The sequence below is a fragment of the Hippopotamus amphibius genome, chromosome 3 (genome assembly GCF_030028045.1).
Source record: "Hippopotamus amphibius kiboko isolate mHipAmp2 chromosome 3, mHipAmp2.hap2, whole genome shotgun sequence".
Taxonomy (NCBI): domain Eukaryota; kingdom Metazoa; phylum Chordata; class Mammalia; order Artiodactyla; family Hippopotamidae; genus Hippopotamus; species Hippopotamus amphibius.
Genome location: NC_080188.1, coordinates 83,973,076 through 84,117,254, shown reverse-complemented (window position 1 = coordinate 84,117,254; position 144,179 = coordinate 83,973,076). Strand labels below are relative to the sequence as shown.

The 144,179-nt window shown below is 42.5% G+C and overlaps 4 protein-coding genes across 6 annotated transcripts; 2 read left to right on the top strand and 2 right to left on the bottom strand.

The window, feature by feature from the left end:
- Positions 1–39,461: 39,461 nt before the first annotated feature.
- Positions 39,462–47,920, top strand: SFRP2 (secreted frizzled related protein 2). The gene is made up of 3 exons (XM_057727729.1): positions 39,462–40,237; positions 42,623–42,703; positions 46,732–47,920. The coding sequence occupies exons 1-3, from the start codon at positions 39,739–39,741 to the stop codon at positions 47,034–47,036; spliced, it is 885 nt and encodes a 294-aa protein (XP_057583712.1). The 5' UTR covers positions 39,462–39,738; the 3' UTR covers positions 47,037–47,920.
- A 27,449-nt stretch (positions 47,921–75,369) lies between these two features.
- RNF175 (ring finger protein 175) lies at positions 75,370–124,220 on the top strand. The gene is made up of 9 exons (XM_057726960.1): positions 75,370–75,630; positions 76,632–76,669; positions 79,397–79,538; positions 99,821–99,975; positions 112,385–112,492; positions 115,146–115,266; positions 118,309–118,442; positions 121,738–121,839; positions 124,100–124,220. The coding sequence occupies exons 1-9, from the start codon at positions 75,370–75,372 to the stop codon at positions 124,218–124,220; spliced, it is 1,182 nt and encodes a 393-aa protein (XP_057582943.1).
- A 4,025-nt stretch (positions 124,221–128,245) lies between these two features.
- TLR2 (toll like receptor 2) lies at positions 128,246–136,976 on the bottom strand. Of its 3 annotated transcripts, XM_057728307.1 has the most exons (3): positions 136,151–136,739; positions 131,492–131,981; positions 128,246–130,799 (listed from the first exon to the last, which is right to left on the bottom strand). In XM_057728307.1, the coding sequence occupies exon 3, from the start codon at positions 130,781–130,783 to the stop codon at positions 128,426–128,428; it is 2,358 nt and encodes a 785-aa protein (XP_057584290.1). In that variant the 5' UTR covers positions 130,784–130,799; positions 131,492–131,981; positions 136,151–136,739; the 3' UTR covers positions 128,246–128,425. The 3 variants fall into 3 exon arrangements, with proteins under 3 accessions (XP_057584290.1, XP_057584292.1, XP_057584291.1); XM_057728309.1 differs by lacking the exons at positions 131,492–131,981; positions 136,151–136,739 and adding an exon at positions 136,804–136,976; XM_057728308.1 differs by lacking the exons at positions 131,492–131,981; positions 136,151–136,739 and adding an exon at positions 132,031–132,250.
- Positions 136,977–137,980: 1,004 nt separating this feature from the next.
- Positions 137,981–140,274, bottom strand: LOC130848479 (toll-like receptor 2). Its single transcript, XM_057726959.1, has 3 exons — positions 139,537–140,274; positions 139,111–139,167; positions 137,981–137,995 (listed from the first exon to the last, which is right to left on the bottom strand). Exons 1-3 carry the CDS (start codon positions 140,272–140,274, stop codon positions 137,981–137,983), a joined length of 810 nt encoding a protein of 269 aa, XP_057582942.1.
- Between the last annotated feature and the right edge of the window lie 3,905 nt (positions 140,275–144,179).

Genomic DNA, 144,179 nt, shown 5'->3' with positions numbered 1-144,179 from the left:
AGGTTTCTGAGAGGCCCTGAAAGGGCAGACAGGGTGGTAATCTTGCGTATTTTCAGAACTGAGCCACTGTCCTTTCAGCCTGGTCCCGTGCTCCAGCTGCTTCCTGCCTCATGCAGTTCTGGCTCCCTGGGTTCCGGGCCATCGCTGTTTGGTTCCCAGGCCCACCACATCCTGTGCTGACCCGCTCGTGACCATGGCTGCCTGCGGGCTTCAGCCCTCTCTGTATGGCCAGCCTCCACCTTCCTGTGGTCTCTGCCTTATGATGGCCACACTACCTTCCTCCAGCCAATACAGGAAACAGCACTTTTAACATTCTCCTTGTTCAGAAAAGTGAAGGACAGTCACAGCTGTGGGGTCAGGGGCTTCGTCCTCAACTGCAGCCCTCTCTCACAGAACAGTGGGTGAAGAAGGAAGGGCTACAGTGGTCCTTGGTCCTCTGTGCTCTCCCGACATCAGGTCTCAGCCTTGGTCTGATGCACCCTTTCAAACTCCTTATTCACTCCTGGTGGTTTTCTTCCAGGGACCCTGCTCCCAGTCTTCTCTGAACCAGGTTTCCAAGGGGTAGGGTGGGGGGACTGTTACAGGGATAGTTAGTTGGACAGTCTAGTCAGTCCGTCGTGTCAGGATAGGTCTGAACATCAGTTGTGAATGAGGTTTAAACCTTCTTAAGGGGCCTCTGGGCCTCTGGCCTGCAGCTCATCCTCTTGGAAAGTTCCCATAAAATGACTCGAGCCTGGGTCCACACTCAGTGTGCACTTGGTCCCTGGGAAATTCATCTTCTTGCCACTCTTTCCAGTGAGGGGACAGGCCCTGCTGCTACCATCCTATCCCCTTTGCCAGGCAGCTCTCCTTCTTTAAGAGGATGCCTGACCTCCACGAGCGGTTCTCTCAAAGCACTACTGCCCACCTCCTTATACAAATATGCACAAGTGCACATGTGAGCGCACATGGGCACGCGCACACACACACGCACACACTACATCCTAGGCTGACTTGACTCTATCTTGAACTCCTTACTCTTTACTTTGACAGCTCTCTTCAACCCATCTTGCAAAGGTCTAGCCTTATCCTGGACAGGCTGAGTGGGTAACAGGGTTTTGTGACAAGCTCTGCTAGCCTCTTACTCCGTCCAGCAGGGAGGTCTCTGGCCCCCTCTTTGGAAAGCAGGAGCTACTTACTGCTTTGTTCTCAGCTTTGGGGCAGCAGCTGAAATGAGAACAATAGGTATCATTTATTTATATATGTGCTTAGGTTATTGAATACAAATTATTGATATGCGTTAACAGGTATTGAAAAGCAATGGTTTCTAACAGATTTTAACATACGGGGGTGAGTCAAAACTTATCCGCACTCTGGCTATAGAATTTATGGAAGTTTTAATATAATCAGAGTGCAGATAATTTTTGACTCACCCTTGTAAATTAGCCAGTATTATATCTGCTTCATGATGAGATACTTTTCAGAGTATACTCACAATTTAGTGCATGAAAAAGGAAATTATAAAGATTTATTGGAGCTTCAAAAGAATAAGGAAGAAATCTAACATGGAAGCATTTAATATTGATTATTTCACTTATTTGAAATCCAGTAACTCACTTTTCCTCACCAAGCCTCTTCCAGGTAGTAGTAGTTCTGACTGCTCTAAGAGGTCTATAGAAATTGGAAATCAGGAAATTAATTGAAAAACTGACTCTCTGTTCTCACATATTAAAGTACAAAAAAAAAGAAAAAGATTCGCTCTGCATAGAGTCTAGTTATTAAGTTGAATTATTAATGTATCATGGAATCCTCAATACCAGAGTTTATCACACAAGTAAAGAAATTCCAAAGAAGTTAATATGCTTCCAAACCGAAGACAGTGCACTATTCAACATCATCCAGAAATGCTCACCCAAGACACATCTGGCTTGACATTTAATCCCTGCTGTCATATTTCTGGCTCTCTCTGTATCATTGACCAATATATTATATGAACTTCTACTCTGAACCTAGACACAGTAAATCAATTCTATCTTTTGCTTGGGCTCTTTTGGCAGAGTTGGCAAGTTTCGACACAGAAAAATTAGGAGCAGAGACAACCCCACCGTTGATATATCCCTGCAGTTTTTGCCTCTGAAAGACAGCACATCCACAGATGTTGTTGAGATACTGTTGGCCAAAGAAGCAACTCAGGCAGCTGGTTCTGCCCGGCATGGTGTCATACACACCAGCATCCCACCCACACCAGAAACACTGCTTCGCTCAGAGCCTTGGTGTGTTCCTCAGCACTTCCTCAGGTAACAGCCTCCATGGATACCCTGTCCTTTACATTCCCCCTTTCCTGCTGCCCCCCGGTCCACAGCCTTGAGTCATCACACCCTAACCGAATAGGGAAAAGGTGTCTTTGACTCTCCCACTTCTCCCTTTTTCTGCCTTTTTCTTCTCAGTGTCATCTCCTGGTCACAAGACCCCAGAGGCCCTGAGTTTGTCCCCTCCTTCCTCTCAGAGTGTGTTCTCAGGAAAGAATCAGGACAAGTCATTAGCTCATTGAGACTGAAGTGTAAAAGACTAGCAAGGTTGCACTTTCCCTTAATGATTTTAACAATCATTAAGCCCCTTGTTTGGCTTTAGCTGAAGCTCTGATTGTGGCAGACCTCTGCCAGCCTGTCTCAGCAACAAACTCTCAAGGTCATTGCTTCATCACCAGCTTCCCAATCTCATGATCTGGCCCAACACAGCCTTTCCCCCCACGCCACCCCCAACCATTTCACTCTTAAATATCTAACAAGATTCGCCTTTTATTCTCTGCCAACTACTCTGCTTGCACCCCCTCCTCCCCCGCCCACCAAACACACTATGGTCTCTCAACCCTGACTGCCTTATCTTCCTCCATTAAACTATACTCTCTCCTCTCACTCTAGCTATAAGCAAAATTTCTAAGATATCTCTTGTCTGCAGTGTCTTGAAAGAGAAAAGAGAAACTGTAAGTTCCCTAAAGTGAATTCATAGCATATTCCTCCATTACAGCAAAAAAGCAAAGGAGAGAAGATAAAGTGCCCATCAGTTCTTGGTTAATTGAAGACAAGTCGGTGTGTTTTCAAACTGGCCTCTAGCACAGGATAAAATTAGTTAGTCAAAGAATACTAGGTTTAATATATGGAGAGCTCATTTTTTAAAAATCAGTGGTTTCCAATAGGAAAAGATAGAAGTTACATGAACAAACAATATAAAAAGAAGAAATGTAATTGGTTATAAAAAGAGAAGTCTTCTCTCCCTACATAGTTAATGCTTCAATGAAATTAACATTTTTCATGTACAAAATTAGAGGAGCAAAATGCTACTACTCAATGTTGTGGAAGAGTAAATTAAGAGACCCTTTTGGAGAGCAATTTGGTAAAAACATATCTAGTAGCCTTAAGAAGTTTATACTGTTTAATCAGTAATTCCATTCTAAGGACAAATTCTAAATGCAGAAAAATATAAGATTTTTTAAAGTTTATAGCAGCAATACTTATAAGAGCAAACTATTGGAATAATCTGAAGATCCAATAAAAAAGGAAAACTTTAGTAAAATATGGTAATATACTTAATAGAATGGTGAAACAGAATGAAAGGTTTATATATACATACATTTATGCCTAGAAAAGATGGAAGGAAATATATTAAAATGTTAGCACTGTTTTCTCTGAGAGATGAAGCTAATGGTGATTATTTCTTTTTATTTGATATTCTCCATGGTGAAAAGGTATTCCACTTATAGTTTTTTTTTTTTTTAAGTATACCTTAAAAGAAATCATTTATAAGCTGTACTTATTTTCAGCCTGATAAATCTAGAAATCCAAAAAAGCCTGGAGAAGTCCACTCACCAGGTTCATCCTTGGCTACTTCTTGGTTATAGCCTTCTGATTCTCATGGGGGAAAAAATCGATTAAAGGATAGAAAGTAACCCTAGTTCAAGGTGATAAACTGAACACGCACACACACACCTGCCTTCATGCTGACAGAATGTAGTAGAAACTGTTCTTGGCCATCCATATCCAGTTCTCCTCGCCTTTCTGGGTACACAGCTGAAGAGTCCAGCCAATTAACATTGTCAGAGATGATATACTGCACTTCAAGGCCTCTCTATAAAACTGCTCTAGCTCTAGCTCTCTGTCTCCCTGCTGCCTGCATGGCTGGAAGTGAAGGACTCACAGCTTGGAGGACAGCTGACCAGAAGAGATGCCCAGTAGGAGCATCTGATTAGACTCTGGATGAGGCAGAAAGACACCTTTACTGTATTAAGCCACAGAGATGTCAGGATTTGTTTGTTAATATAGCACAGTCTAACCTACTCTGCCTAACCTAATACACCAAGGCCCTAGGAAAAGTAAAGGAATGCATACAGAAATAAACCCGTAAACACATTTTGAAAAAGAGAAAACGAAGGGAGGCAATTTGATGGAAGAAACAGAGGAGAAAGAGCAGCAGTCCCAAGTATGTGCAAGGTAAGGTTCAGATGGGGGGAGGATCTTCCCCCAAAAAAACCCAAAGATGATGTCAAGGAGAATGGAGGACAGGTCTGAGAAATGGAGCTGAAAACAAGAAACTGGATAAATATCTATCAGTGGAAAAGCTGTTCCAGTTACCCTGCTCTCAACAATAGGTCAGCCAGTGTTTCGCTTCAAGGAAAACAAATTTCTTCCCTAAACAGTGGAAAGAAAAGTAAGTAAATAAGCCACTAGCAGTAATGACCCAATAAGATTTCCTAAATAGAGAACATGATGAGGAAGAAATCATGAGAGAAATAATAGTCAAATATCCCCAACCTGAAGAAAGGGAGTGTTCTGATTGTAAGGACCCATGGAGTATGCACACAGAAAACATAAACGGGCTGACCTAGACACAGCATCATGAAATTTCAAAACTACACAGAGTAAAAGAAGATCAATTCAAGACAACAGATCACCAAGGTGGCCACCTACAGAATTGAAAACAAACAGTTCAAAGTGACTGCCTCTGAGAGGGACTGTTGGTGGGAGAGGTGGAGTGGGGACTCGCCTTTCATTAGAACTCCTTCTATCTGTATATTGGGTTGGCCAAAAGGTTCATTCGGTTATTTCCATAAGAAGGCTCTAGGAGCACTTAGTTGTCTTCAACTCCATTCGAAACAATTTTGTTAGATTGTATGTGACAGCTGCATTTTAAAAAAGGCATTAAAATTGCTGAATTTTTGTGTACCATTTTAATATTGAAGAAGGAAGAAAAAAGCAACATTTTCAGCATATTATGCTTTATTACTTCAAGAAAAGTAATTATGCAACTGAAATGCACAAAAAGATGTATGCAGTGTATGGAGAAGATGGAGGAGGTGCTGTGACTGATGGAACATGTCAAAAGTGGTTTGCGAAGTTTTGTGCTTGAGATTTCTCACTGGACAATGCTCAATGGTCAGGTAGACCAGCTGAAGTAGATAGTGATCAAATCGAGACATTAATTGAGAACAATCAGTGTTACACAACACGGGAGATTGCCCTGACATACTCAAAATATCCAAATCAAGCGTTGAAAATCATCTGCACCAGCTTGGTTATGTTCATTGCTTTGATGTTTGGGTTCCACGTAAGTTAAATGAAAAAAACCTTCCTGACCGTATTTCTGCATGTGATTCTCTACTTCAGCATAATGAAAGTGTTCCATTTTTAAAACAAATTGTGATGGGTGATGAAAAGTGGATACTGTACAACAATGTGGAACAGAAGAGATCGTGGGGCAAGTGAAATGAACCACCACCAACCACACTAAAGGCCAGTCTTGATCCAAAGAAGGTGATGTTGTGTATATGGTGGGATTGGAAGGGAGTCCTCTGTCATGAGCTCCTTCCAGAAAACCAAACGATTAATTCCAACAAGCACTGTTCCCAATTAGACCAACTGAAAGGAGCACGACAAAAAGCGTCCAGAATGAGTCAACAGAAAACACATAATCTTCCATTAGGATAACGTAAGACCACATATTTCTTTGATGACCAGGCAAACACTGTTACAGCTTGGCTAGGAAGTTCTGATTCATCCACTTTATTTACCAGACATTGCACCTTCGGATTTCCATTTATTTAGGTCTTTACAAAATTCTCTTAATGGAAAAAATGTCAATTCCCTGGAAGACTGTAAAAGGTACCTGGCACAGTTCTTTGCTCAAAAAGATAAAAAGTTTTGGGAAGAAGGAATTTTGAAGTCGCCTGAAAAATGGCAGAAAGTAGTGGAATAAAAGGGTGAATACATTGTTCAATAAAGTTCTTTGTGAAAATGAAAAATGTTGCTTATATTTTTACTTAAAAACCGAAGGCAGTTTTTGGCCAACCTAGTACTTTGTGTTTCCTGTTTTCATGTATTTCCTTGATGCATTTTTATTTTAACTTGAAAACTAAAGAAGTAGAAGTGCCACCTCTCATATTTCTAGTCAAACCCATACCTGAATAAGAGACTTTTACAGAACTGTTATTTGCGTAAGCAAATTCCATCGATTATTCAGCATACCAGTTTCCCAAACATCGGTGATGGGCCCCCGCCTCTTTGGTTCTCTCGCTAACCCACCTTCATCGTTGGCTGGGTGGCAGATGAAATGCACCTTTGTGCAGTAAGAACTGCAGTCAGAGTTCAGATCAAAGTGCTTTAAGTTGGGAACCCTTTAAACCATAGTCTTTTTTTTCCCTCCGTTAACAACTGGTAATTAATAGTTCCATTCAAAGTATGTATACTCTGCCATTTTTCAGGAAAAAAAAATTAGTCACTTATAAAACAAATATAAAACCCCTCAAAATCAGGATCAAAAAGGTAACACAATGGTAGAAAGAGGAAATCTTTAGGCCAATCATCATAATGGACATGGTAACCGTGACTGAGCATAAAACCAGCATCACGTGTCCTGGCAACTGAGGCTTGGGGAGCAAAGAAAAGAGAGAAGATTCTCATAGAAAAAATAAAATAAATAAAGCCATTCCTTAGAAAAGACAAAGGTCTTTCCTGGACCAACTTTGAGAGGAATAGACTGGGTGACGCATGATGAAGAGCTTTGAGAAATAGGAGGGCAACATTCTCCCAGCATCTTCTCAACAGAGGCAGGATGGTCCCTCTGTTACTTATCATCCGGCCCCCGCCCTCCACACCCCCCCCCCCCCACACACACACCCAGTCACAAAACCCACCCGTTTTTAAATGCCTGTCCTAATTATACGAGGTGAGTAATTCCCAGTCTTGCCTGATCAAAGCAATCAGCTGGCCATTTCCCAGGCCCCTCAGTGGGAGACTCTGATTTGATGAGTCTGCTGGAATCGCCACAGTGAACACACTCCCCAGGTGAGCGGGCGAGTCTGGGAAACAAGGTGATAGGGGATCGTCCCCAGCTGCAAACCAGCCTGCACCTCTGGTCTGTTATAGCCCCGAGGTAACCTCCCTCAGCTGGACTCTCTCTGGATGACAACCCACTCTGACAACGGATTTGCAAGAAAGCATTTGAGAAAGATAAGGAATGTAACATTTGTTCCTTGATGGTAATAACTCAAAACTCTCCCCTCCCTTCCTCCATGACACTAATTTCGTCCGTGTTACCATGAGAATTCACCAGAGTCTCCCTCCACATGAGGTACGTCACCCACACGATTTGATACAAACACATCTGTGCTGATGTGCACAGCTTTTTATCATTACAGATGATATGTAGACCGCTGCAGAACGTTCTTAAAGTCTTAAGATTGCATCTATTATTTCTGAAACGAGGGAGGGAAAAGAATCTCCCTGGGAAAAGAGCTACACACCGGGGCATACATTACTTTCGCTAGACTCCCATGCTGAATTAATTGCACTTTCAAAACATTCTTGCCTGAACCACGTTTCAAGAAGGCTCACAGCTATGGAGAACGAAACCTCCCTTCCATACACATCGAAATCAGGAAATCAGAAGAGGCACCAGATTTCCCTCCACAGTGTCTCATTTCTCTCCTGCCATTCATGAGAAACCTGGTCCAAGATGTTGCATTGTGAGGAAATTAGAGATGAAATGGTCACAAAGGTAGAGAGATGTTTAGCCTAAGGACAGTTATATGTATTCCAGAACAAAGTTAAAAAAAAGGTCAAACCTAAGTCAAGGGAATGGCTCAGTTTTCTCTAAAACAGAGACAGAGAACTTTCCTCAGCTGAAAACACAATAATTACAGGAGAGGAAAGAAACCTGAGAGGGAGCTGATAGCATTCTCTTGATGTGGCCAAATGTTCATTTGGATTGTCAAAATTCATGGAGAATCAAACTGTGTGCGAAGCCTAAAGGTAAAGTATGATCTATAAATAAATACAAAAATCCTTAATCCGGGGTTAGGAGTGGGGGCCCCCAAAATACATTGTCCATGTACCCTGAACTTTTAGGATGCATTGCAAGTCACAGATTCAAAAAAAGGCCAACTGGAGGGGTCAGACCTGCTACATGCATTCCAAATCAGCCTAAGCACTCGAACCCTGGCCATCCAAAAAGGATTAAAGATTAGTTATCATTTCCATCCTGTGAAAGAAGATCTATATTTCTCTTTTAGACACAAAATTCTCTAGAGGATGATGCTTGCCAACACTCTGAAAAAATAATCTCTCAAAATTCTTGCAACCCACTGTGTTATGATTTCATCTCATGAAATACAACACCTTTACATTAAACCTCATAAAACTAAATCCCACTGGATCCCTTCCAAACTCAGAGAATAAGCAGCTCTGTTGGTGATGCTTAAACAGTGAAACATGGCCTCTCCTCATTGGGTTGGTTCCCACCACTGGGTCCATTTTGCTTTACTTCTACCAAATATTTACATGTGATTAATCTCACACATAATAGATCTTACAAATGCTTTGTGATTCAAATAACACCTTCCAACATCACAACGTTAAGTCTCTTCAAAAGGATCTTTTAAATTGAAACGTACACAAGTTCATTCTGTTTTTCCAATCTATGAGAGTTATCTCTAGTTATCTTGGATTCGCCTGTGGGTGGTCAAAAGTGTGAAAATAAGTTCAGAAAGAACAAAATAAAAGGCTCTTCTGGCTAAGAGAAATTCCCTTGGGTTTCCATTATATTCTTGACTCAAGAACAAGAAACAGTTGCCTTGTTACAGAGACAACATCTCCGTCTATCTACACACACATTCACACAAAGCAAATCTTCACATGCTTTCATCCATGGCTAGATATTTTCCCAATACTGTAATTTTCAGCAACAAGGTCATTTCTTGATAAAGATCTCACCAAGAAATCAATCAGTGATCAGTACCCCAAGATCAATACCTCGTGATTTCGTATTATTATCATTAGAATCGCCTCCCTTCACTCATGTTTACCTTCAGTCTTTCCATTTCTCTCAAAAGTGGACCAAATGTCAAGAAAGTTCCATTGGAATCCCACATGTCTTCTCACACGCCCTCTGATGCCACCCTTCGTCTGTCAGATATAAAATGATATGGTATAGACTACGCTTTGGCATCATCACAGACAACTTTCCCTACATCCCAGCAAGTATTACTTGGATAAAAGTCTAGTTTCTTGGCCTGGGAAATTTTTCTCTAGTCATGCATTCATATGTTAGGATAGAGGTACCATTTTATTCAACAAATAACTGTCGCATGCCTTCATTGAACAGGCATGGTGATGCAAAGACGACTACTAGGTAGTAATGTTTATCCACCCCAAGAAGAATCCATTCTCATTTCAGAAAGATAAATACCATATGATATCACTTATATGTGGAATCTAAAATATGACGCAAAGGAACCTACCTATGAAACAGAAACAGAATCACGAACATAGAGAAGAGACTGGTGGTTGCCAAGGAGGAGGGGGTTTGGGGAGGAGGGATGGAGTGAGAGATTGGGGTTAGCAGATGTAAGCTTTTATATATAGGGTGGATAAACAACAAGTTTCTACTGTGTAGCACAGGGAACTATATTCAATATCCTACAATAAACTGTCATGGAAAAGAATATTTTTAAAAAAGAATGTATATATATGTATAACTGAATCACTTTGCTGTACAGCAGTAATTAACACATTGTAAATCAACTATACTTCAATTTAAAAAGAGAATCTATTTTCATTTCTAATGCATCTTCTAAAGGGCATTAGTAGAGATCTGACATCCTTTTTACCTTTACATATATTTCCAGGATTCAACCCATGGTTCTTGAGTAGAAAGTGATTAGTCAGTGACATTTAGAAGCGACATGGGAATTCCAATGTTCTACAAAAGAGTTTCAGCTGGTCTTCTACAGCATTCAAGTTCATAATTCCTTGATTTCAGGAATATATTCATAATTTACCCACAACAGGCTCTCAGACATGTGAGTCCATTATTTCCACTACATCCAGATTAGTGTGGGTAAAGGTTATAATCCCCATGTTTCTAGTAGTCAGAAAAGATGGGATGAAGGGTCTGCATTAATCTTGATCTCATCAAACCTCCTTTACCTCATTCAGTCTGTCGATCATTTACATTAATGTTAACATAGAGAAAGTATTTTATTCTTCAAAACATCAAAATTCTTCTCCCATTTGGTATTTGCAGCCACCGGACCTATAAAACTCTCTGTACTGACCCTCTCTGGCTGCCCCTGGAATACAGATAAAAGACAATGTTTGTGCTCCTGCAGGGCTTGTAGGGGCCATGAGCAGTTAATATAAATTCCAGTGACGTTTTCTCATCTAGATGTAAATACGCTTGTTCTCTGAACCAGTACACAAGAAACACAGAGTAATCACATGGTTACTCGTTCATTTAATATGCTACCAAAACATTAACTCGTGTCCTGAAATCTGGCTGTATGGACAGGAAGTACGGGGCCCAAAATCTGTAATACAATGATCATGGGGTATGAGACCTTAAGATGTTTAATTTCTCAGTTTCCTCAATTTTCTCATCTGTAAAATATAAACGATACCTTTTTGCCAGGTTTTTTGTGATTACTGAGTGAGAATAATACCTATTAAAACACTTTTTACACTAACATTAGTAGTAGCAGTTGTTGTTAATAAGCCCAGATTGAACCTCCCAAGGCTATTCTTTTCCAAGATCATATATTCATTCTACAAATATGTTCTGAGCCCCTATGAAGTGCCTAGTACCGCATGACTCAGTGATGACCAAAAACAGCTATAGCTTCTCCCTTCATGGAGCTTTTTAGGGTCTGCCCAGTGAGGGGGAAAGACATTAATTTAATAATCACACTAACAAAAAGAAAGAAAAATTGTAACTGTAATAAGGGCTTTGAAGGAGCTGTACATAGTGTTATGAGAATTTATCATAGAGGATTTTGACCAGAAGGGGCCATTATGGTTCATTTATTTAACAGTATTAATTGGGCACATGAATTGCCACACACTGTGAAATTCAAAGACTAAAGTGTGGTGCCAACCCCCAGTCAGCTCACCATGCAGAGAAGGAGGTTAGGTGGGTAAACAAGAAAGCACCATGCCCACGGGAGACCAGTGCAGCCCCAGGAAGAGGGGAGTCTACAGAGGAAGGAAGGGAAAGGGAGATGAGAAAAGACTTTGGAAACGAAGTAAGCCAAGACTTAAAAGGTAAGTGGCAGCTTCTCAGGTGTTCACCCCAAGGCAGGGCAATGCAGGAAGAAGCAGAAATGTGAGCAAAGACAGAGCAGTGGGAAGCATGATCCATTGGAGCAGCAGATGGTGTGTGGTGGGGAGGGGGGTATCTCCCCCATCCCCCACTGCCAGGGACATTTGGCTACATCTGGAGATATTTTTGGTTGTCACAGCCTGAGGGGAAGGGAAGGTACTACTGGCGTCTAGTGAGTAGAGGACAGAGATGCTGCTAAACATCCTACAAAGCACAGATGCCCCCCGCCCACAGTGAAAAATTACCTGGTCCAAAATGTCAACAAGGCTGAGGTTGAGAAACCCTGCATTAGAGGAAATACGGTAGAGAAGCCTCAGCGCTCATATGCGTACGAAAGAAAACACAGAAACACTGCTCCTTCCTTATGAGAAACAGTCCCCAGAATTGGATGTCCGCCTTCTCTGGGGCGTTGCCCACATCTCCCTGTAGGAGACATTCAAGAAGTGAAGTGCACACATGGGTCCAGGGTTCAAGAGAAAGATCTGCAATGGAAATAAAGGCTTAGGGCACATCAGGAGGTGATGACTGAGGTCCTGGGAGTGGATGAAACCATGCAGGAAACATGTGTGAAAATAGGAGAAAGCCCAACACGTAACCCTGGGGAAACAGCACCATTAAGAGGCCGGCAGAGGAGGCACCAGCAAAGAGGAACAGGAGGGTATCAAAGGAGAAGGGCACCATGGAAGTCACGAAGGTCAGGCTTTCAAAATTGAGAGGCTATGACCCAAATGAGCAGAAAACCTGCACGTGGATGTTTCCAGCAGCTTTATGCATGATTGCCAAAACTTGAAGCAACCACAATGTCCTTCAGCAGGCGAATGGATAAACAAACTGTAGTACGTCCACACGGTGAAATTATTACTCAGTGAAAAGAAAGAAATGAGCTATGAAGCCACACAAAGACGTAGAGCAAAATTAAATGCCTGTTTCTGTGTGAAAGAAGCCAATCCAAAAAAGTTCACACTGGGTGACTCCAAGTAGATGACATTTTGAAAAAGGCAAAACTATGGAGACAGTAAAAAGAGGACTTCCGAGGTGGTTCAGTGCTTAAGAATCCATCTGCCAATGCAGGGGACATGGGTTCAATCCCTGCCCCAGGAAGATACCACATGCCACGGTGCAGCTAAGCCTGTGTGCCACAACTACTGAGCCTGTGCTCTAGAGCCCGTGAGCCACAACTATTGAACCTGTGTGCTGCAGCTACTGAAGCCCACATACCTAGAGGCTGTGCTCCGCAACAAGAGAAGCCACGGCAATGAGGAGCCCGGGCACCACAATGAAGAGTAGCCTCTGCTCGCTGCAACTAGAGAAAGCCCTTATGCAGCAACGAAGACCCAATGCAGCCAATAAATAAATTAATTAATTAATTTAAAAAAAAGATTAATGGTTGCCAGGTTGGGGAGGTCAATGGGTGGAACACAGGAGATCTTTAGGGCAGTGAAACTGTTCTGTTTGGTACCATAACAGTGTATATGAGACATTACACATTTATCAAAACCCATACAACCATGCAACACAAAGAGCGAGCCCTCACTTAAGCTATGCACTTCAATTAACGACATATCAATATAGGCTCATCAGTTGTGACAAATATACCACACTAATGCAAGATGTGAACCTGTGAGAGGGGAAAGAAGAGGTATACGGGAACTTTCTCTATACTTTCCACTCAATTTTTCTATAAGCCCAAAACTGCTCTAAAAAATAAAGTCTATTGATTATATCTTTAAGACTAGGATTTAGTAACTAAAATTCAATTCTAATGAATGAAGCTTAACAGGAAAAGATGCTAAACATTAGCTTAAATGTTATAATTTATAATTTATCTGCATGAACCACCCACAAAAAATTGAGTGATAAACTGTTAAAAATCACAGAGAAGTCAAATAAGGAGACCCAAAAGTGAATTTACTCAACTTGATAATTAGGAAATCATGGTGAGCTTTGAGAGAACAGTTCAGTGAAATGGTCAAGGCAAGGACTGCAGAGGGTTTAACATGAATTAGCAATGAGAAAGTGGAAAAATAAGTGTAGAAGCTAATCCTACAATGGCAACAATATTGCAAAATATAAATGTATTGAATCAACATGTACACCTTAACCTTACACAATGTGATACGTTAACTATGTTCTGATTTTTAAAAATTCAAAAAAAAAGTGTAGACAACTCTTTCAAGAAGCTAGGCTGTGAAAGAATAAAAGGATAGTGGGATGCAGAATAAAGGTCTTTTTCTTAATATAGGAGGGACTTGAATATGTTTATAAACTGCAGGGAAGACCCGGCAGAGAAGGAGAAATTAGAAATCCAGAAAAGAGAGATTACTAAAGAGCAGGTCAATGAAGAAGCTATGGAAGATAATTGACTCAAGTCTTAGAGGAAAATATAGGGACATTTTTCTTTAATATTTTAATAAGTAGGTTTTGAAAGACAAGGGTAGCCTGGGAGTGGAGAGAGTAGCAAGACCAGCTTTGTCTCTCTCATATCCAGCCTGGTCCTCAGTCTCGGATTCTTATAGACCAGCATCAGGAGCACTGGACAAGCTGACACGGCCAACTTTCCATGGATTTGTGGACTGGAATCAAGAGTCAGGAATTCTAGGACCTGTCCCCACCCCACATTCACCGCATCTCCACACCACCATCAGCCTCATTTCCTAGCAATTTATCTAAGTTGTTTGCCCCTCCTGGGACCTCAAGTACAACACCTGTAAAACAGCAGAAGCACTAAACTCCCAGCTTAGGGCTGCGTGCTAGATCAACTGATCTTGGGATTGTACAGCCAGCGATACTGCAGAGGGACCACCACTTTGGCTGAGGAAGTAAGCTTTCTGGTCATGGAGATTTTCCTTCGAACATCATGGAAAAGAAAAACAAGTCAACCAAGCTGTATTTTCCCTGGAAATTTACAATATCTAGCCTCCTCAAAGTCAAAGCAACCTCAAAAGATAAACTTGCACTTTGAGGTCAATATGAACTTCAACATGAGCCAATTCTAATGTTAACCAACACTGGCACTCACCCAATTTTTTAAAGCCTTTCTGTTTATATCAAGGAAAGCTGCACTGAGGCAATCACAGTTGGGCTAAGCAATCTCTGAAACAAACAAAACAGTTTAAATGACTTTATATGGACTAACAATCTTTATCACCAACTTTCGATCCTATAAGCATGGCATTTTTTAATCAAGAAGGGTATAACGTTCAAAAAAAGGTGGGAGCAATCAGAGAAGAAAAAGAAATAAAAGGAATCCAAATTGGAAAAGAAGTAAAATTGTTGCTGTTTGCAGATGATATGATACTAGACATAGAAAATCCTAAAGATGCCACCAGAAAATTACTTGAGCCGATCAATGAATTTGATAAAGCTGCAGGATACAAAATTAACACACAGAAATCTCTTGCATTCCTACACACTAACAGCGAAAGATCAGAAAGAGAAATTAAGGAAACAATCCCATTCACCATTGCAACAAAAAGAATCAAATACCTAGGAATAAGGAGGTAAAAGACCTGCACTCAGAAAACTATAAGACACTGATGAAAGAAATCAAAGATGACACAAACAGATGGAGAGATATACCATGTTGTTGGATTGGAAGAATCAACATTGTGAAAATGATTATACTACCCAAAGAAATCTACAGATACAATGCAATCCCTATCAAATTGCCAATGGCATTTTTTACAGAACTAGAACAAAAAATCCTAAAATTTGTATGGAGACACAAAAGACCCTGAATAGCCAAAGCAATCTTGAGGGGGAAAAAAACAGAGCTGGAGGAATCAGACTCCCTGACTTCAGACTATACTACAAAGCTACAGTAATCAAGACAATATGGTACTGGCACAAAAACAGAAATATAGATCAATGGAACAGGATAGAAAGCCCAGAGATAAACTATGATCAACTATGACAAAGGAGGCAAGGATATACAATGGAGAAAAAACAGCCTCTTCAATGAATGGTGCTGGGAAAAGTGGACAGCTACATGTAAAAGAATCAAATTAGAACATTCCTAACACCATACACAAAAATAAACTCAAGATGGATTAAAGACCTAAATGTAAGGCCAGACACTATAAAACTCCTAGAGGAAAACATAGGAAGAACACTCTTTGACATAAATCACAGCAAGATCTTTTTTGACCCACCTCCTAGAGTAATGAAAATAAAAACAAAAATAAACAAGTGGGACCTAATGAAAGTTAAAAGCTTTTGCACAGCAAAGGAAACTATAAACAAGATGAAAAGACAACCCTCAGAATGGGAGAAAATATTTGCAAATGAATCAACAAAGGATTAATCTCCAAAACATATAAACACTTCATGCAGCTCAATATCAAAAAAACAAACAACCCAATCAAAAAACGGGCAGAAGACCTAAATAGATATTTCTCCAAAAAAGACATATAGATGGCCAGGAGGCACATGAAAAGCTGCTCAACATCACTAATTATTAGAGAAATGTAAATCAAAACTATAATGAGGCATCACCTCACACTGGTTAGAATGGGCATCATCAGAAAATCTACAAACAATAAATGCTAGAGAGGGTGTGGAGAAAAGGGAACTCTCTTGCACTGCTGGTGGGTAAATTGCACTGTAAATTGATACAGCCACTATGGAGAACAGTATGCTGGTTTCTTGAAAAACTAAAAAAAGAATTACCATATGACCCAGCAGTCCCACTGCTGGGCATATACCCAGAGAAAACCATAATTCAAAACAACACATGCATCCCAATGTTCATTGCAGCACTATTTACAATAGCCAGGTCATGGAGGCAACCTAAATGTCAACAGATGAATGGATAAAGAAGATGTGGTACATATATACAATGGAATATTACTCAGCCATAAAAAGGAACGAAACTGGGACATTTGTAGAGACATGGATGGACCTAGAGACTGTCATACAGAGTAAAGTAAGTCAGAAAGAGAAAAACAAATATCGTATATTAACGCATATATGTGGAATATAGAACAATGGTACAGATCAACCAGTTTGCAAGGCAGAAATAGAGACATAGATGCAGAGAACAAACATATGGACACCTAGTGGGGAAAGTAGGGAGAGGGGTGGAGGGGGGATGGGGAGGGGGGGTTGGGTGGGATGAACTGGGAGATTGGGATTCCCATAAATACATAACTAATAAGAAAAAAATACTAAATTTTACACTTTACATATATGCAATTTATTGTATGTCAATTATATCTCAATAAAGGTTCTTTAAAAAGAAAAAAGGTGGGAAAAGCCAAATAGGCTAAAACCACATCATCCCAAAATGTGTTTCCACAAGCTAGAGGTCAAAACCTCATGACCCATGGCATCCTATTCCCACAGATAAATCATCTTGGTCTGAGAAGTTTAGCAGAGTATGACACTGAAGTCTTAGTTGGAGGATTTTCCAAGGGAAGACATCAGTGCCATAGAAACAAGTTGGCAAACTTCCCCTAACTTCAGTCCTGCACCCTGATACTTCAATTGCTTCTTCTATAGCCTCATCCCAAGCCTGGCCAGATTGAAAGTGCCAGGAACAGACCATGGGTTGGCCTGAGTCACGAATCACACATTCAAGACTGTGACCAGGCTCGCCGCAAAACCCTTGATACTAGCCTCACAGGAACACTAATGAAATCTGAGAACTAACAATCCTAAGTGCCTCTCAACTCATCCTCCTGCAGGTTCTTTCAGTCAAGGATGATGACCCAGGGCTGGACCGCTATGTGGCCGTGCGTTTACCCATGCCACTCCCCCTGCCACCCTGTCTTCAGCCCTTAACCAGAACCAAAGGTCACTCTGTGGGAAGGCAGGTTGCTGACCTCCTTGCTGGGAATTCATTTGTCTGTGTCAGGGAACCAGAAACTGGATCGAGTGTTCACTGCCAAATCTAAACCTAGGACTGGCCAGTAATGCAAGAAGTCAGATTATATCTTTGTGTATTATATATGTGTATATATATATGTTAAATTATGGCCAGAAAGTAAAACTATGTGAAATTACAAAGAGCAAACCGTTTTTGAGCCCCTGAAATGTGCAAACAAGAAATTAGTCACGATGAGGGATACCAGGATGCAAAACAAGATGCCAGGAGTTTACATCCCAACTCTGACCCCTGGCTGTAAGTGTGCTTTTCTCTGCCTGCTTGTCCCCTGTGCGTTGCCTGCACTGGATGGTGACGCAGAATGGCAGCAGGATGCTCGTTTCTTTCAAAACCACACTAATAGAACACAGACTATCCTGTGGCTTCAACAGGTAGATTGGAATGCTTGTGTCTCTTGAATCAAATGTCTTAGAGTTCCAAAAGGAACTTTATATGGATTGTTTTATAGTAGAAAATACACGATTGGACATCTCATACTACAAAATAGTCCTGTATTTATAATGTGACTTTAGGAGCACATGACATGTGCTCTCAGGACTAAATATTTGATGCACAAAAATATCCATGTGGTACCCAAGCTGCCACAGTGAATCCAAGGTGTTTGTAGAAAGATCATCCAGTGAAAACTTGGGACCAACTGTTGGCACATGGGGCACTTATCTATCATAAACTGCTTCCCAATCCGCAGTCATTTTATTCCTCCTATTAGAAGTTAAATTCTGGATACACAAGGAACACGCGCTGTCTTCTCCTTTCCGTTCCTCTGTTGGATCATCCCTCCTCTCACTAACACACACCCATTACTGTAAATGTTTTCAGTGATAACCAATATTGAATGAATGAATGAATGAGGTATCAGAGCTCTATCAGACAGACATAGTGTCTGGCTATAAAGGAATGTAAAAAATAAAAACTTTCACTACAAGGCCTTACACAGATATGGGTTTATTCTGTCTCTGGCCACAGGCAGTCTAAAAGTAGGAACACCAGGCTGGTAGAGGAGCTCAGGATGCCACAGTCTCTGTCCTCAAGGTCACAAGATGGCCACTGCACTTCCAGATGCCACGGTCAATTTCCAGGAAGCAAGACCAATGCGAGGGCTAATGGCTTTCTCCCCAGGAAGTTGGGTCTTTTGGCCTGGAAAAAAGTGCTGGGCACCTGACTCACTGGCCAGTGCTGAGCCATGTGGCCCCCCCAGACAGGACATGTCCAAGAAAAGTGAGTGTTGAGCATTCCAGCCTCTTTAAAGGGGGAAGGCAAGGGACAAGCCAGTTGGGAATGGGGTTGAATGAGCCAGGCCCTGGGGCTATGTGCTGACAGCTCTTTTCCCAAGAGTAAATGGTTTTCACATACCCTGCTCCTCACTGATGCTGTTTTGTTTGATTTATTTTGTCCAGGCTCTTGGGGTCCATGTGATTAAGGGTCTTCTTCATTTCATTCCAGTATTTCTAGAGCCCAGTGAGAGCCTTATAGTCCAGCTCTTCCAATCATTTCAAATTGATATGGACAGCTCAGGTTTCTGTCCCAAACTTCTGTCTGATTATATTTATTTCAATATCAACTTTTTTCACATTGATTCATTTTGTTAACATTCTTTTTACCCTACTCTGTTTATAATTGAGAGAGCTTGAATTCAGACTCAATCAGATCTGTAGTCACCATTTTTTAGCTGCTTCTAGAACACCTGTGACTCCAGGGATACTCGGACACACTTTGCCTTCGAGAGGATTTCCACCACACTTGCTCACCAAAGTCTGTATAAAGTTGCCTAGTACATGATGACACATAAAAATAAAATATAAAAAGAATGATTTATGGACTTGGAGAGTTGACTATTACAACCCTATCTCAGACCATTCACAAAAAAGCAATTCCAGGTCAATTAAAGACTATGAAAAGCAAAATTTCTAGACAGAATGTTAGGATACACTCTTATGAAGTATGTTGAAAGGATTTCTTAAATGTCATAAAAAACATAAACCATAAACAAAAAGAATTATAATTTTGCCTAAATTAAAATCACTTTTAGATGAAATGAGACAATAATAAAAATTTAAAAGACAAGACCCAGGAAAAGTAAAAACACTTGCAATTTATTTCATTGACTTTTTAAAAACATGACATCCAGAATACATAAAGAAGATCTACAAGTCAACTACAGAAACAGAAAAGACAAAACATAGAAAATAGGGGAAAACATGCAATTGGCTCAAGAAGAAATCTGAACAGTCCATAAATATATAAAATATATGTTGACCCTCAGTTGTAATCAGGGAATTGAAAAAAAATTAATACGATGCTCATTCACATTCACACCCATCAAACTGGTAGAAGTGTATGTCCATCAATACTAAATGTAAGGGTGTGGGAAAACAGGAGCCCTCCAACATTGCTGGTGGGAGATTCAATTGGCACAGACACTAGGAGAGCAGTTTGCACTATCCAGTGCATCCCAAGATTCAGCAGTCTGATCCCCCAGCATATATCCTGAAAAAAATCCTCTGCAGTGTACAAGAGAAAATATATGCTAAGGTGTTCACAATGGCTTTGTTACAACAACAATTTGAGAGCAATTTAATTGCCCATCAGTAGGAGAATGGGTGAGTAAATTATCTATTCATCCAATGGAATACTATAAAAACATTAAAATGAACAAGACAGAGCTCATGTTTCAAGAGAGATAAACCTCCAAAACGTGGGGAGATGAAAAAGCACCACTCTTCATCAAGCTGTGCCCTGCCTTCCATTTCCATGCCCCATCTGGTTAAATTCCACCACTCCTCCAAAATCCTCCCAGAAACTTTCCCTGCTGTTTCCAACTTTGATCCTTCCCTGGGGCCTTGTGGTTTGTCTCTCTTAGGACACTCACTCCCAGGGCAGCACAGTGAAGTGCCCTAGCATCATCACCTCACCGACTTTCTTTTTTCTTAATCTTGGATCATTTGATAGAGAGGGAAAATCTTACTTTAATGTATACTTATCGATTACTCGTGAGATTGAAAATTTTCATTTGCTAATTATTTATTTGTATTTCTTCCCTCTCATTTACAGCATCCTCTACACCCTTTGCACATGGTGCCTAGCACATACTGAATAAAGCAAAAAAAAAAATTTTGACGTGAATTGAACGAAAACCTAGAAATTCAAAGTAAATCAACAAAAAAACTCAAAAAATGACTCCAACGTAAGTAGTGTACTAAAATATAAACATGTATCACTAATACTACAAGCTTGCCTGTTGAGGCCCTTTCTTAATTAGGTAAATGGAACACATCTTATTGCTTACATGATGCCAGGTGTAGGAGGCATCCACCCCTTTAGGCTTAAATAGCTTCTGCTGGTTTAAGGAACAAGCAGAATTTGATGCAGACAAAAAGAACACAGATGCCAAGAGAGTATGTGCCAGGAGCCAGTGTTCCTACAAAGTCTCTAACGTGAGACAGATACCCGTCCCAATAAACCTTGAATTCCACAAATGTATGACCTTATTCCCTAAGTTTAATGTATGTGTCTTTGGAAAAGTTCCTATTAACCTCATGACTTCTGGGGTTTATAGCTAATAAGCAGAATCATAATTGAAATGATTATATAAATACAGAGAGTTACTTTTCCTCCCGAAAATGTAAGCTGTTTTTTTCCCAGCAGTTCACAGGGCATTTAGTGGTCCCTGGGTTTTCTATTATTTCTTTGTAGGATTCTAGAGATCCCAAGGTTCATTTCCAGACAGCATAGTTTTTCCTAATAGCTTCCAGTAACTTATTCTGCCATTCAAATTCAGAGGTTCAAATTGGGAATCAGATGTTCAGTATAAAAAATATCTGTATCTAAAAGAACAGCTATAGAACTGGAATTACCAAGATCATAGCCAGTGACCATCACTGCAATAGTTTCCTCTCTTTCCATTTATGAGTAATTTATCACTCTGTCTGGATTTTGACATGTAGCATCAACCAAACCAGATTTTAAAAGAGCACTTGGCTCCCGGAGTGCTGACCAGACAATCTCTTCTTTCAAGGGTAGTCAGAACATCAGGGTAGAGCTCCTTAGAAGATTAACTCTAGAATACTGCTTATTTGGGATTTAATCTGTACTGAACCCAGCTGAATCAGGATGAGGTTTTATAATTATTGCAGGACACAAAAAAAAGATTAAAAAAAACAGAAAGAAAAAGGTTATCATATTTCCATTACTTTATGCCTTTATGGGGCTATAAGAAGGTAAAAACATTATTCGGTTGAAAAGCAAAACCAAGCAAAATAACAATGGCAGCATTGCCCAGAAATATTGTGCTTCCTCTGAATATTCTACCAGCTTCTAAACTATATATTCATTGATATAAATTTAAGTGTAACTTTATCTGTATGTTGTATGATATTCGAGGGATGTTTCTGCTTTTTGTTCATTTGTTGTTTTTTATTTTTGTTTTTGTTTTTAGTCTCATGCAAAATAAATGATTTTGTACTAAGTCTGTAACTATCATGAGTAAATACTTTTCGCAAAGTTAAAAACAAATCAGCCTAAACCAGACTTTAGTTTATATTAAAAAGTTCCCTAGGGAACTGGGTTTTACATTTGAGCCCTGATTTAGCGAAAAGATTTATAAGGGCACATGTAGAAATACAGGTCCCTGTTGGGTGATGAACCAGAGCTGAGACACAATTATGACTCTCTCTGCTCTCCATTTCACTGGAAACTGCTCCCAGGAGCCCAGAGGTGAGCTGGTCATCGAAGAAGAACATAAAAGCTCTACACAATACAACCATCTGGTCACCTTCCCAACCTCCAGTACTAACCCAAAGGACACTAGAAGATGACGTACAAATCTTTTCAGATAGTAATTAATTGGAATATTTGCTTTTCTTGGAAAACTCATGTCAGTGAAATGTTTTGTAGGCCTTGAAGCCAAATTTCATTGGATTTATTTGTGTGCTCTCACTGCAGCTGCCGCTCAGCTCAGCCTGTCACAGTGCAGTGATAGCTAAGCAAAAAAATGATGTCGCCAAGCAACGTGTGTAAAACAGCCCAGGAATAGAGAATTGAAATTTTCCTTGTAAAAAAAAAAAAAATGAAATTGCTTCATAACTTGCTGAAATTTCTCAAGAGTGAGGTAACTCACTGGAAGGCCTAATCTTGGCAGCCCGTCCTCTTTGAAAATGTCCCCAAATCATCACCTTAAGGGACAGGGTGGGGGAACCTATTTATCAGTCCACTAGGGAACACCACAGTTTCTTACAAGCCTCATGGGTGACAGTACGGTTGCCGTCATTTAACGATCCCAGGGAAGATGAGGGCCACGCAGAAAACTCCTCACAGGAGCCTGGGAGTTACCAGCCAGGGGCTCAGGAGCACAGGGGTGGCATGTCAATATTCAGGTAAACAACCAAAACAAGACTTAACAAAGAGATTATATGGGAAAAGTGTCTATTCTTTCTCTCAATGACACCCACCCCACCACCAACCACATACCCTCACCTCTGCCAACAGCTAAAGAAATGAGCAGGGTTCCAAACGTACAAAGCTTTGATAACCACCCTTCCCGTATGAAAACTACCATGTTATCAGTTCTAAGAAAAATACATACATTTGGTACCCATACTTTGTACAGTAGGTAAAGGTGTAAAAAGCCAGAAATGTATAAATCTGGGGGGGAAAAATTAGCAAGGTACTGTTCAGAGTATTTTCTGAAAGTTTGTTGCATATGGAGAAGGCAAGTAAGTCCCATATGGAGAAGCAACTTCAAATTATTATTCTAACCCTATTTAGTTCTGTGGAATAAAACACTGGTCATCATTAATTGCTTATTGCCTAAAGTAAGATCGCTCACATACTTTTCTAATATTTCTGTTGAGGATTTTCTATTCCTTTGATGAAAGTAGTTCACTGTTAAAACTTTACCAGCTTGCCACTATTTTTATTTTTCATTATTATTTTATTTTCACATCCAATGTGAGGTTTGTTTCATTGCTTAATCTCCTAGTTTATGGAAATTAATGTCAGTTTTAGATACCCCCAACATCAAGCTTTCTCTACATTAGAATAAATTTCATCTGCTAATTTGCATAACAATCTGCCCATCGGCAAATGGTCTCTCTGCCTGTGGCCTGAGCTTAGGAACTGGACAGTGGATTCATAGATGTCCCTTGTGTTTCCAAGGATTAAGCAGTGTCCTCCATGAACCACAAGCCACACAGGATGTGACACTGAAACTGTCCACTGCATAAATAACACGTGGCGTTTTCCCATGACTGCCGGCCTTTCTCTTCATCATTAACACAACTTCTTATGGCTTAAAGCAATAATGCAGGGTGTGAATGTATTTGTGCCTTATTCTCAGTTCTAGAGGACTACTTCCTTATCCTCTTATCCTCGGGTGTGTGATAGTCAAAGGCCAAGGAGAGTAATCACCACTCTATTTTGCCAAATCAGGACAACCTTTATCCTCCATATTCATCTAAGTAGGTCCAAACGAAAAAAAAATGGTAGTGAACATGAAAATAACACAGGCATTGAAATATTTATTTTATGGGGGTAGATGTATTTTTAACAACTGACCTTTCAAAATTTATAGCAACGTGAAAAAGTAGGAAGGAACATCAGAACAGAAGCAGAGAAAATGTAAGTGCCCATCACATAAGGATGTCTGTGACATTAGGAAGAAATGTACATAAGAAGAAACAGTCTCCACCAACTGAGCAGTCAATGATGGGCGAAAATGACCGATGCGTTGTTAGTCAAAGCAGGTCGAATCTTCTGCTGCTAAATAAGAACATATTACACCCAAGAGTTTGTAAATATCATTAAATGAGAAGGGCAAAGAAATAATAAAAACAGATGCCTCATGGAATAGAAGTAATCTAGAATATAATGACCTACCCAAATGTCGTAAATAAATAACATTTGACTACACAGAATAGAAAGAGCAGCTCATTGAAGCGTGCAGAGCGAATCTGTTGGCTTTATCAAATATCTGCAATTATCTGCCACTAGCCATTTGGAAATAAGAAATCACAGTATAGTCAGCACTTATTTCCAGGAAGAATGCCCTTCAACTGTAATAAAAAGACTCATTGCATTACTGATAAGTATCAAATCTCAAATGACAATCATACCTGTAAGACCTACCTGATGGGATGAGGTGCCCAACCACGTGGAAAATCATCTCACTTTCAAAGCTGCAAAAGTACTGATGTGCCCAGGCGCCCTCATGAGGCTATTCTCTCACATTTCTCCACAGTTTTTAATCTAATTCTGCTTTGGCTTCAGACAGGAGAACCCAAAGAATTAAGAGATGCATCTCAACTTATTTCATTGGAGTTCATTTGAGAATTGAGTGCTTACTATGTGCTAGGTACTGTGCTAGACTCCGGAAGCCCAAGGGAGAGAAGGCAGGATTCCTGTCATTCAGGAGCTCACAGTCAAGTATGGGCATTCAAGAGGTGATAAGATGGGCTTCCTTGGTGGTGCAGTGGTTAAGAATCTGCCTGCCAATGCAGAGGACACAGGTTCGATCCCTGGGCCATGAAGATCCCACATGCCTCGGAGCTACTAAGCCTGTGTGCCACAACTACTGAGCCCACGTGCCACAACTACTGAGCCCACGTGCCACAACTACTGAAGCCCAGGCGCCTAGAGCTTAAGCGCCGCAAAAAGAGAAGCCACAGCAATGAGAAGCCTATGCACTGCAATAAAGAGTAGCCCCCACTCACCACAACCAGAGAAAGCCCACGCACAGCAACAAAGACCCAACAGAGCCAAAAATTACATAAATTTATTTTTAAAAAATAGACAAAGGGATAAATAAGATGTGATACACAAACACACACACACACACACACACACACACACACACACACACAAAGAGAGAGTGGAATAGTACTCAGCCATTAAAAAAAAAGAGAGAGAGGTGATAAAATAAAATGAGGCCATTAGGGTGGGGCCCTAATCCAACATAACCAGTGTTTTAAGAAGAAGAAGAGACAGAAAGGGTGTACATGCCCAGAGGGACAACCATGTGAAGAGGCAGCAAGAGAGTGGCATCCACAAAACAAGGAGAGAGGCCTCCAAGAAACCAAGCCAGCTGCCACCTTGATCTTGGACTTGCAGCCTCCAAAACTGTGAGAAAAGAAATTCCTCTTGTTTAAGTCACCCAGTCTATGGTATTCTGTCAAGACAGCCCTGGCGGACTCATATAGCATCCTTTGCTGTACCAGGAATCTTTGATGAACACAGGAGACAGTGAAAGGAGCTCCCCATCCCTGTGTGTGTTCAAGGAGAAATTGGGTGAATCCCTGTCAGGGACATCACACTGGGTGGGAAAATGGACCAGCTGGTCTTGAACCTCTTTCCAACACTTGGATTCTATCATTTTTCTCTACAAACTTCAACTAATCCATGGAAGACAATTATCACTTCCATCATCAAATATACTTTGGGATCTCCTATCTAGAAATTTAAAACAAAACAAAAACACTTTAAATACTTTCTGGCCCCTCCTTCATTTGGCTCCTTAATTTCTCAAACACACAGTGTCTTACTGCCACCATCATCTTTCTCCCACTTTTCACAGATAAGTATGTGAAATGGAACTTGAAAGACGGATGGGACCTTACCAAGTGGTAGGCAAAGGACCAGGAAGAAAGAGGGTGATGAACCCCTGTCTCTACTGTCAGGGTCACAGCAAGGTGAGATGATCTTTGAACAGCTACAGCTACAAGTATTCTAGAATCTTCCACCAGGCTCAAGAGTCAGCAGATCTGCATCTACTTTTGCTGGTTGTAAAGAGTCAACTCATCTTAGGGAACTGTGACCTGTGTAAAGTTTTAGCCAGTCTAACCAATTCTGTTGTAAGAAAAGAATAGCAAGAATAGTGGCTATTGCTAATACAACATTTTCATTTTGGTCAATAAATTCTATTTCCTGCACCGACAAATCACTTTACAAAGCTGTTGCTGAAAGAACCCATTAAAGGATAAGGGTGTCCTTGCTCTTCTCTACCCCCTCTTTGGTAAAAATATTAATGAACGGTAGACTCCCAAAAATGTGAATGGCACTTTGATTAAAAAGTTAATACATCTACTTAATGTCACTGAACTGTGAACTTTAAAAAGGATTAAGCACGGGACTTCCCTGGTGGTCCACTGGTAAAGAATCCACCTTCCAATGCAGGGAATGTGGGTTCGATTCCTGGTCAGGGAATTAAGATCCCACATGCCACGGGGCAACTAAGCACATGTGCCACAACTGCTGAGCTTGCATGCTTCAACTAGAGAAGAGAAAACCAGCATGCCACAACTAGAGAGAAGTCTGAGCGCCACAATGGAAGATCCCACATGCCTCAGCTAAGATCCCGCTTGTGGCAACTATGACCTGATGTAGCCAAAAATAACTGACTAAATAAATAATAAAAATAAATATTAAAAAAAAGGATTAAGTGGTAAAGTTTAGGTTGTATATATTTTACAACAATTTTTAGAAAATAACACCAAGTTTTAGTCACACAATAAAATAACACCTCTACGCCTGTTAGCCTTCTAAGAGGCTAGGTACCGGGTGAACAAAATCGTGCTGGCCAGTGGTGGGGTGGGGATAAGATTGGAGAATTATATCATCTGTACCCAGAGAGATTTAAAGTCTCTATGCTTAGAATAATACTCAGTATGTACTTGTCTGCAAAACACTAGTTACCTTGCCCTGGTGGATTTTACAAGGTTACACTCTTACGGCTGTTGGAATCATTTTTCAAAGAGCACTGTCTGTCTACCATTTTGGAAGGAGAAGGTGAAGGACCAGATGTGCAGCTCACCCTGTCAGACCCAAGTTCACTCCTTCCACTTAGATTTTCCTCTCAACAACGGCATGTGATTGGAAAAGGAGATGGTTCTTCTATTCTGTGTTTGCCTGAAGTCTAGGATTTGATGTCCTACTCTCACTGCAGAGTAGTAACAAACTACATTGATTATACACTTGCTGGATGCAAAACATACCACTTAGTCTTGGGGCTGTGGCAGTACCCAAAAAATATACTCCTGACGTCCCCAGGCCTAGACTCTAGATGGGCTGAGAAAACATGTTTCTAATTAGTAATGGTTACCCTGAGGAGATTACCAGTGAAGATTAACTACAAGGGTTTTTCTTGAAGTGCCAAAACTGTTTCCCTCAGTTAATATTTCAACTACTTGTCATCTATTTTGGAATACAATGTTGTCTTCAAATTCAAATTCCAGCAACAGTACAAAATTTTAAAAATAATTAGATCTCTTTCCAACTTAATGAGTCTGATTTTCTTTTGAACCTGTGTAAAATTTAAGTGGGATTTGCTGCCCTTTCCCAGGATACTGGTGTGGAGTTCATCCCCAGCCCAGTCCTTCACAGCTGAGTGGCATGCCACCTCTCCTAAGATTCGGGGCTTTCTTTGTGACCTGGGCAAGTCTCTTAACACTTCATTACATCCGCATGATAAGTTCCCAGAGGAAGCCTTCGTGGCTAGAGTTGGCTGACATCATGTACTAATGACTACCTAGTAGAACAATAATAAGAAACAGCACTTACGTAAAGTACTTAACTGTACTGCTAAGTGCTTTATTCCTTTCACCAGGCATATTAGCATCCCATTAACTGATGAAGAAACTGAGGCACAGAGAGTACAGGTAAGCTGTCCAGGATCTCACAGCTAGAATACAGTGAAATCAGATTTGAACGCAGTCTGAGTTTCGACCATCAGGCAGCCCCAGGAATCAGCCTGCGGGAAGCTGATGTCTCCCAGTACCAAATGGATATCTCAAATTTAGCCACAGGATTTGCTTTCTTAGGTTGCAACCCTGTTGTAAGAGTCTCTAAGAAAACATCTGCAATCCTCATTCCCCCTCTGTGACAAGACAGACTCTGACTCCCCTCCCCTGGGGAGTCTTAAAGCCTGTTCTCCTTTTTGGCATTCCTCAGTCCGTGGAAAACAAGAGCATCAAAATAGCTTGGAGGGTTCCTTTCTCTTCCTTCCCTCATTCTGCCTTCTTTATCTAATTTTCTGGTAATTTACATTTCATTGAACATATTTTTATAGCTGAATCATCTCAAAATGCCACCAAAAGAAATCTAATTCAAGAAGACCAGGAATGCATGTTATACAAAATACATCATAATATGTATTCCTGGCTATAGCCCTGATACATTTCAGTTTCTCAAGGATTTTATTTGATTAAAAGAAATTAATTCACAGTTATTTTATTTCATTAAAAGTCTTACTCTCCCAGATTACCTTCTCCCAGAGAAAGCATTCTCTAAGCTACATGATGAAAACATATTGTTAAAGCATATTTCCATTGATAGGTCCTTTAGGTAATACTCTTATTTCCTATCGACATTCCTAATGGAAACATCTACAGGAGTTCATTAACACTGCCAATGAGAAATGTAGAGGAACTTTCACAGCACCCATCAACTCAGGCCTCTCAACTCTAGGGAGCAGATTTTTATTTCTCTAGCCTTCCTAACAGTGGCCTATTTTTATTTCTTCATGTAAGTCGATAATGGCAGTTACAAATGCAGTGGACTCAGATCATAACCTAGTTTGCTGTCATGTAAATTCTGCTCTGATACAAATCACAGCGTAACCATAGAAAAAGGTTCATGTGGTATTTTCGAACTGTCAATTTTTTCACTAACCCCAACCTTACGGCATATCAATCTATAAACCTTAACAGTATTTACTCATTACCTGACATTTATCGAGCAACAATAGCAGCTTAAGCACAGTACAAAGCATGGAATTAGATATGCAATGTGTACATATATGCGATAGGCGTTGCTACCATTCCCTGACATCCAATTTTTCTCCACTTCCAGCCACAGGGCAGGAGTGCACATTTGACCTCTCTGAAATTAGGGGTGACCTTCTTACTCATTTTGGCCAATGGAATGTGAGTGAACATGACATGGATCACTTCCCAATGGAAATATTTAACTTCTAGTAATGGATTCACCAGCCCTTTGTCTGTTAAGTGATTATGGGAACACATCTTGATATGGAAATGCCATAAAATAAAGCAGGTGGGAATGCTAGGCTGGGAAAACAGCTGCCCTGGAAGACCCCCGACCCACAACAAATTTTGCAGTAGTGAAAAACAAACTTCTGTTGTTTGGTGATGATTGTTACAGCAGTGAAACCTCGCCTGTCCTGACTGATACAGTATTGTATGTGATTCATGATTTGCATCACACTGAAGCCCAGGGCCATGTGTGTAATTCCTGAGTAAACTGGTCAGTTTGCTTTGTCAATGGTCAAACATCATTTCAATGCTACCATCTTGAAAATGAGCACTAATGTGTGTTTACAAGGAAAACTGGGAAAGAACATTCATGTAAATACATTCCCTTGACTTTTATAAAAGCAAGTGGTGGCACATATCTTAATGATTAATATTCAATAGGACCATCCTTGCCCACAAAGGACAGTTCATTACATCCTGTAAATCAAAAATCTATTTTAGCTAAACTGATTCTGGAAATAGAACATGGATAGATAAAATATATCAGACAGTGTCCAGTTATTTCATGCCAGAGTGAAGAGCTTTATCAGAGGTCCTGTGGGCACACACTATGTGAACAAACAGAGCACCACTCATGTGAGTGTGTCAGACCTACCCTGACACTCTCTCCTTCCAAAACTACACCCATGTGAGAGGAGAAAAGGGAGCCCTCCTACACTATTGGTGGGAATGTAAGTTGGTGCAGCCACTGTGAAAAGCAGTATGGAGGTTACTCAGAAAACTAAAAATAGAATTACCATATGATCCAACAATCCCATTCCTGAGCATATATCCAGACAAAAATATAATTTAAAAAGATACATGCACTCCTATGTTCATAGCAGCACTATTCACGCTAGTCAAGACATGGAAGCAACCTAAATGTCCATCAAAAGATAAACAGATAAAGATGCTGTGGCACACATATATGATGGAATATTACTCATCCATTAAAATAATAATAATAATAATACCATTTGCAGCAACATGAATGCAACTAGAGATTACCATACTAAGTCAGAAAAGGAAAGACAAATACCATATGATATCACATATGTGGAATCCAAAATATGACACAAATGAACCTACCTATGAAACAGAAACAGAATCACAGACACAGAGAACAGGCTGGTGGTTGCCAAGAGGGAGGGGGTTGGGGAAGGGACAGAGTGGGAGGTTGGGATTAGCAGATGTAAGCTTTTATATATAGAATGATAAACGTCTTACTGTATAGCACAGGGAACTATATTCAATATCCTATGATAAACCATAATGGAAAAGAATATTTTAAAAAAGAATGTATATACATGTATAACTAACTGAGTCGCTTTGCTGTACAGCCATAATTAACACAACATTGTAAATGAACTATACTTCAATTAAACAAAAACCTACACCCACCTTAAGAGTGAATACATTCGTCTCCCAGAAAACATGAATTCATGGGGCGGCAGTCCTCAGCCATGACTCACCTCACCTTCCCTGTGGATCACCCTTCTGGTAGGCAGAACTGAGCCTTCCAAGGATGTTCTCCAAGAACCAGAAAGTTCTGGTTCCCAAAGTACATTCTTCTTTGCACAAAGGGATGTTTGAAATACGCGAATGGGAAAAATAGCTCAGAAAAATAAGAGCTAACCCTTCTCAAATTCTAACCACGCCATTTTTGAGGTTAAGAGAAAAGCTCAATTGCTTTTTTTTTTTTTTCATTGCAAATCTTAAATTCCTCTTTTCAACCGAGTTGATATGGGAAATATAAGAAAAACAGTTTCTGAGGTGTGGCCAACCTGTCCAAATGCCAGAAGATATTATAATCAAACTTCTGTGTTGGAAGAAATCTGGACAGTGAGGTGCTTACCCAGACCCATGTTAATCATGATAGGCACAATTCAGACACTACAAAAGCAGTGCCAGGGACTTTCCTGGTGGCGCTGTGGTTAAGAATCCACCTGCCAATGCAGGGGACACAGGTTCAATCCCTGGTCGAGGAAGATCCCACACGCCTTGGAGCAACTAAGCCCATGCGCCACAACTACTGAAGCCCACATGCCTAGAGCCCGTGCTCCACAACAAGAAAAATCACTGCAATAAGAAGCTCCCGCACTGCAAAGAAGAGTAGCCCCTGCTCGCCACAACTAGAGAAAGCACGCTCGCAGCAACGAAAACCCAAAGCAGCCAATAAATAAATAAATGTTTTTTAAAAAAAGCAGTGCCACTTTTGAGCTGGTAAAAAACTGGAGAGGAAACATCAATGCAGAGGAATTCACTCATGAAACTGAATATGATTCAAATATTATATTCAAAGGTAATTTATTATGACATAGATCAGCATTTGTTGACATATGGAAAGTGGTTACAAACAGTATGTATTTTGATTGCATTTTTATAAAGCTTTGTGTGTAATTTTCTCCTAAGTTAGAAAAGTACAATTATGTTTCGCATTTTTTGGTAAATCAGGCAGTGAAATTAAAAGATTTCCACCTTCCTCTTTAGAATTTTCCGGGTTGCCTGAATTTTTTACATGTATTACCTTTACAAACAACAGGCATTGGTGGCAGGGGGAGGCAGGAGCAATTCATGAATAAAAATGAAAGTTTCATATTAACGATTTAATTTGCAATTCATTCCTTCAGTCCTCTATCCAGTTGTCTGCGGCTGATTTGGGAAATGCAACCGTGCAGGGTACATCATTTATCTGGTGGTTAATGAGAATTTCCCATGTATTTATTATAGTTCAGGGTTTTTTAGACACTGAATATTCTTCTCTGAAAGTAAATTCATAAACTGGACAGAGTGTAATCTCCTTTGTTAGTTGAAGGTGGTCTTATGTAAGGGTAAGGAACATCTGTTCATCTCTAGATCTTTTACGGAAGGTTTTTCTGATTGCCTGCTTTCTAATAAGGTTTATGACTATAATTCTATCACAATTCAAAAAGCAACTAAGGTTCTCAGACATGACCTACAATACATACTTTTCTCTATGAGAATCTCCGTGGCCTTCACGGCTCTTTATCCAAGTGTAGTGGGGAAAAGTCTTTATCCTCAGAAATTTTAAGCTAAAGGCAGAGAAGTGGAAACTTTACTTTTACCTACAAATACTAAACCATAAACCCTTCAAAGGTGGTTACTTTTGATTACTCCCACAGTATGTGGTAGAGGCCCAATAATCTTTTGATTAGACGGATGGAATTAAACCCCAAGGAACTTGAGGAATTCCTTCTTTAAGGCATTAGGCTGCTAATTACATCATCTATGGTTAAAGAGAAGAGCAGGGCAGAATATTTGTCCTGCCTCTGGTGATATGGTAACATACCATGGAAATTATTCGGTGACTACCTGTCCAAGTCTTTCAGATACCACGAGAATATCCCAGGGAAGAATACATTTTTCATTAAAAAAAAAAAAATGAAAGAAATCTGGTTCTGAGGCAGAGTACAAGCAAGACTGACAAACCCCTCATCTTCCCCCACACCCCCCCACCCCACCCCCCACCCCACCCCCACCATCACACCCAGCTGCTCTGAATGGAAGGATAACTAGCATAAGAAGTAAAAGTTTCAACTTAATACCAAACAGCATCGAGTTAAAGACAAGTTTTCAGTATTTATTCCAGGGAAGAATTGACAAAAGAAAACATCAGATAATCTTGTTCATTTTGAAGCCCTAATCCAGACAAACTTGGACATGGAAAGGGTTTCTAAACTAGTACAAATAACAATAAATTAATTGTACTCATAAAAGCACTCTTCTGTATTTTCTTCCAGGGCAGAACTTGTCATGAATTTCTTTAATTAATTAAGATTTCGAGGAAACTAAGAGAAAACAGCAAAGCTCTGGACAACATGGCTAAGATAATCACTAGACACTTCACAGACTGGCCATCTCCCAGAAACCCAATTTAACATTTGGAAATGTTATTTCTATGCAATATTTCACTCCCTATTGTACCACTGGAGATTTACAAGCTATTAAGAAATATTAGGCTTGCTAATGAAACTTTGTTAACATTCAGTGCCAATGAATTCAGTCAAAGGGCTGAGTCTGTGTATGCTGGAGTACTGCAGTTTGAAGTTACAGGTTACACTATTAGCCCTAAATCAACTAAAAACAAATGCTTTTTCTAATTTATAGATTTCTCCGTTGCCGTGAATACCTGTGACTTACTATGTCATAAAAGGACGAATCACTTTAATGAATCTGACAAATGTCTTAATTTAGGCAACATGAAAATCTACCATTGTAGAGAAAGACCCAAACACACACAGAGTATGAAAAGGTGTCTCTAAAAGTCAGTTCGGTAAGAACGACAAAGGGCTTTTGATTTGGGGATTTGTCTCTGGAAAGATCATGCATGTGTGCACTCAGATTCCATCTGTTGCTTTAGAGCCAACAGACTTTATTGTATTGACTTTGTGCTCTTATCTGATGGCAATAAATTCCCACCAGAGTGAAACACCAGCTTAGCCAGTGACCCCTGCTGTTCAAATCAGACAATGGAGCAGGTCTTTCTTCCCAGAGACACTCTGTGGCTTCTGGACTGCCCTCTATGAATGGCCTTGGGATTTTGCACTTTCCATTCAGGATTTCCTAATGTGAGCAATTAGGAGATGCTTCATTTCAAGAGTCTCATCAGCAGTTGCAACACATCAGTTAGCAATAAACTACTGAGACCCCAGAAAGAGCTGGGGAAATTGGGAAGAAAGGGAGAGGAAAGGGAAAGTATCCACAGGGTTCCTTGCATACAAGCTGAGCTCAGTAAGTGTTTCTTTAAGTAAGAGTGCCAAATGGACTAGGTGCACACAGGTGACACGAACTCCAAGTTTTTGAAAGCCCCAAGACCAAGGAATTACTACTGGTCCAGCACATTTGAGACTTTCTGCTGTAAACAAAAAAGTGCTGGAGAGAATACCTGCCCTGAACAAAAACAGAATCTCCTTCCCAGAGGTCCAGGCCACTGAACCACCCCAGGCGCTTTTGTTTGGTTGGTTAGGTTTCTTTCGTTGTGATTTTTTTTCTTTTGTTTTTGTTTTGAAGCAGAAGCAGCCCAGGGATGCAACTAGGACACACGATGCCCTAGCTCCATCCTTATTCCCAAAATGTCCAGGGCCATTTTCCCATGGAGGGAACAAGAGAAGAAATGGAAATTGGTCTCTCCCAAGGCAGACAGCCTCCACAACGTGCCTCTAGCTGTTCCTGAGAAAAGTATACTGTCAAACGGCTTTCTCAGTCCATCCCAAGTCAGACTTTTCTCAAAGAGTGAGTTCGGTACTTGCTACCAAGAGGCCTCGGGAACCAGGGGTTTGCACTGGCTTTGGACCCCCCACCCCCAAACAGAGAGCACGCACAGACCCGAGCAATTACAGCTGTCGCCGACTGGCTCCTTGGCGGCCAAGTAGGGCCCGGGGGCTCCTGCTTTGCCCCCAGGGAACCGTCGCCCCGAGCCCTGCGCCAGGGCTCCGGCAGGGCGCCGACCACAGCCTTGGTCTCCGCCGCTCCTCCCGCCCCCTTCCTCGGCCAGCTTGCCGAGTCAGAGCCTCCCCGGACCCTCCGTGTGCTCTTGCAGCTGTGAACTGGGGCCCGCCGGCCCCTTAAATCCTGAAGGAGAAACTCGCGAGAGCTCGGGTTAGCAGCCGGTAAACTGTTCGCTCTCAGCCTTGACTTTTCTTAACCTGCGAGGCAAAAGCTTTGCGGTCGCAGGCTCGGACCTCGGTATCGGAAATCGGCGACTGAACCCTGGGGGTCCGAGAGCCCGAGGGGAGCACAGAGTGGGCGGCAGGGGACCTGCGCGCACTTGACCCGCGCGCGTTTGCACCCGGCCCCTTCGCGCCCAGCGGCAGTAGGCGTCCCAGCGGCGGATGCAGGGGAGAGCCAAAGGCGAAAGACCCAGGTAAAATCCCCATGCACTTTAAAATTTTTTTAAAATAAATTGATTCATTTTAACTCCCCACACACCCACACACACACACACAAACCAGCCTCACGCCCAACATGTAAAAATATAAAAGATCTCAGAGCCTCAAAAGAGTAAAGGAAGCCCATGGGCAACCCTAAAGAGGTTTGCGGAAACCATCTGCTTTGGGGAAACGGCGCCCCCAGACGGCTGCCGTGAATCCCACGAAAGATGCTGGGGCCGACGCGCCGCTCCGCCCCCGGGGAGCAGGGAAGGCCCGGGTACCCAGTCCCAGGAGGAAAAGGTGACGTCACCCACCCGGCCCGCCTGCGCGCGGACGAAAGCCAAACCACCAAGCTGGCCCGGACGCCCAGCAGGTCAGGGTGCATCCCCACAGCCGCCGGGGCCGGAACCTCACCCAGCCGAGGCACGTGGCACTCCAGCCGCCGTGCCACACGCCGTGCCTCAGTTTCCTCGTGACTGCTTGTTTGCAACATGGTAATAATCACACCCACCTGCCGGGTGGCAGTGAGGATCTCCGGGGACAGGCGCGGGGCGTCCTTCTCCGTGCTTGCCCACGGCCCGCTGTGACCGCATTCTTCCCCACTCACGAGCTGTTGTAAAGGCTTAAATACCAAGAGGCCGTGCATTGTAGCAGGGAGCGCCGAAAGCCAAGCTTTCCAGCCTAGAGAAGAGCAGGTCAGTGGGGTGGACGTTTTGGGGGCCTGAGAAGCTTGCCCCCAGTTCGAAGTTGCCCCTCCACCGGTACTGGATTATGAGAATGAAGACGTCGGCTTATTACACGTGTCGTTCACCCTCGTGTTTACACTCCCTCTCGGAAATGAGTCCGAACGCCTTTACTCTGCTATTCTCGGGGGAGGGGGGAGGGGTCGATTTCCCAGGTTCTCGGCCGAGGCAGAGCCCACGCAGGGGTCAGGGCAGCCCCAGGTTTGGAGACTGGAGATCGCCCCCCGCCTCCCGCCCCAGGGCAGAATCTCTTAAGCAGCAGAATCAGGGTCGGTCCTGCCTGCCCAGAAACGGTTCCAGCCAGCGCAGGTTTAACCAAGCAGCCCAACTGTTCTGGCGAGATGGGCAGGAACTTTCTTTGTGCCTCAAGATTCTTCAGTGCCTTGACAACAAACAAGCAGAGAAGCGGGGCCAAGTCCAAGTCCAGAACACAGGGTTGCAGAGGTGGTCAGGCCTGCAGCGTTCGGGTGGGATGTCGTTCCCTGGGGAGGGGGGGGGGGCCCGACCCCATCACCTGGGACCCATGGGCCACCCCTTGAAGCAGGTCGCCCGGCTGGGTACTTCAGTCCTCAGAGCAGTTGGGCACCCCCACTACTTATCCTGGGTTTGAGTGAATAGTTTCCGTTCCTAAAAAACGGGGTGGAGGGGTGAGAGCGGTAAGCATTGATTCTCCGTTTGTAAAATAAACAACAACAAAAACCAAAAGCCTTTGGCGGATTTTGAGAAATTGCGTGAATCGGAGAAGACCTGTAGGCCCAAAGGCCAGCACCGAGCGCCCAGGGTTTCTGAAGGCGCCGCCGGGCTGCGCCACGTGCGCCCATCTCCCTGCGGTGGCACAGCGACCCGGGCTGGGAAGGCGCGCCGGAACGGTCACCAAGCATCTGTGTTCGTGCGTTTGTCACACAGACAACGGTCCTCGCTCGCGTCCGGGCCTTGGTGAGAGCTTATCCTCCTGTTCGCCTGCCATCTGCTTGCCCGGCAGGCGCGCCTCGCGCACGCGCTTGGCCCGGCTCTAAGGAGCGGTGGGAGGAAAAGGAAAGGGAGCGCGACCCGAGGGAGGGGAGGAAGACGCAGCCTGTGCAGGATGAGGTCTAGCTGGGTGGCGCGGGTGCGAGGAGGGGCCGCGACCCCGGAACCAGGCCGGCCGGAGGGCAACCCTAGGCGCGGCCGAGATGCAGCTCCTAGTGCGGCTCCCGGCGCCCCCTGGCGACCAATGGGGCCAAGCGCGCTCTCCAAACAATGCCTCTGGCCGCGCTGGCCGCAGGGACGGCTGGGCCCGCAGCCTCTCCCGGTACACCGCCTCGAACCAGCCCGACCGGCTTCCGGCTCCTTGTGCTCCGGGCTTCTTGAACCCCGAGGGGGTCTAAGAAGCGGAGGCGACTCGGGGGAGGGCGTTGAAACTGGGAGGCGGTGGAGGCGGGAGGGCCCTCATCCCAGCCCCGGGCCCACGTCCTAGCATCTCTCAGAGCTCAGGTTCTGATTAGCTGCTTGGTTCGGTGTGCTTCCGTTTTATTTGAGGTTTATTTTCAACGTAGTTTGTCCTGGGAAGCGGGGCTTTTAGGCATCTCAGGGCTTTAGTTAGCCACGAAAAGACCCAGGACCCATTCGGCGGAAGAGTGGCCTTTTGCTGCCGCCCCAGGCCCTTTCCCTGCAGAGCACCGGCGTCGAAAGAGAAAAGATGCAAGCTGGACCCAGAAGATTGGGTCCGAATCAAAAGATACTCTCCTTCCCGGTGGCGATTTTCCTGGTGTGTTCACGGCCAGGATGCGGTAAGACAAAACACTAAGTGGGCTTTCGTCTCCCACACATTAACCCCCTCCTCTAAAGCAGTGGGACCACAAACCCAGCCGGGCGACTTGGGCCTGGGGGGCCGCCAAGGCCAAAGCATCTTCCGGAAGGAGGGAAATAGAGAAGCTGCGGACGGAGCCCACTGATGGCTCTAAGTGGCCGGGAAGTAATAACAATGCGCCCACCTTCCATATGAAAGAACTTTGGCGGCTGGCACTCGGGGATTCTCTCTTTGGAGCTGCACCGCCAACCTGCCAGGGGGGATGAGGGGGCGGAGACGATCGGCCACAAGGGGAAACTTGGAGCGATTAGGAGAAAGGAGGCCCCCCCACACACATCTTCCTCCTGCTGGCATCCTAGTCCCGGTTTACAGCTGTGAACTTACTGTTTGGAAGCCTCCAGGGACTCCAGATCCCCAGCTCCGCGAACGCACAGGCCGCCTGTTTGTTCGCCTCCGTACACCCGCGCCCAGCACGGCACCCGCAGGCATGTGTAGGATGAAGGAGCCGCCCCTGCCCAGGCTTCGTGGTGTCTAGGCAGGGCTTCTTCCTCTGCCCCCTACCCTTCAGCCTTCCCACCTGGCGCACTTTCTACCCGTCCCTTGTGCCCGGCACCCGCCTTTCCAAACCGTGCCCTGAGGGCGTGTACTCCTGAGCGCCCGCCGCCAGGGCCTGAGTGGGTTAGCGCGTGGTGCCTTCGAGCCTTGAGTCATCCTGTTCGTTCAGGAAGGGATGGCAGGTCTCTTCTTCCAAACCGGGAAATGGTGGGCAGTCGTGTGTGCTTCTGACCAGACTCTGTAGAGGCGCTTCCACAATGGCAAAATTTTCTAGACTTACCCCAACCACACCCCCAACGTTTTATTGATATTTCCTTTTTCATGTATAAATTTTGCTCGTATTTATATAAATTCTGATTATTGAAAGGGCAGGCGGGAGCACACCGTACGGGCTGGGCCAGGCTGGACACCGTGGCTGGGGATCCAAGAGGAGAGCACCCTCGCCAAGGCGGCCTTGGGGGGGCAGGTCCCGGGCGCGGGCCAGGGGCACAAAGAGCCGGCCGGCTGCTGGCTCGCGGCTGCTGAGAACGCAGTACCGCCCGCAGCCCCGGGGCCTGAGCAGAAACATTTTGCGGGGGTCAAACAGACCCCCACCCCACCGGGCCTCGCGGAGGCGGAGCGCGTTCCCTCCCGGACCGGGAGACAAGGCCCCCCATCTCCCACCGCCCGCGCTCCGCACGCTCACTGTTGGGGCGCAGCTGCCAGGCTGGTCTGTTTGTTTGTTTGTTTGTTTGTTGCAGTCCTAGAGCGCGCGCTTGGCAGCATCCTAGGGGGAGGGGGCGGGGGGAACGAAGGTCGGTGGGGCGCAGCCAGAATTTCTTTCCAGGGAGCGCGTGAGGGGCATTCTCAACGCAAAACCAAACCCAGAGAGCAGTGACCAAACCCTCCTCGGATTACTCTCCACTGGCTCCTCCCTTGCTCCCCCCACCTCCAGATTTGCATAAAAAAGGCCAAGAAAACTCTGGCCCGGCCCCAGCCGCGGCTCACTCTGCTCCCCCCGGGTCGGAGCCCCCTGGAGCTGCGCGCGGGCTTGCAGCGCGGAGCCGAGCGCAGAGCACCTCGCCCGCGCAGCCCTCCGCGCGCCCCGCGTCTCCGAGCTCCCACCGCGCGCTTTCCAGGCCCCCGAGCCGCGCCGAGCGCAGCGAGCGGGCCCGGGAAGGAGCTCGGGCCCCGGCCGCCTCGCGCTTCCTCGGCTCGGCTCCCTCCGCCCCCCGGGGGTCGCGCGCCCACGATGCCGCAGGGCCCCGGCTCGCTGCTGCTGCTCGTCCTCGCCTCGCACTGCTGCTTGGGCTCCGCGCGCGGGCTCTTCTTCGGCCAGCCTGACTTCTCTTACAAGCGCAGCAACTGCAAGCCCATCCCGGCCAACCTGCAGCTGTGCCACGGCATAGAGTACCAGAACATGCGGCTGCCCAACCTGCTGGGCCACGAGACCATGAAGGAGGTGCTGGAGCAGGCGGGCGCCTGGATCCCGCTGGTCATGAAGCAGTGCCACCCGGACACCAAGAAGTTCCTGTGCTCGCTCTTCGCCCCCGTCTGCCTCGACGACCTGGACGAGACCATCCAGCCGTGCCACTCGCTCTGCGTGCAGGTGAAGGACCGCTGCGCTCCGGTCATGTCCGCCTTCGGCTTCCCCTGGCCAGACATGCTCGAGTGCGACCGTTTCCCCCAAGACAACGACCTCTGCATCCCCCTGGCTAGCAGCGACCACCTCCTGCCGGCCACCGAGGAAGGTAAGCCCTCCTCCTTATTACAGCCCCATCCCCCCCCCCCCCCCCCGCCCAGCTCCGCTAAGACTTTCCGGGAGTATTCTCGCGGCCCCGCCCCACATCCCAGTGCTTACCCGCCGCGGATGCCAGTCCAGGCGGGGCACTCTCCTTGCCCTGCTGTGTCACCGTGACAACTCTGAGATATACGCCCCCTCCCGCCAAAAAAAAAAACACCCAAGTCTCTCATCCCCTTCCCGAGTTATACCAGTTGCTCTTTCTTAGGGACAGTTAAAAAAGGCGGGATGCGGGGAGAAAACGTAGAACTGAAAGAGGTGTTTCCCATGTAGATATATGTACAATTCTTTTTAAAGATGCTAGCACGGGGGCCGCAACTGAGAGTGTTGGAAGCGGTCCTGCGTGGAGGAGTTGGCGGCGAGCACCCTGGCCAGAGCACTGTGGCCTGAACCTCAAGCAGCACGTTGTTACCACTGGGCAGGATTCTAGGCACAGGGACATTCCCTACAGGCACGATCGCTAAAATGTGCAGTCTTTTCAGGCGCTCTCTGTTCTTTGCCGATTTAGGCTTTGAAAATAAAAGCAGGACTGGCTTGTTCGTGTTGAAAACTGAGCACTGGTTGTAACCGCTCAGGTGTCCAAGAAAGAGGGCACAAAAGGAGTCTCCAGGAAGCATTTTTCTCTCACTAATCAGCTTTTATCTTAGGAGTGGTTTTAATTAACTGGAAAAAATTGTGCAAAAGAGAGGTTCCCAAGTTTTTCAGAAAACAGAGGGGGAGTTCCTGTGCAAAAAAACCATCAAAGCAATGAAAACCTCATGGGCTCTTGATATTCTTCTTGAAAGGAAAACGTATACAATGTGTCTGGGCTGATTTAGGTACCCCCGGGATGGCAAGGGGACTTCCTAATCCCTTTCAGGGCTCCAGCAGCACCTCCCTTTCCATCTCTAATTGTTTTCCTACAGCCATCGTTAGTTAAAGAAAATGCAAAGTTGCTTAGCAATCTTTCCTGGCAGGCACCGTGAGTCTGCAATCATCTTATTGGTTAGATTTATAATTTATTGCAAATGTTTGGCATATTTCAAACATTTGTCCAACATATACCACAGACCAACCGATACAGGTTAGTAACATTTTATGTACATTCCTAGGACTCCTAATTGGAAAAGTTTCATTTTGTTTGCCATAGGGGAGTTAAGGGCAGTTTTACATGTGTTGCTTTTGTTTTTATTTTTCACAATGGGCACCAACATTACATACTACATTCCTCCAAAGAGTCATTTCCCCCTTCAGAATAAAGGTTTACATTTTTCAAAATCTGCTCTGTGCTTTTTCTAATTTGATAAATAACTTCTAAAATGAGTCACACAGTTTCTTTCCCTGTGAAAATGCAACTTCATATTAATGAAATTTCACCTACATTTTAAAGACAGCATTCATACATGTGTAACTGGGAGAAAATGAATGTTTTCTTTTTTCCCTTTTCCCAAGGAATCAGACTCTTTCAGAAGAGCCTTTAGCAGGCTCTCTCATGGTTGTGCTAGAGCACATTCCTGGGTTTGATCAGACCCCAGAGACAGTTTGCTTCAACTTTCACTGGCTTCAGGAAAAGCTTTGGGGTTCTGTTTGTTTGGGTTTTGTTGTTGTTGTTTTGTTTGTTTTCGAGAGTTTGAAACAGGCAAAGAGAGACAAGAAGACCCTGAACCAGGGATGAAGATAATGAAATAGATGCTGTCTAACTCAAGCACAAGCTTGGCAGAAAGCATGAGGTGGTACAGAAGCAGTTAGAGCAGGCTGTAGTCATTAGCGAGGTGTGCTTCCATGGGGGAAAAGCCCAGATGTGAGCCTTACGATGCTAGCCACCTCACTCTGTCCAGACTTGAAAATATCTTGAAATGACACCCCCAAGAAAGAGCTCTGCTGCAGAGCCCAGCAGAGGCCAGGCTGCACTAGTGGCCTGCAGCTGAGAAAGACGATCTTTTGGCCGTAGTTTGTGGTTGCTAGTTTTCCAAAATCCCTCAAGGGTCTTTTAGTGCTTTCTCCTCAGAGATGCTTTGGAACTAACTTTTTCGGAGACTGAGTGGGAGGAAGAGCAGAAAGCTGCAGACTGTCTCTGTTACCTTCTGCTGCACCCCCACACTCCGCCAGGGCGCCCTTTGCTTGCAGAGTCATCATACATGAAACACAGCATGTGGGCATTTTTGCCTGTCCAAAAAAAAATGGGAGGCATAGTAGAATTTCTTAGGAATGAGTGGTCCTTCTTTTATAAACGAGGCAGGAGCTGAGGTCTTACAGAACAATTGTTACTCTTGCCTGAATAAGCCCCTGTGAGTTGTTTACAAACGCCACCTGCTGTTTCCTTTTAAGCAAACTTACTAATTTTTCACGTTTCTAGCTCCAAAGGTATGTGAAGCGTGCAAAACTAAAAACGAGGATGACAACGACATAATGGAAACTCTTTGTAAAAATGATTTCGGTAAGTCATACACCAGCACCAACAGCAAAGTTTTATTCACCAGTACAACTTAAAGGTACGATTCATTAAGATGTTACTAGATAAAGTTTGGGTGAACTATCATCACAGCTCATCTTTCCTTGAGCTAATCATCTAACAGGTTATCCTAGTTTCCTCCCTACGTGACTGTCTTGTATTGAAATGCTGTGTCTTTTTAGGCGCGAGTCATTGCTCTTAAGCAATAATCAAATAATGAGAACTGTTCATGTTATGAATTTCCAACGGTACATTTTTCATTTCACTTTGGCTTTTTCTTGCCGACAAGCATAATCCTGGACCATGTTCTCTTTCAGTCACTTACCATGTGTCCCAGGGATGGAAACATGTAAATATTAGCCTCAGCAAAACAGAGTCAAGGCATTAAGTTGGCCAAAAATAGAAATTTACTGCAGTGCCAAACAGAAATAGTTTTACTTTATTCACAACCCGTGGTACTCGGCTTCTTGTTTTCCACCATCAGTGAGTACATCCAAGGTACTGGTTAATAACTTCCTTAAGTTTAAAAAGAAGAAAAAATACAGCTAGGAATTTACGTTGGCAAGATACACGCAAGATGCCATGATGACAAGGTGCTGGGCGGACAGTAAATAATGTGTGAGGTGTGTTACCAAGTTCCATGGCATGTAGGTCACTCCCCTTAAGAGGGAACCGTAAGAGGAAAGAGGGTTGGAGACTCTCCACCCAGAGCTCCAGCCGCACCTTATCTGTGTCCTCAGGCCTCTGAGGCGAGTGGAGGAGCCAGCTAGACACACGGTCAGAGCTAAATTCGGAGTTGGGGGTGGCCGGGAACTTCACCCAGATTCCTGAGACATTCGTGTTTTCCTCCCATTCCAAGAGCAGGCACTTTTGGGTGTGTTTGAGGGGTTGGTGTCCTTTAAAAGTATTTATTCAGGCAGAAGGTTGACCTCACTGGTAAACAGATGTGGTCCCCATTTCTAGCAAACAATCACAGACTCTAAGAGATCTGCGTGAACACTTCTACACACTCGACTGAGTCCTGGAAACAGAGAAATCGCTCCGGCGCCCACGGGGGAGGAATGCCTTCCCACCCTCTCCTTACAACTGACCACCCCAGCCGTCTCACACCTACCTGGCCAGGTCCCTGAAACTCTGGAAGCAAGCCAATCACTTCCCCTGACAACCCCAGGTCTCTTCCAGGAAGCATCCCAGGCTTAGCCTTCGCTGGTCCCAGGGCAGCCATAGCTGTAGGGGAGGCTTCCCACAGCTGAGGAAGGAGAAAGGAAGGAAGCAGCTGTGAGTCCTAGCCACTCCTCCCCCTCAGCGAGAGCCACAGAGGGATGACAGGGTTTCATATATCTATATTCTAATACACACACCTCTCAAAGAAGGAGAGAGCCAGGCATGCTGGCGACAGCAGTCCCAAAGCTCCAGAGCCTTTTGTAAAACACGGTTCTTATGCTACAGGATTTGAATAAGGGCAACATTTTAAAATATAATTTTAATAACATATACATAAAAATGTATATAAAATATCATTTTCTTCTGGCAGCTTATAGCCTTTGCACTAGATTTAGTACAGCTCTCTCTCTTGATTTCCATGTAAAAGTTAGTGGGGCTGCAAAGATGTTGAAATTAGGGCACACCGCCTGCACGCATATACACACACATGAACACACACAGCCCGCTTGCTTTGTGGCTTCCCTTACAGAAGACTTCCTTCCTAAGGATGCTGTATCAAGACCTGGGCCAAAAAAAAAAAGTGTGTGTGTGTGTGTGTGTGTGTGTGTGTGTGTGTGTGTCCTAGCCTTCTCTTTCCTTAGAGAGGAGAGAGCCTTTCAAAACAACATGGAAGTCATTACACTTAAGGTATCACACATGCAGATACCTCACAAGCTTTGTTTTCTATTTCTCCACATTCATTTTGTCCCAAGGGGGATAATAAACCTAAATTGTAGGGGGTGCCTCTTATACTGGTTTATAAGTGGTTCTCCACATCGCCTCTGTACTTTGGGGCAGTAATGAAAGGGTAGAAGGAACGAGGGTAGAAATTTGATGTATTTAACTTGAATCATCCATGAACGCATGACACTCTCCCCCCTGCACTTCTGAAGTACAGCGAAGATGGAGAAAGCCTCCTTATTTCAGTGGGGAAAGTACTGGTGAAGGAAGAATAGCTCAGAACCACCTGCCTCTGTAAGCAGCCTATTGTTGGAGCAGACAGTATCAACACCTCTGCCTCCTACCACATCCTGCAACCCCGTTCACACCTTCTAGGGCAGGAAAAGTTAATTGAGGGCTTTGATTCCTTGTATTTGGTCCCAGCAGAAAACCCAGGGAGGAAATGTCTGAAGTTTTCCCATGGTAAGCTCTTATAAAGTCATTTCATAGCTAGAGAAAGATGAGTAATAAATCTTCCCCCTGGTTAAAAGTGGTGATTTTTCTGATGTTTGGAGCTCAAGAATGTCTAATTTGACCAGGTGAAATCTCACACATACTCTGTCTGTGCTACAGACAAGGCTCCCAGGCTAACATTATAATCACTTCTCCCACCATATACCTTCCCCACTCCCAGCTCATAGGCAGAGGCCATAGGAGCATGTGACATTGCTATGTGACTCATCTCAAGGTAAACCTGGAAAACTCAGTACGGCAGCCCAGATGCATATCGGACAAATAATGGTTGGCCAAGTCCCAGCATCCTCCATTTACCTGGTTGAGGCTCAGTCATCTCCTGGTTGACTGGAAAAGCCATGCTTAGTCAAATTCCCTTCCTGGGAGAGAAAGCAAGAAAGAGAAAGAAATTCCCTGAACAGTGATATACACAAGAAAACCTCTTCCTCCATCACTAATTTAAACAATGCATTAAAACCTTATCAGAGTCAGGAAGTCACACCTGCATATCATCTATATGGAACAATTGTTAATGTCACCAAGGGTCTTAGGACACATTACAGTTGGTCATGTTAATGTACCAACCAGGACAAGAAATGTGATACAATGCCTAGGAGACCACAGTGGTATCACAGGAGGAGGTCTGGGGACCAGAGTTCTGCGCATTAGACTCAGCCAGGGCAGAGCCTAACTGGGTGACCTCGTGTGAAGTCACTGCACTTCTCTGGATTTCAGAGTCTTTGTGTACCGACAAGAGATTTTAACTGCGTGATCCCTTCCAACCTTAAAATTCTATCCTTTCCCTGCCTTCATGGAGTCTTGAAATTTAATTCCAGCATGTATGTTTGTAGGGTTTTCTTTCCCAAAGCATACTGTTCATGACTATAAAATGTGTCTTTTATAGTAAACCACTTACTTTTGGTAACATTCTAACGAGTCTATACAACCATCTTGGAAACAGTACATATATGATCTGTAAACGCCTTGGCCTTGGACAGGCAAATGATAGCATATGAGGATGAGGTCTTCAGAAAAACACTTTTACAGCTAAACATGTTGTGCTCTTAAAAAGAGTCTTGGATATTTTTTCTCCAAGTTACTTTACCAAATCAAATGCAGCTGTAAGATCAATTCTCCTTCCCTGTAGTCTGTTCTTTAGAAAACAATGATTGTGTGATATAATTTCCTTACAGGTTTGTCCAAAAACCTCTCCAATGTAATAAATTGAGTTTAAAGTTTATGGCCACAGAAGGATCATGTTTCACCTAAGAGTCAGGCATTTCTTTTCATGCTGAAATTTCCAATAGGGGAAGTCATTTGTGGAGGAGAGCACACACCACATGCAGCCTACACACAAACACAAGAACACAAGGGCAAGGAAGAAAAGTCAAATGAGTCCCGCAAAGAGAGTTTTTAAAGGATGGCTGGTTTGAAACAAAGTGCCTGACAAACCTTTGAGGCTTTAGAAATGGAGCTACCCGCTGCCCTCAGCTCCCAACCCCCTACCCACAGCCCCCCCCAAAGTCCGTCAGCCCTGGGACGCTCTTCTTCCCTCCCCCAAGCCGAGCCACAGATGTGCAGTGGGATGTGTTCCCTCCTTATCACTCGTGTGACTCTGTCCCCTCTTGTCTTCATAGCACTGAAAATAAAAGTGAAGGAGATCACCTATATCAACAGAGATACCAAAATCATCCTGGAGACCAAGAGCAAGACCATTTACAAGCTGAACGGTGTGTCCGAGAGGGACCTGAAGAAGTCGGTGCTGTGGCTCAAAGACAGCCTGCAGTGCACGTGCGAGGAGATGAACGACATCAACGCGCCCTACCTGGTCATGGGGCAGAAACTGGGCGGGGAGCTGGTCATCACTTCGGTGAAGCGGTGGCAGAAAGGGCAGAGAGAGTTCAAGCGCATCTCTCGAAGCATCCGCAAGCTGCAGTGCTAGTCCGGGCACCCAGCTTGCCCCCGGGGCCACCTCCCGGGGCTCCACTGACCCTTTCCACTTCTGCTCTGGGACCTCAGCGCTCGTGTTTCCCAAGCACAGTCCCTGCAGCTCCAGCCCCAGCCTGGAGCAGCTTCCCCTGCCTTTTGCACGTTTGCACCCCCCCGGCATTTCCTGAGTTATAAGGCCCCACGAGGCCTCAGGAACCGATAGCTGTTTTCACGTAAAGGAAAACCCCACCCAAATCTTGTAGAAATCTTTCCAACTAATAAAATCACGCAGATTTTTATGAAGTTTTAAAATAGCTCACTGAAAAGCTAGTTTTGAATAGGTGCAACTGTGACTTGGGTTTGATTTTTTTGGTTGTTCGGTTTGGGGCAACCGATTTTCACTTTCTTCTGAGGTTGCCAGTAACAGTAACATGCAAATAGCTTTCACTTTTCTATTGTGGGTCCAAAACCCGGTTGAGATAAAGCTGGCTGTTATCTCAACATGTCTCTCAGCTCCAGCCTGATACTCAGCACCTAAGTCTTATAACAATTCACCTGTCATTTTACATCCCTGTTGAGAACTTACAACTGTAGCATGTATTGCATTTTGCATTTCCAGGTAGAGTACTTCCGTTTATAAAAACCACATTAACCCCCATAGCATGAGTTCTTCAAATAAAGGGCAAAACAGACCAATTTTATGATTGACCTGAGTACTTTAAGCTTTGTTTAAAACACTTTTTTACTTAATTTTGCAAATTAAACCATTGTAGCTTACCTGTAATATACTAGTAGTTGACCCGAAAAAGTTGTAAAAATATTGCTTTAACCAACACTGTAAATATTTCAGATAAACATTATATTCTTGTATATAAACTTTACATCCTGTTCTACCAACTCCTTGTCTTCTGTCTTGTCTTCTTTGTGGGAGGGAATTGGGAAGGCAGCTCAACAAAAGCAGTCACCTCCCTTCTCCTGAGGCCCAGCCTTCCTGCAGTTTGAAGTGTCCGTTTCCTAAGTGACTCAGAAAGTGTCTCCCCTCTACACCACCCATCACCCGGCTCCTATCTCGTGCCTCACAAATCAGGTTTTACCACTGTAGCCCCTGCAGGGACGCAGAGATTTACAGGCTTCTGTCCAGTCTCAGCTGTCCAGCGGCAGCTTGGTGGAGACACTCATCTAAACCTAAGGTTCACGAGCTTGACAGCTGTGCTTTTCATTTCTGCAGATTTTTACAATGAAAGAGTCACCATTGCAAACGTGTTCATTCTTTTCCCCACTTAAACTCTCACCCTCAGATAAAGAGAGCCATGATTTGAAGAGCGGCCGTTGGAAGGCAGGGAGTAGGGAGAGGATGGTGAAAAAACAGCACAGAGATGAGAAGGACATCCATCCACAAAGCGTCCATCCACAGGCTTCACTGTTGTATTTCAGGGGCCTCCTATTACACACATGAGGAAACTAAGAGGGGTTAGGCGACGTGGCTAACACGAGGCAGAGGCAGAGCTGAAGCTCGGGCCTTTCAGATGACAAATTCTGTCTTCTATTTAATCCAGGATGGGTTATAGGAAGAGGGTGACACTCATCTATTCAGCAAATACTTATTGGGCATCTGCTACATGCCTGGCCCTGTTCTTAGCACTGGAGACACATACATCAGTCCTTGTTCTTATGGAGCTTACAAGACACAGTGAAAGAAAATAACCACAATTACAACTAGGTATTTACAACTGCTAAGTTACATGAAGTATAAGGACAGGTAATACATGAGAGCAACAGAGCGTCCTCAGGGAATCTGAAACTTCTTAGCGGTGTTCATGTGAAGCCTTTATCTGACAGCATTTTGTTGATTTAGTTTAAAAGATTCCTGAACATACAGCCATCATCTCTTTACAGCACTTCAAGCTCTTCGGGCACCAAAAGTCAATAGAGCTAACTGCCTACCTGAGCTGCACAATTCCTTTCGCCTTTCTCTGGGTTACCACCTGACTCTGCTTCTCATCTGATTCCACAAACTCATGACACAACCCTCTTCCTACAGGGCACCCATGGACTAGAAGAGGGACACTCATGATCAAGGCCATTACACATTTGAAACATTTGAAACAGGAAACTAGGGACCCTAGAAAAGGCAAAAAGTGAGAGGGAGGTGGGAGGGAGAGGGAGAGGGAGGGAGAGAGAGAGGGAGAGAAAGAAGATAAAAGACAAAAGAAGAGGGACTTCCCTGGTGGTGCAGTGGTTAAGAATCTGCCTGCCAATGCAGGGGACACGGGTTCGATCCCTGGGCCAGGAAGATCCCACATGCCACAGAGCAACTAAGCTCATGTGCCACAACTACTGAGCCCACAGGCCACAACTACTGAAGCCTGCACTCCTAGAGCCCAAGCTCTGCAACAAGAGACGCCACCACAATGAGAAACCCACACACTGCAACAAAGAGTAGCCCCCGCTCACCACAACAGGAAAAAGCCCGTGTGCAGCAAGGAAGACCCAATGCAGCCAAAAATAAAATAAATACATAAATGATTTTAAAAAGTAATCTTTGAAAAAAAAGACTTTCAGGGAAACATTTCCTAAGTGCTCAAAGGCTCTGTCTACGTGCACTGAAATTCATAAAGTGGCAAGGGATCCATTTTATCTAACGGCACCCTCCAGTCTTCATTCTCTATTCTCTCATCGAAGGATAATTTGATTGTTTACCTTTCATATCTTGTTTTCTAGGACCAGGTGTTCACTGTTCTTGATGGGCGGAGGGGGTCACCTTGGAAAGCAAGTCCGGTCATATGCAGCCCGAGTGCAGTCACTGCTGCTGGGTTATGAAACAATGTGATTTTTGCCCATGAAACTCATTGCACAAATACAAATTAATTCATTAACTCAGCCAAGATTTTTTGAGCACCAGCTCTCACCATTGATGTATTCATTCAAAAACAGGTATTGAGCACTTACCCACATGCCAGGCACTGTTCTAGGTGAGAGATGCACAGTGATCCTGCCCTCCTTCAGCTTCTACTCTAGAGTTAGGAATTGTATTAGGCCCTGGAGACAGAGAGACAGATCCTTCCCCAAAGAAACAGTCAATCCAGTAAGGGAGAGAAGCACGCCAACAAATCATCCCCACACTCTATGTCTTAACACAGTGGTTAAGGTACGCACATGCCCAGGGATGCCATAAAGGAGAGAGTACATTAACTCAGGTAGAAAATAGCATGTTTGGTTCAGGTTGAACTTAGGTAAAGGTGCTTGCAAGGAGAGAATATTCATTGAGTTGTACCAGAATATCTTCTAACAGGACAGAGCCCTAGAAATTAAGTATTTATCATCGGGTTTACATGTTGACCAGTCAACATTGTGCACTTATCATGCTGAAGGTATTGTTCTAGATGCTACAACTAAACCTAGCATAAAGCCCATTGTCTTTATAATCAATAAATCCCCCATATTCTCAAATTACAAACAAATGAATTCACATTTAGCTCAGAAACAAATAGCAATTCAACACAATAAAATATTTTTTAAAGCTGTCCGTGACTGTCCAGAGAATAATGCAAATAGGTAGGTGCTCAAAAAAAAGTTCTGTTGATAAAGACTGCAGTTAATACAGGTAGGGTTGGAAGAACAAACAAAGAATTAACTGTGACAAGATATCCCAATATAGAGTAATAAAAATCATTACTTTAACAACCCAGATATTCTGTTATGCTATGAAATGAGTAAAGCACGAGAACTTACTGTCAGTAACTGGCTCCCCAGTAGAAATTCACCTAAAAATCTGTGCACTTACTCATGCATGCTTGTGCTTTCTTGTGCACCCACACATAAATGTAGCTCTGGCAGGAAATCTTCTAAAACTGTATAATCTAAGGGATGTCCAAACAAACCACTTAGACTAGAAACTGCAGTCCAATTAGTAAGCACCTTGGTGGAACTTTTGAAATTCAGAGAGACCTAGGCAAGTTTTTTTGTAAACATGTACATTATTCTAAAATTTGTATTGAAAGGGAAAGACTCTAGAATAGCCAGGATAATTATTAAAAAGAATAGAGCAAGAAAAATCATTCTTTCCAATATTAAGGCTTACCATAGAGTTTCAGTAATCAACACAGTATGGTACTGGCCAACGGATAGACGCAGAGATCAATGGAACAGAATACAAAACCCAGAAATGAATCCAGCTAATTTTTTACAAAGATGTAAAAGCAGCTCAACAGAGTAGGGATAGCCTTTTCAATAAATGGTGCTGGAGCAACTGAATATCCCATAGGCAGAATGAAAAGAATCTAAACCTCACACGGTATACAAAAACTAACTCAAAATGGATCATGTACTTAAATATAAAATGTAAAACTATAAAAGTTTTTGAAAAACCAGAAGATAAATTTATTATTTCAAGACCTAGGACTTGGCAGAGTTCTTAAATTTGATACCAAAAGCTCAGTCCATAAAAGAAAAAACTGATAAATGGAACCTCTGCAAAATGTAAAACTTTTGCTATTCAAAAGACCCCATTAAATGTTTATCAAATCATCACGTTGTACACTTTTGATATTGTACAATTTTATTTGTTATTTATACCTCAACACAGGTGGTGACAGACCCTGTTAACAGCATGAAAAGATAAATTACAGATTAAATACTTGCAAGCCACATATTTGACAAAAGACTTGTATGTAGAATATATAAAGAACTCTCAAAACTCAACAATAAAAAAAAATAAAACAACACATTTAGAAAATGGGTAAAAGACATTAACAGACATTTGGTGGAAAAGGATATACACGTGGCCTTGATAGTATCTGCCACGGGCTTGGGAAAAGGGAGCAGTAGCCACGCCCCAGGCACTTGCCACCCAGGCCCTAGGGGGCAAAGGAGACTTGTAGTGCTTAATTTTTTTTCAATTAATTAATTTATTTATTTACTTTTAGGCTGTGTTGGGTCCTCGTTGCTGCACGCAGGCTGTCTCTAATTGCAGTGAGCGGGGGGCTACTCTTCATTGTGGTGTGTGGACTTCCCACTGCGGTGGCTTCTCTTGTTGCCGAGCACAGACTCTAGGCTCGAGGGCTCAGTAGTTGTAGTGCATGGGCTTAGTTGCTCTGCGGCATGTGGGATCGTTCCAGACCAGGGATCCAACCCGTGTCCCCTGCGTTGACAGGCGGATCCTTAACCACTGCGCCACCAGGGAAGTCCCTGTAGTGCTTACTTCTATGATGGGCAACACATCATAGTTAGCAGGGGTTCCAAAAACAGGACAATCAGAGAAAACCACTTCATTTTGCTTTTTGATTTTTTTAAAAGATCATCAAAATAGTCACCATAGAAGAAAACCAAACCATTGTTTGCTTACTTACACTTTTTTAAATAGGTTTGGGGGGGGGTGTTTGTTTTTTGGTTTTTTTGGTGTTCAGAATGCAAATATAGGGGTGACACGGGGAGATCACAAGAATCTTTTTAGTGTTTGGGACTTCTAACAATTCGGACACTGACTTACTGCTGATATAGAAAAGGGAGAGGTTCTGAGTGTAGCACGGTCCCTTCATGTTTCCTGGCCTAGCTCCTTTAAATTCTTGTCCTTCAGAGGATCAAGGTGCGTGCACTGGCCTGTGATGAGAGACTAGAAAATAAAATTTAAACTAAAAGCAACCCAAACCAGTAAGGTTTCCCCCTGCTCAGCAGATCCAGACCACCAGCTTGAATCCTGAATGACTGTTTATTGTATGAGAAGGAATTATCTAAGCAAAGGGAAAGTGGGAGGGCACAAAGTTGATGGACAACTCAACAATAATAGAAGCTTCAAAATCCACTTTCAGCAGTGGGGTGAACAAATAACTGGAAGGTCAAAAGCAAACAGAAGGCTTGAACAATACTATAAGCCGACTAGACAAACAAGACAGGCTTTTCATATAGGAGTTTTCATCAAACAACAGCAGAAGACACATTTTTCTCAAATTGCCCCAGAAGTGGCCCAAAGATGGCCCCTGTATGTTGGCCTTTATATTGTTTACTTTTTCCTTTAATTTTTTTAAAAATTTATTTATTGGCTATGCTGGGTCTTCGTTGCTGCACACAGGCTTTCTCTAGTTGCAGAGAGCAGGGGCTACTCTTTGTTGTGGTGTACGGGCTCCTCATTGCCATGGCTTCTCTTGTTGCAAAGCACAGGCTCCAGGTGCATGGGCTTCAGCAGTTGCAGCACACAGGCTCAATAGTTGTGACTCATGGGCTTAGCTGCTCCAAGGCATGTAGGATCTTCCTGGAGCAGGGATTGAACCCATGTCCCCTGCATTGGCAGGTGGATTCTTAACCACTGCACCACCTAGGAAGCCCACATTGTTTACTTTTTGACAGGAGGTTGGCACCATCAACTCAAAGCCAAACTCAAATTCTTAACATATCCAATTGTCTTAAACATATCCAAAGTAAGCATACGTCTAGACATTCAGAGACTGCCTGCTTTGCATACTCTGCAAAACTGCACCCAATATCTGCGAGCCATAGAGAAGACACACCCTGTGGGTGTAAAAAACCCCAAACCACTGCTGCCCCTCAGAGCTCTCTGACCCAGAGACCCGCCTACCTTGCTGCTGAGTGACATCAGCTTGATGCATAAGCCCCCTCTCTGCTTCCCTCTTCCCTGGGAGTTCACTTACCCTCTTCCCCTTTCGGATGATAACCTCTGTCTCTGGAGGGTCTTCTGCTATGAGGATCTTTCCCTCTCATGCAACCATGTCCAAATACTGCCTCATAAGCTCGTTGTGCACCACGGCCATCGCATGCTCCAGTCTTTCCTTGAACAGCCCTGAAATCCTCAACCTCAATATACTACAGCACACAGAGCATTCTCCGGGATGGACCATATGTGAGGCCACATAGCAGGCCTCAGCACCTTTAAAGGGGCCAAAACCAGGCCAAATATATTCCCCAACCACAAAGCAATGAAATCAGGAATAAATAACAGAAGGAAATTGGGGAAATTCACATGTATGTGAAAATTAAATACCACATTACTAAGTGTGTTTGAAATTTAGGTAAATGAAAATTAAAACTCAATAGACCCAAACACATGAGATGCAGTTAAAGCAACGGGCAGAGGGAAATAGATGTAAATGCTTATATTAAAAAAGAAGAAAGATTTCAGATCAACAACCTATTCTTCCACCTTATAAAACAAGTAAAGAGGAGCAAGCTAAGCCAAAGTGAGCAAAGAAAGTTACACAGATTAGAGCAGAAATTGATAAAATTGAGAATAGAAAAACAATAGAGAAAATAAATGTAAATAAAGTTGATTGTTTAAAGAACTCAACACACTTGACAAATCTTTAGTTAGACTGACCAAAATAAAGAGATAAGATGCACATTACTAAAATCAGGAATGAAAGAGGGACATTACCACAAACCTCACAAAAGTTAAAAGGATTATGAGGGAATACTATGAACAATTTTAAGCCAATAAATTAGACAGTGTTAACACACATTTAAAGAAAAACATCAGTTATTCACAAATTCATCCAAAAAAAAACAGAAGGGGGGAAACACATCTCAATTCATACCATGAGGCCAAGATTACCCTGATACCACAACCAGACAAAGAAACCCCAAGAAGAAAGACTTCTGCCAATATTCCTTATAAATAAATATATTAGATCCAAAAGTCCTCAACAATCTAGCAGCATATTGAAAAGATTATACACCACGACCAAGTGGGGCTCTTCCCAGGAATGCTAGCTTGGTTTAACATATGAAGATCAATCTATGTAATACACTATATTAATAGAGTGAAGGACAAAAAACACATGATCATATCAATAGAGGCAGAAAAGCACTTGACAAAATTCAACACCCTTTTGGATACAAACACTTAATAAACTAGGAGTAAAAGGGAACTTCCTCAACCTGATAAAGCCATCTACATAGCCACAGCTAACATCATACTTGATAGTGAGAAAAATAACTGCTTTTTCTTTTGGATCAAGAAAAGAAAAAAGAGTAATATCCACCCTAAGCACTCTTATTCAACATATTACTGAAAGTTCTAGCCAGCACAATAAGGAAAAAAGGAAAAAGAAAAAAAGTAGAGCGAGAGAGAGGAAGGAAGGAAGGAAGGTGGAGGGGAGAGAAGGGAAAAGAAGTGAGTGAAAGAGCACAAAAATCCAGGTCAAAAGGGAAGAAGTAAAACAACTACCTCTATTCGCAGATGACAAGACCGTGTACTGTATACAGAAAATCCTAAGAAATCCGCTAAAAAACTATTAGAACTAACAAGTGAGTGCAACAAGGCTATAAAATACAAGGTCAACATCTAAAATTCTATTGTAATTCTATACTCTAGCATTGAACAATTCAAAAATAAAGTTAAGAAAACAATTTCATTTACCATAGAATTAAAAAGAATAAAATATTTAGGAATAAATTTAACAAATAACGTGCAAGATTTCTATACTGAAAATGATAAAACATCATTGAAAGAAATGAAAGAACTACATACGTGGAAAGACCTCCATGTTCATGTATTGGAACACTTAATATTGCTAATAAGGCAAAATTCCCCCAAATTTGTCTATGGATTCAATACAATCCCTACTCTCAATATTCCAGCTACTTTTTTGCAGAAATTGACAAGCTGATTCTAAAATTTTCATGAAAATGCAAGAGACCAAGAATAGTTAAGACAATCTTGGGAAAAAAGAACAAAGTTGGAGGACTCACACTTCCCAATTTAAAAACTTAATACAAAACTACAATAATCAAGACAGTGTGGTACTGGCATAAGGACAAAAGAATAGAACTGTAGATCAAAAGAACAGAACTCAGAGTCCAGAAATAAACCATTATATTTATGGTCAATTTATTTTTGACAAGGGTGCCATAACAATGATTCAGTGGGGAAAGAATAGTCTTCCCAACAAATGGTATCCAGAACACTGGATAGCAGCATGCAAAAAAATGAAGTTGGACCTCTACCTCACACTATGCACAAAAATTAACTTAAAATGGATCAAAGGCTTAAATATAAGAACTAAAATTATGAAACTTTTAGAAGAAAACACAGGAGTAAACCTTTACAACCTGAGATTAGGTGATGGTTTCTTAGATATGATACCAAAAATATGGTACAAAAGAAAAAATGGTAAATTAAACAGCTCTTGTACTTCAAAGCATACCATCAAAATAATTAAACGGCAACCCACTGAATGGGAGGAAATATTTGCAAATCATACATCTACTAAAGGACTGATATCCAGAATATATAAAGAGCCCTTAAAACTCAACAATAAAAAGACTAATGACCCATTTTAAAAATGGGCAAAGGATCTAGCCATTTCTCCAAAGGAGATATACAAGTGGCCAAGGATCACATGAAAAGATATTTGACATTATTAGTCATTAGGGAAATACAAATCAAAATCACAGTGAGGTACCATTTCACATCCACCAGAATGGCTAGAATCAAAAAGTCTGTGGAGAAATCAGAACCCTCATGCTTTGCTGGTGGGATTGTAAAATGGTACTGCTAACCTGAAAAACACTTTGGCAGGTTTTAAAATCTTAAACATGAGTTTCCACATGACAGAGCAATTGTACAACTAGATGTATATAATCAAGAGAAATGAGAACATATATCCACAAAAACACCTGTATCTTAATTTTCATAGCAGCATTAGTCATATGAGCCAAAAAGTGGAAACCACCCAAAGTCCATCAGTTGATGAGTGGATAGCAAAATGTGGTATAACTTTATAATGGGATATTATTTGGCCACAAAAAGAAATGAGTACTGGTACATGCTACAACCTGGATGAACCCTGAGAACATTATACTAAATGACATTATACACAAAAGGCCACATATTGTATGATTCCATTTATACAAAACACCCAGAACAGGCAAGGCTGTACGGACAGAAAGTAGATCAGCGGTTGCTAGGGGATGGAGCAAGGGGGAAATGGGAGGCGACATCTAACAAATATGGGTTTTCTTTTGGGAGTGATGAAAATGTACTGAAATTACAGAATGGTGATAGTTTACACTGCTGAATCATACACTTTAAAAGGGTGAATTGTATAGTGTGTGAATTATACCTTAAGTCTATTATTAAAAAAAAAAAAAAGTCAGGTATCTCAAGGCTTAAGGTGACACAGTGTGTATGTTATAAATGACACTTGAAGCTTGTTTGATTCTGAAACTCGTTATCTTAACTATCAGCTATACTCCTGGGCCGCCTTCTTTTTCCACATTACAGACTTTTGAGACAACGTCATTTGCTCTATAGAGTGAATCTGGCCAACCCCAGCTCTCTACCTCTATCCCCACCTTTTCTCCCGAGTCAGCTTGTCTCACACTGTGGACACCTCTGCCTGCATGGCCTAGAGAGGCCTCAAAATCAATATGCGTTAAACCAAACGTGACTTCACCTCCTACAACCTTATCTTCCTTGTATGAATAGCTCTCACTGGGAGTTATTCCTGGGTGGCTGCTGTCCTTTCCATTCCTCATGCTATTTGGAAAGCAAAGATAATTAACCTCCCCCAAGCCCAGTAAATGATCGAGTTTTCCAGGCTCGAGGTACCAGCTCTGACCGTTCTCTTTGTTGCCTCTTCACCCAGATGACATATTCCCAAGAAATTTTTCATCCTCATTTCACATTAATAATGCCTTAAATAGCTACTTAGAATATGGACACAATAGCAACTAAGGAGAAACAATAAAGACCCTGTCTCCAAAAACTGCTAGAGAGCCAGCAGTGGAAGCAGGACCTGGACTCCAGTCTTGCTGTGCGCTGGGATCACACACGCCCATCTCCGCATGAAACTTCCTCTGAATTGTTCTCTTAAAGTCATCCCCAAGACCATGGCCATTCTGGTGGATATCTTCAGAGAAATCTTAAACTGGTGAAGTCTAACTATTCCCTAAGTTATCCACTAACTATTGTATCTAGGATAGCTTCTAAAATGTTCCTTCTTTTGAGACGCAGCAAAAATGCGTTTGCTATAAAAATTAAACATACATAAGTAATTTTATGCCAAGATATTACAATTTAAAAACAGCCACAATTAGACATCATGCCCAGCCTCAAAGTTTTGTTTATAACCATTTAGTCACTTGGAATAATTGAAATCCTTCCTCCTCCTCACCCCCGCCCCCACCACAAAAAAAGTGACATCAATAGCAACCAACCCAAAACACTGATATTCCATTTCTCTGATACTCTAATCTAAATATGTGTTTTATTTCCATCCATGCACTATTCCAACTGTTATATGATGTGCTAAGTTTACTGCATTTATGGAATAAATTAGGAAAGCAACTATAACACCAACACTCACATGCCACATATTTTCAGCAGTTATGTGGCTAAACACCAAAACTTATGTTCCTTGGACACAAGGATAAAATAACAGGCAGAATGGAACAGACTCAAACCTTAACCTTGACATGGCTTTCCCTCTCCCAACCCCATGTCGGCATCTCTAAGTGATGGCAAAAGTATGTCCCCATCCCTGTGAACAATGCCACATCATAAAACAAGTAGTACACGCACATCCTGAATTTCATGGAATCATGTTCAGGACACAACTTAACCCTCTTCTTTTTAAGTCCGTATTGATGTATAGAGTTCTCAGTGGTCCTGTAATGGGTAGGTGGCAAAAGTCTGTGACAACTTCTCCCTCCCCTTCCTGAAGGAAGCTCTGCAGGCAATGGGCTAAGGGAAAACATCTGTCCTGGAAATGTGACCACATCACCAATTCCATTTGGCTCCAGGCCAGGCATCGTGCTAGATGCAGAGGTGGAATGAAGATGATGAGAATGGGTCTCTGGTCTCCAAGCCTTTGCAGTGTGTGGCTGACAGAGACATATGTGCTGGCACCTTGAACACAAAGCAGTCTGGAACAGAGGCAAATGCAAAAAGCTCTGGGAGCTGAGTTGCAAGACATGTGTTTTGGGATCTGGGATCTGAGAAGGTCTGGTGAGAGAACAAGATTGTCCAGGCCCTTGGCTGAGGGGTGGAACTTGGGCAGATCCAAATGAGGAAAGGAAAGGGCATTCTAAGCAGACGGGATGGCCCAGAAGCCCTTATTTGTCCTTAATTGTAAGTGAGGGTAAGAATAGTATACCTACCTCGTAGGGTGGTTTTGAGGATAAGGTATATGAAAAGTACCTGGCACTGGTAGGCACTAGAACAAGCCTTAGCTATTATGGTGGGTACGCAGCAAAGTAAGTAAGGCCAGAAAGGCACACTGGAAGGCTTTGTACTCCAGAAAATAATAGCTGTGTCCTCTTGGCATTGCTTCTATAACTGATCTTCTTCCAAGCCCCCAGGTAGGACAAATATCTAAAGTCAAGATAAAAATAGGAATGTTCGTACTTTTCTCTCATGAGAATGTGACTTTTGGGGAGCAGAGGTGCAACGTGATCTTGGCAATTAACCTGAGGTAGAGGAATTACGATGGCAAGTCCTTGGTCTCAACCAGAAATGACAAATACAGCTTCCACAAAAGGACGGCGTTTCCTGGGGGCACCCCCGTGAAGCAGGGGGCCTCCCACCCCACCCCCCCACCCCCGCCCAGGCATTAGGGCCCTGGTGGAGTAGTGCTGCAGCTATGCATTCTTAGATAAAACAATTACCCTCTTCCAACTTAAACGGCTTCATCTGTAAAATGGAGATGCTGATGCCTGTCACTGGAGGTCATTTTGAGGATTAAAAATGATATTAGACACGTAGCCTGCTTAGCGCAGAGCTTGGCCCACTGTAGGTGTTTGATAAATATTAACTCTTTTGATAGGACAGGGCAGAGGCCAGCTTGCCTGGGACAGGCTGTCTGGCTTCTAACTTAGTAAAGATGAGACTTCTTAGAGGAGGCACCGGGAAAGGAAAACAAGGAGAGGGGAGGGGGAAGAACCCCCATCAAGGATTTAAATGTGGTTTTTCCTCCTGCTGAGAGGGCCCCTGCACTCAATAAACCCGAATGACCCTAGCTGAACTTCCAGGCTTGAAAGTATCATTGGTTTTTAAAAGGGGCTCTTCTTTTTCAAGATCAATTGTTCAGCAGGACTGAAAAGCTTGCCCTCGGAAGAGGCTGAGTCCTAACACCTGCAGGGAAAACCATGAAAAGTGGGGATGTGCCACCTCTCTATAGGGAGCCGGAGCCCCATACGTGCTGTTGTCTGATCGCCGTGGCTCTGCTGCCTCCTCGATTTTAAATTAACCAGAAACCCAAGAACCTGAACGCTGAGCTCCAGCTAACATTATTTAAATGAACCGGCTGTTACACGAACTTTAAACCACATGTCACTTGGTAGTGGGGCTGCCCTGGGCCAAGAGACATCAATACAGAGAGTTCCCAGATCACAAATGGGTTGTGTTCCAAATGTGCATTTGGAAGGCTGTGGTTTGAAAGGCAGAATACACTTTCCCAAAGCAGCGATGTTATAAATGGTGATTAGGGCCACATGCCAGCTCACAAAACTCCATGTAACCATACTATAGCTAAATACTGTATATTTTAGCCCAAAAAAGTAGAAGTCAATGTTACGATACTAATAATTAAAGAATGAGATAAACAATAAGGTTGAGTATCTTTCACTTGTCTTGAGTACTAGTGATTAAGCAAAAGCAGATTTAATTAAAGGAGAACGTACAGGTCTACCCAGTGAGGCTGAGGAGCCTGGGAACACCGAGACTGGAGTCAGGAACCCAGGCAGTCGGCCATCCCACGAGCTCGCGTGACTTCCGCCAGTGTTTACACCTGAAGACTAACCTGTCACCCAGAGGGGGTGGGGGGGATGGGGGTCGAAGTGCTGGAATGGGAAGTCAGCCTAATAATCTCTATGCAGCCACTCCATCTTCCAAGGCAGAACCTGGCTTTGGGGGTCCCTCTCCTTTAAGGGATGACTGTCCCCATCAATGACCCAGGCTGCCCCTGACCCCAAGAATCCCTGAAGTGCAGAGCTTCTGGTGCCTCTTTTAATACTGATTTTTGAGACCAGGCAAGCTCTTGATTATTCACATTGCCTGGATGGTTTTGAACTTGACCCTCCTGCCCCCATTTAGACTCAATTTGTTATGGCCAGCCCTTCACAGAGGAGAGGTCCTGCCAGGTGCCTAGACTCTCTCCCTCCACCTCCTCACACCTCATGACCAGCACTGCACCTGGCTGAAGACATCCTGAATCACCCATTGTAGCTGTAATGATACAGATGAAATACAAATTTTATCTATCAATATGAAAAGGGTATGAGAAAGAGGAAAGGAGCACAGGGAAAAAGAAAGTTACTTGAAAAAGATCATTTATAAAGCAATATAGTGATCTTTTGCAAGATCAAACCATTAGGTGGCACCATTAGCCTAAGGCAGTTTGGTTGCTCTCAGCCGAGAAAAGGGAAAAATTAATAAGCAGTCAGAGTGGGTGGGAAGGTTGAAGGCACCCACTTTGCATTCAGTAATTTAACATATATAAGGCGTTCCTGTGAGGCAAGCGCTCTAGATTAACTCATACATATTCAGTAATTAATTCTCTTTAAATTACAAAAAAAAATCCTATTACTATTTCTTCCAATTGGTTTACATCCCTTGACCATTTTCTAATGATTTAGAATTTTAAAAAATTATTTCTAACAGTCCTATTTATTCTGAGCACTAATCCTTTGACAGCTAGATAAAGGCAAATATATTCTCTTGGTCCAAGGCTTGCTTCTTTTTAATGGCAACTTTCTGTTACACAGAAATTTTATGTTTTAACATAGACTAATTTATGAATCTTTTCCTTCATGGTGTGTTCTTTTTGAGTCTTGTTTACTATATCTTTACCATATTGAGATAATAAAGATATTCTTTCAAATTGTCTTCTGAAAGCTTTGCTTTTTAAACCATCTGCTTTGTCTTAGTATGCTGTAACTTCTTTCAGATGGATAAGCTAATTACTAACCAGTCCATGCTTTCTCTGCTGATTTGACATTCATCTCATAAAACCAGTTCCTGTCAATGCATGTGTCCATTTGGAGTCTTTCTACTCTGCTCCATGGGTCTATTTCTCTCTTCCTGCACCATATACCACATTTGCCTAGCTCGTCTTAATTCCACTTTGTTTTTCAACCACCTCTATGACATTAGCTCATTTCTTCTCTTGTATCGTTACAATCACCTTGGGGCTGTAGACAAGGAGAGGACAGGGGGCCCAAGACCGGGGCTAATATGCTGAAGAGATTACAGCTAAACAACAGGACTACAGTTCATCTTTTCCACACTGATGATGGAGTCAGCTGCCAACCATTTGATTTAGGAAACAAAGTTGCAAATTTTATAACTTTCGTTGGGTGAACTACTCCTGACAGAGTGGTTACCTTACTGGAAAACAAGAGATTGGTTCTGGTCACCAGGAATTTGGTCACAAAAGGAACCAAGTATGACAGGAGAATAGATTACAGCAAATCTATCAGTACCTACCCGTGAGCAAGAAATAGACTTTTTGATTGTGGAGCTGAAGCCAGAAAGAAGACCTTTCTGGCTTTGTGTTTACGTGTGTCACCAATGAAACAGGTGGATATTTCTGGTGTCAACCAGCCTGGGAAGAGACTCTCATATCAGGGAGCCAGAACTTCTGATAACAGGCCAGATTTTTATAGAGAAGGGAAATCTGGATCTTTGGGGGGAGGGAGACTGACTTCAAAGAATGTAGAATTTGAGGACATCCTGGGCTAGAGAGAAAAAGTGGTCTTTGTCACATGAAGAGAGGCCAGGAGCCAGGAAGAGAGGCAACATGTGCAAATGAACGTATCTTCGTTCCCCCAAATCTGCTGCACCTTCCATATTTCCATTGTCAGGGATGGTACACACCGTCTGCCCAAATGCCCTGCTGCTCAAGCCACTCACCTGGGCACCATCCTTGAAGATCACTGATGCCCTATAGAGTCACCTAAATCGTTCAGCTCCATCCACACGTCTCCATCTCCCTCCGCCCCAACTCTGCACAGACGCACATATACCACCAAGACCACTGCCATCTTTAGCTAGAACGACAGCAACAGGCTCCCAACTGGTCCCCTGCATTGGGTCATAGTTGAGCTCCCCTCCCCCACCTCTGAAGCCAAAAGGCTGGTCTAGAAATGTCATTTTCTTACTTACCACTCTGTAATAGCTTCCCATGCTCCTTGGGCTACAGTGCAAACTGTTTCATATGAATTACGTAGGCCTTGATCTGGCCCCCGCTGACCTCCGCAGCCACATTCCTGAGTGGTTATGAGCCCAGGCCATGGAATCAGTCTTCTCCAGGTTCAAATTCCCCTGGCATCACCTCTTAGCTTTGAAACTTGGACAAACGTGTACACCTCTCTGAGTCTCAGTGTTCTCACCTATAAAATGGACATAACATCTCCTGCCTCACGGGGTTGTTTTAAGGACTGAATGAGTTAACACAGTAAAGTCCTTGGAACGGGGCCTGGTACCTAGTAAGCATTACATCCTTGTCAGTTACTTTCATTTCACTTTCTCCAACTCACCAAGTTTTCTCCAGCCTCCAGGGCTTTGCATCACGCTGATTGTAATGCAGAGCAGTCTGTTGGTATGGGCAGCCACAGCAGTTTCACCTGGAAACTTGTTAGGAAGGAAAATCCTCAGGCCCCAGCCCAGACCCAGAAACTGGGGTCCAGCCCAGCAATCAGAGTTTCAACAGTCCCTCCAGGGGTCCTGATGCCCACCAAGGCTGGAAAACAGAAGCGCTTATCACAGTAAATTGTATCGCATGTTTGTCTCTTCTCCCTGCTGGGCGGTAAGGTCCACAGTGTTAGGGACGTGTTCATCTTGTTGGTCCGTCTCCATGGATAGCTCCTTGTAGGTGTGGAAGAACACGAGCCACCACCAACAAGAATCAAATAAGCCATATTTTCTAAGCCAGGCTATTCCCTTGTGTGTTCTCTCTTTGTCTAGTGCCCTAAATTAACAGCCAAGTGTTCCTGAAGCCTTGCAGAAATGTTCCAGCTGTTTCCAGCCATGGGTCCAGGCTCAGTTAGGCCTCAAGCTAAGGAGAAGGAGGGTCTCCATGGAAAGTGGAGAGGACAAAGTTAAGCGGCAGGTGATCTCCCAGGGGAAGGCCCAGGTCCTGGAGCAACACAGGGGCCAAGAGATGTGCAGTCTCCCACAGAGGAGGTTCTTGCCTTTGTCTGTGGAGGGGTCAAGGGCAGCTGTCCCACACTAGAGGCTGCAGATAGCCGAGGAAGACAGGGCCGAGGGCCGGGAAATGCACACGCTGGCAGGCAGTGGAAGGTCAGTCTCCGGGCATGTGGACCATCTCCTGAACCTTTGTCTTCTGATAAACACTTCTGAGGGAGAGAACCAAGGAGAAAACGACCTCGCTCGGCCTCGCTCCTCTCTCATCTCCATTTCTCCCTCTTGGACTCCCCACACCTCCTCCTGCCTGTCGCCTGGTAACAGAACCGCTGGGTCCAGCCCCGCGCCCCTGGCGGGTGGGGGCTGGGGGGGGGGGGGGTGGCGCAGGACGTTTCACTAGCGATGCTGGCCGATGGCGTGGCTTCACTGCAGAGGGCCCCGAGACCCAGAGGGTCTCCTCAGCGGTGATGGTGGCCATCACGGGCGTCCCTCCATTGCAGGAGACTTCCGGCGCGGGTACCGGGACTGCACAGCCCGGGGCGGGGCGTCCGGGCGGCCCCCGCCCGCGGACTCGGAGACCCTGGGCAGCCGCTGTGCGCGCCGGAGGCATGGCCGCGGGGGGCGGCGCCGGGGCTGGAGGCGTCCCCTCAGCACGAGCAGGTACCTGGCGCGGGGCGCGGACGGGGGGACACCCGGCTGGGCTCCCGAGGCCAACGCAGGCGCTGGGCGGCCGCACAGATGGATCTCCAAGTTCCCCAACCCCCGACCCCGGCCCCGCCCCCGACCCCCACCCGGCCCGGGATGGAGGAGCGGATGACCTTCTGGAAGATGCTCTCTCTTCGCCCCGCCCCATCCAGGAGGCCGAGCTCCTCTCCATTTCTCTGCTTCTTTCCTTTTCCTTTCCCCTCCTCCTCCCCTTCCCCGCCTTTCCCCTCTCTCGGTCCTTCCCTCCCTCTCTCCCCACCCACTCGGTCTCTTCCAGGACGAGCCTTATCCTGCTCAGCGCTATCCATTCTTTGCCCTCCGTGCAGCCTGCACCCCGCTCCCCGGCAGAAGCCCCCGAGGCCCAGGTGAAGGCCGAAGCTTTGGAGGCAGACAGCTGAGGGAAGATGGGTGTACATCAGGCTCGACTCTATGCTTCGCACTCTGGAGCGAGCGTCAGAGCCACTTGGAGGGCTGCTTAAAATGTACATGTCAATTGACCGCTGGGCTCTGCCCCCAGGATCTCCAAGCCTCACTTCTGGGGTAGAGTCTGATCATTTGCAACCAACTCCAGGGGAACTGGGAACTAGTTGAGCTTTGAGAACCACTGGGCTCGCACGTTCTGCCTCCTCCTGGTGGTGATTTCAAACCCAATCATTCATTTATTTTTCATTCATAGGACAATTCTTAGGCCTTGACTAGGTACTGGGAACAGGGGTGGGGCATGCAATTAAAGATGGGCCTTTCCTCTGGGAGCTCACATCCTGGAAGGAAAGTAAAACAAGGACAAAAATAACTCTTTGGGGATAGGAAGAAATTACTGTCCACAAAATAGGTTCAAATGAAGCTTTGTAGGATTTCTAAGAAGCAAGGGATGTTCTAAGAAGCCCGGGGGAGGGGGGGTGGGGCGTGGTATTTGAGCTGGGCCTTGAAGGATGGGCGAGATCTGACCTTGTGGCCATGAGAGGGTGAATGGGAATTCTAACGGAGGAAACAGCAATACCAAATTGCTTGGAGGTGAAGAAAACTGTTGGGGGGGGGGTGGTGACCGTGGATAAAGTGGGAGGGGGCGGTACTCACTGTGACCCTGGTAGAAATCTGGGGTTCTCGAAGGCTTGCAGTTAAAGATATCAGGGAGAGAGCTAGGCTGGTGCAGGCCTCGTGTCCCGCACTATGCCTTTGGGAGTTAGTCTCCCAAATGGAGAAGCTCCGAGGAAACTCATGGCTTCCTTGCTGGTTTCAAACGCAGATGATCCAGAGAGGGTGGTGGATGAATACCGCTGCCTCTGCCCACCAGGAGGGGCAGAAGACTGGCAAGGGTCACTTTTGCTGCCGCTGTTTGCTCTCCCTGAAGGCTGACATCACTGCCTTGCCCTCACCCTCAGGGGGCATGGCCCCTCTGTTAACTGGGAGGGGCTCACAGCTTTTCCCTTAGCCCCTAAAGGCAGAGCTGTGTGGTCCAGGGACCAGAAGCCAAGGTGTCACCTGAGAGCGAGTTAGAAATGAGAGCCTGAGTCCCCACCCCAGATGTCCTGAATTAAAATCTGCGTTTTAACCAGACCGCTGGCTGACTGCACATCAATGTTTGAGACGTGCGGGTTTAAACCAGACTTTACAAGAGCTGGGGATCACAAAAGAGAAATAATAGGGTTCCTGACCGCCTCATAAAAATGTTCCAACCACCCTCTATATTATATTACCCTCTCACTCTAAACCTCACCCTATTTTATTCTCCTTCATATCGATTGCCACCTGAAGTGGGCTATTTGTGTATCTGTTTCTCTGAGAGCCTCCATCACCTCACAAGGTCCCAGAGAGCAGGCACTTTGATCTGCTTTCTTAGCTACCATATGACCAGCGCTGAAAACCGTCTGGCAAATGGCAGGACCTCAAGAAGTATTCACTGACAGAATGAATCAGTGGACACATGAGCAGACGACCCCATGATCTGGGACACAGGCTGCACAGCTCCCAGTGGACCTTTCTGTGACAGATACCATCACCCCATTCCCCGCCATCTTTCTCCCCCCAGCTCAGCAGCAACCCTGCGGTCTGCTGAGCCAGCTAGCCTGGTGTGCTTTGGAGACACCTCAAAGGTGGAGTGCAAGAGAGCAGAGAGCGTGCATGCATGTGTTCCCTCCTCTGCTAGACTGAGGTCTGCTTTGCAGGCTCTAGTGTCCCCCGAAGAGACCCAGGTCTGCCCCCAAACGGCTCTCTGCCTCACACCCCTCCTCTCCCTGCTATGCACAGGAATTTTGTCCTCCTCCTGTAAGACGAATTCCTTACCACTGAGCACAGGGCTCCACTGAGCACACCCTTTCCCTCTGCTCACGTGTGCCCTAGGGACATCAATAGTTAGAGTTCACTGTTCTGGTTTTGCCACTCCTGTTAGCAAGATGTTCCTAACAAATGGGTTTTAATGAGAGAAGAGTTGAAAGGGAAAGGTAGCAGTTGGGGTGAGAGAGGATGAGAACCGGCACCAGGAGGGGGGCAGTCTTCACATATATCTACTGAGCGCCAGCGTACCATCGAGGGTCAGTGGTGGGGGGTGGCCTGGCCTTGCCCTCCTGCAGATTCAGACACGGAAACAATCATCAGCGATGGTGCGGTGTGGCACCAGTGTTCACAGGCCAACGGAGGGGCTGAACCTGAAGGGCTTCCTGGAGGAAGTGGGTCCAGGGCAACCCACAGGGAGCCTGGGGGTCAAGAAAAGCATTCAGGAAACAGAAGGTTCTGCTTGGTTGGAGCAGAGGGTGTGCAGGGACAGTGGACAGAGGTGAGGCCATAAAGGGACCCGGGAGCTCATGAGGGACATTAACAAGGGCAGTCGGGGGGATGATGCTGTGATCAGTGGGCTTTTGATAAGATCACCTCACTGTCCGAAGGCAAGAGCCCAGGGAGGAGGGGAGCCCCCTGGTGCCTGGCTCCATCTCTGTCTCTCCTGACTCAGAGCCCCTTCCCTGCCCCCCATCAAAAGTCAGGGCCACTCCCCCGCCGGTTACGCTTTATCACACATTGTGCTTATTTTCTCCTAGGATTTACTCCATTAAGTAATTGTCTTGTTTATTTGTTTATTGTCCACGCTTTCTGTCGCACACAGTGCTCCATTCACAGGAACAGAACCTCATCTGTCTTCTTCTCCACTGTATGCCAGCCCCACCCCATTGCCTGGCACACAGGAGGTGGTCAACAAATATTTGTTGAATGAATGAAAAAATGGATGGCATAGAAGCCACAGAGGTGGAAAGAAGTGGTTTGCGAGGTGTTTTGAGGTGGGGTCAACGGGAGGGTGATGGGGTGGAAGTAGAGGGCAGTAATGGTGCCCCAGGTTTTTGATTTGAGCGATTGGGTAGATGGAATGTGGGCCTATTGGAGGATGTGGGGGATGCCAAAATGGGAGCAGTTTGGGGGAAATTAATGTGTTCAGTTTGGGGCAGGTTGAGTCCATGTGTCTGAAGGAAATCCAGGTGGAGATGTGTAGGAGGCACGTCGCTAGAACCACCCTGAGCTCAAAAGTGAGATTTGGCTTAAAAGGAGAGGAGAGGTCGATTGGAATGCCGATGCAGGGATAGGAAGCAAAGGGCTTGGCAACGGATGGACAAGGAGAAGGGGCGAGGAGGGGGCTGAGTAAACATGACTGCCTGATTTCTTTTAAGTGGCATGTGCTTATGTAGAATATATTCAGTGTGCACAAGTATAAAAAAAGAAGTAAATAACCCAAGATCCACCACTACCCGTGGTTCATGGCTACGTGTTGGTAACTGTTCTGAATCTCTCCCTCTTCTGGATGTCTCTGTTCCTTACTCTCTATAATTACACATTTACACTAATAGGCTTATATTATACACAACTGTTTCAGGAGCATGCTTTTTCTCCTAACCATACATCATGGAAATATTTCTGCGTCGATAGCGATGGTTCTGCACCATCATTTGAAAGAGCTACACGTATTTCCTTTGCAGAGAGATACCGTAACTCATTAACTGATGCCCCACAGATTGACACATAGGTTGTTGCCAATTTCTCAGTATTATAAATAAAATTGCGTGAACACCTGTGTCATCCTTCCTTGTCTCTTCATTTCCTGAGAGAATACTTCTAGAACATTCTACACTAGAACAAACACTTAGAATTTTGACATGCCTTGACAAATTTCTCTCCAGAGAAGCTCTCTGAATATACACCCACAGCTGATGTGCCTAAGAAGGCTATTTTCCCTCTTGTCATTCTTTTTTAGTGAAAATTATACCTCATTGTTATGGAAATTTTTCTTTTTCATGTTAATTTTTATTAATGTTTTGCACATCCCAAATTTAAAGACTCAAATAATTCTGTGAGACTTAAAACAAAAAGCATCCCCACTTTCACTCACCCTTCCCCATTCCTGATTTCCACTCCACAGAGGCAGCAATTTTTAACTCTTTCAGCCATTTTTTTCTGGTATATGTTCCATATTTTCAATAATAATCATGCAGCAGTTCTTGATTTTTAGTCACTGGTGTTATGTGATTGATTCCCTACTATTCATGATGAGAATTGTGCTCTCTCCCATCAGCCTGTCCACCTCACCCCACCCCCACTCCTTTCCTTTCCACCATCTTCTCAGTTTAGGTACATCACACATTTTGGCTAAGTCTTCATTCACTGCCTACCTCAGTGGCTCTAAGTGAGTACTAGTCACTCTCAGCGGGGTCACTACACATGCACTCTGTACTTCTCTGCTTTCCCTTGAGTTTCATGTTCTGGTTTCCTTAGTTTTCTGTGTACCAGTCACCCACTCATCCCCAGACCTGCTGCCGGAATCGTGTGGCTCTTCTCAACATGCTGGAACACATCCGCTGATCTCTCGGCTTCATCTTTTTCTTGGCGATGCACTTGGTCAAACCCCCCGTGCCTGGTCCAGTCTAGCTGGCCGCACACCTAGTCTGCGGCCCAGACATCCGTCCTGGATGCCTCTCCACCATCTTCCCGGGGCGTCCCTTCACCTGCAGGGGACTCTCCTGGTTGCACCCCTCTTTCCTGGAAATCCTGTTTTTCTCTTTCTCAATTTACTCTGTTGTTTTAGTCGAACCTCCTGAGACAGGACACATGGGAGGTGAGTGTTTTTGAAATACTGCATTCCATAAATATCTTTTTATTTATTTGTTTGTTTGTTTATTTTTGGCTGCGTTGGGTCTCTGTTGCTGTGCACGGGCTTTCTCTAGTTGTGGCAAGTGGGGGCTACTCTTTGTTGTGGTGCATGGGCTTCTCGTTGTGGTGGCTTCTCTTGTTGCGGAGCATAGGCTCTAGCTGTGCAGGCTTCAGTAGTTGCAGCTCTCAGGCTCTAGAGCGCAGGCTCAGTAGTTGTGGCACATGGGCTTAGTTGCTCCGCAGCATGTGGAATCTGCCCTGACCAGGGCTTACACCCATGTCCCCTGCATTGGCAGGCAGACTCCCAACCGCTGCACCACCAGGGAAGTCCCATAAATATATTTATTCTGCCTCAAGACTTGATTGGTAGTTTGTCTGTAGAAGTAACTTTCCTTCAGAAGTTTGAACACTTTGTCCTGCTCTCTTGTAACTTGCAGAGATATTACAGAAGTCAGTGCCATGCTGAGTTTTGATCTTTTGCATTTGACCTGTGTTTTCTCTCTGGATAAGCTCTTCCTTCTGAACCACAATTTTCAAATTTCCTACTGGTGTGATTTGATGTGGCTCTTTTTTCATTTATTGTGCTGGGCACCTGGTGAGTGTTTTCCTTTGAAAACAGGGGTCTTTCAATCCTTGGGAATTTTCTTGTATAATTTCTGTGAAATTTCTTGCCATCAGCTCTCTCTGTTCTCCTGTTCTGGAACTCTCTTTTTGGGAGATGAGATTTCCTGGCCAGATTCTCTAACTGTCTTATATTTTCTTTCTTCTTTTCTACCTCCTTTGGGGGTTTTCGGTTATTCTCTCTGAGGGAGTTTCATAATTTATCTTCAACTCTCCCATTCAATTTTTAATTTCTGTTCTCAGAGTTTTCGTCTCTAAGAGCTTTTGTTTGTTTCCATTTTTAAAGCCTGGGATCCTTGTCATCGCTGCAGAACCCTTTCCTGTCTCAGGAGCTTGGTGACCTTTGGCCATCTGTGTATATTTAAGGGGAGACAAGAAAACACGGTTCAGAAGCTCCTGCAAGCAGGGAGAGCTTGTTGACAGGCAGGCTGCGCTGGAGGCTCACCTGCCTGGGCCTTTTCACGGGGAGAATGAGGATGATGCACATCTATGAGCCTTTCCTCTTGGCCTGGATGGTCTCACAAAGGGTCCTGTGGTCTTGCACGTGCTGCCTGGCAGCCAGCCACCCCTGCCAAGCGGCAGGCCTGCATCTGATAGGCCCAGGGCAAGAGTATAAAGGCCCACACGCCACACGTCTAAAGATTATAAACCAAGCTGCTCTGACAGGCCTGCCTACAGGTCCACCTAGGACCTGTGCAGCCTGCTTGACCCAGCGCTTACAGGACACGGCCTTCCCACTTGAGCCCCTGTTTGCAAACCTGAGTGTAGTCACGATCTGCTGGTGCTGGACGTGATGTATGTGCTTCCTGGAGCTGCCACAACAATAGGAACTTACTGGAGGGATAAATTGGGAGATTGGGATTGGCATACACACACTATGTACACACTATATATAAAATAGATAACTCATAATGTGTACAGCACAGGGAACTCTACTCAATACTCTGTAATGGCCTATATGGGAAAAGGATCAAAAAAAAAAGAGTATGTATGTATGTATATATATACACATAAATATATATATGTACAACTGAATCACTTTGTTGTACACCCGAAACATTGTAAATCAACTATACTTCGATAACAATTATTTTAAAAATACAGAACATAAAGAAATATTGATTGAAAATGGGGGGAAAAAACCGATAGAAATTTACTCTTTCACAGCTCTGGAGGCTGGAAGTCCAAAACCTGCCTATAGGCTGGGCCACGGTCCCTCCAAAGGCTCTAGGGTGAATCCTTCCTTGCTTCTTCCAGCCTTGGGGGACTTCAGGTGTCTTTAGCTTCTTGTAGCTACTTATCTCCAGTCTCTGCCTCTGTCTTCACGTGACCTCTTCCTCCGTGTTTCTTCTCTGTGCCTGTGTGTCTCCAGCTGTCACATCTCCCCTTGACTTTCTCTGATAAGGATTTAGAGCCCACCCATCTAAATGCTGGATGATCCCATCCCAAGATCCCTAACTTAAACACATCTGCAAAGACTCTGTTTCCAAATACGAATGCAGTCAAGGGTACCAGAGGTTAAGAATTAGCCTTTTCTTTGAGGGGTGGAGCCAGGAGGGACACAGGTCAGCCCACTCAGAGCGGAAACCAGGGACAAGGACTGGTCCCATCAGACACGCCGAGGACCCGTGGTAGGAAGGGCCCCACCGCACACCTCACCTCCTCACTTCTCAGACTCAGGATTTCCAGGCAGTTCGTAGCTACTTCCAACCTACCTCACTGCAGCGGAGGGAGAGAGGCAGTGCAGGTACAAGGTGGGGCCCATCTGCTTAGACACCAGCTTTGCATGGCCTGGCGGGGGGTGGGTGGGGGAGGGATGTGCACAAAAAAAAATTTTATTTCTGATTCTCCAGGGCTGGGGCTGCTCTTTTTTCCCACCATTCTCCCCAACCCACCTGAGCGCCTCCCCACTACACCAGCCCTCTTCTGTCAGTGTCTACTCAACCAGTACCAAACTTTCAAAATATTTTCTTAAGAGTTGCAAAAGATTAAAAAAAAAATGTAAACGTGTTTGTGTTTCCAGATTTGAGATGCACAGGGCCTTCTAGAGCAGGGCAGTGCCCGATCAGGCAGGTGCCTGATCGAGGACCGGGCTGGGATCTCTCCTCCAGACACAGGCTTTCAATATCTCTGCCCTCCCTCCCAAGACCTGGGCCTCCGAGCCCCCAGCGGATCCTCTGGGGGGTGGGGGTGGGGGGGCAAGGGAGAATGACACAGAGTCTCACGCCGACTCTTTTTTTTTTTTTTGGCTGCGTTGGGTCTTCGTTGCTGGGCACAGGTTTTCTCCAGTTGCAGAGAGCGGGGGCTACTCTTCGTTGTGGTGTGTGGCTTCTCGTTGCAGAGCACAGGGTCTAGGCACATGGGCTTCAGTAGTTGTGGCATGTGAGCTCAGTAGTTGTGGCTCTTGGGCTTAGCTGCTTCTCAGCATGTGGGATCTTCCCAGCCCAGGGATCGAGCCTGTGTCCCCTGCAATGGCAGGTGAATTCTTAACCATTGCGCCACCAGGGAAGTCCCTCACACCGACTCTTAACTGAGCCTTCTGTTTTCAACCCAGCTGCACCCACACTTCCAGAAGTGCTAGGACCCCTCCACCCCTCAGCCCTTCCGAGGGTCTCAGCACAATTGGTCTTTTTTCACAAAGCCTTTTCCAAAGTTATTACTAGTGAGTTAAAACATCTTTTCATAAATGAGCCATTTGTACTTCCTCTTTTATGAATTTCTTTACCCTTTGGAAATGTTTTGTCTCTTTTGCATTAAATTGTAAAAGCTCTTTTTCTATTCAGGTTATTCACTTCTTGCCTTCACATATGTTGTACTTCCTCCAGTTTAATTTGTCTTTCAAATATAGGCGATTTGGGGACTTCCTAGGTGATGCAGTGGTTAAGAATCCACCTGCCAATGCAGGGGACATGGGTTCGACCCCTGGTCCAGGAAGATCCCACAAACCCTGGAGCAACTAAGCCCATGCACCACAACTACTGAGCCTGTGCTCTAGAGCCCATTCGCCACAACTACTGAGCCCACATGCCACAACCACTGAAGCCCACGCACCTAGAGCCCATGCTCTGCAACAAGAGAAGCCACCACAATGAGGAGCCAGTGCACCACAGTGAAGAGTAGCCCCCACTTGCTGCAAATAGAGAAAGCCTATCCACAGCATCAAAGACCCAACACAGCCAATAAATTAATTAATTAAAAAAATATACTGGCGATTTTAATGTACTTGATTTTTATGTCTTCAAAATTCATCGATTTTTTTACTTTACAATTTTTGGGCTCCATGTCATACTTAGAAATGCCTTCTTCACTGCGTGATTATTAAAAGGTTTACCCATATTTACTTCTAGAGCTTTTAAGGTTTTCCTTTTTACATTTAAATATTTGATCCTTCTGGAATTTATTTTGAAGGCGGGTACAGACCCAGCTTTACATTTTTTCCCAACTGACGAGCTAATGGTCTCAGCACCATTTATTGAACAATCCATTTCTTTCTCACTGATTTGAGGTGACTGATATCATATACAGTTGGGTCTGTTCCTGAACTCTGTTCTGCTCACTCATCTGTCTTCCTGTTCTTGGGCCAGTAATGCTTTCAGTTAAATTCTGTGGCTGTATTGTAGCTTTCAGTGGCTGACAGGCCAAGCCCCCAGTCTTTACTCTTCTTCTGAATTTTCCTGGCTATCCTTATGCTTATCCTTTAGATGAATCTTAGTGTCATTGCAATTTCCAGAATAAATCCTGTTAAGATCCTGGATGGGTTTACATAATAACATATCAGGAAAAAAAACTGTCTAAAAGTAGATTCCACCCTAGAAAAAAATATTGTGCTCTAGGGAACTATTACTAGAAAAGAGATGTCTCCAAGCCTATCATCATCCTTTCCATCAACATCCTAGTTTGCTTTTACCCTAGGAAATAAGAATATTGTTTCAATATCACTTGACCGAAGGAAGTTCTTAATTATATCCAATAGTTAGCAGAAGTCTTTTTAGCTACAATTTCCACTCCCTAAGCTTTCCTGGTCTTCAGTAGGATAATTTATCACACTTCATTTAAAATGACTCGGGAAACAGACTAACAGACATAGAAAACAAACTAGTGGTTCCCCAAGTGGAAAGGGAGGAAGGAAGGACAAATTAGGGGTGTGGCATTAAGAGCTACAAACTACTATGTATAAAATAGATAAGAAACAGGGATATATTGTATAGCACAGGGAAGTATAGCCATTATCTTGTAATAACTTTTAATGGAATATAATCTGTAAAATACTGGATCACCATGCTGTACCCCTGAAACTAATATAATATGGTAAATCAACTATACTTCAATTAATGAAAAAAAAAAGACTTGGAATCTGGTAGATAGTTACACATTTATGCCTAGGGCTATATTACTTGTAAAAGTCAAAGGGAATTTATCTTCTCAGCTTAACTAAAAACCCAGTTCCCTGTTTTAAGCTTATTTGAACAAAAAGTACTGTGAACCCAAAGATCCTGAACAGCAAAAAGAGAAGGACTCAGAGAGTCTTTGGTTACAACTTTTACTGAGATCATTGGCCCTTGGATGAAGCACCTTCTCACAAAACTCTCATCTAGAGTCTACTTTATACTCACAATATTCCAGTGAAACAGACAAGAGCAGCTTTTATGTCAATCTCTAGTCTCTAAGAAGGAAATGGAGAAAAACACAGGTGAGGGATGTGCCCTGGGTCACCCAAGGCCCCAGTCAGCTTGGTGTTTGGTGCTGGGTGGTGCTGGGTGGCTGCCTGGCCCATCCAATGTGTTCTCTCCCAAAGCAGATGTCAGCCGAATGGGCCTTAGCAGACAAAGGAGGGCACTCGGGTACTGCTGTTCCCTGTGGGCCCAAGGGCTGTGACCTCCATTTGGATATCGGGGACCACATGGTGAGATCTCCAGAGGCCAGAGAGCCCTGGAGCCGCTGCCAGCATCCCTGCTGTCCTACCCACTTCCTCTCCCAGCATCATCCAGCCAGCCCTCGTGTTTGCAGATACTGCCCAAGCCTCTGCCGAGCTGTGTCACCTGGAGCCTTCATCTCTCTTGTAAGGGAACCCCTCAGCCTCTGACCAAGGCATGGGTGTTTTGTGGAATCTGTTGCCCTCAAGTCAGAGAAAGCCTAGCCTAGCCATCCTAGAACTATGGATGTCATTGTTTCTTCCTATGTGTCAGATTTCTTTCTGCCATTTGAAGAAAACAAAGGGAAAAGACTCGTTCATGTCAGATTTATGTAATAAATGCCTTATTTGCCTTCTCTTCTTTGCCATCATTGGGGATTTTTAGCTCTTGATGCTACTGGACTAGAGATTAAGCTGTCTGTGCTCTCCATGAAAGTTATACAATGGTGTCTTTCCAAAGATTGGCCTTAAATGCTTCAAATGACCCAATGTAGTGGATTAGCAGTGACCAAGGGACAGCAGCACATGGGAACACTCTGTAGGTCAGCCTAGAGCACTGCCTGAGGGTGGTCTCTGTGCTCTTCCACTCAGTGTGCAAAGGCAAGGCCAGATTACCCCCCTTCCCGGGGGTCAGGGTTTAAACGAAGTTAAATTAACAGGAGGATACCAAAATGCTGCAAACATACAGCTGGTCAGCTCCGACTCTAAAACCTTGAACTTGGAGATGATAGTTGCTCGTTGGCATCATTTAAGACATCGGCAAAACAGATGTTTTTTAGAGCTTCTCCAATTCACAGATCATATACCAGAAGCCAGGGTGACACTGCCTATTGGGAGACCGCTCCCTACAACCTTGACTCATTTGCCAAACAAAACCACAGGAATGAGGCCTCATCTGGTTCTCTGACCTTAGAGAGCAGGATCAAGTATTTATTAATAGTGACCTGATTACTGTTTTTTTTAGGGTGTGTATGTGTATGTGTGTTTTACTTCCGTAAGCAAATATTTTATTAGAGCTTCCATACTAAATTATTCCAGTACTAAGAAACATCACTGTTTTTCATGGTTTGGGTCTCCTATGTCATGCTGTCAAATGCAAGCTAAAAGAAGAAGAAAATTTTGAGAAGGGCTCTTTTTATGTTTTTCAGATCTCTCACACAAAGCTTTCTGTGGATGACGAGTGGAAGTAAGTGATTAGTATTTTTTTATAGCTGGTATACTAAAACTTAGATTTCTTAACAGTATGAGAAATTAAATGAAGCTATCATTTTATTTATAAATTTCCCGAGATAGAAGGTGGGTTAGCGTGGCCATGTGTGCGCAATGATTGTATAGACCCAAACCGCAGGGATTTCATCTGTTTTCTACCATGGGCTCCATGCAGTCCCACAAATGTGTGTCTCCCTCAATATATGTCCTTATATGTCCCTGTCCTTTTAGGCAGAAGACACATCTGGCTTTCTTTATAGTCCGTTACCCCTATGTTATGGTACCTACTGCGGGGCCATTGGCCCCTATGGGCACCAAATAAAATGAAAATGAAAATGAAATGTTCCTCCTTTTTTGCATTCTGCTCATGCATGATGGATGTATTCCTAATCAAAATAGAAAACATCTATTACATTTGTACACTATTTTACACTTTCCAAAGTACTTCCACATAGCTTAACCACTTGAGATGCATTTTCACTGTATATTCACAAAATAGATTAATGTCATAAAGTGTATTTTGTTTGATATCTATGCAAGTCCTATTGTAGACTGATGATAAATTCACTCTTCTAGCTACATGGCCTAAGTTGAAGTCCAATCATTACACAGAATATTAAATAGTAATTTTGGATTTGGGGCTGTAAAAACTACAAGTGCTTGTACCCTTTTATTTATTTATTTTTTTCCTTTCCCATTTCTTTAGAATAATGAATATAATTTTTTAAAGAGTTTATAGAAATCATCCTCGGCTCCTTAGCTCAGCTTCCAACCTAGAGACCAATAGCCACGTAATTTTATTCAGGATGCTTACGTGATACGGACTTCAGCTTCCTCATTTGATAAATGAAGGGGTCTCTGTACATCTGTGCTACCTCCCGGCACTAACATTCTCAGATTCCATCTCAGAGAAGTTGAACTCAAGCAGGAATATGTACCAGGCTCTGTGGGATCATTTCTGCACATTCTCCAGCAGGGGGCACCCCTGGGATTTGGATGCGGCCCTTAATGAGGCAGCTCTGTAGAAATGCCAGTAAAAGGAAATATCCAACCCAGGCACCCAACAAGTGCCTTTAGAAGGTCACAGAATGTTACCCTGGAGTGCTTTCTGATCAGTGCTCTAACTGAATGCATATCATGACCAGGCATAAGTGAAATCTAAGAGATTTTGTGACTGATGGTGCCCCACTTGGGGTGAAAGATAATGCAAACCAATATTTATGAAGTTATTTATTGATTGTCAAGATTTGTACTTTTCCCCCATTTCCCTAATCTTGATCCCGGACCACTCTCTCCTCTAGACCAGTGGATCCTAATCTTGGCTGCACCTTAAAATCACACGGGCAACTTAAAAAATTACTGATGCCTAGATCCCATCCTGGAAATCTCTATCAGTGTGCTCAGGCTGCTATAGCAAGGCACCAGAGACTGGGTGTTGTAACAACAGAAATCTATTTTCTCATAGAGCTGGAGGCTGGAAGTCCAAGATCCAGGAGTCGGCAGGCTTTGGTTTCTTCTGACGCCTCTCTCCTTGGCTTGCAGGCGGCCACCTTCTCCCTGTGTCTTCACATGGTCTTCCCTGTCCTCATCTCCTCTTCTTATAAGGACACCAGTCATATTTAGGATAAGGACACATCCTAATGACCTCATTCATCTTAATTACCTCTTTAAAGACCCTTTCTCCAAACACAGTCACATTCTGAGGTCGTGGGCTTCAACATATAACACCCAGGATGGATCACGTCATTGACTTGGAGTCCACCTTGGGCACTGTGATTTTTAAAAACTCCCCAGTGATTTCCAACTCACAGACCAGATCAAGAACCTCTGCTCTCAACTCTCTTGGAGGCCACTTCTGCTGTAGGAAGTTAAACCAGGTGACATACTATTTTAGTGGTTTTCCCTACCATCATATAAAATTGAGTCCAATTAAACACTGAAGCATTTAGCCATCCTCTGAATGTTTGTGCCTAAGATAATCCTTAGGCCTCGTCTTTCTCCTCATAATGAAAATGATTTATACAACCCAGGAGTTTTCCATAGCCCTGCAGATGATATTCTCTCCGTAGGCACCATCTGCAGGATACCCTTTTACCTGAGAATATTAGAAATTACTTGAAATTACCAGTATTTGACTGGGCTGTTTTGTTTTTTTTGTTTTTCAAAAATGGCAATTTCATATGATTCAGCCTAGTAGTAATTATTGTTCCTTACATAGGTCCAAATAAAATAACATATGTGCTTTACAGTTTTAGAACAATCCTGCAAGGTACAGAGGGATCATTATTTCAGATTTGCAAATGAGGAAACTGAGGCTCAGGGAAAATAAGTGACTTTCCCAAAGCAATGATGTGGCAGATCAAGGGCTGGAACCCAAGTCTTCCCAGTGCCCATCAGTGAGCTTTCAGCCCCATCACTTTCCTTGAAAGGACAAGGCTGAGGCCAAAAGCACATGGAAAAGCTAAGGGCTGAGAGGAATTGGTTTTGCTGACAAATTCAGACTCCTCCTCCCAGCTGTCCTTTCCCCAAGCCTGGGGGAAAGGGAAGAACCAAGAAGAACTTAGGAAAACTTTGTAATCAAAGCTTCAAAAACCCTACCTTTGAAATTCCCAATTGCTTCTTATGAGTCCCATCTATTTTTCTTGTTTAGCTAAATGTGCAAGAGTTGAGGGCTTTTCCAGCTGACCTCCTTTGCCGGTTCCAGCCTGCAGCAGGGGAGGATGTACAGGATGCACTGGGACCATGAGTCCATGCACGTGGAGATGATCTTGATCTTCCTCTGCGCCCTGGTCATCGCCCAGATAGTGCTGGTGCAGTGGAGACAGAGGCATGGCCGCTCCTACAACGTGAGTCCTCCCAGGGGCTGCTGGAAGCCAGCTCCTCTTCCCACCACATCCCTCCTTTGTTACCATTTTGAAGGAAATGGTTTGGTTTAAGTCAGCAGCTCTCAACCCCGTGGAGTTTTGCCCCAGGGAGACGTTTGGCAACATCTGGAAACATTTGTGATTGTCGCGCCTTAGCGGGAGGGGAGCGGGGATGGGAGCTGCTACTGGAATGCAGTGGGTAGAGGCCAGGGATGCCACTGAACGTGCAGAGGACAGCTCCTCGTGACAAAAACATCAATAGTGCCAAGGTTGAGAAACCCTGGTTTAAGTAGACCAATTTTCCTCTGGGGCATGAACAACTTCTGCCAATGGCCCAGGACAGGAGGATTAGGAATGGCAGAAACAAAAGGCTGAGGCTGTCTAACTTTGCTTCATTAGCAATAAACTGTCTTGGTGTTGATGGTTTCCATATTCAGGGAAGCACGGTAAGGCAGACACTGCGCTGACCTTGGCCACACAGAGCAGGATCCGGTGGTCACAGACCAATCCCACCCAAGCACACCCACTGGAACCTTCCCATCTCATGGCCTCAGAGTCCTACCCTGGGCTTGTCAGACCTGAGACCAGGCTACTGCAATGTGGAGAGCAGTGGTGCCTACATCTCAGGGCACATTAGAATCACCTGGAGGGCTCCTTACATCAGATTCCCAGGTCCCACCCCCCAGGGTTTTTGATTCCGTGGGGCCAAATAATTTGCACATCGAACAAGTTCCCAGATGGTATTGATGTTACTGGTCCTGGGACTGCACTCTGAGAACCAGCGGTTTAGACCTGAGTATGGCCTAAGTGGAGAAACGTTGCAGAGGAGAAAAGTCCTCAGTAAACGCTCTCCATGGTTCTGGGTTTTGTACTGGTCATTGTATAAGAAGACTTGCCTGTGACATATGAAGGGCTGGCTTAGACCAGTATTTTATTTTCTTTTTACCCATGATAAAAATTATTTCCTACATAGCATGGGACCTAAAGGAATTCTTTTGAGTTCCCTGTAATGTGTAATTTAGCTAATTTTGAACGTTTTATTTAGGAAGGAGAATCTTAGGGGGTTTTTTTGCTTGTTTGTTTTTTAAGCAAATGCATCCATGTGCTGTCGTGTCACCACTGTTCATTGTCAGTTAAAATGAACACCCTCTATATTCCACTTGGACAGATTTTCTTCAGTGAAGGAGAATAAAATCAAACCTCATTAGCTATTCTCTCATAGCGAAGAAAAGCCCCTTAACCATGTGGTTTCCTTACCTTCAAAATGGAAATACCTAACATAGAAAGTCTAGCGCTCTTAAGAAGAAACATGGATTCTTAAGGAAAGGGTTCATAGCTCTGTTCCATCCTTCCTTTATAGCTGATAATTTTCTCTGGGTTAGATTTTTTTTTAAGTTCAGTTCCCATGATGTCACAGGTGTGGATTTTACATAGAAAGAAATCGCCTTTGAAAGGAAAGACCACACGAGCCCACGGACTTGCACTGTGTCCCACTACTCCTCCGCCATTTTATCTGATGATTTTTGAGGTACTTAGGACAAAAAGAATCTGTCCTTGTCTTGTATTTGATGAAGTTGCTGTTATGTCAACTCTTTGAAGATGTCACTGCATCCATCAATGTGGGGCTCACACACGGGCTATACCACAGATACGCCTGCCCATGGGTCAGAGGCCCCTTGAAGGACTTGTTGCCACTGGAGGTTCTGACCGTTGATGGCTCAGGCTGCACCTGTTGGTTAGCTGGAGTGGTCTGCCCAAGTTGCTTCCTGTTGCTCACGGCACCAGCTGTACTGCCCAGAACGCCTCTCCAGGAACGTTGCCTTTGACTGTGCTCCACCCCCACCCAAACTAGGCTCCCTTAATCACCCCACTTCTCAGTGAGGTTGCAGTTTCTGTGTCCTATCACACAGCTGTGCTGTTTTACGGCTGCTCAGACAGGTTCTGTGGTCCTGAGGATGCCTTGAGGTAACCAGGTGACTGTGATCATGGCGTGAACCAGTCTGGCACTTTGACAAAGCCAGGAGCCTTAAAGATGCCCCCAGTGGTCAAGGACAGATCTGGGTCTCATGGTGGTCCTGTTGGAACTGTTCTGGGTTACCTCGTAGATACAGCTGGCCTCTAGAATATGTTCTACTTCTATACCATCAGTCCATCTATTACTGCATTGCCCCAAAGGAATACGTGGAGTAGCCCCTTCTCCCATGTGTCTCTGATGTCAATCTTTGGCTTAAGGTGAGATCCAGCATGTGAGACTGACCTTTCCCACACTGTGGCCTTGACTTTTCCCCATGCTGTGCATCCCTTCTTGGAGAGTGACTGCCAGAGCCATCATCAGAACTCAGCCATTTCAGGAACTCTTGGTGATATCTGCAAACATTGAGGCTGGAAATGGTTCCCAGAGCACGAGTAGCTGATTTCAGCACAGGTTTCTAGCTTTTTTATTGCAGTCTGCATGAACTGAATCCAAAAACCTGGACCTAACTCACTACTTAGTTTAAATCTTTGGGATGGTATTTGATGGGCATGTTTCCACAAAAGCTGACCTAAATAGCTTTATCATCCAAAACTAACCTAACTTCTAACTTGTTTCTCTTGGCACTTAAGACTATGTAGGACCTACCAGAGCTAGAGTTTTGAACATGTTTATAAGGTTCATGAACTTCTTTGCTCTTTTCTATAAGGGACCATATAGTGAAGTTTATTTCCATGATTTGATACTGTAACCTCACCAATATATTAGTAATATATTATTATATATAGCATATTAATTATAATTACTATAATAGTTACTCCATAATAATTGTTATTATAATTATATTACTACAATAATATATTTATATATGAAATACTATATATAAATTTATATTTAACTATTACACATTATTATAGTTGTGATAATTGCTTTTTGTACATTATCTAAGCTACCCTGGGAGGTAATAATTTTTTTATTCCCTTTGTGAAATATAGTTCAGAGAGATTAAATAACTTGGTCAAGGTCATATAACTAATTTGTTGCAGAGAGGAGACAAGAATCCAACCTCACTAGTTATTTTCTCTCTTATCAAGGATACGCTCCTTCAATATCTCTGAACCACGGTGTCCTTATCTGCAAAATGCAAACACTGCAGATAAGAGCCCATCTCCCAGACTTGTGATTCAGAAGTTTTCCCTGTGAGAATTTCTAGATACCCAGTGAGTGTTCAGTACCATTAGTTGACTCTGAATGCATTCGAAGGATATGACTTGTATATAACATTTGTGCAAATTTAATCATACACTGTGAAAACAGTTTACTGATAAAAGAATCCTTTTCTGAATGGTTTTGTAAGGCTAAAGTGAATACACTCTCCATTAATCTACATTCTCCATTAGGAGATTTTGATGTATTGTTTTTTCAAACATCATACATATTATCCTGCCCGGCCACACCGTCCCGCTCTGCCACCTGCTTTGTGTGGGAGTGTTCCTCGGGCTGGTGCTGTGAAATGTATTACCAGGAACTACGGACAGGCTGTGAAGAGAAGAGAGCTGGCTGAGGAGTTAGGCGACTCCAGCTGCTCATCTTACCACAGTGAGTCTCAGTTTTCTGATCTTTAAAATGATGGAATTTTTAAAACTAGGAAGGCCTTCTGTTTTCAGCTCTGATAAGTAAAAAGCTTGAAACTTATCACTCCCATATTACAAGAAAAAAATAATAAAGCTGAACAAATGGAATGTCAGTGACTTTTCCTGGACCTAACAGAGAACTGAGGTCACAGGGAAAGCCATCACTCCCAAACCTGGAAAAACAGATGAATGCAGGGAATCCTAACCAAGGTCTGCTTATTGGGAGGAGAAGCTGCCAGAGCCATGAACTGGGGGAAACACTTCATGCGTAACTTGGAAGAATTGCTGGGAGTAGAGTTTAGGCCAGTGTGAGAGTGAGAAACCCCTGGCGCCCAGACTTCAGGACGCCCCCACCCCATATTTTTGCAGGTTTTACCTCCAGGAATACCACTAGGTTTTCTCATGGTAAAAAAGCCAAGAAAAACTTTTGTGCCTCTGACAGGGTTAGGGGAAAAGTTAATCATTTTGAACTAGACCCAGGATGTTTGCCATGACAAAGACCTACACAGCAAGGGAACAGATTTTATCAGAGCCTTAGCCAATGCACAGAAAGGGAAATTACCTCTGGTCTTCCTGTCTCACCTAAGGGGAAACCAAAAGGTTCATAAACACTGTGAAGGTTCTACAATGGGGACACAGCCCACTAAAAGACCAAGACAATCACAGAATAACAGAACACTTCCACTCTCCCCCACCTTACCCTCATCTCATCTGGTGTCCAGTATAACAGTGGGTTACACCTGGAAGAGCTGCAAGCTACACAAGAAAGAATTTTTTAGGGAATCCAAAGACCAAAAGGGAGACACAAACACATATACTAATAGAAATTGAAGACTGTGACATAGCGAATATCAAACACAGCCCAACTCCTAGCCAAATGAGCACAAAATCTCACACTAAAGCTTCTTATTACCCAAATAAGAACCTCAATAAGAACTTCTCAACCAAAAATTGCAAGTCATGCTAAAAGGAGAAGAGTTCAAAACTAGTTCAGAAGGTAGTTCTTTGAGAAGATCAATAAATTGAATAAACCTCTAGCCAGCTAACCAAAAAGATAAGAGAGAGAAAACACAAATTACTAATATAAGAAAAGAAAAAAGGGTCATTATTACTGATCTTATGGACATAAAAAGAAAGTAAATTAATATTATGAACAACTCGATGCCCACAAGTTTAGATGAAATAGACTAATTCCTTGAAACACTCAAACTATACCAGAACTCACACAAGGAGAAATAAATAATCTGAATAAGCCTACATCTACTTTTAAAATTGAATCAATAATTAATAACCTTCCAAAACAAAAAACACCAGGTCCAGATGGTTTCACTGGTGAATTCTACCAAACATTTAAGGAAGAAATGATACCAATTCTCTACAATTGCTCCAGAAAGTAGAAGCAGCGGGAATACATCAGAACTCATTCTTTGAGGCCAACATTATCCTAATACTTAAACCAGATAAAGACATTATAAGAAAGAGAAACTCTAGACCAGTATCTCTCATGAACATAAATGTAAAAATCCTAAACAAATATTAGCAAATCAAATTAAACCATGCTTAAAAAGAATTATACACTATGACCAAGTGGAATTTGTTCCAGGTACGTAAGGCTAGTTCAACAATTAAAAATCAACTTATGGAGGGGGGAAGAAGATGGTGGCGAAGTACAGGGACGTGGAATGCATCCCTCTCCACAGATGCATTGGGAATGCACCAAAAGATGCACTAAATCCCACGGAGAACCAACTGAACACCAGCAGATGACCTCAGACACCAGAAAGGACTGCAAGGATCCCGACATAATCGGTAGGGAGGCATCTATGACGGCTCAAAGAGGGTGAAGCGGCTGAGCTGTGGCAGACGGGAGGGAGTGAGAAACATATGGAGGGTCTGCACCACAGCTCAGCTCTCCTGGACTGAGACGTCGATTCACAGCTGAACAGAGGGTCCGGGAGCGGGAGCGTGGGAACCGGAGAGCTGGTTCAGGGTGAGAAAAATTGTTGCCAGTAAGGTGACGGACCAAGAGGACAGGAGGGAAGACGTCCATGGCTAGGAGTGCCTGCCCCTGAGAGCTGCCCTGCCGTGATGGCAGCTGGATGCTGCAGGTTCACGGGTGGCGGGGAGGAGCCACAGGCATAGCCTCTCTCTCTCTTTTGGTGCCTGCAGCAGGCAGTGGAGGGACCCCTGTGGGCCACCTCAGGCACTCAGGGATAACAGGGGCCCTCAGGCCCTCAGGTGGGGCTAGCTTAAAACCCTTTGGAATGCTGGCAGCAGGGAGGCTGCCGAGAACAAAGAAGCCCAGAGAGAGGCCTAACTCTGAGACATTCTGTTTACACCTGAGCCACTGGAACCCCACTGCAACAGGCACCTCCAAGCCCAACTGAAATGACAGAGCTCCACTGCTCACTCGCTCCCAGGGGAAGGAGCCACTATTGTACCCTCTCCCTCCCCACACACTAACGCTTACAGACAAACAATAAAGGAAGCTCTGCTGGTCACAGAATAATATTAAAAAACGAAGCTGAGTAAAAGGACACACAGCTGAAAACTCGAAGGAAACAGAAACATTAGTATCAATTCTATTGAACTGGTCCATTTGGGGATCAGTTCCAGTTTTTTGTTTGTTTGTTTGTTTGTTTGTTTAATTACGGTCTTAGTCCTAAGGGATCTACAAGTTTTATAACATATTTTTTATTCTATTTTTTATTCTATTTTTAGTTTTAGCCTTTTTATATACTTCTATTTCTAGCTAAGTTTTTGGTAGTATGGACTATATATCTCTCCTACCTTCCTTTCATCTCTATCCTTTATACATTTCTGTTCCCTTCTTTTTATTTACATATTTCCAGGCACACTACAATCTTCTGTTCCCCTGTCTTCCATCCATTTTTAGTTTATTTTATCTTAACATATAAGCAACACTATCAATCTGCTCAGACTCCTTGCTGTATTCTCCAGATGACACAGTGCCTTGGTATTTAATATTAGGTTTTTGTCTTTATCTTAGTTCTTAGTGTGATTGTCTAATTTCATTCTGAGAATCTCCATTCTGTCTGGTGGTACTCTAGCTCTTTTTTATATTTGATCCTAGCTTTCAATATCTCCCTGGATTTGTGTTTCTAAGTGTAAGGTGTTATTTGTTTGTTTGTTTGTTTTTGCTTTTGTTTCTGTTTTGTTCTGTTTTGGTTTTCAATTTTGCTTTGGTTTCTCTTTGAATATCTGATAGCATACCGGAGTTCTTCTGTCAGGTCTTTCCAGAGCCTTATGTCCTAATGGATTCAGTAATTGTGTGTCTTATACATGTATGTGTTTCCTAGACTTAATATTTGTTTAACCCAACACTCGGACATTAGTCTGGGGCTTGGGCAGTCTTCTATAAATCCCTTTATCACCAGGACAAGCAACCCCAGAAGTTTGGACTACCATGAGGAAACAAAGAAACACCATGCAGGCAAAGGAGCAGGAAAAAAACCCACAAGACCAAATAAATGAGGAGGAAATAGGGAAAATGCCTGAAAAAGAATTCAGAGTAATGATAGTAAAAATGATACAAAGTCTCAATAACAAAATAGAGAAAGTACAAGAAACAGTTCATAAGAACTCAGAAGAACTAAAGAACAAACAAACAGCAATGGATAACAAAATAACTGAAATTAAAAATACTATAGATAGTATAACCAGCAGAATGACTGAGGCAAAAGGATGAATAAGTGAGTTGGAAGATAGAATGGGGGAAATAACTGCCACAGAGCAGGAAAAAGAAAAAAGAATAAAAAGAATGGAAGACAGTCTCAGAGACCTCAGTGATAACATTAAGTGTATCAACATTCTAATCATAGGCGTCCCAGAAGAAGAAGAAAAAAGGAAAGGGTCTGAGAAAATATTTGAAGAGGTTATAGTGGAAAACTTTCCCAACATGGGAAAGGAAATAATTAACCAAGTCCAAGAAGCACAGAGAGTCCCATACAGAATAAACCCAAGGAGAAATACACCAAGGCACATATTAATCAAACTAATGAAAATTAAATATGAAGAAAGAATATTAAAAGCAGCAAAAGAAAAGCAACAAATAACATATAAGGGAAAACCCATAAGGATAACAACTGATCTTTCTGCAGAAACTCTGCAGGCCAGAAGGGAATGGCAGGATATACTGAAAGTCCTGAAAGAGAGGAACCTACAGCCAAGAATACTCTACCCAGCAAGAATCTCATTCAGATTTGAGGGAGAAATCAAAAGCTTTCCAGACAAGCAAAAGTTAAGAGAATTCAGCACCACCAAACCAGCCTTACAACAAGTGCTAAAGGAACTTCTCTAAGTAGGAAACACAAGAAAAGGAAAAGGCCTACAAATACAAACCCAAAACAATTCAGAAAATGGTAATCGGAACACACGTGTCAATAATCACCTTAAATGTAAATAGATTAAATGCTCCAACCAAAAGACACAGACTGGCTGAATGGATACAAAAACAAGACCTTTCTATATGCTGCCTACAAGAAACCCACTTCAGACCAAGGGATACATATAGACTGAAAGTAAAGGGATGGAAAAAGATATTCCATGTAAATGGAAGTCAAAAGAAAGCAGGAGTAGCAATACTCATATCAGACAAATTAGACTTGAAAGTAAAGACTATTACAAGAGACAAGGAAGGACACTACATAATGATCAAGGGATCCATCCAAGAAGAACATATCACAATGGTAAATATCTATGCACCCAACATAGGAGCACCTCAAAACACAAGGCAAATGTTAACAGCCATAAAAGGAGAAATTGACAGTAACACAATAATAATGGGAGACTTGAACACCCCACTTACATCAATGGACAGATCATCCAAACAGAAAATAAAAAGACACACAAGCTTTAAATGACACATTAGACCATCTCGACTTAATTGATATTTATAGGACATTCCATCCAAAAACTACAGACTACACTTTCTTCTCACATGCACATGGAACATTTTCCAGGATAGATCACATCTTGGGTCACAAATCAAACCTCAGCAAATTCAAGAAAATTGAAATCATATCAAGCATCTTCTCAGACCACAATGCCATGAGACTAGATATCAATTACAGGAAAAAAAAAACTGCAAAAAATACAATTACATGGAGGCTAAACAATTCACTATTAAACAACCAAGAAATCATTAAAGAAATCAAAGAGGAAATCAAAAAATATCTAGAAACAAATGACAATGAAGACACAACAACCCAAACCCTATGGGACACAGCAAAAGCAGTTCTAAGAGGGAAGTTTATAGCAATACAGTCCTACCTTAAGAAACAAGAAAATTATCAAATAAACAACCTAACCTTACACCTAAAACAATTAGAAAAAGAAGAACAAAGAAACCCCAAAGGGAGCAGAAGGAAAGAAATCATAAAGATCAGAGCAGATATAAATGAAAAAGAAAGGAAGGAAGCAATAGCAAAAATTAATAAAACTAACAGCTGGTTCTTTGAGAAGATAAAATTGATAAACCATTAGCCAGACTCATCAAGAAAAAAAGGGAGAAGATGCAAATCAACAGAATTAGAAATGAAAAAGAAGTAACAACGGACACCACAGAAATACAAAAGATCATGAGAGACTACTACAAGCAACTATATGACAATAAATTGGATAACTTGGAAGAAATAGATACATTCTTAGAAAAATACAATCGTCCAAGACTGAACAAGGAAGAAATAGAAACTATGAACAGACCAATCACAAGTACAGAAATTGAGGCAGTGATTAAAAATCTCCCAACAAACAAAAGCCCAGGACCAGATGGATTCACAGGCAAATTCTATCAAATGCTTAGAGAAGAGCTAACACCTATCCTTCTCAAACTCTTCCAAATTATAGCAGAAGGAGGAACACTCCCAAACTCATTCTATGAGGCCACAATCACCCTGATACCGAAACCAGGCAAAGATGTCACAAAAAAAGAAAATTAAAGACCAATATCACTGATGAATATAGATGCAAAAATCCTCAACAAAATACTAGCTAACAGAATCCAACAGCACATTAAAAAAATCATACCCCATGATCAAGTGGGGTTTATCCCTGGGATGCAAGGATTCTTCAATATATGCAAATCAATCAACATGATACATCATATCAACAAATTGAAGGATAAAAACCATATGATCATCTCAATAGATGCAGAAAAAGCTTTTGACAAAATTCAACATCCATTTATGATAAAAACTCTCCAGAAAATGGGCATAGAAGGAAACTACCTCAACATAATAAAAGCCATATATGAGAAACCAAAAGCCAACATTGTTCTAAATGGGGAAAAACTGAAAGAATTCCCTCTAAGAACAGGAACAAGACAAGGGTGTCCACTCTCACCATTATTATTCAACATAGTTTTGGAAGTTTTAGCCACAGCAATCAGAGAAGAAAAAGAAATAAAAGGAATCAAAATTGGAAAAGAAGTAAAATTGTCACTCTTTGCAGATGGCATGATATTATACATAGAAAACCCTAAAGATTCTACCAGAAAACTGCTAGCACTCATTGATGAATCTAGTAAAGTAGCAGGATACAAAACTAATGCACAGAAATCTCTTGCATTCCTATACACTAACAACGAATAAAGCAGAAAGAGAAATTAAGGAAACTCTCACATTTACCATTGCAACCAAAAGAATAAAATACCTAGGAATAAACCTACCTAAGGAGGCAAAAGATCTGTATGCAGAAAACTTTAAGACACTGATGAAAGAAATCAAAGATGATACAAACAGATGGAGGGACATACCATGTTCATGGAGTGGAAGAATCAACATCGTGAAAATGACTGTACTACCCAAAGCAATTTACAGATTCAATGCAATCCTGATCAAATTACCAATGGCATTTTTCACAGAACTAGAGCAAGAAATCTTACGATTTGTATGGAAATGCAAAAGACCCTGAATAGCCAAAGCAATCTTGAGAAGGAAAAATGGAGTTGGTGGAATCAGGTTTCCTGACTTCAAACTATACTACAAGGCCATAGTGATCAAGACAGTATGGTACTGGCACAAAAATAGAAAGGAAGATCAATGGAACAGAATAGAGAACTCAGAGGTAAACCCAAGCACATATGGGCACCTTATCTTTGACAAAGAAGGCAAGAACATACAATGGAAAAAAGACAGCCTCTTCAATAAGTGGTGCTGGGAAAATTGGACATCTACGTGTAAAAGAATGACATTAGAACACTTCCTAACACCATACACAAATATAAACTCAAAATGCATTAAGGACCTACATGTAAGGCCAGACACTATAAAACTCCTAGAGGAAAACATAGGCAGAACACTCTATGACATACATCAAAGCAAGATCCTTTTTGACCCACCTCCTAGAATCATGGAAATAAAATCAAGAATAAACAAATGGAACCTCATGAAACTTAAAAGCTTTTGCACAGCAAAAGAAACGATAAACAAGACAAGACGGCAACCCTCAGAATGGGAAAGAATAGTTGCCAACGAAACAACAGACAAAGGATTAACCTCCAAAATATACAAACAGCTCATGCAGCTTAATACCAAAAAAGCAAATAACCCAATCCACAAATGGGCGGAAGACCTAAATAGACATTTCTCCATAAAAGACATACAGATGGCCAATAAACACATGAAAAGATACTCAATATGACTAATCATCAGAAAAATGCAAGTCAAAGCCACAATGAGGTATCACCTCACACCAATCAGAATGGCCATCATCACAAAATCTGGAAACAACAAATGTTGGAGAGGGTGTGGAGAAAAGGGAACTCTCCTGCACTGTTGGTGGGAATGTAAGTTGGTACAGCCACTATGGAAAACAGTTTGGAGGGTCCTTAAAAAACTACAAATAGAACCACCATATGATCCAGTAATCCCACTACTGGGCATATACCCAGAGAAAACCATAATCCCAAAAGAAACATGTACCATAATGTTTATTGCAGCACTCTTTACAATAGCCAGGACATGGAAGCAACCTAAATGCCCATCAACAAATGAATGGATCAAGAAGATATGGCATATATATACAATGGAATATTATTCAGCTATAAAAAGGGATGAGATGGAGCTATATGTAATGAGGTGGATAGAACTACAATCTGTCATACAGAGTGAAGTAAGTCGGAAAGAGAAAGACAAATATTGTATGCTAACTCATATATATGGAATCTAAAAATGGTACTGATGAAGTTAGTGACAAGACAAGAATAAGGATGCAGATGCAGAGAATGGACTGGAGATCTCGAGGTTTGGGGATGCAGGGGGTGAAGGGGAAGCTGAGACGGAGTGAGAAAGTAGCATAGACATATATATGCTACCAACTGTAAAATAGATAGCCAATGGGAAGTTGCTGTATAACAAAGGGAGTTCAGCTCAATGATGGATGATGCCTTGGAGGACTGGGACGGGGAGGGTGGGGGAGAGTCGAGGGAGGGAGGGGATATGGGAATATGTGTATAAATACAGATGATTGACCTTGGTGTACCTCGAAAACTGGTACAAGAGTGTAAAGCAATTATATTCCAATAAAAAAAAATAGCCTTTCAAAGGACAAAAAAAAAATCAACTTATGTTATCAACCACATCAAGAGGGTAAAGAAAAAAGCTTACATGATTATATTATTTTATAGATGTAGAAAAAGCATCTGACAAGGTCCAACACCCATTCATATAAAAACTCTCAGCAAACTAGAAATAGAGGGGAACTTCCTCAACTTGATAAGAATATCTACAAAAAAACATACCCTAACATTATACTTAATGGTGAGAAACTGGATGCCTTCCCCTTAAGATAAGGAAGAAAGCAAGAATGTCTCCTCTCATCACCCCAATTCAACATTGTACTGGAAGTCCTAGCTAGTGCAATAAGATAAAAAAAAAAAAAAAAGAAGTAAAAGGTATACAGATTGGGAAGAAAGAAATAAAATCATCTTGTAGATGACATGATTTTCTATATGGAAAACTACCAAAAAATCAACAAAAATCTCCTGAAACTAATAAGTGATTCTAGCAAGGTTGCAGGATATAAGGTCACTATACAAAAGTCAATTACTTTCTTATATACTAGTAATGAATAATTTGATTATGAAATTAAAATATAGTACCATTTGCAATAGCACCCAAAGAAGGAAAGACTTAGGTATAAATCTAACAAAATATGCACAAAAGCTATATGCAAAAACTGAGAGGATCTCAAATAAATGGAAAGATAATCAATGATCATGGATTGGAAAGTTCAATATTGTCAAGATATCAATTCTTTCCAACTTGATCTATAGGTTCTACAATCCCAATCAAAATCCCAGCAAGCTATTTTGTGAACATCAACAAACCGATTCTACAATTTATATGGAAAGGCAAATGACCTAGAATAGGCAGCACAACAGTGAAAAACAATGTTGGAGGACTGACACTACCCAACTTCAAGATTTACTGTAAAGCTGTAGTAATGAATACAGTGTGGTATTGGTGAAAGAATAGACACATAGATCAATGGAACAGAATAGAGAGCCCATAAGTAGACCCCCACAAATATAGTCAACTGATCCATGACAAAGGCACAAAGGCAATTCAATGGAGCAAGGATATCTTTTCAACAAATGGTACTGAAACAGTTGGCCATACATATGCAAAAATAATAATAATCTAGACAATCTAGACATGGAACTTACATATTTCACAAAAAATGAACTCAAAATGGATCATGGACCTAAAATATCTAGATGAATTTGGGTTTGGTGATGAGTTTTTAGATACACCACCAAAAGCATGATCCAGGAAAGAAAATAATGATGTCGGATTTTATTTAAAGTAAAAAATGCTCTGTGACAGATACTGTTAAGACAATGATAAGAAAAGCTACAAACTGGGAGGAAGTAATTATAAAATACACACTTAATAAAGGACTCCAGAATAACTTAAAGCTCAATCATGAGAAATCAACTCAGTTAAATGTCAAAATATCTAAAAAGACAGCTCATCAAGGCAGATATACAGATGGCAAATAAGCATATGAAAAGAGGCTCATCGTCACTTGTCGTTAGGGAATTGCAACTTAAAGCAATGAGTTACCAATACATGCTTATTAAAACGGTTAAAATCAAAAATCTAATAATACCAAATGCTAATGAGGATGTGGAGCAGCAGGAACTCTTGCTGGGTGGGAATGCAAAATGGTAAAACCATTTTGGAAGCCACCTGGGCAGTCTCCCAAAAACCTAAATGTAGCCTCATGATTCAGTGATTACTACTAGGTATTTATCCAGTTGAACTGAAAACCTACAATCACACAAAAACCTGCATGAAAATATTTATAGCACCTTTATTCATAATCACCCCAAGATGTCCTTTAAAATATGAGCAAACTGTGGTACCTCCATACAATAGGATATTAGTCATCAGTAAAAAGATATGGGCTATCAGGTCATGAAAAGACATGGAGGAACAAGCCAATAGGAAAAGGCTACATACTGTATGATTCCAATACATGACATTCTGGAAAATGCAAAACCAAAGAGAGCAAAACGATCAGTGGTTGCCAGTGCCTCAGGGAAGAAAAGGATTAGGATAAGCAAATGAAATGGGAATTTTAAGGCAGTAACATTGATCTGTATGATACTGTAATTTCAGATACAAGATAGTATGTGTTTGTCAAATCTTTTTGAACTGTACAGCACAAAAAAAGCAGACGTTAAGGTATGCAAATTTTAAAAAAATCATTTAAGAGGTTGGGGACTCCCAGGGAGAGATGCAGATGGTGACGAGAAAATCTAAGTGCATTACAAGTGTATGAAACAACCTCATTGAAGGGAATTAGGGGGAAAGGTGCTGTTCTGAGTATCTTTGGAAATAAGAGGAGACGGTAAGATGAATGCAATAGGAGCTGCATGTGATCACTAGTTGATAAGGTTGATTCCCATGGGGTACAGATTAACCATTCTGATACACCTGTATATGTGTACTGGGATGGAACAATTCAATAAATGGCGGGAGTGGGAGTTTACAGATAAAAAAGGGAGGAAGTTAAAAAAAGTAGAAAGTGCACACACTGTGTGTGAATAGCCTTGTACACTGAAGGTATTATTATTATTTATACATAATATTTATGCCCTGAAGGTATTATGCATAAAGTATTATTACTTTCACATTATTTCATGCATAATTTGGACTGTGTACTTCAGAGACGGGAGACTAAAAAGCTCAGAACATTTTCAGATACAGTTTTTAACAAATTTGTCTGTCTTCTGAAATGCTCATTTAATTTGCCTAGACTGATTCTGTGGTATGGTCTGTAGGAGCTGTACAGCAGAGCAGCTTATCATAAATACCTAAAGCAAAGGAAACAGGTTATTAAGAAAATAAAGTTGAGGGCTTCCTAGGTGGCGCAGTGGTTAAGAATCCGCCTGCCATTGCAGGGGACATGGGTTTGATCCCTGATCCAGGAAGATCCCACATGCCACAGAGCAACTAAGCCCGTGCACCACAACTATTGAGCCTGCGCTTTAGAGCCCGTGAGCCACAACTATTGAGCGCATGTGCTGCAACTACTGAAGCCCATGTGCCTAAAGCCCGTGCTCCACAGCAAGAGAAGCCACAGCAATGAGGAGCCCACACACCACAACGAAGAGTAGCCCCCACTCACCGCAACTAGAGAAAGCCCGTGCACAGCAAAAAAGACCCAACACAGCCAATAAAATAAATAAATAAAAATAAAAACAAATAAATAAATAATAATTTTTAAAAACATATGCTTCCAATTTAAAAAAAAAAAGAAAGAAAATAAAGTTGAGAAATATAACGTAAACTGCTCCTAGGTGATGCCAAAAAGTGTGGGTAGAAAGCAGAAAATTTTTTATATTTTGTTTGAGATACTACGAAATACCTGAATGTTTCCAAATATACAGTCTCATTTTTAGCACAACATAGACTGAGCATCTGGATATTTGACTTTTTCTCTTTCCAGCCACTACTGTTGATATGGTATAGACATAGGCAAAGGCTCAAAGGTAAATGATTTCCAAATGCTTTTAACAGCATTTAATTAAAAATAAAATTTCATTCAACAACATCCTTGCCACCTTCTTTCATGTATCCTGTTTTTTGTATCTGCAGGAAATAGGGGAGCGTGTACCAAAAAAGAATCTTTCTACTGCTCTTCAAATCAATAGAAGGCCGGATAACTAAATGCACAGAATTTCGGGTTCAGACTGTTAACTTGCTTCAATACACAGGCAAATAATTTGCCACAGATTGAAAATTTGCTCTATTTAAATCAAACGTTGTGTCTATTAATAGCTGTGAAACACTAGAATATATTATTGTACCAATAAAGCATTATCTATTCTAGTGTTTTTTGGTTGGTTTTTTTTTTTTTTTGGCTGTGTTGGGTCTTTGTTGCTGCCCATGGGCTCCCTCTAGTTGTGGAGAACAGGGCTACTCTTCGTTGCAGTGTGTTGGGCTTCTCAGTGTGGTGGCTTCTCTTGTTGCAGAGCACAGGCTCTAGGCGCACAGGCTTCAGTAGTTGTGGCTCGCAGCTCTAGAGCGTAGGCTCAGTAGCTGTGACACACGAGCTTAGTTGCTCCGCGGCATGTAGGATCTTCCTGGACCAGGGATCAAACCCATGTCCCCTGCATTGGCAGGTGGATTCTTAACCACTGCACCACCAGGGAAGTCCCATTCAAATCTTTTTAAAATGAGGCAAGACACAAATATATACATAATTGCTTGCATACGTACATACATACACACATATACGCCACTGCAGAATCTCCTTTAAGAATTTAAATAGCAAAATCAACAGTCAGTTGATTTGAAGATAGAAATATGGACCACGTGAATTTCTAAGAGCCTTTCATATGCCAGGATTCCATACTTTTACTTGTTCAATTTGTCCACACTTTCCTTCATTGACTTTGAACTGATAGCAGCAGCATTTCCTAGAACCAGTTAATCTCGTGATAATTTTCTGCTTACCTCTGAGCATCCCTTTGCTGTGCTTCCAGCCCCACCCATACAAATGCACACAGACACACGCACAAATGGTTGCAGACAGTTTGGGATTTGCAGTGCAAAGGGAATGGGCATCACATAACTTTCTTTCTCTTTCCTTCTTTTTTTCTTTCTTTCTTTCCTATTGTGTGACCCTTGCATCATTCTGTACAATTAGACGGATGAAAAGATACCTTTGTTTTGACTTCACTAGCAGTTCTTTTCAGACTCATTCCGCATGTGGCTACAGGAACAGACATGGTACCTTTCGGCAGCATCTTATTCATCAGGAATTTCCTCCCGCCACGATGCGCGAGTGGGGAGGACAGGGTGATGTGACCCAGCTGCTCAGGCCGCCCTTCGCCAGGAATGCAGATGTGCTTTACCCGCACGTGCCCAGATGGTGACCCCTTTGGCATTATTAATGTGTCCCAGCTGCCAGGCTTCCTGCTTTGCATGCATGTGCCTCAATTTCACATATTCCATGTGTTTATTTATCAGGCACAACATTCCTCCACTTCATATGTGGCAGTTACTATTAAAAATGAGAAGTTCTAACTGCTCTGGAAATTGATAAAGAATCTTTTAAATTGCTTTGAAATGTGGCCCTCGTTTCAAAATGAGTTCTCATACGATTATTGAATCCATAATGCAAATTTCTGACCTTTCCCCTTGCATGTTGAGAAAACATGGCATGGGGTATCCACTTTAAAGATAGTTTAAAAATTAAATATTTGCATACACAATACATTATAATGATTTTTTGCTTTCCCTTTATTTCTGATCTCCAAGGCCTATTTTTTAAAAGTAACACGTCTATACATTTGAACATAGTTATTTACTGTTAATTAAATCCAGGCATCAAGTAAGAGAAATTTGGCATTGTCTAGAAATGGCTTATACTTATAGATCTACAGGGAAAGAACTAGTTTTATAAAAATATAGTCCAATCATCACTTCAAACTGTAGTAGAATGTAGCTCCACTGATTAGAGGAAATGGATTAGTCTTATAAATTTTGGCTTATAATCTAACATATAAAATATAGCAGCATGGTAGTTTCACTAAATTAAAATGAACTGAATCTTAACTTTTTATTTTCAAAAAAAATCAGTGTTTTATGGGGTAAATGTAAAAGTGAATCAAATTCTTAAAACAAAAAGATGAAAAATGCAAATGTCAGATGATCAGACTTTGAAAGGTGGAGTTTAGGACTTCCTTGGTGGTGCAGTGGTTAAGAATCCTCCTGCCAATGCAGGGGACACAGTTTCAATCCCTGGTCCAGGAAGATTCCACATGCTGCAAAGCAACTAAGCCCGTGCGCCACAACTACTTAGCCTGCACTCTAAAGTAAAGCCCACTAGCCACAACTACTGAGCCCGTGAGCCACAACTACTGAAGCCTGCACACCTGGAGCCCGTGCTCTGCAGCAAGAAAAGCCACCGCAATGAGAAGCCCGCACACCACAACAAAGAGTAGCCCCTTCTCTCCACAACTAGAGAAAGCCTGTGCACAGCAACAAACACCCAACATAGCCAAAAAAAAAAAAATTTTTAATAACTAAAAAATTAAAAAAAAAAGAAAGGTGGAGTTTATGTCCATTTCCTTCTTTAATATCAAAAGAAATAAACTAAAAAAAAAAAAAAAGCCAGAATCTATCATTTGTCATAGCTAACATTCTCCACAATCAGCCGTGGGAAATCAATGGTCTAAACATTGAGGAGATTTTTTGAGAGGCTACACACTTATCATCAATAGTAGAGTCAAAGTTGCTAACACTGAGTGTTAAAGGAGATACATCTTGAGCCCTGGTTACCTAGCATGTCGTTTCTGGCCCTCACGAAAACTATTCTACTTCCTTAAGTAAAGCCTGTTTTTCCTGCTTATCTATATACATATTTATCTCAAACTCAGAAAGAAAAATGCAAACGCACTCGTTAGCTTTGACCATCCCCACAAAGTAGGATGGAAAATTATAGCAATGATTTGACCTATTCAGACAGAAGGAAAGAGTATTTACTCTTCCCTGAAAGTACTGCCTGAAACTTAACAACAAACAAAAAAAATACGTTATAAGATATTTTTTCCTGAACTCTACAAAGAGCTACTTCAGATTTGTTCTGTGTGTATTTTTGTTCAAATGTATATATATAATAATTGTAGTGTTCTCTGAAAGAAGATTTTCAGCAACTCTAAGAAGACTTCAGATCCAGGCCATTTATGAGGATGAAGAAATAAAAAGAATAAAAAGCCTGGAAAATGTCTTCTTATTTGACATGGGAAGAAGAACGGCTTGTGTCCTCGCCATTTTCATTTACATCTTGAAGTTCTATCAAATAATTCTGATTATTGACCTTGAGAGGATTATAAAGTTCTTATCAAAGGACCCAAAAATATACTCACAAACTCTTTTTTTTCTAAGCCACCTCTTTTTATTACAAAGATGAAGAAAGTGAACAAACAAATAACATCAGTCTTTTTTATACTCAGATGACAAACATGTGCCATACGTGCTCTGACAACTCTTTCCACATCACTGGCAGACATAACTAATTGATCATGATACTCTTTACTGCTAAACCAAGACCCAGGCTCAGAATCTTCCTCAACAGAGTATTGCCAGGTGCCCCTACCAATTAAAGTCTACACCTGAGACAAAACCTCTTGGCCAGCCCCCTCGTAAGTTGGTACTGAGCAAGTATAGGTGGTTAGTCTGAACGTGATAAAACATAAAAGACCAAAGGTTATTGCTATTATGCCTTTTACAAGGAGATGCATAGCTGGCATTAGGCCTGATCTATAGAGTAGGAATGTTACTATGGTAACCATATCAAGTCATTGACCCACAGCCCATCAGCACAGTCTGTCCTGCTTCCTGCCATGTGGGATTGAGGCCAGCCAACTTAAAGGACCCTCTGAAGGCTACTCAGACTCAGGTCAGTGGTACAGGCCACAAAGGGGTTCTACACAGAAGGACAGGAAAGAGTCTGAGCCACATATGGGGCTGCCTGGGAAGGGCACCAAGAACTGAAGAGAAAAGACAAGGAGCAAATGGGGGGTTGCAGATCCAATCATCAGGGACAAGGTAACCCCACAGTCGGGGATGCAAGGGTTAACCCTGCAGAGCGCACTGGGACAGCAGGCAGGACAGTTCCAGAGGCTGCTGCTCTGACACCACTTCTTCCTTTGCCATCAACATGCATTTGCATATGCATCCATAGTAACAACAGCTCCCTGTAACCCAGTATGGTTTCCAGAGCACTTTCCCACCTGTGATCTCATTTGTTCCCCACCTCAGTCAGCACAAGGAAGCAGGCATTGTGGTCCCCAGTTTTACAACTAAAGTGCAGCTTGTTTGTCCAAAGTGACATAGCTGTTGCACCCTAAGTTTGCTTTCATCTGAAATATCCGGAGAAGGAGATGATCGAAGATGGATATTTTGGATTATTTCCCATCCGAATGTTCAAATAACTGTGCCCTGCGTAGCTGTGCATGTACGGAGCAGGTTGCAGGTGGGTGGTGAACAAGGTGCCTGTTCCAGACAGGATGGTGAAGGTGGCTTCCCATCCCCCCAGAGTAGCTTCTGAATCGTGCAATAGTAGATGGGCCACATGCCCCACAGTCATTGAAGGAGGCTTTCTGTTCTCTCTGACAGCTGGTGACCCTGTTGCAGATGTGGGTCGTCCCTTTGTATTTCACGATAAAACTTTACTGGTGGCGATTTTTGTCTATGTGGAGAATGTTCTCAGTTATTACCAGCTACATCCTCTTCAGAGCTACCCGAAAACCCCTCGCGGGGAGAACACCACAGTATGTATTCTGTTCATTCCTTCCCTACCACACCCTTTATTTTAACCATTAGAAAGTATATTTAATTTCCATTTTCCTGATGGGGAGGAGGGTGTTACACCTCTTTGACCCTTTGTAGCAAAACTGTTTGGAGATGTGCTCTACTGCTCAGTGTTCACGTTCATATTTAATGAGGATTCAGATACACCTGTAAATTTATTATTTTAGACATTAGCTGGTGAAGGTCAGGAGAAAGAGAAGTGAAACTATTGTTTAAATTTTCTAGAGCACTATTTGCATGTTGATTTTTAGCTCAACATTTTATTGGGTCCCATGCTAAGTCACATCACACACATTTTATCATAGAGCAAGAGCTAGAAATTTGTACTTCTAACAACTATGTATGTATTTTATGTCTGATAAATCATAAGCAATGGACAAGCTATTACTCTCATAACAAAGGAGGCTTTAAAATTCCAATGCTCACTTTAATTACCACCGCCAATCTCTTGAAATGTATATAATTCCATCAGATCATTCACAAATCTTTCCAAAGAGCTTACAGTCTCATAATGTGTCCACAAGTTTGTCCTTGCTCTCTGTGTTTTGTAGACAAGATCTGAATCCAATCTAGGTAAAACTGCTGAGATAAAGAGAGAGTGTGCTTCTGCAGAATATTTTCATGATTATTTAGCCATTGAGGTATTCATTTATAGTCCTCTGGAAAAGTGGGAGAGACAAATAACTTTTTCTTCTACTTTGGAGGAGGAAAATACATTCAGTGAGAGAAACCAGATAAATAAATGGGATAATAAAGACTGAATTTCAAATAAATGAATTCCAGTTCATGAGTATTTTAATTTAATCCCACTTAGGGAAGTGCTTTAAGGTGGTATCAGGAGACCTTCTAAACTGGCCAGTTTGGAGGTTTACACAGCCTCTGCAGGGCCTGGTTTACCCATCAGTAAATGGACATATTGGTACCCTTTCTCCTTCTTACAAAATGTTATAGTTGTTTAAGACTTGTGAAAGTGATCTAAGTTTTGGATGAATTGAAATGTACTTGTTTTCATCCCCTGAATATAATCCACATTCTGTTTCAATGAGAGTGCTTCACTTTTCTACCGTATAATGAATTACCCGAGCTAAATGCTGTATTTCTGTGTACATGAAGAGGAACTTCAATACCAAAAATACCCAAATGTGGCCTCATGACACTTCACAGCTCCTATATCTCAGATGGCTAGGGCCCGTGCCCTGGGCAGCTCACGCTCACCGTGCTCCCACTCCAGCTTCTTCAGGCTGCTCAGCTCCAAGCTCTGGCACAGTCCAAGAGCCAAGATGCTCCACTAACATCTTAAGGGACAACCATGGGAGAGGCTCATTAAGGCCCCATTTCCTCCAGAAAAGCAGTCTGAATAAAGAGGCTCCGGTTTGTGAGAGGTAGTACGCCTGAAGGATCTTTATGGACTGTTGCTTACTCATCATATTAGAGGTGAGTCTCATCTTAGCTGTGTTCCATTTAGACATGGAGGATTTCATGACAAGAGAGGAAAGCTGGTTGGAGCAAACTGACATGGTGCCGAAGGCAAATCCAAGAGGAGTCTCCAGTACCAACACACGTTAAAAACTGGCTGTTCTTCTCCCAGAGTATACCAAAGCCCCTCTGTGGAAGAGAGAACAGAGAAAGGGAAGTGGGTATCCTCTCTACTACAGTTGGGTTGTGTCAAGCAATATTCAGGCTCAAAAACAGGCCACAGGCCAGCCACAAAGAGCTGGGCTCGATCACATCAACTCCAACCCAAGGCCAAGCTTCCCTTTGTGGAGGCTGCTCTGACACCAGCACAATTTCTAATCTGACATATCTGCTTCCAATGTAATCTGAGTAGCAAGGATGTTCTTAGCTTTACAAACGCATACTGCCAATAAGCAGGAAGATTTGGGTGTGGGGAGGAAGGGGTACATTTGGAAAATATAACACAACCATAACAATGATATGACATATTGAGCATTTAATGTGTCAGGTCTTTTAAATATTACTATGTTTTCTCACATCATCTTCAGGACTGCTTTAGGAGATGGTGCAACCCGCCTCACTTCATAAATGAGGCAATCACAGGAAGAAATGCTAAGTAGGGTTGCCAAGGTCCCACAGGTAGTAAGCCAGGGAGCCCAGAATCAAGCCACAGACTATTGGAATGCAAAGCCTCTGCCCCAAGAGCATGTTGTGGCTTAGTTACATCAACCAGCTGCTTTGCACAGAGAAACCCTACAATTTAAACCGTTATTAATCAGACACATCTCTAATGCTGGTACAGCCTTGAGATGGGCCCCTCAAGGCAGAGAGTGTGTGCGGAGTTCAAGGAAGCCCACTCTGGTGCTGCTGGTGTTATGAGGGTGGAGGGGAGATCCTCTCAGAGTTGCCACTTTTCCCATCATCACCCCTTTTTGCAACATTCACTTCTGCCTTTATCTCACTGCACTGAACAATGATCCACAATGCTCAGCACTGGCAAGTCATGAGGACCAATGACCCAAGGAGTCACTGTGGAAGAAAGACCCCAAAAGCCCTCTCTGGCCCCCTTTAGAGATGACAAGGCTTTCACAGTGATTTGATACACCTTGTGCAGCCCATGTGAGTTTCCTGCTCCAGGTAACTCCCCATTGCTGACCCCTCTGATGGGGCAGGATTATACCTATAGGAGAAGGTGCTATCTAGATAACTCTTGTATGTCAGTTGCTTGAAGTGGAGAAAGCATTTCATCATAGAAATAATGTAAGTAACAAATCATTTCTCAGGCAAGCCCACAAACCCCTATTTAAACCATGATGTTTCATAAGGTCCCTTCTAACTGGAACTCAGTGAAGCATAGCATCATTTTAAAAAGCACTGTCCCTGGCCCACACCCACTCCAGCCATCCTGTCAAGGCAGCCCAGCCCCAGCGTGCCCTGGGAAATCCCCAGCTCATGCCCACTCCCACCCTAGCCAGCCTGCTGAAGCTGCCCAGCACACACACAGTCCACACAGGGGTGCTGTTGCACACCTTCAAGACTGGGCAGTAACTGTCACACCTAATTCATAGAAACAAACACAAAAGCCAAACAAAATGAGAGACAAAGGAATTCGTTCAAAAGAACAGAACAAGATAAAACTCCAGAAAAAAAAAAAAAACTAATGAAACAGATAAGTAATTTACCTGATGAAGAGTTCACTGATGGTTATAAAGATGCTCAGAAATCTGGAGAAGAATGCAGGAACACAGTGAGAATTTTACCATGTAATTAGGAAATATAAAAGAGAACAAATCAGAGCTGAAGAATACAATAACTGAAGTGAAAAATACACTAGAGCGAATCAAGAGCAGATTAGATGATACAGAAGAACACATCAGTGACCTGGAAGAGAGAATAGTAGAAATCACCAAATCAGGACAACAAAAAAGAAAAACAGAATTAAAAAAAAATGAGGATACATTAAGGGACCTCTGGGACAACATCAAGTATACTAATATTCACATTACAGGGTTCTGAGAAGGAGAAGAGAGAGAGAAAGGGAAAGAAAACTTCTTTGAAGAAATAATGACTGAAAAATTCCCTAACCTGGTAAAGGAAACAGATACCCAGGTCTAGGAAGCACAGAGAATCCTAAACATGATGAACCCAAGGTGATCCACACCAACACATATCATAATTGAAACGGCAAAAGTTAAAGAGAAAATTTTAAAAGCAATGAGAAAAAGTGAGTGACATACAAGGGACCCCCCATAAAGCTATCAGCTGATTTTTCAGCAGAAACTTTGCAAGCCAAAAGAGAGTGGCAGGATATATTTAAAGTGCTAAAAGGAAAAAAACTTACAACCAAGAATACTCTTCCTAGCAAGGTTATCATTCAGAATTGAAGGAGAAATAAAGAGGTTCCCAGATAAGCAAAAACAGAGTTCATCACCACTAAACCAGCCTTACAAGAAATGTTGAAGGGTTTTCTTTAAGTGGAAAACAAATGGCCATAACTAGAAATAAGAAAATACATGAAAGAAAAATCTCACTGGTAAAGGCAAATAGATAGTGAAGGCAGTGGATCAACTACCAGTAGTATGAAGGTTAAAGGACAAAATCTGTAAAATAAACTATAACTACAATAAGTAGTTAAGGGATACACAAAGTGAAAAGATATAAAATATGATGTCAAAACCATAAAACATGGGCTGGAGAGGAGTAAAAATGTAGCACTTTTAGAATGCATTCGAATAAGTGACCATCAGCTTAAAACACATACACACACACACACATATGAGGCTCATGAACCACAAACCAAAAACCCGCAATAGAAATACTAAAAAATCAAGTGAAAAGAACTCTAACCTAACACTAAAGAAAATCATCAAACCACAAGGGAAGAGACTAAAAGAAGGAGAAGGGAACAGAGAACTACAAAAATGACAAAAACAATTACAAAATGGCAGTAAGTAAGTACATAAGAACTTTAAATGTAAATGGACTAAGTGCTCCAATCAAAGGACACAGGGTGGCTGAATGGATTAAGAACCAAAACCCATCTATATGCTGGCTTCAAGAGACACATCAGATCTAAAAACACACACAGACTGAAAGTGAAAGGATGGGAAAAGATATTTCATGCAAATGGAAACCAAAAGAAAGCTAGGGTAGCAATACTCATATCAGAAAAACAGACTTGAAAATAAAGACAAAAACAAAAGACAAAGGCGTTACAAATTGATAAAGGGGTCAGTCCAAAAAAAGGATATAACGTCTGTGAATATTTATGCACCCCACATAGGAGCACCTAAATACAATATAGCAAATATTAACAGACATAAAAGGAGAAATTGACAGCAATACAGTAATAGCAGAGGACTTTAATATTCCACTTAATTCAATGGAGAAATCACCCAGATAGAAAATCAATAAGGAAACATTGGCCTTAAATGATTAGATCGGATGAACTTAATAGATATAGATAGAACATTTTATCCAACAACTGCAGAATACACATTCTTTTCAAGTACTCATGGGACATTCTCAAGGATAGATAACATGCTAGGCCATGTGTCAAACAAGTGTCAATAAACTTAAGAAGATCAAGATCATATTGTGTTTTTTCTGATCACAACAGTATAAAAGTAGAAATCAATTACAGGAAGAAAACTGGAAAAAATATAAACACATGGATACTAAATAACATGCTACTAAACAACCAATGGGTTAACATAGAAAAAAAAACCTCAAGACAAATGAAAATGGAAACACAAAGATCCAAAATCTATGGGATACAGCAAACCAGTTTTAAGAGGGAAATATATAGCAATACAGGCCTACCTCAAGAAACAAGAAAAATCTCAAATAAACAACCTAAATTTACACCTAAAGGAACTAGAAAAAGCAGAACAGACAATGCCCAAAGTTAGTAAAAGAATGGAAATAATAAAGATCAAAATGGAAATAAATGAAATAGAGACAAAAAATAGAAAAGATCAATGAAACTTAGAGCTGTCTCTTTGAAAAAATAAACAAAATTGATGAATCTTTAGCCTGTCTCATCAAGGAAAAAAGAGAGGGCCCAAATAAATAAAATTGGAAATGAAACAAGAGAAATCACAGCTAATATCAAAAACATACAAACAATCATGAGACCTCTACGAACAATTACATGCCAACAAATTACAGAACCTAGAAGAAATGGATAAATTGCTAGAAACATACAATCTTCCAAGACTGAATTGGGATGAAATAGAAAATCTGAATAGACCAATCACTAGTTATGAAATTGAATCAGTAATCAAAAAACAAAAGTCCAGGACCAGATGGCTTCACAGGGAATTCTACCAAACATTTAAAGAAAGAGTGAATACTTATCCTTCTCAAACTATTCCAAAAAATTAAAGAGGATGGAATACTCTCAAACTCAGTCTACAAGGCTAGTATTACCCACATCAAAACCAGACAAAAACATCCTTGATGATCATAGATGCAAATATCCTCAAAAAATATTAGGAAACCAAATTCAGCAACACATTAAAAGGATCATACACCATGATCAAGTGGGGATTTATTCCAGGGGTGCACGGATATTTCAACATCCACAAATTAATCAACATGATACACCACATTAACAAAACAAAGGATAAAAATCACATGATCATCTCAATGGGTTCAGAAAAGCATTTGACAAAATTCAACATCCATTTATGATGATAATTCTCAACAAAGTAGGCATAGAGAGAACATACATCAACATAATAAAGACCATTTATGAGAAACCCACAGTTAACATCATACTCAACAGTGAAAAGCTGAACACTTCTCTAAGATCAGGAACAAGACAAGGGTGCCCACTCTCATCACTTTCATTCAACATAGTTTTGGAAGTCCTAGCCACAGCAATCAGAGGAGAAAAATAAATAAAAGGAATCCAAATTGGAAAAGAAGTAAAACTGTCAGTGTTCCCAGGCGACATGATACTATACATAGAAGTCCCTAAAGACGCTGCCAGAAAACTACTAGAGCTCATTAATGAATTCAGTAAAGTTGCAGGGTACACAATTAATACAAAGAAATCTGTTGCATTCCTATACACTAACAATGAACTATCAGATATAGAAATTAAGGAAACAATCCCATCTATCATAGCATCAAAAAGAATAAAATACCTAGGAGTAACCTATCTAAGGATGTAAAAGACCTGTACTCAGAAAGTTGTAAGACACTGATGAAAGAAATTGAAGATGACACAAATAAATAGAAAGATATACTGGGCTTATGGAATGGAAGAATTAACATTGCTAAAATATCCATACTAGCCAAGGCAGTTTACAGATTCAATGCAATCCCTATTAAAATACCAATGGCATTTTTCACAAATAGTCCTAAAATTTGTAGGGAACCACAAAAGACCCCCAATAGCCATAACAATCTTGAGAAAGAAGAACAGAGCTGGAGGTATCACACTCTCTGATTTCAAACCGTACTACAAATCTATAGTAATCAAAACAGTATGGTACTGGCACAGAAACAGACATTTAGATCAACGGAACAGAATAGAGAGCCCAGAAATAACCCCATGCTAATATGGTCAATTAACGTACAATAAAGGAGGTAAAAATATACAGTGGAGAAAAGATAGCCTCTTCAGTAAATGGCATTGGGAAAACTGAACAGCTACATGTAAAAGAATGAAACGACCATTTTCTTACACTATATACAAAAATAAACTCAAAATAGATCGAAGGCTTAAATGTAAGACCTAAAACCATAAAAATCCTAGAGGGAAACATATGCAGTATGCTCTTTGACATCAGTCTTTGCAATATTTTATGATCTGTCTCCTTAGGCAAGGGCAACAAAAGCAAAAATAAACAAATGGGACCACATCAAACTGAAAAAGCTTTTGCATGGCAATGGAAACTATCAACAAAAACGTAAAAGTAACCTACTGAATGGGAGAAGATATTTGCAAATGATATGTTCAATAAGGCGTCAATCTCCAAATGCATAAAGAACTCATACAACTCTATATCGAAAACCAAACAGTGCATTTTAAAAATGGGCTGAGGACCTGAATAGACATTTTTCCAGAGAAGACATACCGATGGCCAACAGGCACATGAAAAGATGCTCAACATCAGTCATCAGGGAAATTCAAATCAAAACCATAATGAGATATTATCTCGCACCTGTCAGAATGGCTGTTATCAAAAAGACAAGAAAAGTAAGTGTTGGCAAGAATGTGAAGAAAAGGGAACCCTTGTGCCCTGTGGGTGAGACTATAAATTGGTGGAGCCACTGTGGAAAACAGTATGATGGTTCCTTAAAAAAAGGTTTAAATAGAATTACCTTACCATCCAGAGATTCCTCTTTGGGTATTTAACCAAAGAAAACAAACACTATTTTAAAAACATGTGCGCACCCCCATGTTCATTGCAGCGTTATTTACAAAAGCCAAGATATGGAAGCAGCCTAGCTGTCAATCAATAGTTGAATGGATAAAGAAGATGGGGTATACACATACAATGGAATATTAGCCATTTAAAGAATCAAATTTTGCATTTTGATTGGACAACATGGATGGACCTAGAGGGTGTGCTGTTAAGTTTAAAAGTCAGACAAAGACAAGTCCTGTATGTCACTTATATGTGGAATGCAAAAAAAACAAAACAAAAAAACAAAAGAAAAATGAACAGACATAACAAAACAGAAACAGAGTCATAGATACAGAGAACAAACTAGTGGTTGCCGCAGAGGAAGGAAGTGGGGGGAATGAGTGAAATAGGTGAAAGGGATTAAGAGGCACAAACTTCAAATTATAAAATAAGTAAGTTACAGGGATGCAATGTACAGGCATGTATTTTAGGTCAAGTTCCATACCACTGCAATAAATTGAATATCACAATAGAGCAAGTCACACAAGTTTTTTGATTTCTCAGTGCATATAAAAGTGTATGCTATGTACGTTTACACTTACTGTAGCCTATTAAGTGTGCAATAGAATTATGTCCAAAAAAAAGGGTGAAATACCTTAATTTTAAAATATTTATTGCTAAAAAATGCTAACCATCATTTGATCCTTCAGTGAGGCTGTAATCTTGTTGCTGGTGGAGGGTCTTGCCTCCATGCTGGTGGATGTGGACTGATCAGGGTGGTGGTCGCTGAAGGTTGGGGTGGCTGTGGCAATTTCTTAAAATAAGACAGTGAAGTCCACCACATTGATTGACTCTTTCTTTCATGAATGATTTCTTTATAGCCTGTGGTGCTGTTTGATGGCATTTTACCTACACAGAACTTCTTTCAAAATTGAAGTCAGTCCTTTCACATCCTGCCGCTGCTTTATCAACTAAGTTTATGTCATATTCTAAATCCTTTGTTGTCATTTCAACAGTCTTCACAGCATCTTCCCCAGGAGTAGTTTCCATCTCAAGAAACCACTTTCTTTGCTCCTCCACAAGAAACAACTCCTCATTCATTCAAGTTTTATCATGAAATGGCAGCAATTGAGTCACACCTTCAGGGTCCACTTTGAATTCTAGCTCTCTTGCTGTTTTCACCAGATCTGCAATTCCTTCCTCCACTGAAGGCTTGAACCCCTCAAAGTCATCCATGAGGGTTGGAATCAGCTTCTTCCAAACTCCTGTCAATGTTGATATTTTGACCTCTTCCCATGAATCACAAGTGTTCTTAATGGCATCTAGAATGGTGAATCCTTTCCAGAAGGGTTTTGACTTACTATGCCCAGATCCATCAGAGGAATCACTATTTATGACGTCTATAGCCTTATGAAATGTACTTCTTGAATAATAAGACTTGAAAGTTGAAATCGGTCCTTGATTCATGGGCTGCGGAATGCATGTTGTATCAGTAGACATAAAAGCATTAATCTCATTGTTCATCTCCATCAGAGCTCTTGAGTGGCCAGGTACATTGTCAATGAGCAGTAATATTTTGAATCTTTTTTTCTGAGGAGTAGTAAGTATTCAGTAAACCATGTTGCAAACAGATGTGCTGTCATCTAGGCTTTGTTGTTCCATTTATAGAGCAGAGGCAGAATAGACTGAGCATAATTCTTCAGAGCCCTAGGATTTGCAGAATGGAAATGAGCATTGACTTCAACTTAAAGTCACCAGCTACATTATCCTAACAAGAGAGACAGCCTGTCCTTTTGAAGCTTTGAAGCCAGGCATAGACTTCTCCCCTCTAGCTATGAAAGTCCTAGAAGGCATCCTCCAATAGGCAGCTGTTTTGTCTACATTGAAAATCTCTTGTTTAGTGCAACCAGCATCATTAATTAACTTAGCTCGATCATCTGGATAACTTGCTGCTCCACCTCGCACTTTTGTGTTACAGAGATAACGTCTTTCTTTAAATCTTTTTTTAAAGATATTTCAAGAAGATATTTATTTATTTATTAAATTTATTTATTTATTTATGCATGCTGCATTGGGTCTTCATTGCTGTGCACAGGCTTTCTGTAGTTACAGCAAGCGGGGGCTACTCTTCGTTGTGGTGCACAGGCTCCTCATTGCCGTGGCTTCTCTTGTTGCAGAGCACGGGCTCTAGGCTTGTGGGCTTCATAGTTGTGGCACATGGGCTCAATAGCTGTGGCTCACAGGCTCTAAAGCGCAGGCTCTATAGTTGTGGTGCATGGGCTTAGTTGCTCCATGGCATGTGGGGTCTTCCTGGAGCAGGGATCGAACCCGTGTCCCCTGCACTGGCAGGCAGATTCTTAACCACTGTGCCACCTAGGAAGTCCCTCTTTAAATCTTATGAACCAACCTCTGCTAGCTACAAACTTTTCTTCTGCAGAGTCCTCACCCCTCTCAGCCTTCAGGGAATTGAAGAGGGTTAGGGCCTTGCTCTGAATTAGGCTCTGGCTTAAGAGAATGTTGTGGCTGGTTTGATCCTCTATCCAGACCACTAAAACCTTCTCCATATCAGCAATAAGGCTGTTTCACTTCCATTTGCGTGTTCACTCAAGCAGCACTTTTAATATCCTTCAAGCACTTTTCCTTTGCATCCACAACTTGGCTCACTGTTTGGTGCAAGAAGCCTAGTTTCCAGCCTATCTCGGCTTTAGCATGTGTTCCTCACTATGCGTCATCATTTCTAGCTTTTGACTTAAAGCGAGAGACATGCAACTCTTCCTTCACTTGAACACTGGGGCCACTCTAGGGTTATTAATTGGCCTGACTTCAATATCGTTGTGTCCCAGGGAATAGGGAGGCCTGAGAAGAGGGAGAGAGATGGGGAATGACCAGTTGGGGAAACAGTCAGAACACACAGAACACCTATCGATTAAGTTCACCATCTTATATGGGTGTGGTTCGTGGTGCCCCAAAACAGTTACAATGGTAACATCAAAGATCACTGATCACAGATCGCCATAAGAAATATAATAATAATGAAAAAGTTTGAAATCTTGCGAGAATCACCAAAATGGGACACAGAGACACAAAGTGAGCAAATGCTGTTGGAAAAAAAAGGGTGCCTAGAGACTTGCTCAACAAAGGGTTGACACGAGCCTTCAATTTGAAAAAAACAAACAAACAAAAAAACCAGTACCTGCAAAGTGCAATAAAGTGAGGTCTGCCTGTGTAGTGGATGATATAATAACTTGTATGATGATGATGGTAACTAGACTCATAGCGATCATTTATTTTGAGACGCATAAAAATGTCAACTCACTATACTGTACACCTGAAACTAATATAATATCATATGTCAACTATACTTCAATTAAAAAGAAAATAACGCTGAAACATTGCATCAGTAATACCACAGAACTTAAGCATGGGGTGCAACGGCTCCAGCAGGGAGGAAGCCAAGGAAGGCCAGAGCTGGGGACAGGGCTCCAGGGGTCAGAGGTGAAAGGGTGGGGCCAAGTCTTCCAAGGGAGACTCTAAATGAAGTGTGGGGTGAAATGCAGGAGAGAGGCTTCAAGAGGATGAGGAGAGAAAGGGCTGAGGGCAAACAGGGCCCCCGGCCTCTGTTCACCCTCGTGTGCAACGTGCCAGCACCCTGTATCTTCTCTGGGCACCCAGACTGGCCCCCAGCCCTCCTCCTTCCTCCCCTCTTGTTCTGATGGGCGGTGCCCCAAGAATAGAGCTGCTCCCCCATCCTCTTCCCACATTCTCCCGGGGAGGAAGCAGCCACGTAGCCCCTTCCGTAGTTTTCCTAAGGGCTTTTCCTGCCTGGAGTGACGGAAACGAACAGGATACGTGGCTCCTCCTAGGTCATCTCCATCCTTGCCCCCACACTCTCACTTCTCCACCTGGACCCTGTGGGAAGAAGGAAAGGCCTTAGGAGTTACCATGGTGAGTGTGGGGCACACAGAGGACCCGTCCACATAACAGAAGAAAACAAGTCTGAAGCACTCCTGTTCCAGGGCTGCGAGGGGTGCTGTTTGAGTGGAGAGGTGATGGGATGAGGACTGGTGGTACTTGCCCTGGGGCTGGGGCAGCAGCAACAGGAGGGAAGAGAAACTCCTGAGGGAGGAGGTCTCCCCTCTTGACTTCTCTTCCCATCTTTTGCTTGCCTCCAAGGCATTCCTGCCAAAACCACTCTAAGCTAACCTAGGGCCAAATGAGAAAAGGAGGAGAGGAAGGAAGGCAGGGTCCTATTTAGAATAACCATTCCTGAAGGCCATTTTTACATGAGGAACACAGATAAGTCACAATGAATTTATATATGCATGTACACAGAAACACGTGTGAAGGTAGTACTGTTTATGTACTGCTTGTTGATAGTATACTAAAACTCTACATTATTAGGAAGTTCAGCTCATATAATATACTCATGTTCTGTATATTGCATAATGAATATAATTTTAGAAACTAAAAACTGACATAACAAGGTTTGAAAAAGATGAAATATTTTATAATACATCATGTTTTGTGCTTCTCCCCAATTTTCACTCCACAGATTGGTCTACAAATGGTTTCTTCTAATCTACAAACTCAGCTATGCATTTGGTGTTGTGGGTTATTTGTCTATCATGTTTACAATGTGTGGATTCAATTTATTTTTCAAGTAAGTATCTCCAATTAAGACATTAATATCTCCAAACATTCGCTTATAACATTCACCTGGTAAAGCTCTCTATATCTGGAAGCCACATTTGGCCCAATAATTTTCCATGCACACATTGTTTACAGTACTATCATCGGTATAGTAGATATCACTGGGGAAAACCAGTAGAAAAGGAAGAGAAAATCCACAGATACAAAATTTTTCAAAAAATTATAAGCTTTAAAGAGAATCTATATGTGATCTACAAGTTTAAAAGATCACCACTAAAAGTAGGCTGACACTTATTGTAGAGTAATTCTTACTGAACTATAAATTTCCCTTCCACAAAATTCTGAAGTGTCATTTCCTTCTATACATCTTCTTCCTTAAAACCTCTAGAGGTACACTATCTAATACAGTAGCCACTAGCCCATGTAACTATTGAGCACTTAAAATATGAAATAAAAGGTGCTGTAAGTCTAAAATACACATTGGATTTCAAAGGCAGCATAAGAAAATAATTTCTATATCTATTACATGTTGAGATGATAGTACTCTGGATGTATTGTGGAAATTATTTCATCTGTTTCTTTTTAAAAAAAATAATTAGCTTTTTTTTTATTTCTTTTTTTGGCTCTGCTGGGTTTTCGTTGCTTCACTCGGGCTTTCTCTAATTGCAGTGAGGGGGCGCTACTCTTCATTGCGGTGCTGGGGCTTCTCACTGCAGTGGCATTTCTTGTTGCAGGGTATGGGCTCTAGGCACGCAGCCTTCATTAATTGTGGCACACAGGGCTCAATAGTTGTGGCTCACAGGCTCTAGAGTGTAGGCTCAGTAGCTGTGGTGCATAGGCTTAGTTGCTCCGCAGCATGTGGGATCTTCCCAGACCAGGGACTGAACCCCAGTCCCCTGCATTGGCAGGCGGATTCCTAACCACTGCGCCACCAGGGAAGTCCCCGTGTGTTTCTTTTTATATTTTTCATGTGGCTCAAAGACAATTTTTAATTTCGTCCAATCTATATTTCCATTAGACAGCACTGCTCTAGAATTTTTTTTCTGGTATCCACGATATCTCTTTTGATGGGAGCAGTGAGAAAAAGAGGACACTGAGTACTTAGACACTGAAGAAGTGAAAAGATAACAGAACCACAAAGTCTAGGGAGAAATAAAGGAAACTGGGATACTAACATCTATGACTGAGAACCGTGCTCCCACGGGGAAGATGCTGCTGACGTGTGCTGTGGGTGAGGTTCTCACAGGCAGAGCTGAGGCTGTGTGATCCACCCATGCTCTGGAAAAGGAATGTGAGACATACTACGCAGCTGCGGAAAACAGCTCAAATGAAAATGCCCCGGAAGTTCTCTCACATCAAAGTTACTCTCAGTCTCTGGGACCTTAACAGAAATTCAACGGCAAAGGTCGGCAACACTTAACTCATAAAACAAGGAACACAATTGCATGGAGAGCCAGCTCTGAGGGAAGTAGCAATCTGATTTTATAAGTATTTCATGAAACTGTCAGAGAAGGCGCTGCTACCATTTTCTAACAGGAAAGGGATAGAAAATAATTGTACAGATCTATTATTGTTGGTTGAAGCTGCAGAAACACACTGATTTATCTTTTCAGCATACTGTTTTTATTACTTTAATGAATATAAAAATGTTCATAAGGACTTTTAGGAAGTTACTTATAGTTGCCCCAAGATTATTATCCTTATGATTTTAAGATCCTTAACCCGGAATTCTCCTATAATGAGGCACACAAGGAACCTCACCCTTCAGATGGGAAGCAATTTTTTTTTCACTACTGATTGTCGTTGAGCACAATTGTATTAAGGTTCTTTTCTGTGGAACGAGTTCGTTGCATAGCAGCAAAGGGCCTCAAAATTTGAGCTTGATTTCTGGTTTTGTTTGGTACCAATTATCATGTTAAGCAAATCATTTTTTTCCAAGTCTCCATTTTTTCAAAGATAAAGTGGGGATCATAGTATCTATCTCAAATATTTTTAGGTAAGATAGAGTCTTGGAAAGCATTCTGTAACATCTAAGTTTGCTAGCAGGGATTCCTGACCCCAGCTGCTGTCCAGACCTCACCCCAGGCCACTTAAATGAGTGCCCCTGAAGGTGGGCTCATGTATCAGTACTTGTTTAAATCTCCCCCAGGTGATTCCAATCTACTGTTAGGGTTGACAACCATTGGACTATTAAAGAGGTTCCTAAAGTTAGCGGCCCACCTGCAATCACCTGGCGTCTGGAGCGCCTCCAAAAATATCGCTGCACAGGCCCCACCCCTAGAGAGCCTGATGTAATTGGCCCAGGGTGCAGTCCAGGGATGGAGGCTTTTACAAGCTGCACCGGGTTTTTCCACGTGCAGCCCAGCTTGAGAACCGCTGGTTACAGTCGGCTTGTCTTAGCACTGCAGCCCTAAGAAGCCTTTAAACACTCTCTCAAGAATGATTTTGTCCACTTAGCCCTGAGTGGTAAAATTTGAATGGAATTGAGAGAATTTTAAATTCTTTTATTAAAAAAAAAAAGAAACATTAAACAAATAAGTGGGAGAAAATACCACCAAGTTTCTGTTAGATACCAAGGCAGGAAATACTTTCCAAGCTGCAGCCCTTCCACACCCCCCCGCAAATGCCACATCCTTACTTCCCTTCAATGTTGTTTTCAATAGAATCAAGGCTAGAGATTCCATGGATTTTGGCATCGTGTCCTTGTTCTATGGCCTCTACTATGGAGTAATGGGGAGAGACTTTGCAGAGATCTGCTCGGATTACATGGCTTCTACTATAGGGGTAAGTGATGCTTCTTCATTTATGGTACATGGAAAAATGATCTCATCTTACACATTCACATCCATGTTCAGAAACAGATGTCTTTTTTAGTTCTGACAGTCCAACTGCTCCCTGGATTCTCCTGGTGTCAAATGATCTGGGAGTAACCATATCTAGCATACCCCAATTGCCAACATTTAAAGGATTAGTAAAAATTAATCTAAACAAAATAAAGAGAAAGGATTAGTAAAAATGCAGCAATGACAAAAAATAACCCTTTATCTCTGCTAATACAAATAACAGTCATATGTAATGCACATAAAACACTTCAGAATCAACCAATGCCTCAGGGTAATACTCATTATAAAGATCAGTTATCATTATACAGCATTTGAAGAAGTAGAAGACATAAAAAGTGTAATAAATGTATTCTAACTGTATATTGTTCCCTGGAATTAAAAAGAAAATCCCTAATAGTTTTTTTTTTTTTAACTCTCTTAAAATTGAAACTCAGAATGGACATACTTTCTGGTTAGATGGATTCCAGATTCAAATATTAGGAGTATCCATCTGTGTCTGACACACACACATCTCTTAAAAACTTACATAGCAAGGGCTCCAGGGATGACCCAGTGGTTTCAGAAATTCCCCGTCCCTGTCCTCTACCAGTCTCTTGGTACACAGCCAGATGTGAAATGGAAAAACCAGTGTGAGTGGCAAGAGAAGAATGATCTTCTGGACTGTTGTTCTCCCTTTCCATCTTTGGGGCAGGACTGAGTAAACAAGACCTTGTCTTCATTCCCGCCCGCCTACTTCCCCTTCCCCATCTCTGTAGGCTCCATCTTACTCTTTTCTGAGAGCCTGGAATCCAACTTCTGTGGTGAAATGCTGGAATCTCCCTGCCATGTCTCATCTCTGAAACAACTGCCTTCCTTATAAGGTTTAAGGTGAGCACAGGAGGGAGAATTTTCACTCCCAGTTCCTCCAACAAAAACCAGAGCCATCCCCCTTTAAAAAACTCCCAAAGCCTCTTGTGCTTGTTTATGGCCAGCCGAGGAAGAGACGCATTGGATGTCCTCTGTTCTCCAGTGGACCAGGAAAAAGAGATTTAACCTGGCAAGACTACCAAGCCTTTAAGCACCAACTTCCTGGAGATTTCTCATCTGATCCCACCCCACCAGTCTTCAACATCTTGTCATCTGCTGTCATCCTCATTCCAGACACCAAGTATATATAAAACCTACTGCCTCAAGCCACTGGCACAGCCACCAGTAACTTGGTGTGTGTGTGTGTGTGTGCGTGCGTGTGCTTGTGAGAAAGGTAAGGAGGAGCAACCTCCACTCTCACACCAGTGCCTGAGCCCCACACTAATTAAGTCAGACTCTGGGAGTGGAGCCAATGCATCTGCTTTGTTTTAAAAGCTCCCTAGGAAAAGGAATGAGCTATTAAGCCATGCAAAAACTTGGAAGAATCGTAAATATATATTGCTAAGTGAAAGAAGCCAGCCTGAAAAGGCTACATACTACACGAGTCCACTTATATGACAATTTGGAAAAGGTGCAACTCTGGAGATGCTAAGGAGATTGGTGGTTGAGAGGGGATTTAGGGAGGGAGCTGGGTTGAATGTGTAAAGCACAGGGAATTTGTTAGGGTGGTGAAATTATTCTGTATGATACTCTGATGGTGAGACATGACACTACACATTTGTCAAAATCAACAGTACTTTATAGTGGAAAGGGTCAACCTTAATGTGTGAAAATCTCAAAAAATCATTTAGGATGTCAGGGAATGCCAGGAGAGAATGTAGACTGTGACAGAAGAGTTTCACTGTATTACAAATAACTGAAATAACCTCACTGAAGGGGGTGGGGGGAAAAGTCTGAGAAATGGCCAAAGCCAAGAGGAGCCTAAGGAGACACGATAATTAATGGTACCCTGGGTGGGGTTTTGAAACAAAATAAGGACATTGGGGGAAAACCAAGTAATCTGAATAAAGTGTAAACTGTATTTCATAATTATGTATCAACATTGGTTCATTAATTGTGACAAATGTACCATACTAATGTAAGATGTTAATCATAGGGCAAACCTGGTATGGGAACTCTACTACCTTGGTATGTTTTCTTTAAGTTTAAAACAATTATAACATTTTTTAATATAAATTTATTTTATTTATTTGTTTGTTTATTTGTTGCTGCACACAGGCTTTCTCTAGTTGCAGCAATGGGGGCTACTCCTCATTGTGGTGGCTTCTCTTGTTGAGGAGCACAGGCTCTAGGCGAGTGTGCTTCCGTAGCTGTGGCACACAGCCTCAATAGTTGTGGCTCACGGGCTCTAGAGCACAGACTCAGTGGTTGTGGTGCACGGGCTTAGTTGCTCTGTGGCATGTGGGATCTTCCCAGACCAGGGATCGAACCCATGTTCCCTGCATTGGCAGGCAGGTTCTTAACCACTGCACCACCTAGGAAGTCCCACCTTTTTGTTTTTAAAAAAGCTTCTTAGACATTCCAATGTGCTACCAGTGTTGAGAATCACTCCTCATCCACAGCCCTGGGAAGACGCAGTGTCCCAAGTTAGGGTTCTAAATGCATTGCCTTCTAATGAGATTAGTCTGTACTCCCTATAATCATTTGGGATTATATTAAAATTAATTAAAATTTTAATTATATTAAAATTAACTAAAAGATACATAGATGTCTGGGTTTACTCCAGATCTATGAATCAGAGTCTCCAGGAAAATAGAGGGAAGGGTCAGGCTCTGGGTGAGCTTAAAAAGCTTCCCTTGTGAGTCTGAACTTACAGCCCTAGATAAAAACTCTTCCTCTCAAAGGATTCGTTGGTGGGGAGTTTAGGTGATTATACTTAGCGATGTGCTTTGGGTCCATTTGTGGTTCAGTGGGGATTTGCCTGGAAACTTTTACCCCACAGTAGCATTGTTCCTATGGGAAAAGTGTTTCAGGTTCTAAACCAAAAGAGGAACAGTAAAGGCTCTATGTCCCCAAGCCTGGCAATGGCTTCCCTGTGTTCAGAGAATGGCGGTGCTCTGTGCCTTTCCCCCAACAGTTCTACAGCATCAGTGGGATGCCCACCAGGAGCCTGTCAGATGACATCTGCACCGTCTGTGGGCAGAAGATCATCATGGAGCTCGATGAAGAAGGGCTCATCGAAAACACCTACCAGCTTTCGTGCAAGCATGTGCATCCTTTTCAAGGGAGACCATTCGGCCTTCATCAAGCCAGTGCCGGGAGGCAATGTCCAGATAATCTGTGTTGGGCATGGGAGATAGCAAGTCAGGGAAGACTGTCTCATCACCTTCCTCCTCCTTTCTCTCCTCCTCCTACCCCCCTTCCCTCTGCCTTGCCCCATCCCCAAACCCCAAAACTTTATCTTCCCGCCCAGCTTCTTTTTGAGACGTTCTGGCAACCCGTGCTGAATAATGAACTGCTCTTAATAAGCAGGAGGTAAACCTCCTTCTCCCCCTCCTCCAGGAATTTCTTTTTTAAAAACGAATCTCCATGCTACACAGAGAGGAGGTGCTGCAGTATCTGTGCAGAGGCTGGCTGGGAAAGCTGGCGAAGCCATAAGCAAACAGGTAGCCAAGAAGGACCAGGGAGAGAAGTGGTCTGGGAGTGAAAAACAGAGTGACGTTTCAGGTGCAGGGAGGAACTCAGGACTCTCTAGGTGGAGCCTGTGTCTGAGTCGTACAGGAACAAGAACGACAAAGTGATGTGCTTTGCCTGGAAGTAATCTTTAGGAACCTGCTTGTGTCAACAGTGGCGATGGAGGAAGCTAAGTATCAGCTTTGGTCTCGAAAAGAGGATAACGCCACAGGCAGCAGGGTACCTTAAATTACATAAGGAGGGACCAAAATGTGAGCACCTAGTTCTTGGACTACTTGGTTCTTCTGCCTATGGGCTGTGCCTCAAATCGCTACCTACTGGCTGAGGGATCTTTAGGTTTTAGGAACCAAACCAGCCTGGGCCTGGAAACCAGCATCCTCTGGGACTCCATAACTGTGAGCAAGAGCTCTGAGTGCTGAAAGATGCTGGGATCCAGACCCTGGGCCAAGCATCCTGCACTGCCTAAGCAAGTAACTCTGGATACAAGTGCTGTGTTTGGGTTGGCCAACAATCGGTATTTTAATTCTTCTCTTAATACAGGGAAAAGGAGGCATCATTTATCTTTGTTTTATAGTGCAATATCAATTCTGTAATACTGCTATGCACTCAGTCAGTTCAAAGCTCTGTCATTATAAGGTGGTTAAACGATCTGTCTTTTGCCTCTGAAGCCCACCTAACTCAGGCAGTAATACCCTAGATGTGCAGCACTCATGATTTGATTCTGTTTAATCTGGACAGATTCCATTTATTCAATCTTGAGAGTAAAAAACTGGACCAAATGCATCTGAAATGTAATAGGAGCCCTTACTCCAGTATTTAAGTCTTAACATTTTAAGGTAAGAAATACAAAGATATCCCATGTGGAATTCTATGTGGTTTTTCAGTGTGATACCTTTCCCAAAAAACTATCATTCTTAGTAGAAATGTTCCAAGTCTGGTCCTAGTTTTAAATATGATTTACTTTTCAAATGTTGGAACAGAGCCCCTTCTGCCATTTGCAAGTGGAAATATTTTCTCTCTCCACCTTTAAAAGCCCTTAGGGATTGTTGTACATGTGTGCATATGTAATCGAAAATGTAGTCACCTTTCAATTTGCTTGGCAGGGAGTATTATTAATGGTTATTTTAGCATGAGTCATATTAGCAAGGAGTGGGCAGACATGAATCATATTAACAAGGGGATGGGCGTCTGCGTCTTGCTTTGCGGCAATTCTGCCCGTGCAGAGGTTTTTCAGATGAGATTTTGAAGATAAAAGATAATATTAAAGAGGAGAGGCACATTTCAATGCTGGCTCGATGATCCCTGAACTCCATGCCTAACTGGAAGATGGGGCTGTACTCCAGCCCTTTTGAATGAAGAGCTCTACGGGTTTTGATTCAGAATCTCTGTTATAATACACTTTATGTTTTCTTTTAAGCTCTTTATTGGACTATAATTGCTTTACCCTGTTGTGCCAGTTTTTACTGGACAACAAAGTGAATCAGCTGTATTTATGCATGTATCCCCATATCCCCTCCCTCCCGCAACTCCCTCCCACCCTCCCTATCCCAGCGCTCTAAGTCATCACCCATCATCGAGTTGATCTCCCTGTGTTATGCAGCAGCTTCCCACTAGCTATCTATTTTACATTTGGTAGTAATACACTTTATGCTAACTCAAGCGTGTTGCCAAAGTGACCCCAATTCCAAGAACATAAAACAGCGGAAATTCCTAGTTGCACACAGATCTAATATTGAGGAATCATCTACATGGCCTTGACTTGCCTCCACCTCCGTACCCTCCATCTGTTCGGGAGGGAACGTCTACATCATTGCTGTTCACATGGGGGTGAAGCAGGCCAGGTAGAACATCGTGCCATCTTGATCCAGAAAGCCATGCTGGGATCAACGACTGTAGAAATAACTCAACACGATGGGTCTCGTTATAGTTAATCATTTTACTCAAACCTATAAGTTGTGGAACCTGGAAAAATAGGTCTGCAAAAGTAGCAATCGGTTTTGAATGAATCATTCAAATATTCGTGCAATAAATAGTTACTTAGGCACTGCTTAAAATGCTGATCACAGAGGTGAATGAGTCATGGTCCCGCAGGTAGCATATGGGCCATGTAAATACACAGAAAGTCATGACACAGAGTGACTTGTGCTCTGTAAGACTCAGTCCCTGGTGCTGCGGGAAAACATACGGTTCACCATCAACTTTGGGGCCAAAGGGTCAAACTTTCTGGACAAGGAGTTGTATACAAGTGAATCTGTAAATGCCTAGAGTTTTAGATGTTTAGTATAGGTTTATATTCTATGAAGAAATAACTGGCTCCTTGTAAGTAATCAAAGGTTGAGAAAAAAACTTACGAAGCTAATAGAAACATTCGTACAAATATTTGACCACAAATAATTTAAACTTGTCTAAGTACCTAAGACAAGTCAGATTACATGCATAGTTGGTAATGAGAAGGTGCCCAAAAAGCTGAATGGGGAGATGCTACCGTAAACGCAGAGAAATGCACCATAAGCAAGGCAGGGAAATACAATGATATATGTTTACGTAAGACATTCCTGTAAAAAAGCACGTCCACATTCTTTATCTAATTTAATCACAGGAATCGAGTGAGGTAAGAACACATAAGGCCAAGAAGATCAGTAAATTCCTCAGGGTCATAAGCTGTTGCAGCTCTGACTCCAAGCTCCCTGTCCTTGGCTGTTCCATTGTCCTGCAGAATCTCCCTAAGAAAGCGATGGACACAACCAAGTCGTGACCGAGAGCTATTCCCGCTTCCACCACTCCACCCTACAGGTGGGATCACTTTCATTACATCATCATGAAGGAGACCTTGCCCTTTAATATCAGAAGCTTCCCTAACAAGATCCCTAAGCTTTCATGAATTCTGCATCCAAGGTTGGTGTATTGTTGGTAAAAAGCAGACGTGCCCTTACTGCAAAGAGAAGGTCGATTTGAAGAGGATGATCAATAACCCGTATCCTTTTGTATAAAGTTATAAAATATTATCTTAAATGTTTCTGGTGATGCATTCTTTAATCTAAACTTTCCTTATCTTCATTATAGGTAAAGCAGAAAACATTCTGTTTTCCCTAACCACCTATTTCTAAAGGACTTGGCTCTTTTCTCCCCTGAGCCTGTGTTACTATTCTAGTTAGGAAGTTAAATGCCAAAAAAGATACATTCTAGACTTTATATTTCATATATTCCACTCTAAGGGCTTTAGTGGAAGTATGATGGGATATTGCAAAAGACTAGTGAATATATGGAAGAATAAGATAGATAGATGATAGGTGATGATAGATGATAGATAGATAAGATAGATGATAGATAGATTAGATAGATAGATGATAGATAGATAATAGATAGATGATCATAGATAGATTAGATAGATGATAGATAGATAGATGATAGATAGATGATAGATAGATGATAGATAGATGATAGATAGAGAGATAGAGAGATAGATAGATAGATAGATAGATAGATAGATAGATAGATAGATAGATAGATAGATGATAGATAGATAGATGATAGACAGACAGATAGATATGGATAGATAGAAAGGCAGACAGTGAGAGGATAGGTAACAGGTGAATGGGATGAATGAGTGGGGAGATAAATAGATTAGAATTGAAATTTTAAAAGCCCCAAATGCAAACTAGAATATAGAAAAGCATTTTTAAGGTATACCAAATTTTATTACCTCCAGAAATGAGTAGGGTTTTTTCCCCTGGATTTTAGCTCTTTTTATTCCTTGCTATACCTCGTCTTTTCTTAGGCTAACCTAAGTAATAATAATATTGAAAGGAGTAAAGACCTACTACAGATTTGGTTGTCAAAGGGCAACAACAGGATGTTTATAGACAGCAGGCATCCCCAACAGAATAAACCCAAATCTCATTAAGGTCACAGGAAAGGAATGTCCCCATCCAGAGCTGATTACAAAGACCTGGCCCGCAACCCCACTGGCCCAAGACCATGGTGTATCTCTTCCAGGGGAGTAAATGGAACTAAAACACATCCCACCTTAAGCAGAAGAGCACTGAGGGGATGGCTTCCACCTGCCAAGTACTCCCTCTTCTCTTAAGTGACAGCCTTACTGTTCCTCCTGAGTTCCAGTCACCTGCATTCACAGCGCTAAAGGAGACTGCCCCCATTGCTCCCCACTCCCCCGACTCTTCACCAACCCTGTGTGCAGTTTTAATAATGGCTGTTGGCAGCAACGCCCCCCATCTCTGAGGACTGAAAATCAAGGAAAGACTTGCAAGTAAGTCAGCAGGGGAGGCAGCGTGGGCGGGTCCCTGGTCTCAGAGCCACATCCCAGCAACAGGGGACACCCTCTGCACCCACCAGCTCCCTTCCCGGCTGGCTTTTCCTGCAGAGTGTGTTCAAGGCTAGCACGGCCAAGGCTGAAAGCCTGTCACGCGCCTTCCTCTCCTCCACTCATCCTACCACGAAGAAGCCAAGTCCAGAACAGCTTTCAGTTAATAACTTACTTGTGAAACTGCAGTACATAAATCTTTATTATAAAATTGGTGATAATATGATCATAAATGTCACCTTAATGATCATTTAAATAGCAAAGGACAGTTGGCTTCTTTGAGAGAGAGATGGTTTTCAGAGAATAAACCTTTATGGTCTTAAGAGAATAAACTTCTGAATATTACATGTACTCTTTTTTTTTTTTTCCTATGAAATACAGGACTTTATTTCTGAATGTAACATCCTAACAACAATCGTCATTCTTCTAAGGCAGCTAAAGAAATACATGAACTCTTTATTGAGACTCAGTATAAGATAATAGCTATCAACGCTTGTGAAAAATCTGCCTTTTTGTGTATAACATGGCTAATAGAGATACTATGCACTAAGTTCCCTTAGTACAATATGATCAAAAGTACCAGGATAAGGTATGTATAATCTGTGAATTAATCTTTTTCTTTTTAATATGCAACAAAATCCCTCTGATGAGCCAGTGGCAGGAGAGCCCAGAGCTGTTTTTGCTCATTTACAGTGGTTTCCATTATTCTTGGTTTTCCACTGTAATCTTCCCCCCTGCCTCTTTCTTTTAGCGTGTGACCCTTGCCTTTTGTTCTTGTTTGGGTATATGATAGCTGGGGATTTTACTGTAGATGGATTCGATTTGGTTTTGGAAATTAGGTGTAGTGTAAATAACAATGACTATTTCTGCTGCGTGGCTGTATGTAGAGCAACCTCCTTGAACTGAGATTCAGCTGGGAGCGCACACACTTCTCATACGGACAAATCCTGGGTTGGCTTCGTTATCTGGTGGCCTGGCAACCCGTGGTGATGGGAATCGCCCAAGGCATTAACTATCCCCTCGGGCTGGAGTAGCATGGCACACCTACCCCAGAAGCAACGTATTGCATGTTGAAATATTTTCAAATCCTTAATCCTACATTTAATATTGATATTCTTTCCTAATTTTAGAGAGGATCCCAAGAATTTAGAGAACTGAATAAAAATTGGCGCTTTGTGTGGAAAGCATTTAGAGAGAAGCTGGGCAATGGAATAAACGAATAAAGGGTGCTTCTCATCTTTCTGATTACAATTGTTTTCTAAGCACCGCATGTGACACATTTGGTACAACCCACCGTGGACATCCCATGTCTAGGCTGGCTTACAATGATCTCATCTGGGAAGTGTTTCAGAGGTTTGCCAAATACTTCTCACGTACAACATTGAGTTATAGCAAATACCTTCTCATCGGTTCAACATCTTCAAAGAAGTCAGCAGAGCTGTTAAATCTGTGGTTCAAGGACACGGTCTTTTCTGTGCTTGGTGCTCGTCACCACGTGGCAGCTTTGGCACCACAGAGCCCTTCTGTGTAGAGATCACGCCCGAAGCCTCCAGCACCAGGTGCCACAGCGCACTGAGTGGGCCAGAGCTGCGCCGGGTTCCCCGGGGCTGCCCCAGGCACTCAGCCCACCCAAAGGCGGCACTAAAGGAGACAGCGTCACTCATCTTCTGTGCCGCTCTGCGCGTGCGCGCGCGCACCCCGCCCCCCGCCCCCCCCCCCCAGTCAATCCATGGCCACACTCTGCTTTTATTTTCTTCACAGCACTTTTCAAGCCCTGAAATCACTGTCATAGGCTCATTTGTTTACTGTTTGTCTTCCCCTCCAGGAAGACAGAGAACCGTATCTGTTCTGATCCCTACTCTCTCTCCAGCACTTGGAGCAGCACCTGGCACCTAACAGGCACTCAGTAAATATTTGCGGAACGAATGAATCAATCCAGCAAGAAAGAAAAAAATCAACAGAATTGGGAAGACCAGTCAGAACAAATGAATGATATGTCAAACTCCCCCAAATTAATTCATTTTACATTACTGGTCATTTGTTAAACAGCCAACACCATATATATCATATGAGACATCTACTCCGCAATACTTGAAGACATTACACCTGTATGAAGTAGAAAGGAAACACATCTATTGTCAAAAACATTGGCAAGGCATTGCAGCAGCATGAATGGACCTGGAGATTATCATACTGAGTGAAGTAAGTCAGAAAGAGAAAGGCAAATACATATGATATCACTTATATGTGGAATCTAAAATATGACACAAATGAACTTATCTATGAAACAGAAACATTCACAGACACAGAGAACAGACTTGTGGTTGCCAACAGGGAGGAGCAGCGGGGACAGGTTGGATTGGGAATTTGGGAAGAGCAGGTGCAAACTACTGTATACAGAATGGATAAACAACAAGGCTCTACTGTACAGCACAGGGAACCATATTCAATATCCTGTGATAAACCATAAAGGAAAAGAATATGAAATAGAATGTATATATATGTATAACTGAGTCACTTTGCTGCACAGCAGACATTAACTCAACATTGTAAATCAACTATACTTCAATAAAATACATTTTAAAAAAATATTGGCAATGTACTTAATACTGTACCAAATTCCATCATAGTTTTTATGACAATAACTCACATTAAGATTTCTACCTGTTGGTAATCTTCCTTCTTGAAACTGCTCAGTGCTTCCGTATTACAATAGGCTCATCAACCAGATTATTAGAAGATTTAACTCTATTTCTCACCTCAGCAAATATTTCAACAGTTCAATATTTATTACGTACCAGACATGTGCAAGGTTAAAGAGCTGAAACAAGATTCTTGAGCTTACAGGCAATATATTGCAAATAAAACTCACAGTTGGATAAAGCACCAACTAAAAATTAGTTTTTCTTCTGTAGAGGAAAGAGCCCTTAAATTGACCTCCAATGTGTTTGCCATTCATTTTTTATGGAGAGCTGCGTGAAGACCCTTTAGAACTCTGGGCAAATAAACCAGTACGTGTCTGCTTGGAATTCAGAATGACTGTCACAGTTTAGAAATGTTAGATAATTACTAAACAATATAAGAAACAAATAAAGGTGCTATTTTCTTCATACAGTTTAGGCATTTAAAATCTAATCTCAGTTTTGTGAAGGAATATGTGTGTGTGTGTATATATATATATATATATATATATATATATATATATATTCAATACACTGAAAAAGTATGGAGAGCTACATACTACTCAGTTACCAGTGGTTATCTCAAGGTGAAGGCATAAGAGCTGATTCTTAATTTCTTTTATATGCTTTTGTTTCTTTTCCAAAATTTCTACAGTTCAACATTTGCAATGAGAAAAATAAAGATTATTTTTAAAATATTACTTTAAATCTATCAATTAGCTATGAAGCTGTTTTCATTGCTGTTTAAAGTATCGAAATTAAATCCACAGGTCAAGTCCACATGAGATTTGTCTGGTTCTCATGACAATTAACTCTGTGTTTAATGTAGGAAATAGAGAAGTAAAGCAAAAAGTCCATTTTGTGTTTGGTTTCTGTGGCATCTCAAGTCTCCTCCTCCTGAACTTGTCTATTTTTTCTTGGACTGGCTACCATCTCCTCCATTACACCCTCCTAGGAGTTTGTATGAGAGAGAACCCACCATGTGGGTTTCCCAAGGACTAAAGCCTGTTATGCACTTAATGAACTTATTTCTTTGGGATAACTTTCTGCAAACAACAGAAAATATACCCTAGATCTCTGCTAGTACCCATAACACAAAAACATTCATTTACAAACCATATTATATAAGATGAATCCCTTCTTGGAAAACAATAGCTGACACCTACCACAGGCACCTGTCGCCCTGTGCGAGCATCCACAGCTCCCGTTCTCACAGGCTTGGTCCTCTTGCCTCCTCAGGCTGCAGAGTAACCCAGGGGCATGTGCCCAGTGCTCCACTGACATTAATGCACATTGATATCCTACATCAGATCCTATGATGCATTTATTATTATCCTGATCTTAAGGACAGGAAAATATTTGGGGTCAGATCAACTTGCCCAAAGATACACAGGAACTAACCCAGGTCCTTCTGACTCCAAGCCCCAATTAACCACACAGACCCAGTGCTGGCTGAGGACTGAGCAAGGTCACTTCGTTTCACATGTGTTTCCCAGCTTAAGAAGCAAGTCGCCCAAAACCCGTAAATAGCTCCTCACTTTTAAATGTAATGCAATCATTTAATGTCTTATTATCTATATTCTAAAAATTAACATATGGAAGTCATATCTGTCTTTTAAATTACTGTGTATCAAATATGTTTTGTGTCACTGTGAGGAACCTCTAGGTCTTAGACTTGCTTAAAAAATCTATTTAGCTCACACATACTTTTATAATGTTTCAGAAAGAGAAAAAATCAGAAACAAGCTTTTTCAAAGAAGGAAAAAGCAACATGATGCAGGGAAAGCCAACGAGAAGATGGGCTGAGAGCAGAGTAACCAGACACTAATTAGAACTTCACACATAGTTAAAGCCTAAAAGTTAGAGTCAGGGATATAGGGGGCTTCTTTCAAATTCTTTGAAACTGAGTATTTATGTCACTAGTTTTATTTTCATAGAAATACATAATTTATTGCATCTTGGATTATATACCCTCTCTCAAAGTAACTATGGTTGGAGAAACTTATCAAATACCAAGAAAGATCCAGTTCATATGAAAATACACCCTCTAGGTTTTTTTTGTATCCTGTAACGCTTAATGGAGACACACAGCACTTTTTTCCTAAGAATAGCAATAAGTTTGGCCAAGTGACTTTCACATTTTGCCCTGTTGCTCTCGAGAGCAGTCACACAAAGAAGGGACAGCTGGGGGCACAGAGGACACCCTCAACAAACGTGGATGAGTCTCCTGGCAGAAAGCTGATGGACACAGTCATTTGAAATCTCCTCATTTCTGCTATTTCCTAATGAACTAAGCTAATTGCTACAGATAATTCAGATATCAATAATGGACAGAGCTCATGCTTATCTCAAAGGAGAAAGAAAAACCCAGATCCATGTTTTTCCAATCTGGTAGTAATTTTTAATAACACTCTAGATAAAATCTGAACTGTTTTAGTCATTTTAGTAAGCAAGTCCTCATTCATGTAGTTTACATATAATTGGGTCAGAATGGACTTCGTTACAACTACTGATAGAAAGATCCCTACCAGACCAAGACTGACCGTTAACGAAGGATGCTAGGACTTTATCGCAGCTCTCAAATTTAACCAGAACCCTTCCTGCTTCGTCTCATCCACGGGCCACTCCAGGTAGGTCTTGGTATTCATGATCTTCCGCAGCTTACAGAAGCGCTGGGGGATGGCCTTCCTCTCAATGGGCTCCAGCAGAATGAGAATGACAGCGTCATTGTTCTCATCAAAGAGACGAAAATGGGAGAAGTCCAACTCGTACTTGCACCACTCGCTCTTCACAAAGTTCTCAGAAAGCACAAAGATGGTTTTGTGGCTCTTTTCGATGGAGTCAATGATGTTGTCAATGATCCACTTGCCGGGAATGAAGTCCCGCTTATGAAGGCACAACTTAAAGGGCGGGTCGAAGTGCTCCAGCTCCTGGACCATGAGGTCCTCCACCCAGTAGGAATCCCGTTCACTGTAGGACACAAAGGCGTCATAGCAGACGTCCCTGCGGGGAGCCTTCCTGGGCTTCCTCTTGGCCTGCAGCCAGGCCCACAGCATCCTCAGGTACCACAGTCCGTGGAAACGGTGGCACAGGACCCCCGTGAGCAGGAGCAACAGGAGAAGGGCACAGCACACGGCAGACACCACGGCGGCCCGGTGGCATTCAGAAAGTGAGAGCCGGGTGTCCTGCACCCGCTGGCCCCGCACGTGGGAGGGAGAGTCACACAGGTAGTCTTCTGGCCAGTCGGTCAGGAGCTGGGCCAGTGCCTGCTGCCCCTGCGTGAAAGACAGGAAGTCACAGGAGCAAATGAAGTTGTTGCCACCAGCTTCCAACGTCTTCAGTTTTTGAAAAGAATCAAGTTGCTCCTTAGAGAAAGTATTTATTATATTTCTGCTGATTCTCAGGACTAATAACACGGGTAAGCAGGAGGCCTCTGGTAGAGTCTTCAACTTATTTCTGGAAATATAAAGTTCTTTGAGTTGTGGCAAAACCAAAGAAAATGCATCAAGATTGTTATTGCTAATGTCTAAAACTTCCAGTGTCTGGGGAATGCAACGGGTTACATTGTGTATTCTTGTGCTGGATAAGTTCAAATATTTCATTCTCCCTGGCCACTGACAAGTTTCAGGCATTGAATGAAAAGAATTCCTACTGATATCAAGGTTCGTCAGGTTTTTCAGAGTAAGCAAGATTTCTCCAGTTTTTTCTAATGATCTCAAACGATTCTGCCTTAAAATTAAGGTATGTAGGAAGGGCCAGGCATGCTCACAGGCTGAGTTTTTCAAGGTCTCTTCGGACATTATGTTTTCACTGAGATCCAAATGTTCTAATGATTTTAAATGTTGTGACAGTAAACAAGGAACCAGAAAAACCTTACTGTTTTCTATTGTGACTCTTTTAACTTTTCCTGTGAGTGAATATATACTACTCAGATCATGATATAAGAAAAACTGTGGGATATGCAACTTCCGGATTGTTAATGTCTCCACGTTACCTAGGTATTTAATTTTATCCAAAGGAAATGTGCTAAAATCACCAAGTCCATCATGGGTACAGTCATCAAACTCTACTTCTAAGACTCCACAGACATAATTAAACAGTTTCACAACTTCAATAAAACTGTCATCGGTGATGCGCACATTTCTAAATGTAACCTTTTTAATCGATGTATTCGTTTCATTGATGGATACTTCTGAAAAATGGAAAGTGTCCAAATCAGTGTCTCTCAGTTCTAAATATTCTAAGGAACTTAAAACATCTGCAAGAATCTCCAGCAGTAACACAGGCTGCTTCAGATGAAGAATCAGGTCGCTGATGTTCTGGATGGACTTTAAACTCTTCGGAGCATATATCTGCAGATTTGGAGCACTAATCTCAAGTTCTTCAAGAAAAGTTAGCCCAGCGAAATCCTTTTCCTGAATCTCGGTGAAGCCGTCACTATTTCCCACTTTCAGGATTCGCAGATTTGGGAGATGAGAAAAAAGAGATGTTTCCCCGAGTGTTTTGTATACATTTCCCAGTAAGTTTAAGAATTTCAAGGCAGAAAGGGACCTGAACCAGGAGGAGGAGAAGTCAGATAAGCGATTATAGGATAAGTCCAAATATTCAAGACTCCTCAGAGAAGAAAAAGAATCTTCCTCCATTGTGTGAATTTCATTGGCCCTCAGCCTCAGAGTCTTGAGGTTCACACAGCTCCGCAGGTCGCTGTTGCCGACAAAGGTGATCTCGTTGTTGGACAGGTCAAGGCTTTTCACAGCTGCCGTGAGCCCGGAGGGGATGGAGTTTAAAGATCTGGAGCGGCCATCGCAGACGCCAGTGGGGTCACAAGACAGAGAAGAAGCCTGATCAGAGGCTCCTTCCTTGGGGAGGCTGATTACAGACCCCAAGACCCACACTGTCCACAAAGCACTTGGCATTGTCCAGTGATGCAACCTATGGAGAAAAGAGGTTCAGATGAGTGATTGTGTTTGACAGCATAGCTTAATTCCAGTTCTTGAGAAATGTTTTGTATGATGTAAAACACACACGCACGCACAAACCAAGAAATAACTGACAGGGAAATGGAATGTATGAATGAGGATAAAAATGAATTCCCTGACACATCCAGCAACACTAACACGGAAAGATTACCACTGAGCGCAGTACCCTGTGGGAATACGGAGCAGGACCAAACGTGGGTGGAAAGATGCGTACATGAGTGATGGAGGATGAAAAAGCAAGCAGTTTAAGAAAAGAGCTAGACTTAACCATGTGGATTTACAGCCTCCTATTCAGCTCTTATACTACAGCATGCCTCTTGCCTGCCCCGATGCCCCCATGGTTAGAGATCCCACAGGGCCAAACCACAGCCCTCCTTGAACAACTTTCACTGAATGCAGCTCCAGAAGGAACACGCTCTTTAACCAAAACAAAAAGTTCCAATGCTTGTCAACCTGTCTTACACTTCGGACTGGCAGGCAGGTGGGATGCTGAGAAGCCTAGGCAGAGCAAGGTGGTTTGCTGGGCTGAGAAACAATCAGACCATCAGAACCTTCTCTTCCTGCAGAGAACTAAGTGCAGGAAGCAGCGTTTGACTCAGCACATTTTTCAAAAGGTCATTTTGAGGAAACAGTCAATAATATTACCTTTGCCAATACTTGCTTGTCTAAGGGTCAGTCTATTTCAGGGCTCTCTATTCTGATCCAACGTCTGTCTATCCTTGTGCCAGTAACACGTGATATTAAATATATGACATATCTTCATATCCAGGAGAATAAGGCCTTACTCCTTGTCCTTCTTTAAGTCAGTCTTGGTTACTCTTGTCAAGTCTTGGCCCTTTGCATATTCTTATAAATTGCAGAATCAGCTTATCAGTTTCAAAAACAAAACCCATGCTTTTCATTGGCAATGCCATGAATCTGTAGATAGCTTGGGCACTACTGACATCACTACAATATTGAATCTTTCAGTCCATGAACATGATATATCTTTCCATTTATTTGGGTCTTCTTTAACACAATAATATCTTATGGTTTTCTACACAGAGTTCTTGAGCATATTTTGTGAGATTTATTCCTAGGCATTTGATACTTTTAAAGTTTTGAAAATAGTATTACAGTTATATGTGGCATATACCTAGAGAGAGAGAGAGAGAGAGAAATTCAATTAAATTTTCCATACTTACCATGCATTGAGCAACTTTGCAAAAGTAATTCAGCAGTTTCACAGTTTGTAGATTCCTTTTTATTTTCTACATACATAAACATATCATCCAGGTATAATGATGGTTTTACTTCCTTTTTCCAATCCTTACACCTTTACTTCATTTTCTTGATTAGTGAATGTCGAATTTTACCAAATTCTTTTTTTTCTTCCTATAACTATTGAGATAATAACATTTCCTCCTTTACTTTGTTAATAACTATTGATAACTATATGGATAAATTTCAGTGTTAAAGCAACCTTGCATTTTTAAAATATACCCACATTTGTCTGGATGTATTATCCTTTTTATATGTCGCTGGACTTTACTTATAATATTTTGCTTAGAATTTCTGACTTTACTTATAATATTTTGCTTAGAATTTCTGAATCTATATTCAGAAGTAAAATTGCCCTATAAATCTCCTTTCTCCTAATGTCCTCACATGGTAGAATTTACCAATGCCACCTTCTGGGCCTACAGTTTTTGTTGTTGTTTGTTTTTGTTAAATACATTAGCAGCTACGGAATCATTCAGATTTTCTTTTTATTCTTTTGTCCGTTGTGTTTTTCAAGGAATTTATTATTTTTCTCTAAATTTTCAAATTCACTGACATAGTTAACTTATATCCTCTTCTTATTGTAATGTCTACAGGACCTCTATTCTGTTTCTTAGATGAGTTATTTGTGCATGCTTTCCTTCTCAACTGTCTTACCAGAGGTTTATCATTTTTATTAGCATTTTCGAAAAACCAACTCCTCACTCTACAGAACCTCTCATTATTTCTATTTCATTAATTTCTACCATTATATTACTATTTACTTCCTTCTGCTTTCTCTAGATTTATTTTACTGTTCTCATTCTGATTTCCTAAGATAGATGCTTCCTCATTAATTTTCAGCCATTCTTCATCTCTAATATATCCATTTCAGGTCATGAATTTTCATCTAAGCACTAGTCCAGCTGTATCAGCCATGTCTCTTTCTCTTCTGTTCTTTTCATACTTCTGTCTCTACAAGTTTCAGTCTAGATATCTTCTGATCTATTTTCTAGTTTCTTTTTCTTTCTTTAGCTATGTTTAATTTACTGTTAAATCCATCCACTGTTTCTAAATTTTTTGATTATTACAGTTTTCATCTATACAATTTCTATTTGGTTCCTTTTCACATCTGCTATGTCATTTTTATAGTTTCGAATTCTCTGCCAAAATTTTCGATTTTGTCTTTTATCACTTTGAACACAGTAAGCACAGTGTGACAGGCTGCAGAGCACTTCTGACAGCCTTAGAAGCCCCAGAGCTAAATGTTAAGGTCTGGGGCAGTCATGGATGGGATAGATAAGGCTGAACTAGAGGAACATAAGTCTTCACAGAGGCTGCATCACAGCTTTGATTCACCTGGATGGCTCAGGCAGCATCAATTTCTGAATATGGACTAAGATTATTTCTGGAACACTAGTGCTCATGGGTACCTAGGAAAACTTTCTCCATAAGAATATAACATCATCCTAGGCCTTAGATTTCTTTCTACAGTTTTTCAAATAGAATGTTCAGTAAAAAATAAACACCAACCAGCCACTAATGAAAGCAAGGTAATAAGCATGAGAAGAGCAGACAATAGAAACTAACCCATAGAGGCCACAGATCTAGCATTGTCCCCACCTCTAAAACTGATGGGGTTAAAATGAGACGGTTATTGCTGTTTGATACTATCTCCATCTCACTGTCTTTCTGCTTAATCGGTTGTTGAAAAAAAATCCTCTTAGTATAATTGTACTGGACAACCAAAATTTACTTGATTTTTCCACTTTGTAAGACATTGGACAAATCTTAAGAAATGTATACCAATTTCTGGCTAAGATGTAAAGTCAAATATGTCCATTTTTTATTTTTCCTAGCTTTTTCTCTGTAAAAGGTAAAGCTCACAAGAGCAGAGATCTTGGGCTACTGCATACAACTATTATATGATACCTACTGCATGTTGGGTTTTCAACAAAAAATAATTACTGATGATGCCAAGACTATGGTTAACAAGTTGACATGCTAGGTCAGAATTACTTGTATCTCCTCCCATTTCCCCAATACGGTACAGCAAGGGGCAGAGAACTCCTCAATGTAAGACACTGAGAAAGGGAAGGGCGATGGCTCAAGTTCGACGGAGTGGAGTCAGATCTAATGAAGGTTGTGGATCTGCCCAAAGCATAAAAATCATCTGCTTAAAGAATTCAGAAAGTTGCCAGAGTGGTGAGGAATTATCGGTCCCAGGCTCAGGATAGGATGGAAGTCTGAGGAGTAAGCCTGGCGTTAGAGGTGACTTAGCTGAGAGGAAGTTGAAGCCCTGTGGCCCAGAGTGAAATCAGGACCAGACATCCACTTTGGGGCAAGGGCTGAGATGCCTGGGTGAAGCCGGGCTGGAGAAGGACTCACAGCCCCACGCATGGTAGAGAAGTGAAAGTGGGCTCTCCATTAAAGCCAAGCCAGGGAGGCACTTCCTAGGTGGCGCAGTGGTTTAGAATCCGCCTGCCAGTGCAGGGGACAAGTGTTTGAGCCCTGGTCCAGGAAGATCCCACATGCCGAAGAGCAACGAAGCCCATGCGCCACAACCATTGAACCTGCGCCCTAGAGCCCGTGAGCCACAACTATTGAGCCTGTGTGCCGCAACTACTGAAGCCCATGTGCCTAGAGCCCGTGCTCTGCAACAAGAGAAGCCACTGCAATGAGGAGCCCATGCACCACAGCAAAGAGTAGCCCCCATTCGCTGCAGCTAGAGAAAGCCCGCATGCAGCAACGAAGACCCAACACAGCCAATAAATAAATAAATTTAAAAAAAAAAAAAAGGTAAGAGCGGGGAAAAGGCTATACCTTCTGTGAACAGAGACCTCAAAAATCTCTGCCCTCTGACCCAGGGTCTCCACCTGGCTAGAAGCCAGCCTCCTAGAGATCTCCCATTAGAAATCAGAACCCAGGCCTGCCACATATGCTGGTGTGGATCCAAGTACTAAAAGACATAAGAACTAAGAATTTTTCAGAAGTGAAAAAAAAAACATAAGTTCACAAATTATAAATGCGTATTGAATCCCAAGCAAAAAAAGAATAGAAATTCCTCATGTAGCCTCAACAATGGAATATTAGCCTCACAGTTCTGAGAAAACACACCTGTTAGTCTAGACATCTACACACACTTAAATAACCATCCAAGAGTAAAGACAAGACATTTTCAGACATTCAAAACCTAAAAAAGAATTTTATCCATAGACCCTCATTGAAAGAAGTATCCCAAAACATATGTTCTTCAGCACATGGAAAATAAACCTGGTAAGAGTAGGCAACAAAAAGCAACAATTGGATTTTTTTTTTTTTTTAAGTAATGATAGGTAAGAAAGAAAGCCCTCAGAAACTCTGACAAGGCTTTTCCGCATGAGGGAAAAGTAATGTAAATTTTAAATGGCAATGTGCAGATAAAAAAATTTTTTTTTGACAAGCAAATCTATTTGGGAGGAGTAAAAACAACTTAGATTTACTAAAGGATTTTTATGAGGAGGCCACACCCAGGATGCAACATACCGTAAACTATGCTCAATCACTAAAATCAAAACAAGATAGTTAACCAACCAAGTCAAATTCTTATGTAAAACAAGAAAAAACTAACTGATGGCTTAGAAACTTCCAAAACGTGGTGTCGGGTTCAGGCAATTTCCGTAAAATGGGTACATTACAAAAAGTTTAAAGACAGAAATGTCTTCTGTTCAGAACAGATAGAAACAAAATACTGGCGAATAAGTCATCGATAAAGATCTGAGTAAGAGTGCAGGCCGCGCAGCGAAACCTTCTGCAAGGTTACAGGCATCTCACCGAATTGTTTACACCCAGAACAATTTCTCTTTCTCTCTCTCTCTCTCTTTCTCTCTCTTTCCCAGCCCCACCTCCCCCTTCTCCCCTTTTTTTTCCAAACAGGAAAAAACATTATCCTGGCTGGCATCGAAGTTCTATGCACAAGTTCTCATTTACAGAGGCTGAAAAAGTTTTAAGGGCGTGAAGCCCATCCCGGCGCAGAGACCAGGCTCGGAGTAGGGGAGCGAGAGTCCTGGGCAGATCAGTGCTGACCTCGTCCACTTCTGAGCCCTGCTGGCGAAATCCCACCTTTGGAAGCTGCGTCCGAGCGGTGAGCAGTGAACGCAGACGCACAGCCAGCAGGACGGACCTATGCAACACTGAACGCCTCTACCTGACCCTCGCCACCACCGCTCCGAGGGAAGGGGGCGGGGGCGGCCCTTCGGGGAACCGGAGCCACCGGCCATCCCGTCTTCAGGAACGCGACCGCCTGCAGCCCGGAGCCCGCGGGGGCTCCCCCGCGGCGCCCCCCCGGAGGCTGGAGGGCGCTGGGCCGCGCCGCGGACCGCGGGCACCAGCACGCCAAGGGCTGCGCAAACCTCGAGCGCGCCCCCGTCCCTTTTCCCGCGGCCCCCGCTTCTCCCCGGGACCGGCCTTGGCGGGGCGGGTGTCCACATTCCCGTGCGGGGCCGCGCACACGGGGCTGCGAGAGCGTCGACGGCCTCGGGGCCGGGTGCGCCCCCCTCCACCCGGCCCGCGCCGGACTCCTGGGGGCCCGGGTACCGCCGACTGAGAAGCGGGGGTGCGCGGCGCCCGCGTCCGCGCCTCCGCCACCCTGGGGCCCTGCCTGCCCGGCCGCCCGCCTGCCCGGCCCGGGGAGGGCTGGAGCTGACATGCCCGCCGAGCGTCGTTACGGCCCGACGTACCTGGAGACCGCGCAGTCGCCGCCAGGCCGCGCCTTCTGCCGCCTCCGGCCCGGACCAGCCCGCGCCCCGGAAGAGCGCGCGGGGACGGTGCGCGCGGCCGGTGCCCACTCCTCCTAGGTGCGGGGACCGCCCGTTCCGCGGAGCGCGCCTGGCACCTGGGACCCCGGGGCCCGCCGCCGCCCTTCCTCGCGGGCTCCGTCGGGTGACCGTGACCCTGGTGCTGCCCCCAGCGCCACCTGGTGCCGCCCCCACCGCCACCTGGTGCCTGGCCGGGTAGGAGGAGGGCACTGGGGCCTGGGTGGGAGGAGATGCTTAAGGCCTCCGCGTGGGATTCCCCCAGCACAGAGTTCGATTTCGAAACCAACAAGAAGGCTTATTACCCAACCACTATTTTCTTGAAGCCTCGGGCACACAAAGCCTTTTATTACCCTGAAACACGCAGTTTTTAAACTCCACCTCTCCTTTCCTCTCCATCCTTGGACGCCCAAATTCAGGCTCTCGAATCACGCCTCTCATCCAGCCCCTTCCCCCAGGCCCTTTTCAACACAATTTCCCGGTCAATATATCTCCAGGGTCCACTTCCACCCGCAAAACTATGCTCTCCTGGATTAAAATAACTCACCAATCACTATCCAAACCGACGCAGCAAGATTTTGCCTGAAGAGCAGATAAGCACAGCCCAGATTTTTTTTTTTAATTTCAATCTTGTGGAGGTCCCCTGGTGGTGCACTGACTTTCGGCACCCACCTCCCATCCCCGCTCTCACCATGAAAAGATGTGCGCTCCACTTATGTCTAAGATTTTGAACCTAAGTCCTTCCATTTGTGCATTTCCACCCGTTTCTCAAAGTGAGTAATTCCCAAAACAGTCTTAAATTGGCTTTCTTCATTGCCACAGAAACTAGTGAGGCATGTTTGTAAGGGAAACAAGCTACCTTTTCACAATTAAGCTGCCTTAATATCCATAAACTACCTTTTATTTTCACAATTACAGTTGCCCTTCCCAAATTGAGACTGGAGGCTGAAGAAGCATTCTGGTTCCTCTTTGACACAGGAGGAAATGCCATGCAAATTCTACGTGGCAGAATTGAAAGCTGAAACCAGAATTTTAACCCTAGACCCAGGGTTCTTTCAATTACCCTGTTCCACATGCCTAGTCCTCATTAAAAGCTCCAACCTCAGGCAACCTTAATCTACAGGCACGAATGTGAACTTGAGAGGGTGAAGTCTGGTTTTCTCTACAGTTTACTGATTACCGTGTGGACATTTCTCTTGCATTCCTGATCATCCCAGCTCTCTTGCATTCTTGATCATCCCGGCTCTCCAGCGGTCTGAAGGACTTCCTTCTTATTACTTCAAAATCTCCCCCTCTCTTCCTTGTGATTTCTCAAATATGTGTCCTTGAGAAAACTTCTTTCCAACTTTTTTGCCCTGCAGCTAGAAACCGCTGTTCTTTCTGTATATATCTTTTCTAGTTGAGCTACCTAGATTGATTGTTATTGCTTTGTAATCCCAAAGTCGATTAGCGTATTCTGGCAAAATTAAGTAGAAATCACGTGCTTACCCACAACTTATTACCAGTGGCATCTCCATACAGGGAAGATTTCTCTACACTCTCAGCAAAGCTATTAGCACCTTCTACTCAGGCACAACCTTATATATATTCAGTTCTTCACATTTTCAAAGCGCTTTCACATAAATCTTCTCACCTGAGTCTGATAATAACACATGAAGTAAATACTTCTGATGTTATTCCACCTTCAGTTCAAGTGATTAAAGAACTTGCCTCAAGTTATGTGCCTCACAGCCAAGGGGCAAATTCCAGGTAAGACTCCAAAACGCCTTAGCTTCTTTTCAGTGTGATATAAAACCTTCTCTAACTCTCTACATAACTTTTTTTTAAGTCAGAAAATGAACACAATATGAAAAGATATTTGGTAAAAAGTAACTCTCGTGGTATCTATATTTTTGAGAATCTGTTTGAAATTCTAAAACAAAATTATCAAAAAACACAGTCTGTGTCTTCTTCACATAAAATATTTTGTAATAGTTAAAGAAAAGAAATACATCTGTCAAAAATCACTTAATAAAAACCTGCTGTAATCCTTGCACTAATATACAGATCTTTGTACACACTCATTCTTCAAAATATTTATACTTTGAACAGATGTCAATAACATCTGTAATTTTTGACAAATTATTTAATAGTGCCTATGCAAAATGATAATAATAAAACTCTAAATCAACATAAAGCTGAGTTTTGAAAACAGAGAACTTTTAATTTTATAGATATTCTTCTTTGAATAACTAGAATTATTCTTAAACTCAGATCCTTCCTGCCGGGAATGGCCTTTTTCTCAATGGGCTCTGTTAGGTGAACCAACAGGGGTTGTGAAAGAATTCACAGACATATTAGCAAGGAAAGAAAAGAAAGTTTTAATTCACTTTCCAAGGGAGGAAAGGGACCAGACGCATAGAGTGGCATCGACCCCCAAGGGTAGGGGCTTGAGTCTTTTATCGAGCTTTAAGGGCAAGTTGCAGGAAAGAGGGGGTGAGCTCGTGTCTGTTCTGGTCCATAGCAGTGTCGGGCTGGCTGTATCTCTATAGGGTGTGGTTTCGCTGAGAATAATCCTGCTGTCTACGGCAATTTTCCAGTTCTAGGGTGTCTGAAAGAGACTTCATAGGGGCCCTTGACAGGTGTTACTCCATTTTGAATCATATTGGGTGGGTTTACAGGCTCCATCAGAATGAGAACGACAGCATCATCGTTCTCATCAAAGAGACGAAAATGGGAGAAGTCCAGCTCGTACTTGCACCACTCACTCTTCACAAAGTTCTCAGAAAGCACAAAGATGGTCTTGTGGCTCTTTTCGATGGAGTCAATGATGTTGTCAATGATCCACTTGCCGGGAATGAAGTCCCGCTTATGAAGGCACAACTTAAAGGGCGGGTCGAAGTGCTCCAGCTCCTGGACCATGAGGTCCTCCACCCAGTAGGAATCCCGTTCACTGTAGGACACAAAGGCGTCATAGCAGATGTCCCTGCGGGGAGCCTTCCTGGGCTTCCTCTTGGCCTGCAACCAGGCCCACAGCATCCTCAGGTACCACAGTCCGTGGAAACGGTGGCACAGGACCCCCGTGAGCAGGAGCAACAGGAGAAGGGCACAGCACACGGCAGACACCATGGCGGCCTGGTGGCATTCAGAAAGTGAGAGCCGGGTGTCCTGCACCCGCTGGCCCCGCACGTGGGAGGGAGAGTCACACAGGTAGTCTTCTGGCCAGTCGGTCAGGAGCTGGGCCAGTACCCACTGCCCCTGCGTGAAAGACAGGAAGTCACAGGAGCAAATGAGCTTGTTGCCACCAGCTTCCAACGTCTTCAGTTTTTGAAAAGAATCAAGTTGCTCCTTAGAGAAAGTTTTATTTTCCTGCTTACTTTCAAAGAAGAAGGAAGCATCTGGGAGGGCCTTCAACATGTGCCTGAAAATGTAAAATTCTTTAAGATGTGACAAAATAGGGACTTACCTGGTGGCGCAGTGATTAAGAATCCACTAGTGCAGAGGACACAGGTTCGAGCCCTGGTCCAGGAAGATCCCACATGCCTCTGAGCAACTAAGCCCGTGCGCCACAACTACTGAGGCTGCGCTCTAGAGCCTGCAAGCCACAACTATTGAGCCCATGTGCCACAACTACTGAAGCCGTGATTAGAGCCCATGCTCCACAACAAGAGAAGCCACGGCAATGAGAAGCCCGTGCACCACAACAAAAAGTAGCCCCCGCTCACCACAACGAGAGAAAGCCCATGCAAAGCAAAGAAGACCCAGCACAGCCCAAAACAAACTAAATAAATAAATAAATAAATCTTAAAAAAAAAAGATGTGACAAAATAAAAGACTATATTGCTAATATCTAATATGCCTAGTGTCTGGGAAACACTGAGCATTAGAGAACACCTTTCAGAGTGAAATTGACCTCTTCATATGTGATTACAAGATACAAATTCCCAGTTACAATATATGTAAGTTCTGGGAATATAATGTACAACATGGTGACTACAGTTAGTAATACTGTTCTTATACCTTTAAAAGTTGCTAAGAGAGCAGATCTTAAAAGTTCTCATCAGAAGGAAAAAATTGTAACTATGTGAAGTGATGGATTTCAACTAAATTTATTGTGATAATTATTTCATACTATAGATACATATATCAAATCATGTTATACACCTTAAACTAACACAATGCTACATGTCAATCATATCTCAATAAAACGGTGTAGGGGACACATTGAGATACCACTACATACCCACTAGAACAGCTAAAATTAAAGACTGACAATACCAAGTTGGTTAGGACGTAGAATAACTGAAACTCTCATCCATTGCTGCTGGCAATGCAAAATGATGCACCCACTTTGGGAAAGTTTGACAGTTTCTTATAAAATTAAATATGCACTTACTCAATGACCCAGCAATGTCAATCCTAGGTATTTACTCACGGAAAATGAAAAAATAACTCCACACAAAAGCATGTACTTTATTCAGTGCTAGAAATGACTCAAATATCTATCAATTCATGAACAGATAAATTGTTGTATGTGTATACAATAGACTACTACTCAACAATAAAAAGACAAAGCTACTGAGACGGGCAAGAATATGGATGATCTGAAAAGAATTACACTAAGTGAAAGATGTCAGACACAAACAAACACATACTATAGAATTCACTTAAATGAAATCTACGCAATCCATTTAGATTTAAATTCTACACCAAGCAAAACTATGACAGAAAGCAGAGTTAGCAGGGAGCCAGCTGGGGGAGGGGATTGATTGCATAGGGGCACATGGGGACTTTTGGGGGTGATGGATATGTTCTATATCATGATGGTGATGGTGGTTACATGATTGTATGTTTTTGTCAAGCTCATCAAACTATACTTTTTAGATAGATACATTTTATTATATATAACATCTCAATAAAACCGACTTTAAAAAATCTTCTTCTCTCCAAGAGCAAAGGATGGATATATCGGGCCTCCAAAATAGAGGAGTTAGGAAAATCCTTAGAAAAGTACAATCTTCCAAGACCGAATCAGGAAGAAATAGAAAATATGAACAGACCAATCACAAGTACTGAAATTGAGATTGTGATTAAAAATATCCCAGAAAAAAAAAAAAGCCCAGGGCCAGATGGATTCACAGGTGAATTCTATCAAACATTTACAGGAGAGCTAATACATATCTTTCTCAAATGCTTCCAAAATATAGCAGAAGGAGGAATTCTCCCAAACTCATTCTACGAGGCCACAATCACCCTGACTCCAAAAGTAGGCAAAGATGTCACAAAAAAAGAAAATTTCAGGCCAATATCACTGATGAATACAGATGCAAAAATCCTCCACAAAATACTAGCAAACAGAATCCAACAGCACATTACAAAGATCACACATCATGATCAAGTGGGGTTTATCCCTGGAATGCAAGGATTCTTCAATATACGCAAATCAATCAATGTGATACATCATATTAACAAATTAAAGGATAAAAACCATATGATCATCTCAATAGATGCAGAAAAAGCTTTTGACAAAATTCAACATCCATTTATGATAAAAATTGCCCAGAAAATGGGCATAGAAGGAAATTACCTCAACATAATAAAAGCCATATATGACAAACCAAAAGCCAACGTTGTTCTCAATGGTGAAAAACTGAAAACATTCCCTCTAAGAACAGGAACAAGACAAGGGTGCCCACTCTTACCACTATTATTCAACATAGTTTTGGAAGTGTTAGCCACAGCAATCAGAGAAGAAAATGAAATAAAAGGAATTCAAACTGGAAAAGAAGTAAAACTGTCACTCTTTGCAGATGACATGATATTATACGTAGAAAACCCTAAAGATGCTACCATAAAACTGCTAGCACTAATCAATGAATTTAGTAAAGTAGCAGGATACAAAATCAATGCACAGAAATCTCTTGCATTCCTATACACTAACAACGAAAGGGCAGAAAGAGAAATTAAGGAAACTCTCCCACTTACCATTGCAACCAAAAGAATAAAATACCTAGGAATAAACCTGCCTAAGGAGGCAAAAGAACTGTATGCAGAAAACTATAAGGCACTGATGAAAGAAATCACAGACAATACAAACAAATGGAGGAACATACCATGTTCTTGGATTGGAAGAATCAAGACTGTGAAAATGACTATCCTACCCAAAGCAATTTACAAATTCAACGCAATCCCTATTAAATTACCAATGGCATTTTTCACAGAACTAGAACAAGAAATCTTATGGTTTGTCTGGAAACGCAAAAGACCCCCGAATAGCCAAAGCAATCTTGAGAAGGAAAGACGGAGTTGGTGGAATCAGCCTCCCTGACCTCAAACTACACTGCAAGGCCACAGTGATCAAGACAGTATGGTACTGGCACAAAAACAGAAATATAGATCAATGGAACACAATAGAGAGCCCAGAGACAAACCCAAGCACATATGGGCACCTTATCTTTGACAAAGGAGGCAAGAATAGACAATGGAAAACAGACAGCCTCTTCAATAAGTGGTGCTGGGAAAATTAGACAGCTACACGTAAAAGAATGACATTAGAACACTTCCTAACACCATACACAAAAATAAACTCCAAATGGATTAAAGACCTAAATGTAAGGCCAGACACTATCAAACTCTTAGAGGAAAACATAGGCAGAACGCTCTATGACATACATCAAAGCAAGATCCTTTTTGACCCACCTTCTAGAATAAAGGAAATAAAAACAAAAATAAACAAATGGGACTTAATGAAACTTAAAAGCTTTTGCACAGCAAAAGAAACCATAAACAAGGCAAGAAGACAACCCTCAGAATGGGAGAAAATACTTGCCAACAAAGCAACGGACAAACGATTAACCTCCAAAATATACAAGCAGTTCATGCAGCTTAATACCAAAAAAACAGATAACCCAATCCACAAATGGGCGGAAGACCTAAATAGACATTTCTCCAAAGAAGACATGCAGATGGCCAACAAGCACATGAAAAGATGCTCAACATCACTCATCATTAGAGAAATGCAAGTCAAAGCCACAAGGTATCACCTCACACCAGTCAGAATGGCCATCATCACAAAATCTGGAAACAATAAATGTTGGAGAGGGTGTGGAGAAAAGGGAACTCTCCTGCACTGTTGGTGGGAATGTAAGTTAGTACAGCACTATGGAAAACAGTTTGGAGGTTCCTTAAAAAACTAAAAATAGAACTACCATTTGATCCAGTAATCCCACTACTGGGCATATACCCAGAGAAAACCATAATCCCAAAAGAAACATGTACCATAATGTTCATTGCAGCACTATTTACAATAAACAGGACATGGA

Bases quoted from the DNA above. Each gene is read 5' to 3' on its own strand.
- LOC130848479 (XM_057726959.1), bottom strand. From the start codon at position 140,274: ATGTTGAAGGCCCTCCCAGATGCTTCCTTCTTCTTTGAAAGTAAGCAG. The intron at 139,168-139,536 runs GTAAACCCACCC...CACCTAACAGAG, and splicing joins TTCTCATTCTGATGGAGCCT to CCCATTGAGAAAAAGGCCAT.
- TLR2 (XM_057728309.1), bottom strand. From the start codon at position 130,783: ATGCCAAGTGCTTTGTGGACAGTGTGGGTCTTGGGGTCTGTAATCAGC.
- RNF175 (XM_057726960.1), top strand. From the start codon at position 75,370: ATGTCAGCCGAATGGGCCTTAGCAGACAAAGGAGGGCACTCGGGTACT. The intron at 99,976-112,384 runs GTATGTATTCTG...TTCACTCCACAG, and splicing joins CTCGCGGGGAGAACACCACA to ATTGGTCTACAAATGGTTTC. The intron at 112,493-115,145 runs GTAAGTATCTCC...TGTTTTCAATAG, and splicing joins GGATTCAATTTATTTTTCAA to AATCAAGGCTAGAGATTCCA.
- SFRP2 (XM_057727729.1), top strand. From the start codon at position 39,739: ATGCCGCAGGGCCCCGGCTCGCTGCTGCTGCTCGTCCTCGCCTCGCAC. The intron at 40,238-42,622 runs GTAAGCCCTCCT...TCACGTTTCTAG, and splicing joins CCTGCCGGCCACCGAGGAAG to CTCCAAAGGTATGTGAAGCG. The intron at 42,704-46,731 runs GTAAGTCATACA...TTGTCTTCATAG, and splicing joins TCTTTGTAAAAATGATTTCG to CACTGAAAATAAAAGTGAAG.